Genomic DNA, 140,852 nt, shown 5'->3' with positions numbered 1-140,852 from the left:
GAAGAGTCGGAGAGGAAAAAAAAAAAAAGTCACGGTGCGGTCTCGGCGTGGTCGGAGGTGAGGAATGTGGGGGGTGCGCGGATGAGGGAAAGGGCGAGGGCAAGAGCATGACGGTGAGAAGTGAGGCGGGTCGTTTCCGCCTACGCCTCTGCCTCAGCTGCTTTTTTCGGCGAGAGAAAAAAAAATGAACGAGAGAAAAGAAGAGGAAAGAGAAAGAGTAGATTTTGGTCAGTTTGCTGAAAATTTGGACCGAACCTATAAAATCAAAAAAGACGGCCTAATTTTAAAAAGTTCAAAATTTATGAATTTCTTTTGCAAACTGGCCTTAAAAAAATTATAATTTTTGAGTAAAATGATTGTAGATCAAGCCTTCAGCGAGATGACAGATGAGATGATTTACTTTTTTTATTTAAAATTTTATTTTTATTTATTTATTTTTTTGTGTTTTTCAATTATTGAAACGAAGAATCCGGAGAGAAATAGTGGGGCCCACACTTGGTCGGTTCATGCAAATCATTTGTCTGTAGACAAAAGTGTCTACCATGTCACCTGTAGACCCGCTATTCGCAAGGCAGCAACCTGAATAGCTTTTTCTCGAATAGGTCCGGTCTATAGACCAGGTTCACGTAAACCTTTTATCCTCTTCCCATGCCTATGAAACTTGGGCCCACAATGGCCCACGTGGCACAAACGTCAAAAAGGACCAGAATAATCTTGGGACTTTTGCAAATATACCCAGAATATTCTAGAAAGTTATTGGATTTCCTTTTTCTCACAGTGAGAGTACAAATATATATATATATATATATATATATATATATAGAGAGAGTTGAGCTAGAATACTATCGGTAGTAAACGAGCAATTTTACTATCGATTTGTTTTCGATGATAGAACTTTCAAATTGACGATCGGCTCCGTTGAACATAATCTATACCACTTGAAGTGTTTAGAAATCAAATTTCAAATCTTTTCGACATCATTTGCCTAATGATCAAAGGGTTTCAAAATTTATAATTTTAATGGTCGATAAGAGGCGTTTTCTCGTTTAACGGCGTAAAGATATTCAAATCAATTAAATTTTTGTTAGAAAATTTTTTAAACTATTTAAAACAAGATCTATACTCTTGATCTTGATTACAAGACTCCTATTATCATTTTTTAAAGAGTATTCATTTTCAGCCATTCATTTTTCTGTTCACTTGATGGGTAAAAAAACAATATCGAAAGTGCGTGAAATTTAATTTCTAGGTAGTTTAAATGGTTTAGATCATATATAATGGAGCCAATTGTTAATTTGGAAGCTCTATCATCGAAAATAAATCGTTAGTAAAACGGCTCGTTTACTACCGATAGTATTTTAGCTCAACTATATATGAATTATGCTACTATACTATCAATAGTACCAAGCCATTGGTACTATTGAGATTTTGGCCGTTGGATGAAAGGATGTGCGGTTAGGATAATAGTGGTTCCTGGTTAAATTGATAGTGATCCCCTAGAGTTGAGTGGATGGTTGGTTTAATAGTATAATCTAACGGGTGTAAATGATCAAAGGGTAGATCTAATGGTAGAAAACTCAATAGTACCAAGAGCTTGGTACTATCAATAGTATAGTAGCCGGACTCTATATATATATATATATATTGAAATATTTCTAATAATATCAATTCATTAATATTATTAAATTTTCGATCTTGGATGAAGCAATTTGCGGTTAGGATGATAGTGATCCTCTAGAATTAAACGGATGATTGGTTTGAATAATATGTGATCTAATGAATTAAAAATGATCAAATCAATAATCTAACGGTTAAAAAACTTAATAGCATCAAGTGCTTAATGTTATTATAAGCACCCCAGTACAGCTTGATGCTATTAGAAGCACCCAAATAGAACTCTCTCTCTCTCTCCCTCTCTCTATCTCTCTCCATGTGGAGTTGGTTTTTGCACCCAAATAGAACTCTCTCTCTCTCTCCCTCTCTCTATCTCTCTCCATGTGGAGTTGGTTTTTGCACCCAAATAGAACTCTCTCTCTCTCTCCCTCTCTCTATCTCTCTCCATGTGGAGTTGGTTTTTGTGCTTTTAGAAGTACGATAGTCTTTATGCTATTAAATTATTTTTAATACAGGAACTTTCATATCGAGTGCCGACGTTTTAGACATGAGTATTTAAAGTATTACTAAAGAAAATTTCGTAATTTTTTAGTAATCAAAAGAGTTCAAAATCGACGGCTTAAAATTTTTTTTACAAAAATTGATGATACGATACTAAAATTTTAGATCAAAAATATTAATACTAAATTATTTTACCAAAATTTTACGTGATTTGAATATTTTTATATCTTAAACTTGCAAATAACTCATCACAACCATTAAAATTATTGATTTGAGCCTTTTTACCACTAAATAAATAATATCGAAAAATTATAAAATTTATTTTTCACCTACTTTAATATTTTAGATTAAATTTAATAGAGTCAATCGCCAACTCGAAATTCTCAGTATTGAAAATAATTTGATAGCATGAAAGCTAATTTGTTTTTAAAAACACACAAGCACTTTTATTATTGTCACATCATTGATCACAAAATTTTTTTAACATCACTTTTATATTAATAATTTATTAATATTTAACTAATTAAATTAGATTATAGAATTCGATTGTAATAACAAAAAAATATCTACATTAAAAATTATTATAATAATTGTTGAGCCAATTAGACGCGGATGAGATTTAGGTGCGAATATTTCCTTCAAAAGCATCTATTCGGTCGTGTATCGGGAGCATCGGAAAAGTGTATCGCGCCAATTAAAGGAAGTTACGGTAATCGCAAGCAGTTACATGCGGTTCCGATCGGCTAGAAGTGGTCCGGAATATGAGGAGATAGTGGCCGATCGTGTAAGAACAATAACTGACCGATGGGGCTATCTATAAATAGTGTAATAATACTCCAAAAAGGGGTCTTCGCCCCTGCACACAAAAGACCATCTTTATTTTCCTGCACCTTTCTTTCTCGCGTTTACTACTTAGAGTAGTTCCTGTAATTTAGCATCCTGGAGTCTGTCTGCCCTTTGGGCATCACTCTGTTGTAAACTAAAACCCTTTTTTCTATACTTTTTCCGTTCTCTTTCAATAGAAGGCAGTGTTCGGCTCTTCAGGCTGACCAGCTCTTGTGCTGTATTAGCCATTCGGCTTATTTCTTGGCTGAAATTCTTACTTCTCTTATTCATTCGGTTCATCCAGCCGAACCAAATTTGCTGTAGAGGTTTCGAATCCGGTTGACCCGATCCCTCGTCAGCCGAATCGCTTGACCAATCGAAGGGCGCATATTTCGAGGGTCACTATCCACAGAGTGCTCTTCGAGGAGGATTTTTGACCGGGTCAGAAATTGTAGATTTCGGTTACCAACAATAATAAATTTAAAGTTTAAGTACAAGATTATCAAACACTCCCATAGTTTGAGGACCATAAAGTGTTTTTTTCTTTTTTGCCTTTTCTTCCTCTTCTTCAGGGAATATTGAAACAAGCATCTAAATTTGGTCCCCTTCCTCCTACTCTCTCACAGCATCTCTCCACTCCAACACTCCATTAATTCACCATTTTTTTTTTTTTTAATCATTCCCAATCCCTAACCCTAATCCCCTTTTCCTCTTCTTCTTCTTCTTCCCCAAAGAGGGGCGTCAATGGATTCAAAACCCTAGCTTCCCCCATTCCGATCATCATCTTCTTCGTCGTCGTCGTCGTCGTCGTCGTCGTCCTCCCATGTCCCTGGCGCTGGGGCTGCCGCTGCTGGAGTGCGTGTACTGCCTCGCCTGCGCGCGGTGGGCGTGGAAGCGCTTCCTCCACAGCGGCTGCGACGACAGCGCGACGTGGGGCCTCGCCTCCGCCGCGGAGTTCGCCCCCGTCCCGCGCGTGTGCCGCCTCATCCTCGCCAACTACGAGGACGACCTCGCCCGCCCCCGCTTCCCCCCGCCCGGCGGCTACGGCCTCGACCCCGCCCTCGTCGTCCGCCGCCGCGACCACGCCCAGACCCGCGGCCGCGTCTCCCCCTACCTCATCTACCTCGACCACCCCCACGCCGACATCGTCCTCGCCATCCGCGGCCTCAACCTCGCCGTCGAGAGCGACTACGCCCTCCTCCTCGACAACCGCCTCGGCAAGCGCAAGCTCGACGGCGGCTACGTCCACAACGGCCTCCTCCGCGCCGCCGCCTGGGTCCTCGACGCCGAGTGCGACGTCCTCAGCGACCTCCTCCGGACCCACCCCGACTACACCCTCACCTTCGCCGGCCACTCCCTCGGCGCCGGCGTCGCCGCGCTGCTCGCCATGGTCGTCGTGCAGAACAAGGACAAGCTGGGGAACGTCGACAGGAGGCGCGTCAGGTGCTACGCCATGGCGCCCGCCAGGTGTATGTCGCTGAACCTCGCCGTTCGCTACGCCGACATTATCAACTCCGTCGTCCTCCAAGTATGACCTTTTGCATGCTTTTTATTTACCTTTTTGAACTGCAAACTAAACCAGGGTAGTGCGCGGTCATTCTCGACGCAGTTAAATATAATCTAGAGCATTCGAGAAGTTGTGGGTTGTGGGTGGTATGAAATGAACGACCTTCTAAAAATAGAAGATCGAGTAGCTCAATTCAAGATCGGAGTTATTGATCTTCATCTAGATAGTGAATAGAATTTTCTAGCAAAGTTTTAATGAATTCCGATTCTTCTATACTAGTAGCTAAACTAGGAAACGCCACGTACCGTTCGTTTAAATTGTCAATTTTGATATCTCTTGATACAAGGTATATGATATAAAAAAAATTCATGAAATTCGATTTCTAGAATGTTTAAATGCTCTAAGTTATGTTTAACGATAAAAGCCATCATTAAAAATGACTTATGAGAACGTAGACGATCATACTAATAGTAGTATAGCAGCCAGACACTTGCAAATTATATATTTGTAGGAGCAGGGTATGGGCAAAATGTAGAATGTTGGAGCTCATCGTATCCATTATTTGACCGAGCAACGAGAGAATTAACAATATGTTGTAAGAAAATCCGAATTTGAGAATTCCGTATCGAAGATGGTTTCTTTGGAACAACATTTTGATGAATATATCACGGAATTTGTCGACAAAAAATTCCAAATGTTTTATTTGCGTCTTACATGGCAAATGGAACCTAGTCATCTAGTTTTGGTATACTTCAATAAATGTTCTCCGCCGTTGTTCTTATATCAGCTACATAAATAATTACTTTCGCGCTTTTTTATGTAATAATGGAATATTTTGTTGTATGTAGTGTCGCAGTCGAGAATGTGTGTCTCTTTACTGACTTGATAAGAATGGATTTTGTTTTCTTTTTTTGACAGGATGATTTTTTGCCTCGGACAGCTACTCCTTTGGAAGATGTTTTCAAGTCAATCCTCTGGTGAAGTAGTGGCATTTCTCTATTCGTTGTTTTTGTTTTCAGTATAAGTTTTATGCAGAGTCCATTGAACACCTTAATATGATTTTTCGAACTAACTCATGTCCGACCTATTGTTGTACAAAAATGTACTCACCTAACTTGACTCAACAATTCTCTACAGTTTGCCATGCCTGCTATGTCTAAGATGCATGACAGACACATGCATACCAGAACATGTCATGTTGAGAGATCCAAGGAGGCTTTACGCACCGGGTCGGATCTATCATATCGTGGAGAGAAAACCGTTCAGGTATTGCAATTAACCGATTCAGTTGCATTGCCCTTTCGGAATTTGACCTCTTGTCCTTTCTTTGTACTCTGGTATAGCTCATGGTTTCTCGATGAATTAAGGTCTAATGATTGTTCTAACACTTTCCTAAATTGCAGTGTGTACACCCATTTATATGTCACTTACTCGTGCATTTTAATTCACATGATTGTTGTAATTCACGTCTATTATTTGGCATGAAGGAAAATGCTGTTTATTTACCATAATCTATATTTTTATTGAACAAAAATTATTCTGATTTTTGCTGAATATACGAGCCGGGAATCAGTGAATACTGCAGTGATTTGAGAGTGATTAATGATCCTTAATCTTTTTTCTCTCTTCAGTTCTCTAGAAGATGTCATTTTTTACATTACAGCAAATTATTCAAAGCTTTTCAGATATGGCTCAACATCTACATATTTGTATGTATTCCCTGCTAGAGTTAAAATTTTCGCCCGTATCTCCCAAAATAATCCATTTACATATATGCACATCAGCTCAATTATCCATGACCTGAGAATGCTTAAATGGAAGGGCATATACACAAATACTATATCATTTAAAAGCACAGCTGCAAATTGAGCACTTTAGCTGTATCTTTAAGCATTAGCTTTCGGCATATTTGATGTTAACTTCTTTTGGCACTCGCGATTTGCTACAGGTGTGGAAGATACCCCCCAGTTGTTAAAACAGCTGTGCCGGTTGACGGCAGGTTTGAGCACATTGTTCTTTCCTGCAATGCCACGACCGACCATGCCATCATCTGGATTCACAGGGAAGCCCAGAAAGCATTGGATGTAAGCATTCTTTATCTTCTTGCGGCAAAAAGTTGAATTTTATTTGCTCATTTGGTCTTAATGTTTTTATAATTTTTGCTCATTTGGCCTTAATTCCCTCCCCCCCACCCTTCAAGTTTTGTATGGTAAACTGTGACATCCCAAGGCTTGAGAATAGTCCTACATCGAGTAGTTTTAGCTAGATGTGAGGGTATATAAGCTTGAATAGGCTAGACACAATAATTGGACTATAGCAGATTGGGCTAGTGGATTGGACCAAACAAGTTTTTAGGTCTAGAGTACGTAGTTAATTGAGCCGTGGGCTAAGTGATAGGTGGCCCCCCGGGGAGCAGGTCTTGATAGTTTGGTATCCGACATCCCAAGGCTTGAGAATAGTTTCACATCGAATAGCTAATGATTAGATGTGGGGGTGTATACAGTAACTGGGCAATAACATTTTGGGCTAGTGGGTTGAGCCCAACAAGTTATTAGGTTTAGAGTAAATAGTTAATCGAGCCGCAGGCGATGGGTGACCCCCGGGAAGCAGAACTTGACACAAAGGATTCTAGGGAGTAGCAGCACTTGTACTTTTTTGTTTTTGGTTGATTCGCAACAAATTCATGCTTTGTCGAAACAAAACAAGATCTGGGAACTACAGAGCTCGCAAATAATCCACTCTTTAAGCGCATAGAATTTGAAACAATAATAATAAAAAAAGAACCAAAAAAAGGTAAACAATGCCAACACCAGTAAACTTTGCCGCAGTTAAAATTATAGAGCAAGGTAGGTAATTGGGACAAAGGGTAAAGTTCAGGGTCGAAGTTTCTCAGTATTTTCTGTATGTAGTTGATGCTAGAAAAGGAACGAATAAAAGAAGTGCCGTCGGAACAACGGATGGAGCGGGAGGAGACGCTGCAAAGGGAGCACGTCGAGGAGCACAGGGCGGCGCTACGGCGGGCCGTCTCGCTGGACGTGCCCGACGCGCGGTCCCCGTCGACGTACGGCACGTTCGACGAGAGCTCCGTCCGCGGGGACGGCGAGTCCGCTTCTCCCTGCTCGCCGCGGGAGAGCCGGCAAAGGATGACCTGGGACGAGCTGATCGATCGGGTGTTCGAGAAGGACGAGTCGGGGCAAATGGTGCTCCGGCAATCGATCCCTCCGAGGGGATCCTGATATAATAATGTAAATTACTCAGCAGGTATTATAGTTTTTTTTTTTTTTGTTTTTGGGGATCTTATTAGTAAATACCCCACATTAATATATCTTAGAAGGGGATTTATTACTAGATAGGTTTTTTTTTTTTTTTTTTTTTTTTTTCCCCTCTCTCTTCACGTTCTCTCTCTCTGTGCCCCCTCTCTCTCTTCACACCCTCTCTCTCTCTAACCCCTCTCTCTATCTCTCTCTCTCTCCCNTCCCCTCTCTCTTCACGTTCTCTCTCTCTGTGCCCCCTCTCTCTCTTCACACCCTCTCTCTCTCTAACCCCTCTCTCTATCTCTCTCTCTCTCCCCCTTTCTCTCTCTCTCTCTTCCTCTCTCTCCTACACTTTCTCTCTCTCCACACCCGCCCCTCCTCTTTTCCTCTCCACTCGATCTCTCTCTCTTCCCCACTCTCTAGATCCCCTCTCACCCCTCTCCTCGCGGTCGCGGGCGCGGGGCTTGAGCGAGGGCGGGCGCTGGCGCGAGCGGGAGCCCGAGCGAGTGAGCGCGAGCCGAGGGGCCGAGGCGCGGGCCTTGGGGGCCGGCGCGGGCACGCGGCGGGCGCGGGCGGGTGCGCGGGCCGAAGCGGAGCTAGGCGAGCCGCCGCGGACGCGGGCGCCGGTCGCGAGAGGTCGGGGCCGCGAGTAGGCGCGGGCGCTCGCGCGCAGGTTCACCCAGTGTGGGTGGTCCGGCGCGGGGCGCGGCGTGGGCGAGGGTGGGCGACGGAGCGGGCGGGCACGAGCGGAGGGGCGGCGGCGCGGGACGCGGACACCTCTCTCCCCCTTTCCCCAGCGCGAGCGGGCGGCGCGAGCGGTCGGCGGCGGGAGGCGGAGGCGCAGGCGAGCGGCAGTGGGAGGCGGAGGCGCGGGCTCCGGCGCGGGGCGCGCGAGGGTGCGACGCCGGTCGCCTATATATATATATATATATATATATATATATATATATATATATATATATATATATATATATATATATATATTATATATATATATTATACTCTTGGAGCAGCTCTCTTTGCTAGATCTTCTTTTTGGTCTCTCTCTCTTTGGTAAACAAGAGAGACGAGAGAGAGAGAGAGAGAGAGAGAGAGTGGAAACAAAGTTGAGAATGGATTGGAGGAAGGGAGAGGAGGAGAGGAGGCGGCATATGAGATTTCCACAAAGGATGCTGCAGCTCGGGCATCTCTTATCAGTTCATGCAAGAGGTCGGTGAAGCACCTCTCACTCTCATCTTTTTTCTCTTTTTTTTTTTCTTTTTTTTTTTCAAACAACAGTAACTTAAGTCTCAAACCTCCTGAGTTTTAACGCAATAATAAATGGGGTTTTTTGTTAGGAAATTAAACAAATTGGCAAAATATTTTTTTTTTGTCATTGTTTTTAGAGTTTTGATTGCGATTTCAAATTGTGCGGGTTATATACATCTCTCTCATTCTCTCTGCATTTGATGAAATATTAGCAAAAATTTTTATATATGTTAAACTGCTAATTATTATGAATGCTAATAAATACGGTAGAAACTATGAAATACTATTTATATACTTCTGTGTAGAGTTGTTTTGCTATCGAAAGCATAAGGCAGTCGGTATTTTCAACTTTTTAATTTTTGGATAAAAAATTATAAGATCAGACAATAATAGTCCCCTTTAAATTTGATTGGTCTTGAATAATAATATTTTACAAAAGTTCAAAATAAGAGCAAAATTACTATTTTTTTTTAATGTAAAATTAACCTTTTTTCTAAATTTTTTTGTTTTTTTTTGTCTCTTTTTTTAATTGTTTTCTCTTAATTAATGGAATAAAAAAACACAGGAGCGTGGGACGGCCCGCGGTGTGGCGCGGACAAGCTGGAGCGCGGGGCGCGGCGGACAATGCTCTTTTTGCTTTTTTCCCTCTCTCTGCTCGCTTCAATTTTCAAATTATTTTTTATTCCTCTCTATTTAAATAATTTGTTTTATTTTTTTTCAGCTCTTTAATTTTTTAGAATTTAAAATTTAAAATTAGATTTGAAAATTAAAAATTTAAATTTAAAATTTTAAAAATAAATGATAACAACGTAAATACAGAAATATATTAGTTTGTTCAAAATATTTTAAAAAATGCGCAAATCTTCTGCAGCGAAGCGCGGGCCTTCACTAGTGTCATTAGTTTCAGAGAACAGACGAAATGTAAAATGCATCAATTTTTTTATTTAAATTTTTACCCCTCAAACCTCTACTGCAGCAGCTTTACATTTTGTAGAGGATAAATTACACTTTTGGTCCTCAAACTATGAGGACCAAAATTTTAATTCGTTGTAATTTTTTGTTCGAACTTTTTAAATTGTCGCAATATAGTTCCACAATCTAATTTAGTTGGCTGAATACTAATGTGTAGTTAATTTGCAAGTGATGTAGTAGTGTTGTGATAGATGATGCCATAAAAAGTAAGATGTAACCTTATTTTCATGTTAGGGATTCTTTAATATATTTAGCTAAAACTTAATTCCAACTATTTATAAAGTTCGAACAAAAAAATCTAAAGAATTAAAGTTTGAGCATAGTGTAACTTAAATTTTTGTATATTAGAACAATTTTAACACCATGTTCTACCACTGCAAGACCATCTAATTTTCGTCTGATGCAGTGCATGTTTGGACTGGAACAATTTATCTGCTTGAGAAGCAGAAGTCAAACGTTTGATTCAGTGCTTTTTTATATAACTCTAACTGAGCGACGCTTCTGCAAATCAATTTTTTTTTTTTTTTAATCTCGATACATTATCGATGGTTGAATCATTGATAAGTGTTTTACATTACCATGACTGAAATAGGAAGTTAATATTGTTCGAGGGTCTGATTAGTTTGAGTAAAACTATTTTAAGAGCATTAATAACATTCGGATTAAAGTAGTTCTTCCTAAGATTCTCTATAAGCCTGCAGTCGCTTTTTTCCTAAGCTTGAATTTAACAAGCCTTATTATCTGTCTAGTAGTTTTCAAACTCTGCAGGTGCATGACATAAGAAATGCCATGTAGTGCTTTCTTTTTTTTTTTTGAGAGAGATTGGTAGCATGCTATCCGTTTCGTTTATTTTATTTAGAAATAAATTTAGCTGAAAATGTGAATCAACTAGGATTCGAACTTGAAACCTCGGGTACTGACTACCATGCCTTTTGCCACTTATAAGGATTATTTTTGGACCAACCCATCTATGAATTATGTGTATGTACAAAATTTGATTTTACCAGAAATCAAATTCATGATGAAATTTCGTCGAATGCGTGATCAAATTTCTTATAACTTTTTCTCTTCTAAGTTATCTCATTCAATTTCACTAATACACATGATAATTACTAATCCATGCCACCAGACTTACACAAATGCAGCATAAATAGCAAATAATTTCCCATTATTTCTCAATCTTTTCATTAGAATCTAAAGCATCACCCTCCGCGAACCCATCGATAGTGTAGCTAACTTTCTCAAACCTCCCTTTCTCAATATTATGCCTGAATTTCATGTAATCCTTGCAGAGAAAAGGCCGGTAAATTCTCCGTTCCTCCTCTCCGATGACTTCATCAGGTGCAAGTACTAACTTCTCATCTTCAAAGCACCAAAAAAAGGCGAAAGATAAGCAGGTGGTCGGTTTCCTTAAGACCGCCCTATGCGCGGACGATCGCATACGACCGTTGGTCCACGCCTGCATCAAATCTCCGACGTTCACGATGAGAGCCCCCTCGCTTCCCTCGATCTCCACCCAACCCCCTTCTTGAGTTCTTGCTTGAAGCCCACCAGTCTCATCTTGGTACAAAATTGTTATGCAGCTCATGTCAGTGTGCATTCCAAGCCCTTCGACACCTTCTACTCCATCGATATCATTTGGTGGTGTGTAGTGATTGATCCGAAGATATCCGTGGCACTGACCGAACTCCGATTCGTAGTATTTAGTCTCGAGGCCATCTCCTAAACACTTTAGAAGGATGTAAACTATCTTCTTGCATAGGTCCATCATCTTGCTTCCATATTCTTGAAGAACTTAATTCGCTATTCATACATGAAAAGAAGGGTTAGTTACAAACTTAGAAACATATGGAAAAAGAGTAGATGTACCATAATTCCTCGTTCGGTGTTTCAAAGAGGGCGTCACTCGAGCTCTTTGCCGACGAAAAGTAGTCAGGGCCAGAGACACGGAGGGTCTCGAAGAAAGGGGACGCTATGAAGTGTGGAGTGTAAGTGTTGACGGATGTGCGAGGGCTTGCTTTGAGTTTGGTGCCTAAAGGGAGGTTGAAGACGTCGAGAGAGATGGCACGGAGTTGCCGGTAGAGGTCAGTTGAGATGCCATGGTTGGAGATGTGGAAGTAGCCCCACTCTTTGCATGCTTTGGAGAGGGAGTTGAGGGTTGAAGGGTGGAGGGGTTGTGAGTGGTCTAGGGTGGGGAGTTTGAGAGTGTTCTTTTGAAGTTCTTGCATCTTCTCAAGGAGAGAAAGAGATAGAGATTGGTTTGATAATACACATGGTATTGCATCTACATATATATATTTGCAGAGAGATGTTATAGGTAGTAACTCTTATCGATCTCTCTTATATCTGCTGACGTGTTGGTTCACGCTGTGCAAGTCAATCTGCGGATAACACATCAGTAATGCATAAGTGCAGTGTTATAGGGTAATCGTAGCAATCCTAATATCTATTTATAACATAGAGAGAGAGAGAGAGGTTTTAAATGAATGATTCAATGGTAGAGCTTGAAATAGCTAACTTATAAGAAGTGCTTCTCATCCATATGGCTTTTAATTTAATAAATTCATGATTTAGGCATAGGGTTTCATGTGGATTCTTATGGGAGTGCTCAACTTGTCTTACTCAAGGTGTCCAAAATACATTTTTATACAAATTGTGGTGATCTTTGTTTTTAAATAAGAATACAAGTTGATTTAAATCCAAAAAATTAACATATGTTTCTTAAATTAATTCCTCATTGTCACAAAAACATCAGCTCACAACAGTCCTCTGAAAAAGTCAATTTAGTTTTTCATTTGGTTTAATTCAGAAGAACAATTACCAAAATCTGTTAAATCTTCCAGCTAGTATAACACATCGAAGTTTAACTTGAGATTAAATTAAAGCTTAAATTATATAATCGACGTTTTTTTTCTACTGCTTCTGTCGTAGTAGAAAACAAAATTTTTACGCTATACTTAGTTTTCATTATTTGGGGTGTAGATTTATTTGCTTGTTCTATCAACTTTAAATACTGAAGCAGAAGCTCTTATATTTACTGATGAATCAAAACTATAGTACTAAAAAATTCTCCATCTCTATGTACAATACATCAATCATATGTGGATTTCACATAAAATAATTAAACAAAGAAAAATTTGCTTGCGATGGTACATCATATTCAGATAGCTATTGATTTGGACCCAAAATATTAGTAAATGAGAGTCTTTTTCATCTAAAGAAAAAATAAACATGTAAAATGAATATTAAATTGAGCTTATGTTGGAGTTGGTACATGAATTTTGATACCTAACTCTTGGTGTTGATGTGTATATTTTGTTTTTTAAAAAAATGAAGAAAAAATCATGCGCTCTTTTTGAAAATCGCTGAAGTCGGCGTCGACTTATCCAACTCTGCCGAGTTCAAGCAAAAAAAAAAAAAAAAAAAAAAAAAAAAAAAAAACCTACCTTCGCCTGTTTAGAAAAGATGGACGGTCGTGATTTCTCAAAAACAGTTGGGCGATCACGAGCGCTCGCCTATAAACTCTTCTCTTTGATTGCCCCCCCAAAACCCTGTAATGTGCCGGACCTGTTAGCAACCCTCAATGGAGATGGATGGCTAACCGGGATGATGGCGTGACCAACCTGATCCCAATCGCGATCCGATGAGACCTCGGATTGAGGAGCGTGAATTGGGAGATGATGGGAATGAGAGAGACAGAGAGAGATACAGAGAGATGAGGATAGGGATTAGAAGTAGAGAAGAGAGAGGAGAATTAGGGAGCTTAGAAGCAAAGAAGGATTTAGAGAAGGATTGGGGAAGAAGATAAGCAATATTTCATTTCATCGATACCTTCCAATTACATCCTATTAGCTATATATATCCCATACAGCTTGTACTGAATTGAAATTAAACTATCCTACGAGGGCTTAACAGCAATTTGACATAAAATGGGAATTGAGGCCTGATGGGTTGAATCTGGTTGCTTGTGGGCCTCGGGTGGGCTTGTTTGGTCCGAAACTACATGATAATCGGGTAAGCGGTTCGCGGGTCCGCCTACTCCGCACTATCCACAACCGGGCGGGGCTTGGGTCCGTGTTTTACGCCCGATCCGGTAATCCGACCGCCCGCTACCCGCTATCGAGTTACCTCTTCCTCCGCTCTCGTCCCCCGCCCTCCAGATCCTGCAGAAGCCTCCGCCCATCTACCTCGATCCTCCCTCTTCTCCTTCGGAGCACCCAGGATGCCCTAGTCCTCATCGGAGTTCCACCCGAGCACCTTCCCGCCGTCCCGCTTGGCGCGCTTCCTCCTCTCCGACCGGCTGCCGCCCTTATTCTCCATCTTAACTAGTAAAACTGCTACTTTTACTACTCTCCCATACTAACTCCTATTACTACTATTTCTACCATTTATTCAGGGTTGTTACAAACCCTAAACCCTAACCCTAACCCTAACCCTAAACCTCGCCTCAACCCCGTTAATGGCGAAGCCCTCCGCCGCCGCCGCAGGAGGTGGCGGCGCCGTAACCGCCACCGCCGCCGGCGGGAACCTCGTCCTCGTCCTCGACTACGGCTCCCAGTACACCCACCTCATCACCCGCCGCATCCGCCAGCTCTCCGTCCTCTCCCTCTGCATCTCCGGCACCTCCCCCCTCTCCTCCATCTCCGACCTCCGCCCCCGCGCCGTCGTCCTCTCCGGCGGCCCCCACTCCGTCCACACCGACGCCGCCCCCTCCTTCCCCGACGGCTTCCTCCGCTACGCCGAGGAGAACGGCGTCCCCGTCCTCGGCATCTGCTACGGGATGCAGCTCCTCGTCCAGAAGCTCGGCGGCGTCGTCGCCGTCGGGGAGAAGCAGGAGTACGGGAAGATGGAGATCGCCGTCGCCGCGGATGCGGGCGGCTCGGGGCTCTACGGCCCCGATGCGGCCGGGGGGCATCAGACGGTGTGGATGAGCCACGGGGACGAGGTGGTTCGTCTCCCGGAGGGGTTCAATGTGGTCGCGAGGAGCGTCCAGGGCTCCGTCGCGGCGATCGCGGACCCTTCGAGGAAGTTCTATGGGCTTCAGTACCATCCAGAGGTAAAATGTCGATAATTGTGTTCCTTAGGGTAAATACTTGCGTTTCTTTCGATAATTATATCGATTTCTTGTAGATCTTTTATACAGTAGTAGGAAGAATCAATTTTGCCCTATTGTAATTGAAACTTAGCGAAAATAAACATGAGCGATTGTTCTTTGTCGATTTCTTGTATGAAGAGAAATAGCTTTTGGATTAAGCACTTTTTGGCTAAGTGATGTATTAATGCCTTGTTGGGTTGTTTGTTTCACTTTCACGTGTTTGTTGAATACGGGTGAATTTTCGCTTCTAGTATAGTTTGATGTAACATACTTAAATGTTCATAAATTTATGGCTTCTTATATATCTGGAGTTGAGCTAGAATACTTGTAGAAGTGTAGCACTATCCACATACTTCTAAGTTTTTTTCACTCTTGGATCTACAACAACCCATCAAGATATCTTTTTTGTTGTTTAGTTTCTCGAGTCCGACAAGATATCTCTTTTTGGTTGCTCCTTCAATGTTTCGACAGCATTTTTGTGTGTGAAATCGATATATTGTGCTACTTATCCCCAAGTGAAACTTATTGGTCTCAAAATTCTTGGTGGAAGTCGGTGATTTATGGAGAATTTCCATGGGCCAGCATTATGTTATTTTTCGGATGCCTAAGTGTGGCAATACTTTTGATGCCTCATTATGATGTTCGTTTCTTCGAATCGTTGTAGGTTACTCATTCGACACAAGGAATGGAAACACTGCAGCATTTTCTTTTTGATGTTTGTGGGGTAACTGCTGACTGGAAGATGCAAGACGTACTCGAGGAAGAGATCAGAGTCATAAATGGGATGGTAGGATCCGACGAGCATGTCATTTGTGCGTTATCTGGCGGAGTGGATTCAACTGTTGCAGCGACTCTCATTCACAAGGCAATTGGAGATAGGCTGCACTGTGTTTTTGTTGACAATGGTTTGTTAAGGTAACTCAGTTTTTACTACTTTATCGATAGAAGAGTGTTCATCACAGATTTGATCTAATAAGGTGTTTTCTGTTTCATAGGTATAAGGAGAGAGAGCGGGTGATGTCAACCTTTGAGAGAGACTTACATCTGCCCGTTACTTGTATTGATGCATCTGAGCAGTTCCTCAGTAAGCTAAAAGGTGTCAAAGACCCGGAGATGAAAAGAAAGATAATTGGTAGAGAATTCATTGCGATTTTTGATGATTTTGCTCACGAGTTAGAGCAGAAACTAGGGAAAAGACCTACATTCTTGGTTCAAGGAACTTTATATCCAGATGTGATAGAGTCGTGTCCACCCCCTGGGAGCGGGAGGACCCACTCTCACACAATCAAAAGTCATCACAATGTAGGAGGCCTTCCAAAAGATATGAAGCTGAAGCTTATCGAGCCCCTTAAACTCCTTTTTAAAGATGAGGTTTGTCCGTCTATTTCCACACAACTTTTATCATGTTTAGTCTAAAAAGTTCGCACGAGTGAACTAACATAATGTGAATTTTTTTTTCCATGTTAGCTCTTTGGAAATTCAAAAACTGCTATACTCTGTATTTTTATTTCTTTGTAAGGTACGGACACTGGGAAGCATATTAAATGTACCCGACTCATTTTTGAAGAGACATCCATTCCCTGGACCTGGCCTTGCTGTTCGTGTTTTGGGTGATGTTACGGAAGGAAATGCCCTAGAGATTCTTCGACAGGTGATATTACACATCAGAAGTACAAAGTCGTCTATTGCAGCAATTCGACGTTTAAATTTTTCAATTTGATTTCCTCAGGTGGACGAGATATTTATTCAGTCAATTAGAGATGCTGGCCTTTATGATTCAATATGGCAAGCCTTTGCTGTGTTTTTGCCGGTGCAGTCAGTTGGAGTTCAGGGCGACCAACGAACTCATTCTCATGTGGTGGTTCTTCGAGCGATTACTAGTGAGGATGGAATGACTGCCGACTGGTGAGTAATATTATAGTTCTTTTGAGAAATGTCAGTTTTCTATTCTTTGCCTTTTCTACTACATAATTGTTACCTTTAATTCATCTATTTATATGTATTTATACTTTTGATAAACGTCAAAATGGTTCCCGACGATCGCGCATAGAAAAGGAACAAGAAGATGCTTCAATAGGATCTGCATAATACTGTTCAGATAGATAAACGTAATCTAACTTTCATTGACAGTGTGAGAGATATATGCATGATAATCAATGTTGGCTCTTGCGTTGCTTTATCATTTAACGTTAGATGATGAAACAGGGTGGTAGTCGATTCAGCAGGAGCTGTTACCTAAACTACTGAAATGTTTGCGGTGATTTATCTCATCCTGATAGCATATTTCGTAGCCTTGGTAATGCGTACTACTGATGACTCGTGAAATTGCTAATTTGACCTCTGGGGTTGTTTCTTTTCTGCGATGCCTGCTAGTCCTAAGCCCACTGTTCCATATCTCCGCGCCACTTCCGAATGCTATCATCATGGTTATTTTGATCTCTCTGCGGTTGTTCACTCTTCAATTTTTTTCTAGGTATTACTTTGACCAGAAGTTCCTCGTCGACGTGGTTCGAAAGATCTGCAACAATGTGCGCGGCGTGAACCGCGTGTGCCAGGATATCACGTCGAAACCACCGGCCACCGTCGAATGGGAATGATTAGTAAGAAGAGAGAAGGAAGAAAAGCAATCTTTTTTCCTTCCAAATTATTATTTATTCCTCCTATTAAGTATGAAGCTGCTGAATATCTCTGTAAAGTAGGACAAGCTCAAAGATTCGGAATATATGCTGCATTTAAATCAAGCAATAGATGAGGAAGAAATTCTTGTAGCACATTATAGAATTATGAATGTTTATTGGTGATTCAATTTAAGATCATTGACGATCTTCACCTTCTTTTTCCATCTTATGTATTAGCTGGAAGATTAAGTTTGTTATCACATATCTTGAGATTGAAATGGAATCCTAATTTTTTGGTCTACTGTTTGGTCTGTTGGATATCAGGAACATGCTAATTGTGTACTTCAGTATGAATTTTATAGCTCATAAATTGTTGTGTTTATACTGTGGTGTTTGGATTCCGGGAAAAATCCCATAAAATGGTTTTTAGTTGGATTTTTTTTTTTCCCGTTTGATTCTCAGAAAGAAACTAATTTTTCTTAGTATTTTTTTTTTTTTCAAATTTGATGGAGAGGTCTTCTTTTTGTTTTTCAGAGTTTTTATTTAGAAAAGAAAAATTATAGAACGGATTTTTTTTAATTTTTTGCGAAATTATTTTTTCTAGAAAAAGTCTTTGGTAAATTTTCGAGAAATCAAATAGCTAGATCCTTTTGATATATTTAATGCGATTGAAATTTCATAATTTTTATTTTATTAGCTGGCTAGGTCTTGTGTGCTATTAGGAGCAGTTAAGAGGTCTCCGCTCTCTTAAGCTATTTTTTATGATGGAGTTTTCGAATTGACGATCGACTCCATTAGACTATAGTATATTTGAAGTATTTAGAAAATAAATTTTGTGATTTTTCGATATCATTTATCCAACGATCGAAAGCATTTAAAATCAACAATTTTTAATGGTGATATATACCATTTGTAAGTTTAATGGTGTAGAAGTATTTAAATCAGATGAAATTTTGATAAAAAATTCTTTATACTATTTACAACAAGATCAATATCTCTGATAAAAAATTTTAGTGCTATATCATCATTTTTTTGTGAGATTTTTATTTTCAGCCGTTGATTTTGAACCTTTTCAATTGTTGGGTAAATAATATTGAAAAACCACAATTTATTTTCTAGATATTTCAAATACGCTAGATTAAATCTAACGGTGCCGATCGTTAATTCGGAAGCTCCATCATCGAAAACAACTTAAAAGTACGGAGACCTAATAGCACACAAGACCTACTCTTACTAACTTCTTTATATACCTTAAATTTTTTTTTTTTTCTTTTAACGGTTCAGATCGTCGAATCAAATGTCTTAAAATTGACTTCGGGACGATGATTTGAGCTCATATCCTCTAAAAGATAGATGTGTAAAACAATGACCTTATTTGATCTTATTGTTGTACTATTACATTGCAATTTGTCGAAGCTTAAATTTAGAGAAAGGCAACAAGAGAATCCATCTCATTCTTCGCTTCGCGGCGAGAGACCGGGTCGAGCACCGTCGGAGCCTGCTGAGGATCCTCCAGTATTGCTTGGAGATAGCCGTCCTCGCCTTCGAAGTACGCCTTCAAGAACGCGACGGCGAGCCCCCCAGTGGTCCGCCGCATGATGTCCCTGCAATTCTTCCCGTTCTTACAAGGGCACTTTGCGATGATCTTCGGGGCATTATCATCCAACATGTCCAAATGTCCGTACTCCTTCATAACAATGTGGTAGCACGGAGGCTTACATTCGTAGTAGAACTCTTCGTGGTTGACTCCTTTTGGTGCACACGCCGGGAAGAGTATGTTCTTCTTCTCATCTCCAAGCCCCGTCCCGAGGACTAGGACCGGGATGTCGAGGTCGAAGGAGGACGGCTCGTAGGTGAGAATCTTCGGGGGGGTCTGCGACGATTTGCTTGTTCCCGCGACTGGGTCGACTCCGATTAGGGTTGAGAATTTCACTTCCAGGGGGGTCTTTGCGAGGCCGAGGGCGACGGCGAAGGCGGCGTGCCCGCCCCTGCTGTGTCCGGCTAGGGCGAGCTTTGTAAGGTCGGGCTCGACACCGCGGGGGAGCAAAGGTCGGAGCCCGTCGGGCAGCCAGTTGGCGACCGCGGCAGCGGATTCTACGTCCTCCGTCGAGTTCGCCAGAATGCAGGTGTAGAGCTGCAATGCGGTGCATCATTTGACGTACGTCAGTAAAAGTTTAAACCGTCAGAAAACAGCCGTCGAACTAGTAAGACAAATAGACGGTCAAACCTGCGGTGCGACGACAATGAACCCGTGAGACGCGACATGCTTCAGAAGCTGCGTGTAGTATCGGTTTTGAAGCAAGAAGCCGTGCAGAAAGACCGCGACCGGGTAAACACCCGCGTTGGTCGGCGAGAGGATCAAAACAGGCTTAGGAGGCAACGACGACGCCGCCTCATCGCCCTTCTCCTTCGCCGTCACGACGATCACCTCGACACTGAATTTTCCGATCTCGAACACCGAAGCCATTGCTGATCCTTCTCCCCCCCTCTCTCTCTCTCTCTCAATATCTTTCTCTCTCTAAGAAGATGATATGGTGGTGGGTTGGAATAGTAATGCAAATAATTCACATATTTATAGAGAGATGGAGAGGAAATGTGGAGCACATGCAGTAGTAATAGCACTAGTAGCAAGTTCACACTTTTCCTTGTATTGTTCAAAGTTATTTTCAATAAATAAAATAAATAAATAAAACATGAGAAATTAATAACAGAGCATGGCCGTAAATTGAACCGTTACAAACGTATTCGGAAATTAACACTTAGTTACGTGTTGGATTAGTCCCTGTGCTTTTGGATTTATTCATTCCCAAATTATTTGAACTATAATAATAATAAATATTAATTGTCAAAATTAATAAGTTATCGAATATGATTTACGTATTAATTTTAGAATAAATTTGGACTGCAAAGTTTTTGTAGGATAAATTAAATAAATCTCGATTGCGAAGTGCAGTTTAAAATTTAAGATTGAAATAAATTTGTGCCGTAGAATACAATTTAAATTTCAAAATTTCAAAATTAGAATAAATATATATGAGTAGTGGAGTTTTAGTAAATTAAATAAATTTTTTGATGCAATAAATTTACACAGTTGGATACGATTTGAAAATTTTAATTAAAATTTAAAGATAACTTAAAGTTAAAATAATACAAGTTGAAAAAATACGGATTAATTGACTAAGAAAAAGAAATGTAGGGGTTTATTTCCGAATAGCCTGTAGTTGAGGAGTTCTCCATAAAATTTTTCCATTTATAAATGTTTAATTGTGACCCCCTTAACTTTTGATTCTTTGAAAATTAAGTAATTTTAGCCAAATAAATTAATACTTTTAGCAAATTAATTGACAATTTTATCATATTTAATACTGTAAACAATCTCGTAGCAAATAAATCACATTATTAATTACTAATGTCCAATTAATCCATGAAATTTAACAAAAAATTTTGACCTGATTAATTACAAAAACTCAAATATATATATTCATTTGAGTTTTAAGAGTGTCGATCAAAAAAATTAAATGTGAGGATATATAAGTTTTCTCCTTTTGTTTTTGTTTTTGTTTTTGTTTTTGTGGACTCGTAATTTGGAACTTTTTCTTAAATTTCTTAGAAGTTTCTATTGTAACCAGCCTTTGTTGACTTTTTTCTAAGTTTTTATTTTAGCCTTTATTTTTTAAAAATGAATTTAGTGCTACCTAATTAAGCTTGTAACAACGTATTAAATCAATTCATTCTATTATGTGATGTTAATTAAGTTCATTAATAGTACAAAAAAAAAAAAGCTTGTAGAGCATGCAAATTAATTGAGGACATAAAAAAGCTAAAAAGCATATGCAACTTGTGTTAGTACCACGTTTGTTGCAAGTACTCAATAATTGAGCTTTAGATTTTGTGGACACCATTTATATGAGATAGGATCAAAATAACATTCTCAAATTTTAATGAAATTATATTCTCGTACTATTGTGCTTCTTAAGAATATTATTACTGAGAGCGACTTCGTTGAGAGACCACGCTTTACTAATTTTTAGTTGAGGTAATTTGTTGATCTCGTGACCGATCATCCCTAGAGCAAGTGGCAAAGGGCTTGTTAATTGGTATCCGAGACCCAAGTTCGAATCCTAGTTGACTCATATTTTTAGCTAAGTTTATTTCGAAATGAAATAAACGAAGCGGGTAACGTGCTATTTTCGTCCGAACCTCGACATCATATTGAACAGTAGATTTGTAAAATGTTTAGTATGGAACGTCTCGACTTTCCAGAGAGTTACCCATCCTAGTCACTCTCCAAAATGTTTAAGTTGGGTTAAGAATTTTTAGTCCTATTATATTTTATATATAGGACTATACAGGGTCTCATATTCCACATTCTCCCCCCCAAGCACTGCTGTCCTCGTTAGGCTCAACTCATAAGTAACATGCGATATGAGACTCGTCTCGCTAGTCTAAACCAACTTTACGGTTAGCTGCGCTTCACTTACAGCAATCAACAGTATGAGAGTCTCGCTCTCCCCACTGTATAATTTTGGTTCAGTCGAGACCTATCTCACACTTCCGACTGGTATTTAGCTTTGATACCAACTGTGACGCCCAGACTTCTCATGTGGTCACCCATTATTGAACTGCTCCTGTCCTAATACGTTTAATTCTCTTAATCTTTCGGGTCTAGCCACCGTCTATATTTCAGTGCAATAAGAAAAGAGGGTGATGTGCTAGATTTAAATTTTAAAATTCAAATATGGCTAAGTCAAATCTGATTCAAGTCTAGCTCAAATCTAATCTTAAGCTTGAATATAAACCCACCTCGAATTTATCTTCGTATTGGTATGAGAAAAATGTAAACCCCCATTATTATTATTATTATTTTCTTTCTCTCACATGTGAGAGAAAGGGGGCCCACATCAAAATTAAAAAGGGGAGTCATTTGAGATTCATAAATATAGCTTTTTCATATCTCATTTTCAAAAAAGATGTAGGCCCCACCATCTCTCTTTGTGAAAGAAGCGTGGGGTCCACAATTTAAAAAAATAGAAAAAAATTTAAATATCGTCTTGTGGTTTCATACTTTCTCACTTTAATACTATGCGATTTAAAGTGTATCAATTTAGTGCCATATGATTTTATTTTTATCTTTTTATTATCGATTTTACTAATTTTTTTCGTTAAATCAATGACAAAGTTAAAATTAAAGGTTACTAAAGTGAATATTCGATAAACCAAGGTGGGGTATCTGAAATTTTTTATATATAATTTATGAAATATTAACGAAAAAGCTGACGAAAAGATAAAAATAAAATCATATGACACTAACTTGATACACTTTAAACTACAGGGCACTAAAGTGAGAAAGTGCGAAACCACAGATATGATATTTGAAGTTTATCCAAAAAACATGTACTAATCCTATCATATCTCCTTACATGGGGCCCACAATCTTTATTATTATTATTATTATTATTATTATAATTATTTTAAAATAAAATAAATCCTCTCATAAATTTTCCAAAAAAAAAAAACCCCTTTCCACTCACCCACCACGTAGGATGTCAACAGGTCGGATTTGGGTCGGGTTTTTAAAAATCCGAACCCGAACCCGAAAACCAAATTAAAATTCGAATCCGGACCCGAACCCGGCGGGTTTTAAAAATCCATACCCATATCCGTACCTGACCAAAAACTCGAAACCTGAATCCGGACCCGACTTCGGCGGGTTTTAAAAATCCATACTGTTGGATGAAGATCTAAAGATAAAAAATTATTAAATATTTTATATATTATATAAATAAAGAAAAATAAATTATGCATTTATATAATTTATTCGTGTTCGGCTTCGGGTTTGGGTTCCGGTTCGGATCGGTTAAATACAAAATCCATACCCGTATCCATATTCATAAGGTTTTTATTTTCTATATCCATAACCGAATCCATAACCGTTTAACTCGGGTAATTCCATCCCGTTCGGATTCGATTTTGGATAAAATTTCGGATATTCATATCCATTGACATTCCTACCACCACGTCAAATGAAAAAAAATGTTTTAAGAGTGTCCATAAAAAAAAAAATTTAATGTGAGGGGTCTATTCGGGAATGCAACAATAATCACTTTTAAGGAATAATAAGTTTTCTCCTTTTTATTTATTTATTTATTTTTTGTGATTTTACATAAATTATAGAATATATATATATATATATATATATATATATATATATATATATAGAGAGAGAGAGAGAGAGAGAGAAGAAGAGAGAGAGAGAGAAGAATAATATGCATGCATTTTGTGGAATCGTAATTTGAAACTTTTCTTAAATTTCTTATAAGTTTCTATTGTACTAGCGTTTGTTGATTTTTCCTGAGTTTTTATTTTAGCCTTTATTTTTAAAAATAAATTTAGTGCTACCTAATTAAGCTTTTAATAAGGTATTAAATTCTATTATGTGATGTTAATAAGTTCATTAAATAAAATAAAAAAAACAAGCTTGTAATGCTAAATATAAAGTTTTTAGTATGCTAATTAATTAATTAATTAAGGACATAAAAATCCTAAAAGGATGTAACACGTGTTGTACCCAGTTGTTGCAAGTACTAAATAATTGAGCTTCAGATATTTATTAAAAGTCATATTCACGTGCAATGAACGTAAACTTATTTAAAAATATCAAATAATTTTTTTCTAAAATATATATTTATTTAAAATTATTAATGAAATTGAAATTAGAACTAACTATACTACTATTCTCCAATTAATGTTCAAATTAATTGAACTTAATTTGACAAAATTTTAATATTTTTTACACCCTCAAAAAAAAAAAAAAAAAATATATATATATATATATATATATATATTGATTTGAAAAAGATCGTAAAAATAGTAATATAATTTTAGAAGAATTTTGAATCCTATCGCTCATATTTTGAAAAATTTTTGCATGTTTTATACACTATATATACTTTATATTTGATAAACGTATATGTAAAAATAAAAAAATATCAAAAAAATATGCTAAAATACTATAAATGCACATTAAAAAAATAAAAAAATTTCAGGTGAGATCAAAATACCTCTATTATGACGAAGGTGGCGAAAGTGATAATGTGTTGGTGTTGACGATAACAATATGCTACGATATACTGGTGCTAGCGATGTGGACATATGAAAAATATTTGAGAAAAATATAGGTGAAAATAAAAAAAGATGTTACTAAAAAAATATGTCTTCAAAAAAATATATTCTGTGTGTGAATAAATATTAAGATGAGATAAAAATTGGATAGTGTAGATATTATATGCAAAGATATGTAGATATAATATGCGAGTGCATTAAGATATGTTTTATATTTGAGAAATACATAAGATATTTTGGCGGGTATTATTTTTGAATATTTTACTAAAAAAATTTAAAAATATAAAATTATATTTAATTAATAATTTAGTTTTGCTTAGGTGGGTATTAAATCTTTTTAGTAATATTTTACGTGATTGGCCCAAGTATTACGTGTGAGAAAGAAAATATTTGAAAAATACGTAAATAGGAGATAACGGATATTTTAATTTATGACGCGTTTGAAAAAACGTGTGTGAGAAACAAAATTTTTAAGGAACCGTAGATATGATATAACGGATATTTTAAGTTACGACGAAAATTACGTTTGAGAAAATGCATAGATATTTGTAAAACGCGTAGATAGGAGATAACGGATATTAGTGTTTGAGAAAACGTGTGTGAGAAACAAAATTTTTAAGGAACCCATAGATATGATATAACGGATATTTTAAGTTATGACGGAAATTACGTTTGAGAAAATGCGTAGATATTTGTAAAACGCGTAGATAGGAGATAACGGATATTGAGGGTATTTTTGTCAAGAAAAGTGACAGATACTTTAATTTTTAATCATTGGATGAGATCCAACGGTAAAAATTTAAGATCTATATTTAAGAATAAATTATTATTTGAAAAATTATTTGAAACTTGCAAATTACTGGACATAAAAATATTAGTAGAAAAGATAGAGATATTTTTGGAAAGAGAAAAAAATTTAAAACTCACGTTTTTATAAGTAGTATAGATAATTGAGCTTCAGATATTTCGTTGAGATGATCTGTTCAATCTTGTGGTTCATACGGCATCTAAATCTTAAAACTTGACATGATATATATATAACCACTTGACATGATATATCTTATTCTTTTTACATCTATTTAAATTAAATAAAATTTTTATTAGACTTTGATGAAAAGTCAATTTGTACTCTATATAAAGGGGTACCGGTTTTTGCCACTTTCTCACGTGTATTCTGGTAAAGAATTACCATCTGTTCCACAGTATATGAGAGAGTGCTTGAGACGAGAGGCGAAATCAGATTATCCGAGTTCGGTCGGTGACATTCATATTACAGCTGGACTTAGCACAACTTATAAACTGTTCATCATCTTCTCCAAATTGCGTGGTGTTCCTATTCATTTTATTGTTGCAGTGGGTACGTGATGTTGTATATATAGCTGCTTCGTTTTGTAAACTTGTGGCTCTTGCGGCACCTTGTAAACTAATTTTTGGGTTCTAATTAAGTTTTTCAATCAAACCATATTAATGGAAGAAGATGGTGAATATATAGTATCAACTTATTTTGAGAAGGATTTAATTTTAAATTTTATACAATATAATCTGGTCATGATATTGTTTTGGTTTCATTAAGGGAGGGACAAGAGTTCATGAACCTATTAAGATTGAACCCATTATTAATTTATTATATATATTGAATATTTTTTGCAAAATTAGTGCTTAGTAGCTCTCCGGTTTTAAGCACATTACGCACTTAAACTCCTTTATTCATTTGATAATTCGAAACATTGGAAGAACAAGAAAATTCCAATTGGTTTACAAAGCCAACCAAGTAATTGGACTCCTAAATACTTTTTTTTTTATAAGAAAATGAGTTATGTAAAGAAGCACCGTCAAAAGTATATATTTAATACCATAACATAATTACTAGATATTTATAAATAATGTTTATAAATAAAATACTATCCTTAACATAGGGCTTTTTTTGCATTTAGATCCCTGACAAATTTTTATTTTAAAGATAGCCCTGTTAAAATTTAATTTGCAAAAATGGCCCTGAGCCTGCCACGCAGGCGCCACGTCAGCGCCACGTGGGCAGGGCTGGGCCCGTATGTTAAGTTGAACACGGTGAACCATTCACCGTATTCAAACACGGTGAATGGTTCACCGTGTTTAGTACGTATTTTTTGTTACGTATTTTTTGTATATTGAAAAGTGGAATAAGGAGTAGGGATGTCAATAGGTATGGATATCCGAAATATTATCCGAATCCAAACCCGAATAAATTTTATATATATATATATATATATAATATTATATATAAATTTATTGGGTTTGATCGGATAATTTTCGGATATCCATACCTATTGACACCCTACTCCTTATTCCACTTTTCAATATACAAAAAATACGTAAAACAACGGTGAACCATTCACTGTGTTTAGATATAGTGAATGATTTACCGTGTTCAACTTAATACCCTGGCCCCAGCCCTGCCTCGCGTGGCGCTGACGTGGCACCTGCGTGGCAGAGACAGGGCCATTTTTGTAATTTTAATTTTGATAGGGCTATTTTTAAAATAAAAATTGCTCAGGGGGCTATTTGCAAAAAAAACCCTTAACATACATATAGAACTAGGCTAGAGTACTATCAATAGCACTAAACTATTGGTGCTATTAGTTTTTTAGCCCTTGGATTAAGAATTGCGTGGTTAGGATGATGCGGACCCCCTAGGGTTGAGTGAGTGATTGGTTGAATAGTATAATCTAACAGGTAAAAATAATCAAAGGGTTAAATCTAACGGTGAAAAACTCGATAGCACCAAATCCTTGGTGCATCTATAGTATTCCAGCCGGACTCGAGCTAAGCTAAGTTGGTATACTACCGGTAGCACGGAGGCCTCTGTACTATCAAATTATTTTCAATGATGCAGCTTCCAAATCGACGAGCGGTTCTATTAGACTTAATCTACACTATTGAAAGTAATTGGAAACTAAATTTCATAATTTTTCAGCATTATTTACCTATCAAACGAGTAATTAACAGCTGAAAATAAAAATCTCATAAAAAATGATGATAAAAGATTTGAATTTAAGGAGGTACCGATCTTACACTAAATAGTGAAAAGAATTTTCTATAAAAATTTTATCAGATTTGAATTATTTTAAACATCAAATTCACAAACGCATCACATCTACCATTAAAATTGTTAATTTTGAGACCTTTTAATCAATAGCCAAATAATATCGAAAAATTATGAAATTTAGTTTGCAAATACTTTAAATAGTGTAAATCAAGTTTAATGGAGCCGATCGTCGATTTGGAAGCCATATCATTGAAAGCAATTTGGTAGCATGGATGCCTCCGTGTTACCGATAGTATACCAGCCTAGCTCATATACATATATTAAAGATAGTATTTTATTTATAAATATTATTTATAAATATCTAGTAATTTATTTTAAAGTATTAAATATATACTATTATATCTTATATTATATACTTAATTATTGCATAATATATTTTAAATATATTTTATTTATAAACATAAATTATAATACTAATATATGTAATATGATAATAATTATATATTAATAATATATAATATATGAAATAAAAAAATATAGATAATAATTTTTTATTTATATTTTTTTTTCTTTCAATCAAACAACTGTAACGAAAATTATATTTTTTTTCCTACAAACCAAAAATTAGATGACGTAAAATTTATTTTCCTCTCGAAATTTTTTTTTTCTACTAAATTTTTTTTTCATAGTTTTACGTTAAACCAAACACACCCTAATTTGAAATTGAAATGAAAATTTCTTTTAAAATACAGAATCCATCTCATTCTTCACGGCGACGGACCGGGTCGAGCACGGCCGGCGCCAGCTGAGGATCCTCCAGTATTGCTTCGAGGTCGTCTTTCTCATCTTCGACGTAGGCCTCCAAGAACGCGACGATGAGCCCTGCGGTGCTCCGCCGCATGTCGTCCTTGCTATTCTTCCCATTCTTACAAACGTACCTTGCAATCTTTGGGGCATCGTCATCCAACATGTCCAAATGCCCGTAGTCCTTCAAAACAACATGATAGCACGGCGGCTTACATTCGTAATAGAACTCTTCGTGGTTGACTCCTTTCGGTGCACACTTGCACATCAGCATGTTCGGCTTCTCGTCTCCGAGTCCGGTCCCGAGGACTAGGACTGGGATGTCGAGGTTGAAGGAGGACGGCTCGTACGTGAGGATCTTCGGGGGCGTCTGCGACGATTTGCTCTTTCCCGCGACGGGGTCGACTCCGATTAGGGTTGAGAATTTCACTTTGAGGGGGGTTTTTGCAAGGCCGAGGGCGACGGCGAAGGCGGCATGCCCGCCCCTGCTGTGTCCGGCTAGGGTGAGCTTCGTAAGATCGTGCTCGACACCATCGGGGAGCTGAGGTTGGAGCCCGTCGGGCAGCCAGTTGGCGACGGAAACAGCGTATTCCACGTCCTCCGTCGACTGTGTGCTGATGAAGGTGTAGAGCTGCAACGAAGTTCGCATCATTTGACGAACATCAGTAAAAGTTTAAACCGTCAGAAAACGATTGTCCAACTAGTAAGAAAAATAGACGGTCAGACCTGCGGTGCGACAACAATGAAGCCGTGAGACGCGATGTGCTTCAGAATCTGCGTGTAGTATTGGTTTTGAAGCATGAAGCCGTGCAGGAAGACTGCGACCGGGTAAACACCCGCGACGGTCGGCGAGACGATCAAAACAGGCTTCGGAGGCAGAGGCGGCGACGACGCCTTGTCGCGCTTCTTCTCCGCCGGCACGCTGATCACCTGGGCACCGAACTTTCCGATCTCGAACACCGAAGCCATTGCTGATCCTTCTCTCTCTCTCTCTCTCTCTCTCTCTCTCTAAGAAGATGATATGGTGGTGGTTGGAATAGTAATGCAAATAATTCACGTATTTATAGAGGGTTGGAGAGGAAACGTGGAACACTTGTAGTATAGTAAACTTGTAGTATAGTAACGGCCCTAGTACGTACTACGTAGCAAGTTCACATTTTTACGTGTAATTAATGTGCGTATTTAGCAAGATAATATAAAATAAAATAAAGTAAATAAAATGTGGAAAATTAAGAATGGGAATGGTCGAAAATTGAACCATCATGAGCATACTAGTTAATGCACCTGCACTTCGGGGCTAATTTTTTTTCTTATAAATATAGTGTTATTGAAAATAAATTTTAGAGAGAAAGAAGTAAAAATTTATAAGTAATATTTTTTTTTTACATATATTAGAATTATGAGATCCCAAGTAGTCCTACATATAAGAACGATATAGTAGGATTAAATTCTTAATCTGACTTAAGCATTTTGGATAGTGGCAAGGTCCAAGAGGATAAGAGAGTTAAGCATATTAGAACGGAAGTAGTCTTAGGATAGGTGATCCCTGAAAAGTTGGGACGGCACAGTTGGTATCGGTGTGTGAGATGAGTCTCGACTGAGATAGGGTCGGAATGATAAGATTAGCGGCATCACAAGAATAATTTTGTAAATATAAAATTATAAAGTTTTTGCTAATAAAGAAAGAGATTGGCATATATATTTTGTAGGTAACAACCTATTCCGAGGAACAATTCCAAATAGCTTGGGGACCTGATTGGTTCCTCGAAAAATATCCTATAAAATTTATCTTAGGTTGAAAATTTTTTTTCCTTGTGTCTGGTTCGCAGAAAAAATATATTTTTTTGAAAATTATTTTTCATATTTTATAGAAAACTTTTCTTTTCATTTTCCGAAATTTTATTTTCGAAAAAAGAAAACTTTTTTTCTTACAGACGTTTTGAGGAGTAAAAAAGAAATTTTTTCTTTCTAATACATTGGTATGCATTTACTATTTAACCGTTGTCTTAATTAACCATCTTCTACTGTGATCTCTAACTCAAATTTAAATAATTATTATCGATAATAATTATATAGTTGTATTTTTTATTTTACACATATATAATATAGATATAGATATGCATTGAATATTTTTGTATATTTTTGAATTCGTATGAATCCAAAATTTAAATATATATTTTTAACTAAAAATGTCAAAATTTTAATTCACGTTTAACTCAAAATCTAAATTTTATTTTTTTCACTTTAATAAAGAAATTTTAATTATTAATTCAAATTTAATATCCAAAGTAAATTTAATTCACGAATAAAACTCAAATTTAATTTTAATTTAAAAATTTAGAAATTTACAGTATATAATTAAATTTCAACTCTAAATTTTAGGTCAATAAAATTTTAAAATAAAATAATATTAAAATTTAGATATATATTTGCAATTAAATTTAAATTTGATTATTGATTACAATCAATAAAAGTGAATATAACAATAAAATATTAATAGATAGAATGCAGATAATATATAGTTATTTATCTTTAAAAGAAAAGATATTGAATAAGAAATATTAATGTTTCGAGAAAAAATAGAAACTAAAAGTTTGTTTTGTTACGTTATTTTTTTTGCGAGAAATTTTGAAATAGGTCCGGCGACCGATAGAAATTTGAAATAGGTGCTTATATATATATATATATATATATATATATATATATAGAGAGTGAGGCTACTATGCTATCGGAAGCACGGAGCCTTCCGTGCTTCCATCTCGTTTTCGATGTTGCGATTTTCAAATCGTCAATCGGCTCCGTTAAACTTGATCTAGAGTATTTGGAGTACCTAGAAAATAAATTTTATTATTTTTCGATATCATTTGCCTAGTGATCGAAGGGACTCAAAATTAATAATTTTAATGGCCATGGTGAGCCGTTTGCAAGTTTAACGGTGTAAATATTCAAATTACGTGAAATTTTGATAGAAAATTCTTTATACTAATAAAACAAGATCAATATTTTTGATTTAAAATTTTAATGTCATATTATTACGTTTTATAAGATTTTTATTTTCAGCCGTTGATTTTGAGCCCTTCGTTCACTAGGCAAATGATATCGAAAAATCATAAAATTTATTTTCTAGTACTCCAAATACTCTAGATCAAGTTTAACGGAGCCGATCGACGATTCGAAAGTCGCAACATCGAAAACAAGGTGGAAGCACGGAAGGCTCCGGCTCGATAGCATAGTAGCCTCACTCTATATATATATATATATATATATATATATATATATATATATATATTATATATATATATATATATATTATATTACACACACACACGGCATAATTATCTCTATTTCTACCGTCATATCTTACCCGTCATATCAACCATTTCCATCCTTTTGTAAAACTATTTTATCTACACCAAAATATGATAAAAATTATTTTTTATTTACTTATTTATATTTATATTATAAACAGTTTGTAATTATTATGTTAAATTTTATGTCGTTATGAGTTACACATTTCACTTTTTTTTTTTTTTTTTTTTTTTCTCATTTCCCTCCTTTCTCATTTAACTTTCTTCGTAACATTTGCAAATTACGTAAAATTTCGAGGACAAATACGCAAATTTCCCGATCCTGAGTCGACCTTAATCCCGTCGCACAAATCGTTCGATTGAGATTTGAGGCGAAATTAGGGCTCCGATCTCGATCCTCACCCCCCCGCCCCCCCCCTTTTGAGAAGAGAGGTTATTTCCAACCCCAATCCTCGAATTTTTCTCCAATTTCTCTATAATCCTCGTTTAAAGGGCTTCGTAGGGTTTAATCCAATGATTGCATGAATTTTTTGTGCAATTTTAGGACATTTTTTTCTCATTTTCCCGTAACTTATCTTGTTCGTGGTGTTTATTATCGATCTAGGGCAAGAAACCCATGGTTTCTTTTGATTTATTGATTTGGGTTTGTTTCAAGAAGGCCAAATATGCAATCTTTTCGCATTTATCCTTTACTTTTCACGTCAATTTGTCTCGTGAATCTTAGATTTAGGAATCTGATAGATTCATGTAGTGGCGTTTTGATCCTAAATTAGCATGTTAAAGTGAGGTTCTTGAGGAGATCGGTAGTGAAAATGGTGAAAATCGCCTCTTAACTTTTGTGGGTTTTATAGTGCTCTTACTGATTTGAAATTGTTCTTTAATATAATTCGTAGTTTTTGTAATAATTAAGCAATTTTGTCTTAAAAGCCTTCTATTACGTTTGATTTAGGCACAATTGAATATGAATTCCTGCAAAAGTTTGGAAATGATGCAATTATACCTAAAAAAGTGGAATTTGTATAAAAAATTTGCAGATATATGCAATTTTTCACAGTTCGGACGGTTATGCCGAAAAATGTCCTCTTAAGATTTACAAGGGTGTAGGATTTAGGGTTTAAATATAATGACATGAGCGTTAGAATGAGTGAGAAGTTAGAGATGCGAAAGTGATGGTAAAAGTATTTTACTCCATCTTTTTTCAAGAATAGAGGGTCGATTGACGGAAAGAAATATATTTGCTCTGACATGAGGGTGTGAGAATGGGTAAAATTTTGCTTTGATTATTTAATAGATTTTTATCACTTAATTAGTTGTTGTTTCATTCACTGATGTAATCTGCAGGCTTTAACATTTTTGTGGTCTTTTTCGGGTTGGTGTTTTGATGGTTGATTTCAGTTGTAGATCTCCTACAAACTTTTGAAGAAGGACAAGTATGACGAGGCAGGAAACTTCTGTCGATCCAAGCTTGAGTGAGGAGGAAGAAGATCCATCTGAGGAAGAACTGATCGAGGAAAATAATGATGAAATTGTTTGTAATGAGGAAGCTAGTGAGGATGGAGACGCATCGGAAGAAGATGATTGGAAAGAAGAGTCTAATGAAGATGACGAACCTCATGAGGAATATGCTGATTATGAAGAGGAGTCAAATGAGAAAGATGCAGATGAGGAAATTGAGGAGGAACCTGGTGAAGAAGGGACTAAGCATCATGATGACAATTTGCCGTTGGAAGGTGCTAATTCAAGCTCGGGGAAAAAGAGAAGGTCGACTGATAAACTAGAAACATCTTCAGAAAAGCGAATGAAGCGGGACGAGGATTCAAGAAAAGAGGAGAACACAGGGAGCTCTGGTAAGAGAAAGCGACGTGGATGGGATGTAAAGGAAGGATTTGACGAAGAAACAACTAAATTTGCCAAAAAGAGGAAAAAGACGAGATGGGCCACCAATGATGCCAAATTGAAGGCTTTGGGCCCCTTAAAGTTACCCGATTTTGCAGATGATACAGTTCTTGAGAATCTTCGAGACCCAGAATTCCAAAAATTGAGTTCGGAGCTTCTCAGGATAAATCAGAAGCTAAAAGAGCGAGAGCTGGTTGATGACCGACCGGAAAATCAAAGATCTCAATCCCCACCACCTATTTACAATTGTTTGGGTATTAGGGAAAACACAAGGGAGGTTAGGCTTCGCATCAAACTTGAAGCACAAAGACAAAGTATAATTTGCGAGTTGATTAAGAAAAACCCTAGTTTCAAGCATCTTTCCTATTACGAACCTCAAAAGCTATGCAAGAAGCTGTACATACCGCATAAGAAATACCCAGGATTCAACTTTATTGGCCTTATAGTTGGTCCAGGAGGTCGAACAATACAGAGAATGGAGAGACAGACAGGAGCCAAAATTATAATCCGTGGTAAAGGTTATAATATGAGAAGAAGAGACTCAAAGAAGGGAAGCAGCGCACCATGGGAGGATGATGAAGTCTATGTGCAAATAGACGCCAATAATCAGCAGTCTCTTGATGCTGCGGTTAAGATGGTCGAAAGGCTACTGGTTCCTGTGAGAGAAGAAACGCTGAAAATTAAGTCCGCCCAACTCAGGGAACTCGCTGAATGGAATGGAACACAGAAAAAGAAAAAATCTCACAAGGTCGATAAGGTGTTCAGTGAATTGTGCGATGTTTGTGGTGATTCAAGTCATTTGACTGCCAATTGCCCTTTGACTGCGTCCACCTCGGGAACTGAAACAAGCACTGATCAAATCAACTTCCTTGGAGATTCAGGGAAAAATCCATATGAACTTGAGAATGAGATGTCCCGTGAATCATGCAATGTTTGTGGTGATCCGAGTCATTTTACTGTGAGTTGTCCATTGATCGCATCTGGCCCAGGATTTGGAATTAGATATCCAAATGGGGATGCATCCTTTCCCCCCTTTAATCGTTCGCCGCACTCTAATTCTACTTTGCCTGTGATTGATGGCCCGGAAAAAGGAACGCGTGCTTCACCTGGAAATTACAATCGCATGCCTGTTAAAGAAATTGATGAGGCCAAATTGTTCGTGGGCTACCTTCCACACTCCATGAACACCGATAAACTAATCGAACTTTTTCTACCGTTCGGTGGCATCTCCGATGCAAGAGTGATTACGGATAAAACCACTGGTTTAAGCAGAGGATTTGGGTTTGTTAAGTATGCTGATCCTATTTGTGCTGCTAAGGCTGTGGCGCGAATGAATGGCTACAGGATCGAAGGAAAGGTGCTTGCTGTTAGGATAGCGCACCTCCCCCCTACTACTGTCAAAGGCCATTTGGAATTAGGAGGACCTGCTTTGCCTGTCGCAGAAGCTGTTGTTCAGGGAAGGCCCAGTTTAGTAGATTGGCCTGGCCCTCCGGGAACCATGTTCTTTAGTTCCTTCGCTAAGACTATTCCTCTCTCTACTCCCAAAAGCCATTTGGGTCCGGGGAGACCAGGTTTTCCTGTCCCCGAAGCTGTTTCTCAGGGAAAGCCCGCTTCACTAGACTGGCCCGGTCCTCCAGGATCTATGTTACCACAACCCTTTACCCCTTTCACAGATTCTCTCGTATCTTTTAGTTCCCCAAGACAAATTCTGGTCTCGCCAACATTCGTTCCTGGTTTAATCTCATCGCAAAATGAACTCGAGCAATTTCCTGGCTATTTGAAAAGCTTTGATTCTCCTGCCCATGTTCATTACTCGTCATCTTCTGATGCTTCTTGGCAGTTCCATTCAGCTCAATCTTCTGGCTGGAACCAAAACTAATTCAATCTAACACCTCCCCCTCGATCCTTTTATGTTGAGAATTGTGGAAGAACTTGAGAATCTGATCCCAAAGACTAGGGAAAGAAAGTTGTGCCAATTAGGATGTCGAAGAAGCTGAAGTTTCTGAAGATGCTTGGTCTGTAAAGAAATTTGAGTTAAGTAAGCTTGTCGAGAACCGACTTAAAATGTGACTGATCCAAAGAGTGCTTCTGTAACCTCTGATACTTGCATTCTAGCGGCTTCCCGAGGAGAAATCCATCCCACAGTTGATAGAGAGGTATTAATCCAGATCTCATTCGTAAGGCATTAAGTAATGCCCGTTTATTGTTCATTTCTCACAATATCATATGTGCTGAATAGAGTACATTGCGGGTATGCCCAGCAATGTGTATGTAGTATCTCCTTTTGTTGAGGATATCAGTATGTTAACTGATTCCAACTTCTGAAATTCCGTAACCTCTGTGATGATTTGGCTAAGATTGCAGGAACCCCCACTAGAAGTGTGACGATTTTCACTTTGCCTCCCATGAAATTTCTACAAAATTTCATCATTTTGCCACCTCTAACAGTGTTCCTTTATAGAATATTTATGACTCTTCTTACAGGTCAAGGGAAAATTCGTTGCTTTTAAAATTTTAACGGTTTACACGTTCCTTGCATTATAGTGAAGCATATGCTGATTTCTGCTACCAAAACTTCGACGTAATGCAAGATTTAGCTATTTCTGATGAAAAGGACAGGGGATTATGGATTTTGAGGCTCTTATTGAGCTTGTCGAATGGACTAGTATCTTTGAATGGATAAACATATTTCATTCGTTGGTTTTTCGTTTACAACTTCTCTGTTAGCTCATGAAACTGGTTTGGTTTTTCCTTTTTATAAATTTGTTCTGTGTCTGCAAGTTCACTCTTGTGGCAGAATTACTGGTGTTGTGTTGATACTTGATATCTGCTGGAAATTTTGTCAGGATCTTCTTACTTTAGAGCTCTTGTTCTCTAATCTGATATGATTCTGAGCAAACATTATATATATCAGCTAATCTGATAGTGATAGTATTTTTTTTTATCATCCAAGATATTGTAGATCTCTTTCTATGGTTTTTAACCTCAATTCTGATTGATTGGAAATTTCGCATAAGAAGGAAGATGTGGGGATTTATTCCAAGAAATCCCCAACGGAAAATGTATGAATACTATTAGTAGCAAATGGGGCAGATCTGCCGACCATCTCTTTCTGAGCCCAGCAAGCTGGGTTCAGGAAAGGGCGAGGGACTCAACGCGAGTCAAAAGTTGGGGGGTAGTCCTACGTTGCTACCAATTTATTTTTGATGTTGAAGCTTCCAAATCGATGATCGGTATCGCTGAACATGATCTAGACTACTTGAAGTATCTAGACAGTAAATTTCATGTCTTTTTGATATAATTGATTTAGTGATTAAAATATTGCAAAATTTATAATATTGATGGTCGGTATGAGACATTTGTTTGTTTAATGGCGTAAAGAAATCCAAATCAACTGAATTTTAGTTAGAAAATTTTTTTAACCTGTTTAAAATATGATCTATACTCTTGATCTTGATTGTAAGAATTCTATCATTATTTTTTGAAGGATATTATTTATAGCGGTTCATTTTTGCGTCTACTTGATGCACAAGAGAATAATATCGAAAAAATATAAAATTTGATTTTTAGATATTTTTAGTGGTATAGATCATGTTTAATAGTACCTATCGTCGATGCAGAAGCTGTGTCATCGAAAACGAATTGGTAGCAACAGAATCCGTTTGCTACTTAATTGTATTCTAGCTCGATTCTCTTTCTCTGTTGCTCTATATATAGAGAGAGAGAGAGCGCTTGGCTACTATGGTTTCAAAAGTACGAAGGCTTTCGTGTTTGTAAGTTATTTTCGATGATAAAATATCTGATTTGGCGATCAGTTCTGTTAAACATGGTTTACAGTGTTGAAACTATTTAAGAATCAAATTTTATAATTTTTTAATTTTGTTTGCCTAGAGGAAAAGCAGTATAAAAATAAGCGGCTGAAAATAAAAATTTTATAAAAAATAGTGATAAATGACTTAAATTTTAAATCGGAAGTATTGATCTTGCTCTAGATGATAAGTAGAATTTTTTATAATATTTCACCTTAACTTGGATTGTTCTATATCGTGGAACTTAGAAACATGTCTTATCGGCCATTAAGGTAATTACTTTTGAGACTCATTGATCACTTGGTAAACAATATTAAAAAATTATAAAATTAGTTTCTAAAAAATTGTAATAGCGTAGATTATACTTAATAAAGCTGATCATTAAATCGAATATTTTATCATTAAAAATAATTTGTAAATACAGACGTCTTCGTACTTTCGAAAGTACAAAAAATATATTATATATATATTCGAATTATTTCAAGCCCACTGACTTGCGAACACTGACTCACGAACAGCCTGCAGGATTACCAACCCTAGGGGGTTTAATCGGTCCCTTTTATATTGTAATTGTGTGTGATGATTATATGTGTATAAATTTGTAGTCACTTTAGTATCTAATAATGGAAAGATCAAAAAAAAAAAAAAAAAAACTAGGAATATATTACATCAGTCACTTCAAGGTAGGGGTGGCAATCCAGTTCCCTGTTCAGAGCCAGTGTGTTCGGCTCGAAATGAGCTCGAGATCGGCTCGCTCGTTTAGTAAACGAGCCGAACACGAGCTGAATTTTTTAGCTATTTTAATAAACGAGCCGAACACGAGCTGAGGTCAGCTCGCTGTGTTCGGCTCGATAACAGCTCGAATACATATATTATATATTTATATAATTTTATATAATTTATATTTTTATATATAAATAAATAATTATATATAATATATATTTTTATTGTTTAAATTTTAGTAAAATAAAAATATAAATGCGAGCTTAATTATAAAAAGACCTATTTATATGTAAAGTTTTAACTATTAGATCAAAGTCTAATGAATAAGATTTTATAAATTTACTTTTTATATATATTTAATCTAATTCTTTTTAATTTATTGTTTGTTGGTCAGCTCGTGGGCCAGATTGTGTTCAGCTACGAGCTGAATTTTTCGGCTCGATACTTTAACGAGTCAGCTCGTATTCGGCTCGTTTAATAAATGAGCCGAACCGAGCCGACCCCAGCTTGCTAGTGTTCGGCTCGTTTACACCCCTACTTCAAGGTGGAATTTAAGGAGAGCATCAAACACTAGGCAGGATTAATTTCGAAATGAAGCCGAGGGTGTAATTGTTAGTTTTAATCTTTTGGAGGCAAAAATAGCAAATTTTGGCCAAGAGAACCCTCTGCATGCTGACGTGGAGCTTTGGAAATGGTAAAACGGTAAATAAATTTTTTGCTTTGGCTTTGGAGATTGTGAAATTGCACAAATAATCTTGCAAAAGTTTATATTTATTTGTGTGCACGTGGAAGTTTACTTTTTAGTACCGTATTTTGTTATGGGTATCTACATACAAATATAAATTAAAAAAAACGGAAATGAAGGAGGTGTCAATAAAAAAATATTGTGGGCCAATTGCAGAATATCATATAGTCGAGGTGTTTTAATACATTTTTACAATTTTTATTTTTGAACATTTTAAGGTCACTAAGAACGAATTTTTCAATAGTACGAGGAGCAATCTGCGAAAAATCTCCCCCTTTTTCCACTGTGAAAAAGCGAATCTTAAAACCTTTCCATATTCGAACACTCCACAACTCCGCACTCTTTTCTCTGCTCCCTCTGCCACGTCCGAGCTCGCCTCCGCCGCCGCCAGGGGCGGCGCCGCCGGAACCCTAACCCTAGCCGCCGATGACGACGACGACGGCCGCCCATTGCCCTCCCCCGGTGATGTCCTACGAGCCCCCCGAGTGGCTCCCCGATGGGTGGATCATGGAGGTCAGGAGGGGGAGGAAGAGCGGGTCCCTGTATCATGTATGGCTCCGACTGCAAAACCCTGATTTTTGGTGCGATCGATCGATTTTCGTTTGCAAAGTTGTGGAGTTTTTGATCTCGTGCTCTCATTTTTCGCCACATATGTGTCGAATTTGGGTGGTTTCTGGGTGGATCAGTAGGTTTTGCGGCCTCTCGGTTTCCTAATTAGGAAAAGTGGGAGAGAAATAGGCATGTTGATTAGGGTTTAAGCTCCGAAGTGCTTAATGAAACAGTGGAGAAGTAGGGATAGCTCCTTTTTTTTTTTCTAAATTTAGTGTTGCTATTATTATTATTATTATTATTATTATTATTATTATTTTGCAAGATCACTACTTTAGGTTGTAATGATACTAGTACTAATGGATCAAGTGTCTGAGAAGGAAATATATGAATTTTCATGAGGAGAATATTGCTCTTCCTGTATAACAAATGACTCTCTAATTATGTGGGCTTATTTGGCGCGGGTATAGTTTATGCGCAAATGTTGTTTGAGTAGAGTAACAAGTAACAACTATTTTTAATTGAAGTGCCCAATGGCTTCTTGCAGAATCTAGAAGAAGAAGCTTCAAGTTGGAGCTTCTCTTGGATCAGAAAAGCTCATTTTGGCAACTCACTCTCGCCTAATATTTATGAGTTTAGAATGTTCGGGCAATCGCTTGTTTGGTATCAAGTGATCGAGTTTGTAGGGCTATATGTTCACTTTTGACAAGCCATGTATGGGTTCCTTGAGCAAAGTTGCTAATTTTGGCGATAAATAGATAGTTTTATATTGATTTCTTTAAGCTACTTATAGTATCCAGGCATGTGTGTCATGCAACTATCACAATCATCATATGGAGTTTTTTTTTTTTTTTTTTAAACAAATCTTATGAGCTAATGGGATTTGTTCATTATTTATGCACATTTTAAATGCATCCACATCTCTATATTCATCTACAAAGTAAACCTAAAGGTAGAGTCAAGACTTTACTTCTGAGGTAAAAATGTATAGAACTTATGTGAACTTTAGACCATGTGATTCGACTACCCAGCCTTTCAAAATTTTGATATTAGTACCCAACCTTTCAATCCATTGGATTTAAGCCATTTAATGGTTCTTCCAATACAAAATTTAAGCTAACTACTTACTTTAATGAATTTATAGCTACATAAATTGCATAAAATTTATTAATTAAACACATATAGATAGACGGCGCATTCAAATTTTGAAGTTTAAGAGTTATTAATTGGCTCAAATCAAATAAATTAAAAGGTTAGATAGTAAAATCAAAACTTTTAATGATTAGGTAGACAGACCAAAATGGGTGATAGTTGAGGTAAGTTCTATACATTTTTATCTATTTCTGAAGACTACTGGTCGCACTACGGATAGTGTCAAACACATGGATTTACAGTCACTCCTTTCTTGAGAAGAACTTGAGCAAACATTAAAATGGTACCTCTCGAATAAAAGAAACGGATCGAGTACATTTCTTGCAGAAATTGCTTTTAAGCCAGTGTTTTGGCTTACATATACTTCTAAAAGAGAAGATGCGTGTGTTAGTAACAAAGTTTCCTTGTTTTCTTTTCAACCGAATAAGGGCATGAAAGTGCAACTGCAGAATCATATATTCAAGGAAAAAAATACGAGTACAACAAATAAAAATTACAACTCATTTTCAACGAACATAACCTGAAATATTGGAGACTAGGAAAGTTAAATTTAGCAACATAAACTTTTGTAGGTGCAAAATGCCTGTGTGCAACATGCAAGTCATAAGAAATTCTTACAAAGAAAAAAAAGATGGTTACCTAAACAAGTTGATAAGATTCTTGCCTTTAATTTGCATCGTTTCATATCTAGCATGGCTTTTCCTATTACACATTAATAGATTGTGAACTAACTAGTGACTCATACTCCAATGATTGTGCTTGAGATTAGCTTTACTTCTAGATGATTTTTTTTCCTACACTTGATTCTTCCTGTACTTGTTTGTTTCTTAATTGTAGAAGATTGATCTTGCGGTCGCTAACTCTTTATTCTAAATTTATTCTGCTGGACCATTCAAAAAAATCCTGGTTATGCTTGGAGCAAGAAGATAGTACTGGCTACAGTGATGCAAATTACTCAATAACAGTACTAAGGTTGTTTTCCTCTTTAAATTATGTAGTATTATACTTCTCCAATCTCTGGATCTACATTTTGTTCAAGAAATGAAGTTCTGCACCACCTTAATTTTATGGAGGTTGATCATGCTGCTTTGGAGACGAGAGCATGTCCTGAAGATGAGAAAATGCAAGTACGTTATTAATTCAAGTAAAATCTCTCTCTATTTTTTTTGTGAAACAATTCTTATAGTCTGTGCATTTAGCTTGTTGTGTCAGCTGACAATTCACTTGGATGGCTGCCTTCTGGATGGATCTTGGAAATTAGAAGTAGAGGAAGTGGTACAGAAGCAGAGGAAAGATACAAGGTAAATAGATACTTTCTAATGTAAGCTCATTTCTTTTTTGTAAACTAAACCTATTTTGCAGTTAATATAGTCCCTATTCTAACATTTCTTTGTGCAGGCATTTCACATATAATTCTATTTGCACATGTTTTCTCTTTTCCTGAAATTGGTAGCACAGTTTTTTGGATGAAGGCTTAGCTGCCGCACCACTTAGTATTACATTATAAACTTCGTATGATTGGACACTTATAGCACATAATTCTTACATAAACTTTGTTGCATTTTGCACTTGATTGAGGTTTGGAATCTCTTCCTATTTTCTTATGCCATTATCACCACTTATGGCTGTTACCTCTTCTAACTGCGGTGAAAGAGAAAGAGGATTAATCAAATTAAATACAGAGCTAATAGACAGGATGGAAATAAACATAAGAAGTGGAATCTAGGGCTTGACAATTAATAATGTTGCTTTGTAGGGACTATATGATCATCCTTCTGTCCTAAAAATGCAGCAAATTTGACTTTTGTTATGAGTGAAATATTTGCGAGAAGTAAGACTTAGTTGACTGTTGTTCAACTGATAAATAAGGAAAGTAACATTAATTTATTTGCGGGAACTTCTGATAGTTAATAATCATATATATATATTTTAGATCAATGTTGTAGTGAAACCAGGATGGACTTCAGTGGCATATAAGTGTAGTGGAAGAATAAAATTAGAACAGCTAGAAATTCATAAATCCATCTCAGCTCAATCACGAGTTATTTTCTTTTCCTGTTTTGCTTTTCATTCCTTTTGCTCCAACACTAGAATTAGTAATAAAAAGAAAAAAGGAAAAATCTCTCTTTGTTTTTTTCAAGTGATACTATCTTTAGCAGTATGAAAGATGGCTCTTTTGACAACAGCTGTCTTATTTTTTACAATCAACTACGTGAATGCTAATTTTCATGGGTACTAGATGGAGATAAACTTCCATAATTGTAACTCCAACAATTTCTCCCTCCTTTGATATATTCTCTATATAACCAATTTTGACAGTTAAAGGGTTTCCATGACTAGCGTCCGTAAAGTAAACTGGAATGAGTTTTCTTGAATCAATATATGCTTCATTAGAATGAAAGGATAGTCTGTTCTGCATGGAACAAAGTATTTACAAACTAATGGATGCTTGAATTTATTTTTGTAGTGTTACATCGATCCGGTGACCGAGTACAGATTCTTTTCCAAGGAAGATGTACTTTGCTACTTGGAGGAGGGGACGCTTCCAAATTCCATTTCTGATCTAGAAAGAAATTGCAATGCCGATGCTATTGACAATGTCCGCAGCTTTTCAGAGCCTTTTTTTTTTTTTCTTCTGTTTCAAGATACATTTGCTTATTATTTATTATTCACTTCTACTTTCTGCATGAATATGAACTTTTGGTTTATGATTTTGTTTGCCAGATCTTTGCTCAAATTGAGTATTCCCCAGAAGGATTGCCCAACGGATGGGTTAAGCTAACAAAATTCAGAAAATTCCCTTGCGAACATGGAACCAGAAAAGATCCGGTAGCATACAAATTGGATTTCTTTTCTGTTACAGAATCCCAGCTGTTGTTGCTACATGCAGAGAATATCTTAGTTGAATTATACTGGCTTAATTCAATTACGAACTTCTGATTTTGCTATTATTGTTTTAAGGTTGTGCAATGCTTGTTAATGGCATCTAAGATTAAACCCTAAATATTAACATATATTTTCCTGTTTTGGAAATGTAATGCGGCTTGTCAGCTGCCATAGTTTTGGTAATTTTGGTCTCATATTACATTTACAGTTTTTGTCTTTGGATCTATTACAGTTTTATCAAGTAGTTTTCTGTATTGGTGTTAGGCACTGCCATTTCATAGTTTATAAAGAGTTAGCTGCCAAGGGATTATGGAAATAAAGCTTTCTCCAGCCGATAGTTCTTTATCTCTAACACTTGCCTGCTTCGTAGAAGCCCTTCTATATTCTTTCAACTGGGCATATGCTTCCCAGTTGATTATAGTCTATTGCTAATGTTAGGATATCCTGTGTTCTGCCCCTTCTTCCACATATTTGTTGAATTAACATTTCCTTTGCGATATTCTATATATACTAGTAGCGACCTGTTTCGGCACATCCCCTTTCTTTAGTTGTTTCATCTTTATTTTCTGTCTATTGACTATAGTCAATATTATTCTGCAGTATTATACTGAACCAGCAAGTGGACTTGTGTTTCGAACCTTAAAGGATGTTAGTCGCTATGTTGAAACTGGAGAAATAAGCAAACATGCATTTAGACCAAGACAAAGTATCATTGAGACTTATGTTGTCGGCATGGGATCTTCTAGACGGGTACCAATCTGGTTGCTTTTCCTTCTTTTGTCTCTCATCACTGGGTCTATCTTTTTCTTTGATCCTCCTTTCGAGGATTCTTGCTATTTTTAAAGGATGTGGCTTTCTAGCTGTTAATTTATCTCATCTGTTGAAAGCTGTGCATAATAAAGGGAGAGACATTTTATGCTTGCACATAAATAGAACTCTTCGGTGGTGAAGAACGATAACATAGTTACATAGTTCGATCACGGTTACTGTTGTTTAAAATAAGCAAACCTTGCATCTAAATTAATAGAATACTGTTCTTCCTTAATGGTACAACCTAACTTGCAACAATTAACATGTCAAGGCTGTGGACAGATAGAAAGAAGCCTTTAACCGGGCATGTTTTTTGTATTTTTGTCTTCTTCAGCATGCACAACTTAGACGTGATTTTTTAAGTTTAGCGCACTATATTGTTTTCCTCACCTAATCTAATATTTCCCTAATTTGATTACCATATATAATTGTGTCTATATGCTTTGTTCGCCTTCTGTATTCTGAAATTAAATCTCCTGGATATACAAATTTTGCTATCACATGCTTCTCTCTTTTGCTTCCTTGTTGTGGACGTGACTGAAGTAATTTTTTAATCTTATCTTGTTGTGGATTGTAAGTACTTACCTAAAGTGACGTGTCCAGAAATCAAAGGTTTTATATTGTAGATCATTTGTTCATGTAAGCATATAATATTTGAATCCATAAATCCTGGAATTGGGTTGTTTCCCATTTGCTACTTTTATATGTCATTTGACTTTTTCTAAGAATATTTTCATTGAATATTGCAACTCGACGCCTGAGTTGCTGGTTGTGAAAAAATTTGAAACTTGACTAGTTAATGTAATAGATGGTGGTATTCTTTTGTGTTTATCTAGAAGATTTCCGTGGATTTTATTTAAAGATAAGCTACCAGATCAGCTTCTTAGATAAAATTTGTCTGGGTGAAGCTACGAAAAACCTTTTGAAACTGTGAAATAGAATTCCGCAACTGTTGATTGTTTGTTGTATATATGAATCTCTTAGTACTTTAGGCTGGTTCTTTGTTTGCCTATTTGAGTTGTTTTAGGTTGATTTTAGAGTATAGATATAACACTTGACATTTCTTTCATTAAGAGGAAAGTTTTGAGATTAGATTTATTTTTGTTATCTTTCAATTTAATCACATCGACCTTTAAGATGGCCTAAAACTTCATGTATGAGAAAATTTTCAACATTGGAGGGATTAACATATCAACATACTTCATTGTATGCAGCATCGAGAGATATATGCAAGACTATGACCTATTCATACTTATTTTGTTGCCCTTCACAGTTTTCCTAGAATTCCAAAACTCATGTGTCAGTTAGCGTGCAAAGAAGACTGCTTCCTCGATATCTGATTTGCTTTTGTTTGTCGTCTTTTCCAAGTAGTATGATTTAATCTCTCCTTTTCTCTTTTTTGAATTTTACTTGTTGAAAGAATGCCCCTTTGGTTATCTCATAGGTCAACATGTGCCTGTGTGCTCATCCATATGTGTTCTACTATTTGTATTAGATGAGATTTCTCTAATATAAATTCTGTTAACTATATTAAGACAATTTTATCAGACCTATAAATATGCGGCTCATTTTGATATAGCTAATACATTTGCATAAACCAGTAATTTTAAGTACATTGTAACGAGGTGCTCAAAACTACTGCTTTTATTTGGAGCTAGTTGAAGCTGTTTTCCTTTTCTTTTCTTGCTGAGCTAGTATACTTATTCGCACAATTTTTCTATGCCATGCTCATTTTCTTACCCTAACTTCTTGTTGCAACTGTTGCTTTGTTTTTTCTATAACATGAAGCATCTAAATGATTTTGGTTTTTCCACCTTCTGCCACTTCTAGTTATTACATCCCTTTAAAATTATCTATTTAGAATTTACACATGTAGCCTCTTTAAAATCTTTTTTTTTAGACATACAAACCCAAAAGTGGATTTTCATGCAAAATATCTTGATCTTAAATTGGGAACTTGTCCAGTTTATAGGGGAAATTGTTTTTCTTTAGGAAAGGCTTTCAAAGACGAGCATCTTTATAGGTGCATGGGTAAATTTGTAAGAAATTAAGTTTTTGAAGGGCATATACGAAAATTTATATTTTAATGGGCAATATTCCACCCCTCCAGTGGTATATGTGTAAACATACCTATCAGGAAATATTTTCGTTATGACATAAGTTTTGGTTCTTGGAAAATCTTGGTCATCTCCTGGTCTTGTTTCTGATTGATGTTTTTTCCATCAGTGCCGTCGTACTTCAGCCGAGAAGCCGAAGTCACCAGCCATTGATGTGAGGCAATGCCTTTTTACGGGACAGGCACCGACCTTCAACAGACAAGTGGTGATAAAGGAGGAACCCCCTGATGATTGTAAGTTCTTACACTTTTTTTACCAATGAAATTGAAAAAGTTGTTTTCCACTATAGAACTTCTGTTGCTCCTGAGGAAGTTATTCCTTTGAACAGGTTTCTTTAGAACTAAATGCACCACTTATGTCAATTATGTTACAGAAAATTTGAGGTATACCCCTTCAAGATTTTATACTAACATATATCCCCGACAACTGTGAATTTTGAACTTTCATATTTATCCGCCAAAAACTTACTTTCTTACAAATATACCCTCGTACTTCCTAAAATGCACCTAAGAAAAAAAAAAAACTTCTAATGCAAAGTCAACTTCACCCCATGAATTGGATGACTTGGAAGAAACTACACGTGCTAGGGGTTTATATCAGACTTTAGATTAGAAGAATATATGTGCAACTAGATGATTTTGCAGGGATGTATATGTAAAAGCCCCGATATATCAAGCCACCTATTGCAAATTGTTAAACCACATTGCCAAATGCGGGCTCTAAGTCGCCTGTATCTCGAGCTGGTCGAAATTTCCCTTTCGGCTGTAGAGAGTTGGCCCGACCCGTATATTGATGTTTAATTTAGCTAGAAGAAATCCAGGAGAAGGAAAAACTATTGTTGCATATAGGCATCTGACTAACTGTCTGTCAGGCTTGGGAGTCAGGTGCTCCTTGACTAGGTGCTTTATCATACCAGATACGATAAAACCACGACCTTTGAGATGCATATCAAACCTTCTGGTGTTGTCCTTGGTTGAAATGGAGTCAACCATGCTGCTACTTCTAAATTTCCTCCGCCTGTGAATTGGATTGGTCCCTTGTTTGACACGTATATATAATAAACTATATAGCGGCTGTTCAGATAGCATTGCTCATTATTGTAGTATATTGATAATAAATTCAGGTCTTAGTATTACTGCATGACATCCAATAGCTTATCTGCTTATCATTACAAAATTTTCCTGGAAGTGACTTGTCGACCAACGATCTCCTTTATTTCCAAATTTTGATTTTATTTTCGGCTCACCATGATATTTTACAGGGTATGCAAGAAATATTTGGATCCATGTTAAGCACATTTTGATTGCATCCAAACCCAAAGTGACTTCTATGCTTTTGTAAATGTGAATTTCATCTTAATGTGCAATCATCAGCTAATTTGAGCTATTTGAATTTCAGGTGAAGAAAGTACTCCTCTCCGGTTGCAATTGGATGCCAGCCTTGTAGAGAAGATAAAGAAGAAAATAAAGAAGAAAATGAAGTTGTTGGACCGCGCGAAGGATGATCCCTTAAAGATAACGAAGAAGGTGAAGAAGAAGAAGAAAAGGGCAAAAATGAACGAATCCTCACAAAACAAACCAAAAGAGCTCGGCGAATATGGATCAAAGCAAGATGAGGAAAGTCAAAAGTTAATTGAAGAATCAGCTATAATACCATTTGACCCAGTAAAGCAAAAGCAGCTTGAGCTTGAAGAAAAGCCAAAAATAAATGATGAAGGAGAAGAGGGGAATTCATCAATTCTAGATGCTGATTTTGAGGAGAAAGAGAATGTGGTGCTCTCACCGGCTGAAGAGAAACCAGCTGTGTCAGAAGATAAGAAGCCGCTTTTTTCAGGAGAGGACCAATCGGGCTCAAGTGATGGGGTTAAATCTGAAAGTTCTGATTCCATGACTCGCCGAGCATCAAAACGGCTTGCTGGGGTCGAAGCGCTCCCCGGAGATGACTCTTTGCTTGGTTACTTTTTTCACCGTGGGGCGGTAATATCGAAGAAAAGATTCAAACGAATAAAAGGGCTTTCACAGTTGGCTGAGAAGAATGGGATTCTGCAACTAGCTGTTCCGGATAAGCAGGCTGGGGCAGGAGCAGCAGGCGATGAAGCAGAAAATGCGAAAACAGCTTCTGCTACAGCTTCTGCTTCTCCAAGCCGAGAATAACCGGAGAGCAACTTATTCTCCAAGGAAGAATAACATGATCTTCAGGGAATTGGCATAATAAGGCCAAATTTCACAATTCGATTAAATTAATCCAAGGCATTGTCTCAGTAATAAAACATTGTGGGCATTAAACTAATAATTTTTAGGCACATTAAATTTATGTTGATGACTCTCAGGGAATGCTCGTGGCTTATAGATTTTAATCGCCCGCTTGTTGTGGGAGAGATTTATTCTTTCGTCTCTTTTAGTCTGTTCTCTTGATTAGTAGTCGAAAAATTGGGGGTAAGTTGTTTGTGTGAACTGCACTGCTCTTTTACGTATGTAAATGTATGTATATATACATATGTAGTTAGAAATCTCCGCCGAAGTCTTTAGTGAATTCTTGCTGTTTTTAATGGATTGATGCATTTGTGTGTTCTCAGGTGAGCTCAAATGGTCCTTTCTCATCTGGCAGATTATTGCAGTTCCATTGTGAGAAGGTGATCTGGTCTCAGTTTCCTTTATGTCAAGGATCCCAATTGCATTAATCTCATTTTTAGCATCTGAATTATTTGAATCTATTTCTGATTTTAACTCTGCAAATTGAACTTCCAATCCAACACTGAATCACATTGTCTCATTCTCATTGTGCTCTTCAATTGAGGTTATATGTTGTTGCCGAAAACTTTATGCAACTAAACAGATGATATATCAGACGGAATACGACCATAGATTCCATTGATATCTCATCACAAGAATATGTACTTGAGAACATCCATTTCCATGAGATGAGGAATACAGTGGAGGGAGCAGAGGCTACATTGAAGTAGTCTTATTATGGAAATACAACAGGAGGAGAGACTCTTCATTGCAGGAAACTTAAAAACTACTGAATACATGATAGCTGCTGCATCTCTCATCACATGCTTGGTTTCACATTGAGGCGATTCGCCACCTTCATGCCCAACGACGTATCGCACTGCACAGACAAATGCAACAATTATTGACAAACCGAAGATTCATCGGAAGAATCAAGTTGATGTGTAAGTTCTTGAATTTTGTGGTTTTCTCGACCTATTGTTGTTCAGTAAGTTTTTTCTCTTTGCTTTTTCGGTGCTTTTGTGATCAATGGCATGAATTACAGGGACTGACCTGAGAGAGGTAAGAGATCCAGATGCTGCGGAGCTCGTGGCTGACCTTGGGATGGCCCAAAGCCTCTGCCCATCGACGGACGAAGCGATCTTGCCTGCGAATACAAGTTAAGATCGACAAATCAATGATTCAGTTTAATCTTTTGTGCTCTTTTTCTCAAGTAAAGTTTAATCTTTTGCAAGTGGCTTACCTGTCGGGCGTCCACGACCGATATCGCTCTCCCGGCTGCTTGAAGTCATTTTGCTTGTGAATTGTAATCTGTAACATAGAAATTGTGAATTGTAATCTGTAACATAGAAAAAGATAGATGATTATGAGATCTCAATGTTTAAGATCATAATTTATAAGTGAAACTTCATAAGATTGTAATTATTTGGCATGTTAGTGGGATTTTATGAGCTACAAAGTAATGCAGACTCTGCATTTGCTTCTACTGAATACATGATAGTGGGATTTTATGAGGTTAGAAATGTCACTACCTTCTCGCGGCGGCCGGTGACGGGCCGGGTCGGGATCGGAAACCTCTCTGCATGTCTAAGAGGAGTTTGCCTAGAAGGGAAATAATCCACCTACATATAAAAAAACACAAAAGATTAAAAAAAAAAGAGTAAAAAAAAGAACAATTATGGATAAACCATGTTATATTAATAATAATGATAAACAATAATGGCATTTAAGTAGATGGTTTTACCTCTTCATCCCTGTGCATGAAGTTCATGAGCCCATCATAGTGATTGTTGTGCAGGGCACACTTTGGTGCATTCACTGGCAGCATCAGGTAGTTTGGGCCCAGCCTGTACCGCTGCGTGTCGGCGTACGCGAAGACCCGGCATTGCAGCATCTTGTCGTCGGAGTAGTAGATGCCCGGCACGACGAGCCCCGGCCCGAAGGCCAGCTGCTCGTTCTCGGCGAAGAAGTTGTCGATGTTGCGGTTCAGCACCAGCCGCCCCACCGGCTGCAGCGGCAGCAGGTCCTCGGGCCATGTCTTGGTGTCGTCCAGCGGGTCGAAGTCGTACTGGTCCTCGTGGTCCGGGTCCATGACCTACACCGCCCAAAAGATCGATCTGTTAGAAAAACAAACCCTGAAAGGTCGTCTTGTCGCTCATTATTGTACGAATTTTATGGTACTAACAAAAAGAAAAGATACGTTAGCTCTGATACCATGTTATCTAAAAACACTCGCAATTTCATCTGACCTGAACGTAGAGCTTCCATTCGGGGTAAATCCCTGCAGCAATAGAGTCATACAGATCCTGCGTCGCATGGCTGTGGTTCCGCCCGCAGACCACCGCCGCCTCGTCCTCCATCAGGCACTTCACACCGCACGTCGGCTTCCAATGGAACTTGACATAGTGTGCCTGTTATATATATTCATACAAGAGACTAAAAACATCATACGTACGTCCTCTGACAACAGCTTAAACTTTTAGAGTAATCGGTTGTTTTGCAGCGTGCATGCACGCACCTTCCCCGCGCGGTTGATGAAGGTGTAAGTGTTGACGCCGAACCCTTCCATGTGGCGGTAGTCGGTGGGGACGCCGACGTCGTCGAAGAGGAAGCAGAAGGTGTGGAGGCTCTCCGGGTGGTGGGAGAGGAAGTCGAACACGCGCCAGTATTCCTGGATGTGGGATTTAGGGTTTGGCTTGAATGCGTGGATCACGTCGGGGAATTTGATGCCATCGCGGATGAAGAATACTGGGAAGTTGTTGCCCAGTAAATCCCAGTTGCCCTGCGAGGGGTAGAATAGATGTAACTTCTTTTAACAGCGCAGAAGATTCTAAGTTCGATAGAGTTGACGGTTGTTTAAACCTTCTCTTCTTAGAGAGGTTCTTTTCATGTAATGTCTATTCAAAGGAGAGATAATCTGGTCAACAATTCATTGTTGCTTTGAGATTCGTACATTGCATGTAATGAAATCATTCATTATTATTTTAAAATCCGTGTATTGGATGTGATGGATGGTTGATCAAATCGTCCCTCTATAGGGGCGGAGGAGTCTCCTGCGTATATTTTCGCTCGAAAAAAATGATTGTTTGATCTATCATGTACTATTATTTTAAGATTCGTGCATTGGGCGTGATGAATGGTTAATCAAACTGTGTCTCTGTGATTTTGGTAGGAGAAGAGATTGTCTGATCAACCGTCTCTCTGTGGGGAGGATCGCCTATGTAATTTTTTCCGTAATTGGAACCTCCAGCTCATCTAACATTACCACATTACTCCAAAGATCGATCATATATACCTCGCGGGTGTAGAACTTGACGGCGAAACCACGGGGGTCGCGGATGGTCTCGGGGCTGCCGCGCTCGTGGATGACGGTGGAGAAGCGGACAATGACGGGAGTCTGGACACCGGGGGCGCGGAGGAAGTCGGCGCAGGTGAGGCCGGTGACGTCGTGCGTGCACTCGAAGAACCCCTTCGCGCTCGCCCCCCGAGCATGCACCACCCTCTCCGGTATCCGTTCCCGCGCGAAGTGTGCGATCTTCTCGATCAGATGATAATCCTCCAACAGGATCGGCCCTGACCCACCAATCATCCATCGTCAACACAAATAGAAACACCGTCGTTCATTGGCTCTCTTTTTGCTTAAGCTTATTAGCGGCAGACAAAAGTTGTTTGGTTGCACGCAGTTGTGACTGTATTGTAATCTTAATTGAATATTATAGAATCAAACATGACGTTTGATTCAGTGTATTTGAATTCAACTCCTTTAGTCGAAACTGTACGAAGGGGCTCAACTGTAGTAGTTGCAAATACACTTAAATCGACTGCAGTTTCGATCAAATCCAATTCCTAACTACACCTGTGGATATTATTTATTTTAAAACCGTTTGAATGCTAAACAAATAATGTCAAAATTTAGAAATTTGATTATCAAAACGTAAGAATTAGCACAGATCAGGCTAAAATACAAAAAAATTCTCTTGTAAATACTCATTTTTTTTATTTTTTCTATTTGGCTTTTAAAAAATTAATATTTTCTCCTCTTAAAATTTCAAAAATATTTCCAGAAGGTTATAGTGTCAATGGAAAGGACGAAATGACCAAATTACTCTTATTTTCTAATATATTTTTATTATTTTTAAGAATATTTTTAATATAGATCATAAAAATTGAACTGAATAGTGACAGAATCGTAACGGAGTTGATGCTTTATGCAACGACTTAAAATTTTAAGAAAGTAAAATATCAAAATTTAAAAGTTAGCAAAAATAAATAAAAAAAATAAAGAACGAGTATTTACACGAAAGTTTTCTGCATTTTGTCTAAAATAAAATGTGGAATTTAATTAAGCACACCTCTGGGTCCCACAGTAAGGGCTTCATTGTCATTCCACACGGGCCCACCCGCGTTGGTGGTGGTGTAGGTCGTGTCAAAAGCACTCGAGGGACGAAACTGTAAAAACAAATTTAAAAAATGGAAATTAGAAAAAGAAAAAAAAGTAAATTATAAATTAGGGTTAATTGCATGCAGGTCTCTGCAAATATAATGAATTGCAAATATATATCCCTACAAAGTTCAATTTTCACATGTTGCCTCTCCAAAAATCCTGATGTTTTCAAATATATCTCTGCCGTTAAAATCTGTTAGAAAAATTTAGTTAACTATAGATTAAATACTTAACCCTGATTAGTTAATAAAGTGAATTGACCTTTTTATCCCTCTTTAATTAAGAATTAGGAATTTTTTAAGGAACATATTTGTGATTGCAAAAAGATCATTTTATTTAAAAAATAGACAGTGTTTTAACGGTAATAAATCAATCAGAGGGACATATTTAAAAATATTAAAAGTTGAACTTTGGAGGAATATATTTATAATTCACTATATTTGCATGCAGGGACCTATATGCATTTAACCTTATAAATTAAGTTGAGATTTATTCTTTTCTATCAATAAATACTGTTATAATTGATAATTATTAGTTGAAATAATAATTTTTTTACAACAAATGAGAATCGTTGTAAATTATTTCTATAAATTTTCGTGGTGATAAATAACTAAATAATATGATTTGTGTTATCACGACGACAAAAACTATTGTAATAAAATATTTCTTTTATAATAATTTAATTTTTGACATAATTAAATTGATGTAATAGAATAAAATTATTCCTCTAAGAGGAGCATCTAATTACAATTTTTGGGAGGATTGGAAAAAAAAAAATTAACTCACAAAAATAAAATTTTTTACCAGCAAAATCTCTACTATTTTCCAAATATTAGGCTCCCACAACTAAACTTTCCCAAATAAAAAAAAAAAAAAAAAAACAACCACGAATCCATTTAATCTTTACGAATTTATCATTTATCATTGAAAACTTTATATGTTACAATAACTATGTGTTAATAATCTATTTGGAATTTAAGAAAAAAGATATATATATATATAATATATATATATATTATATATATATATATATATATATATATATATATATATAATATGCATATAGTTTTTCTAGTTAAAATTGTGTTCTCAAAACGATATATTTTTAAATTTTAGAATTATTTTAAATTAACTATTTAAAAGTAAATGTAACATGCGTTGTACATGCCCTTTAATTAATAATAGAATATGTACGAATTAATTTAAATTTATATATTTTATGTCCGTATTTAAATTCACGTAAAAAATATTTTAAAAGATACGTAACACTACTTATTATTATTATTATTATTATTATTATTATTATTATTATCTTTTGCTAGCTATGGCCTATGGGCCACCCTAACACTGTACATGCCTACTCAATTATTGCTTATTATTATATTATATTATTATATTATTATTTTTTTTGTTTTTTATTATTTATTTATTTATTTATCATGGAAAGCTACTCAAATAGTGAACAGTAAACATTAACGTATACGTCCAAAATTGTTTTTTGTACGGATTCTTGTCTCCACGTGTATACGTATTTATATATATATATATATATATATATATATATAATATATATTATAAATAGTTTAGGAAAAATTTTCGATTTTCTAATTTACATATCTTAGAAGTTTAATATTGAAAATACAGTTTTTACATTTAAATTATTTTTAGAGTTAAATATATTATAAACTATTAATAATAACTGTTATCGGTATATAAATTACTATTTTGCCTTTTAATATACCCTTTACCCATCGATCACTTTTTTTATTTGCTCCTAAGTTAGGGATACAAAAGTATTTTGACTTTTGGTCTTTTCAAATATACCCCTCTATCATATCACCAATATTTCTTATTTGTTTTTAAATTAAGGACAAAAGAGATATTTATTTTTTTAATTTTAACATATATTTAACTCACGTTTAAACTAAGTTAATTAACTGGTGGTAACTGTAGCGGTGTTAAGAATAACGAGGAATATATAGGGATATATTGAAAAGAAAAAAAAAAAGTAAGAATAAATAAGATATTTTGAAATTTTGAGGAGTACATATCAATTTTCGTATTATATATATATAGTTTAATTGAAGTGCTTAAAGAGTACGATGCTTTACGTACTTTTAAATTATTTTTAATTATGAAAATTTTGAGTTGAAGATAAGTTTCACTAGATAGGTTTAGATTATTTAAAATATTTAAAAAATAAATTTTATAGTTTTTTTTTATATTATTTAACTAATGATCGAAAAGATTCAAAAATAATAATTTTAACAGCCTATGTAAATTGATTACAAGTTTAACGATATATTAATAATATTTTGAATCCTTTTCATCATAAATAAATAATTCTAAGAAATTACATAATTTACTTTCTGAATATTCTAAACATTTTAGATCAAATCGATCAGGCAGAACATTGATTCAGAGAACTTACGTATGTGAACGCTCTAAAATAACAAAGTATTTCAATACAAAGAGATGCACATCTTAATTAAATAAATTAGTTTGTTGATCATCATTTAGCTAATTAAAAAATAAATAAATCGCGGCGGCGTGCATGTTTAATCTTCATACTATTCATTTCATTTACAAAACAGTTGCTTTGTAAAAATCAAATCTAGTTCGTTTAAAACGATAGCTACGAACACGATCGCATCGCTGCAAACTGAAAACACTGATGAACTAAATATATACTTATTTTTAGTGCCCCATAACTTCAACATTAAACTCAAGAAAGATCCTTATTAAACACACACACAACATATATATATATATATATATATATATATAATATATTTATATATATATATATAATATATATATATATATATATAATTATATATCCTATCTAAACATAAAATGAAAAAAAAAATTAAAAAAATAATAATTGGGTAAAAGGCCAAACCTTGTAAGGATCCATGCTCTAATATATGTGAAAATGAAGAACCAAAATTATATGATGATAGTTAATAAGAGTGTGACTCTCCTTTCTCAGTAACTCAAAAATATGCACTTCTCTTGTGAGTTGTGGGTGACACACTCCACCTAGCTTATCAGGTTGTTAGGTATTAAATAGTGGAAGAGCCCGAATCCGGTCACCTCCCGGTGATCGTACGCGTCGTCGTGTGTGGATATCTGAAATTTTATCTGAATACGTAACCGAACAGAGCGAATATATTTGATGCTAGGGGCGGAGCTATATGTGGGCTGAGGGGGGCCATGCCCTCCCCCACCAAGATTTTTCAAAATTTGCACTATAGTCCTTTTCATATAAAAAATTTCAAGGATTTATTTTTACTTTAATCTCTAAAGTATATTGACCGACCTATCTTTTAAAAAAGTTCTCGGCATGAACATAATACTTTCTCAACTCTAAATTTATTTTAATTTTTGTTGTTTAGTACATACTTTCATAATTTCTAATTATTTTAGATAAATTTTTATTTAATTAAAAAAATTATATTAAAGTTAATAGCTTAGTCAACTAATAATAATCAATTATCACAATTGTATTTAGTAAAAATTAAGAAATTAAATTATTAACTGAATTACTTTTAGATTTAGTAAATTTTAAAATTATTTGAGTGAAATAATATAAATAAAATAATTAAAAGTTAAGTAAGTCTAAATAAAAAAAAAGGTAATGTTTTTTTTACACTAACAATTTAGGTTATATATTTTCTCATCAAAATTTTAATTAGGTATATTTTATTTACTTGCTAAAATTTTAATTTATATGTATTTTGGCCCTCTCGTAATCAAGTCCTAACTTCGTCACTGGCTAAATAGATATAGTTTTGGATACGGGTATAAAAAAAGAAAACCCAACTGATGTTGAATTCGGATATGAATTTAGTCTGTACCCAACTTGAACCCGAACTTGACCCAAATCCTAATTATATTTGAATTTATATTTTAAAAATTTAGATTTAATATAATATGTTTTGAAATACGGTAAAAAGAAATAATTGTTTTGAGTTCGAATTTTTGGGTTCGGATTTGAATATGGATTTTAATTTAAATCTGTTGGATTTGGGTTTGGGATTCAAATTTGGTTTAGCAGGTTTGGGTTCGAGTTTTTGAAAACCCATTCTGAGTTCGACTCGTTAACATCCCTAATTCTTATGTGCATTATTGCAGGACGGTGACAATAATATCCCACCCTCTTAAATTAATATATAAATTGGGATTTTTTTATACATACTTATTAAAAATATAGGGTTAATTATATATAGGTCTCTGAAAATATAGTAAATTATAAATATATTCTTATAAAATTTAACTTTTATAAATTATTATTACAAAACTTCTAATATTTTCAGATTTATCCTTCTGATTTATTATCGTTAGAGAACCGTTAGAAAACTGTTTATATTTTCAATTTTACCACAGCAAATATGTTCCTCCAAAAATTATAACAGTATAATATAAGAGGNGATTAAGGGATGTGCGGTTAAGATGATGTGGGCCCCCTAGGGTTGAGTGGGTGGTTGGTTGAATAGTATAATCTAACGGATGAAAATGATCAAAGGCATAGATCTAACGGTAAAAAATTTACAAGCACCAAATACTTGGTACTTTTACAATCACCATAGCCGGACTCTATATATATATATATATATATATATATATATATATATATAGTTTAGGAAAAATTTTCGATTTTCTAATTTACATATCTTAGAAGTTTAATATTGAAAATACAGTTTTTACATTTAAATTTATTTTTAGAGTTAAATTATATTAATAAACTATTAATAATAACTGTTATCGGTATAAAATTACTATTTTGTCCTTTTAAATATACCCTTCTACCATCATCGACTTTTTTTATTTGCTCCTAAGTTAGGGATACAAAAAGTATTTTGACTTTTGGTCTTTTCAAATATACCCTCTATCATCACCAATATTTCTTATTTGTTTTTAAATTAAGGACAAAAGAGATATTTTATTTTTTTTAATTTTAACATATATTTAACTCACGTTTAAACTAAGTTAATTTAACTGGTGGTAACTGTAGCGGTGTTTTAGAATAACGGAGGAATATATAAGGGATATATTGAAAAGAAAAAAAAAAAGTAAGAATAAATAAGATATTTTTGAAATTTTGAGGAGTACATATGCAATTATTCGTATTTATATATATAGTTTAATTGAAGTGCTTTAAAGAGTACGATGCTTTAAGTACTTTTAAATTATTTTTAATTATGAAAATTTTGAGTTGAAGATAAGTTTCACTAGATATGGTTTAGATTATTTAAAATATTTATAAAAATAAATTTTATAGTTTTTTTTTATATTATTTAACTAATGATCGAAAAGATTCAAAAATAATAATTTTAACAGCCTATGTAATTGATTACAAGTTTAACGATATATTAATAATTAATTTTGAATCCTTTTCATCACTAAATAAATAATTCTAAGAAATTACATAATTTACTTTCTGAATATTCTAAACATTTTAGATCAAATCGATCAGAGCAGAACATTGATTCAGAGAACTTACGTAGTGTGACGCTCTAAAATAACAAAGTATTTCAAATACAAAAGAGATGCACATCTTAATTAAATAAATTAGTTTGTTGATCAATCATTTAGCTAATTAAAAAATAAATAAATCCGCGGCGCGTGCATGGTTTAATCTTCATACTATTTCATTTCATTTACAAAACAGTTGCTTTTGTAAAAATCAAATCTAGTTCGTTTAAAACGATAGCTACGAACACGATCGCATCGCTGCAAACTGAAAAACACTGATGAACTAAATATATACTTATTTTTAGTGCCCCATAACTTCAACATTAAACTCAAGAAAGATCCTTAATTAAACTACACACACACATATATATATATATATATATATATATATATATATATATATATATATATATATATATATATATATATATATATATAATATATTCTACATAAAATGAAAAAAAAAATTAAAAAATAATAATGGTAAAAGGCCAAACCTGGTAAGGATCCATGCTCTAATATATGTGAAAATGAAGAACCAAAATTATATGATGATATTAATAAGATGTGACTCTCCTTTCTCAGTAACTCAAAAATAGCACTTCTCTTGTGAGTTGTGGTGACACACTCCACCTAGCTTATCAGGTTGTTAGGTATAAATAGTGAGAAGAGCCCGAATCCGTCACCTCCCGGTGATCGTACGCGTCGTCGTGTGTGGATATCTGAAATTTTATCTGAATACGTAACCGAACAGAGCGAATATATTGATGCTAGGGGCGGAGCTATATGTGGGCTGAGGGGGCCATGCCCTCCCCCACCAAGATTTTCAAAATTTGCACATATATCCTTTTCATATAAAAAATTTCAAGGATTTATTTTACTTTAATCTCTAAAGTATATTTGACCGACCTATCTTTTAAAAAAGTTCCGGCATGAACATAATACTTTCTCAACTCTAAATTTATTTTAATTTTTGTTGTTTAGTACATACTTTCATAATTTCTAATTATTTTAGATAAATTTTTATTTAATTAAAAAAATTATATTAAAGTTAATAGCTTAGTCAACTAATAATAATCAATTATCACAATTGTATTTAGTAAAAATTAAGAAATTAAATTATTAACTGAATTACTTTTAGATTTAGTAAATTTTAAAATTATTTGAGTGAAATAATATAAATAAAATAATTAAAAGTTAAGTAAGTCTAAATAAAAAAAAAGGTAATGTTTTTTTTACACTAACAATTTAGGTTATATATTTTCTCATCAAAATTTTAATTAGGTATATTTTATTTACTTGCTAAAATTTTAATTTATATGTATTTTGGCCCTCTCGTAATCAAGTCCTAACTTCGTCACTGGCTAAATAGATATAGTTTTGGATACGGGTATAAAAAAAGAAAACCCAACTGATGTTGAATTCGGATATGAATTTAGTCTGTACCCAACTTGAACCCGAACTTGACCCAAATCCTAATTATATTTGAATTTATATTTTAAAAATTTAGATTTAATATAATATGTTTTGAAATACGGTAAAAAGAAATAATTGTTTTGAGTTCGAATTTTTGGGTTCGGATTTGAATATGGATTTTAATTTAAATCTGTTGGATTTGGGTTTGGGATTCAAATTTGGTTTAGCAGGTTTGGGTTCGAGTTTTTGAAAACCCATTCTGAGTTCGACTCGTTAACATCCCTAATTCTTATGTGCATTATTGCAGGACGGTGACAATAATATCCCACCCTCTTAAATTAATATATAAATTGGGATTTTTTTATACATACTTATTAAAAATATAGGGTTAATTATATATAGGTCTCTGAAAATATAGTAAATTATAAATATATTCTTATAAAATTTAACTTTTATAAATTATTATTACAAAACTTCTAATATTTTCAGATTTATCCTTCTGATTTATTATCGTTAGAGAACCGTTAGAAAACTGTTTATATTTTCAATTTTACCACAGCAAATATGTTCCTCCAAAAATTATAACAGTATAATATAAGAGGGATAAAAATGTCAAAAATAAACTAGAGTAAAGTATTTAACCTATGGTTAACTAAACTTTTATAACAGATTCTAACAGCAGGAACATATCTGAAAATAATAAGAGTTTTACAAAAATAATTTATAAAAATTAAACTTTACCGAAATATATATGCTATTTACTGTATTTGTGGGGACATGTATACAATTAAGCCAAAAAATATACATAAAGATAATATAAGCATCTTTAGCTGTGAAAGAAAATATATTCCTGTGTACTAAAATATAAAATAAGATATAAGTCGTACGTTCTCATGAAAACATTAAATAAAAAAAAATAAAACAAAACACATTCGATGGGACGTAATAAATTAGTTGTTTTGGCGTTACGTTGGATTGCATGTTACCTGGATAAGGATTGAAAAATAATAATAATATAATAATAATAATAATTGCATCATGGTCCTATTCTTTATCGACTTTTTCACTTTAAAAATTTTTAATATATATTATATTTTTTTTTGTTACAATCATATTTTTGAATGTATAATTTGTTTCAAATGAATCTCGCTAAATTAAACTAGAAACAAATTAATTATCACAGATATATTAAGTGGGATCACAGAATTAATTACAAAAAAATTAAAATGTTGGAAACTAAAGTGTAAAAAATAGGTAAAAATTTGAGATCAGAAAAATATTATGAACTATAATTTTATTTTACTAAAAAGTATAGAAATTATGGTTGCTGAATTTATATTGTTATTAATTAATTATTGCAGATTTATTATCTAAAATGTAATTAAAGCTATTAAATTTAACGAAATTATAGTTGCCTTTAGATTCTAATTTGTTTAACTAAAATATAGATTAAATTAAAAAAATATAAAATTTTTGAGGAATAATAACGAGAGGAAAAAGGCTAAGAAGGCTATTCCAAAATAGTTTTTGTTTTCGTACATTTTTATACTTAAAAAAAGAAAAAAAGAAAAATGAGAGACAGTTGGTGACAGCGAATTTTAGATTATTAAATAATAAAAGTACACTAAAAAAAGATAATTATTATTAAGATTTATTGTTTGAAAATATTATTGTGCTGTATTTGGATGATCGTTCAGCTGTTTCGATGACCTGTACAATACGGCGAATAAATAATTAAAAAACTAATAAAAAAGTTAATAGAAGAAGCGACGAGAAACGAAATTTAATTTGTCGATGAAAAAAGATAACAGTATAAGAAAGAAGATGAGGAACAACTACGCCTAGTACAAAGCGGTGACTCGATTCGATTCAAGACAAAAAAAAAATCCGGCTCATTTTAAGGAAAAAGAAGGAAAACTTGAGCCTGATCAGTTCGAGCCAAAAAAATAAAAAAAATAAAAAGAAAAATTCGAGTTGTTTCGAGCAAACAGAAGAAAATTTTGAGTTAGTTCGAGGCAGAGTTTACATTCAACAGTGATCAGCTCAAATAAAGAAAAACAAAAAATTAGTTGAAAGATAGAAACATGGAGAGTAGTTGGGCTGATTCGGCTCAATGCAACAGGCTGACCCGATTCGGTTGAAGTAAAGAAAGAGAGAAATCAGGTTTGGTTTAAGTAAAGAAAATAATATATATATAGAAAACTTGAATCGGTCTGGGGGAGCTCACACTAAACAATGATCGGATCGGTTCAAGAAAAAAAATCCGATTCGCTCTAAGCAAAAAAAAAAAGAAAAATATATGGAGGATTTGAGACGGTTCGACGTGGAACCCATATTCAACAATGAAGGAAACATTGCGAATGGTTAATTTAGAAAAAATTTTATATATATATATATATATATATATATATATATATATATATATATATATATATNAGTGAATTGCAAATATATCCCTACAAAGTTTAATTTTTATATGTTATTCATGCAAAAATTTAGATATTTTCAAATATGTGCCTACCGTTAGAATCCGTTAGGAATATTTAGTTAACCATAGGTTAAATATTTAACTCTAGTTAGTTAATGAGGTGAATTCACTTTTTTACCCTTATTCAATTAAAAGTTGGAATTTTTGGAGGGATATATGTAATGGCAAAAGGATTATTCCACTTATAAAATAGATGTTATTTTAACGGTAACAAACCAAAGGGATATATTTGAAAATATTAAGACTTTTATATAGACCAATAAATAAGAGGTAAATTTTGTAAGAATACACTTATAATTTACTATATTTGTAGGGACTTGTATGAAATTAATAATATTTTTTAAAATATAAGTACAAATATATTCCTCACGTTTCGAATATACAACAAAATACGAGTCAAGATGCTCAAAAATGCTTATGCGTTCTCAGCAAACTCTGAAGTAATAATAAAAGAAGGGTAAACGTTAAATACCACCAATGTGATTTTGTACTTTCTCATTTTAGTATCTTGCGGTTTAAAATGTATCAAGTTAATGTTCTCTGATTTCATTTTTATCTTTTCGTCAGCTTCTTCGTTAATATTTCGTTAAATTATATACAAAAAACTTTAGAAACCACACCTAGGTTTATCGAATATTCAATTTAGTTCCATTTAATTTTAACTTTGTCACTAATTTAACAAAAAAAATTAATAGAATCGATAAAAAAAAGATAAAAATGAAACCACAGGATACTAAATTGATATACTTTAAACTATAGGGTACTAAAAGGAGAAAGTGTGAAAGCACAGGGCTGGTATTTGAAGCTTTTCTATAAACAAAAAGACATAATTGATTCGTGCTGAAGCGACAATTTCTATTAGTAAAGATAAGAGAATTAATTGCAAAAAAGAAAAGATTAAAAATAAAAATTTTGGGACTAAAGTGTAAAAATTAGGTAAAGATGGGAGATTTACGGTGCAATTAACTCAAAAAAAAAATTATGTAAATTGTAGTTTTTACTTGACCAAAAATTTTAGAAAATCACAAGTACTCTGTGCTATTATTAGTTATTTATTGCAGCTTTATTCTCTAAAAAAGTAATTAAAGCCATTAGAGTTCTCTAGAAACCAAATTTCGTAATTTATTGATTTTATTTGCCTAATGAACGAGTAGCCTAAAAATGAAAAGTTAAAAATACGAATCTTATAAAAAATAGTGATAAAATACTCAAATTTCAAATCAGAAGTATTCATCTTGCTACTTGATGTTAAGTAGAATTTTTTTATTAAAGTTTCATATAATTTGAATTGTCCTACACCGTTGAAACTTAAGAACGTACCACCTCGATCGTTAAAATAGTCATTTTGTGATCTTTTGATTACATGGTAAATGATATCGAAATATTATGAAATTTGATTTCTAAATAGTTTCAACAGCGTAGATTATGTCTAATAGAGTCGATCGATCAAATCGAATATTCTATTATCAAATTCTATACTTTTGAAAGTATAGAAGACATACTCCGCAAACAAGATAAGATTTGTTGGGTGAAAGCATGATTGTGTATGGATGAGGTGTAATCCAAAATGGGCCCCATTGATAAGATGGGGTGGGTGCAGTGGTCCCACATATGATCTCTTCTGTCTCTTTTACATCTCAAGAAGCATTGAATTGCTAACCTGTATATATCCAAGTGGTGTGTTTGATTGAAAATTTTTAATTTTAGAAATAATAAAAGTTATGTTTTTTTATATTTGGGAACTTCAATTCTAGATCTAACTCTTATATGTGTGGTTAGAGTTGTAATAGTTGTTGGAATAGTGTGAAAAAATTATAATTCCAACTTATGAATCGCTGACGTTAACTACTGGGGTGATAACGCGTGGTTGAATTCTTGACAAAACCATATCTGCATCCATATTTTTTTGTCGGATGCGAATTCACATGCGGTTATATGTCGGATGCTAAATTCTCATTTTCATATCCGTTTAAAATGGATATGGATTCGAATATTATTCGAATAATAATATATACTAATACACGTATGCAAATATAAATTAAGATTAGCGGAAATAAAATATACAATACAATTGAAGATTCACATCCGTGTTCAAAACTTTGCATACCTATATTTTACTTAATAAAATTTAATATTTTAATAAATATAAATATAATTTTAATATGAAGTTCTTTTTTTTTTTTTTTGAAAGATAGATAGCACGCTACCCGCTTCGTTTATATCATTTAGAAATAAACTTAGCTAGAAATGTGATCAACTAGAATTCGAACTTGTGTCTCGGGTACCAACCATCAAGCTCTTTGCCACTTACTCTAGGGACGGTCGATATTCATATTAAAATAAATAAAAAATATAATATAAATCACTTTTATTCCCCTATAATATATATTATTATCATTCCTTTCATATTTTAGGAATGAAAACGGTCGAATACCGTCAGATTTTGCAAGAAACCATAATCCCAGTCATATATATTTTTTAAATTTTTTCAAATACGAATTTAGATACGAATATGTGTCGAATGCTAAATTTTGACATTCATATTCACATCCTATTGAATTCGGTATTGAATTCGATTAAAATTTATCCTAACCACTTTCACGCTTACTAACTACCATTTCAAAAGTTTTGACAATCAGAAGCCACATATCTCGATCGTAACTTGGCCCGACTAGATTGCCAGATACCACACACATACAATCATATGTATTTCTCTATGTGCACATTTTGCTTTTTAGCTATAATTAATGCATCCTCATATATTTAGATTATGTTTGCTAGATGTAGATATTGATTTTTTTTTTAATTTTTTTGAGAGATAGATAGCATGCTATCCGTTTTGTTTATTTCATTTAGAAATAAACTTAGCTAGAAATGTGAATCGATTAGAATTTGAATTTGGGACCTCGGGTATCAACCGCCGAATCCTTGGCCACTTGCTCTAGAGACAGTCGGTTAGATGCAGATATTGATGATAGGGGGCCATGCATGGTTGTAAAAAATAATCTTTTGACTATTCTTGGAGCCCCCAAGTCCATGTTGACTATTCTTGAATTACTCCAAGGATGGAGAAATTAAATTGCTAGGGTAGGGTAAAGTAATTGGAGGAGAGAATGTACATTGTAGCAATGTAGCTTTAAATTCAAATGTACATTTAAATTTTAAATTATTTAAGTTTAAAATTAAAATTTTATTTACACAACTAGTTCTTAACTTTTTCATTTTTTTTTTACATCGGTCTATGAAAAAGCCACATAGGAGCAGAGTTGGTACTGATGCTGTATTGACATAACGTATTTTGTTAATTTTAATTGTTCTTTTTATGACTGTGATCTAATTGTAATAAAATGAAGAGATTGGAGACCTGGTTGTAAAAAGAAAATAAAAAGATCAAAATAAAAGAGGATAAAAAAGTTGGGAATCAATGAAGCAATTAAGCCAATTATAAAATATATTTTTAGATGCACATGGCATCACATTTTTATGTATCATTTTCCCTCACTAAAATCCGTGCTCAAGTACAGTTGCATTAAATATCATCTTTTTAAGATGGAGTTGTATTGTTGTCATTATCATGATTACTAGCGTAGGGACCCGCGCGATGCGGCGGGTAGAAATATTTTAGTAAAAATTTATAGTCTATAGATTTAACAAACAAATAAAAACGTTAAAAAGAAACAGAAAAAATATTTAAAATATTATGAAGGGTAATAAATAATAAAAAAAAACTAAAGAGATTCAAATTCACACTTAACTAATCATATAAAGATATTTATCAATCCTATTATCTTTTCTAATTCAAATTAGATTTTTCTTAAAAATCAATTATTATTGCATTTGTTTATGGACATTCAAATTGTCATGCCATCAAAGAATTAGCACGAAATGTAAAAAAATAAAAGAAAAAATATGAAGGAATATATGATAGTCATACAAATAAATTTAAAAATAATAATAGTTAGTTTTTAACTACCGTTAAATTGTAAAAGCCCACTTTTCATATATCTATAAGCTAACAATCTATATATTATGTTAGTTTGTTGATGTAAATACTAATTTAATCAGTTTTTTTTATAATTTTACTCCATCAATTTTGTTTAACTCAAATGACTTATTCATGAACAGTAATATGCAATAAAAAAAAAAGAGAGAGAGAAATAATACATATTCATCCGACATAGAAGGAGAGGAATCTGCATTAGCAGCTTCAATTAGACAATTCGAAAGTTTTATCCGATGACTCCATTTTGCCATTCTGTATCGAAAAAATCTCCTAATATCATCTATGGTCTTCTCGAAAGAGGATAAAAGAGGGCCTTAGACCAAGAACAGTCTCTTTCCTTTTATATAAATAAATAAAATTAGGAAGAGTTCAGGAATTTTGGGATGCTATTGGCTATGATAATAATAAAAAGACTCACTTTCTAAAGCAAAACTTTCTATCCTCCTTTAGGCTATCAACGAAGCTTTAATAACCAACAGGTTTTGGCTTTTATTACATGCATACCATTATTTATTTGGAGTTTGATAACTAAGAGGTCATGGCTAGCTTTTATTACATGCATACCACTATTTTGTATTTGGGAGGTGAGAGGGGAGCAGTTTTGGGAGATGAGAAGGTAGTAGTTTTGGGGATTCATTTAGTTTTATTTCTTTTATTATGTTATATGCATGGAGTTACATGCATATATATTTATATTTCAAAACAGTTTTGGGAAATGAAGAGGTAGTAGTTTTGGGATTCATTTAGTTTTATTTTTTTTATAAAACTTTTATTATGTTATATGCATGGAGTTACATGTATGTATATATATATTTATATTTCAAACCATCATTAAAAACTTTTATTATGTTATATGCATGGAGTGACATGCATATATATATTTATATTTCAAATCATCATTAAAAAATATGAAAAATCTAAAAAAAGAAGAGCTTGCCATGTCATCATTCTTATTGGGGATTCATATAGAGTTATAGATTATTAAATCTAGGGCAAATTAGAAACTCCAAAAAAAAAAAAAAAAAAATCCACTCTAATTGCATGCCCACTAAGTTTATTATAGGTTAAAGTTAAAATTTCAAATTTCCCTAGTGCATAGTTTTAACATTATTAAATGGCTCAATAGTTAAAAAGTCTTACTATATACATCGATTAAGATTGCTACTTCTCACCGATTTAGGTTTAATTTTCTTGGCAGATTTTTTGACATATGCGCACCAGATCGATCCCCCTGGCAAGTGGCGTGATTTTATTTTGATCGTACAAATGCATGACAAAATAGGATCAGAAAATCTAGTCAGAATGACGTGGCCGTCGAAAATCACATTAAAAGAATCAAATTAAATTATATTATATGAACCAAGCTCTAACAAGTACCATGCATGTTAAAGGGCTCGAACCGACTCAAAAGCTTAAATTGGTGTTAGAAAGAAAAGAAAAATTCTTACACATTATATACAAATAAAAATTTTATGGGGCTAATATTCTTAACAACCACAATAGTACCATAACAATATTTACAAGTATAATAAGTGGTGAGGGAGTGTCCTTCTTGTCTCCTATGACAGGTAAAAGTTGCATGCCCACATAGTGCATGATCACAAGATCTAAACCCAATTTTATTATTTAACCAAAAAAAGAAAAAAGAAAAAAAAGAACTCAATTATTATGTGCAAGCACCAACTTGGTCCAAGCACATGCATTTAGCTTTTAGTGTCCTTTGCATGGTCCATTTAGAAAAGCTCCAAATAAATATGGGAACCTTGAGTGGGCAATTATTTGTCTCTTATGTGGAAAAAAAAAACTCAATTTGTCTCTAATGCTAGTGAATATCAAGATCCTTTTCTTTTAAGTAAGCCAAAAGGGATAAGCTTAAAATGTCCATTGCACTATTGGATGGATGATAATGCATTGGTGCTTAAAATTGTTTCCATGGCTATTTTATTGAAGTTAGGTTAAAAAAAGGGAAAACTTCAAAAACCCCCCCTGTGGTTTCGCAGTTTCTCACTTTGCCTCCCTGTGGTTTAAAATGTATCAAATTGCCCCCCTGTGGTTTCGTTTTTATCTTTTCAGTAGCTTGTTCGTTAATATTTCAGTATTTTATATACAAAAAACTTCAGATACCCATCTAGATTTATCAAATATTCACTTTAGTACCCTTTAATTTTAACTTTATCACTGATTTAAGAAAAAAAAATACTGAAATTGATAAGAAAAAGAGAAAAAAAAAATCACAGGGGGGCAAATTGATATATTTTAAACCACAGGGGGACAAAGTGAGAAACTACGAAGCGACAGGGGAGGTTTTTGAAGTTTTCCCTTAAAAAAAAGAAAAAAAGAAAAAAAAAAAGAGTAGAGCTATTGTATCTTGTAAATATAGACCCCTTCGTATTCATAAGTTATTTTTTATGATGGAGCTTCCGAATTGACGATCCATACCATTAAATATGATTTAGAGTATTTAAAATTTTTAAAAAATAAATTTTGTAATTTTTCAAATTAATTATATTAAAGCCCATCAAGCAGGCATAAAATGAACAGTCAAAATTAAACAACCTCCTAAAAATGAATGATCGGATTCTTCAATTTAAGATAGAAGTTATTGGTCTTTATTAGATAGTGAATATAATTTTCTATCAAAAATTCAACCAATTTCGATTCTTTTATACCATTAAATTAGCAAATATTTTATACCGGCCGTTAAAAATTATCAATTTTAAGATCTCTTGATCGTAAGGTAAATGATATCGAAAAATTATAAAATTTAATTTCTATAAGTTTAGAATGATCTAAATCAAATTTAATAGTATGGATCGTCAATTCGGAAGCTCTATTATTGAAAACGATTTATGAGTACGAAGAGGATCGTACTCATAAGAGTATAATAGCGGGACTCAAAAAACTAGTAGGATTATTCATTGCTCTAGTGGCTAGTAACAATACAATAGTCAATATAATATAAATTTGCGCTGTCTCTATCAAAAATAATAAATAAATACCCATTTCGTTCTAGAGGGTTGAAAATATAAAGATAACAAAAGCAATCAATGCTATCATGGGCCTTCCAAAAGTTGAATTATTTATTGGGAAGTGCTTATCAGCTTCAGCAAGGAGAAGTGGGAAATTCCTTGTTACACCTTGACATGCACTACCATCACATATACTATTGTGACACAAGAAGATGATGATACAACCAAAAAAATATCTTGTGTTTAGGGTTCAAAGCAAAAGGTTAAGTGTCAATCTAATCTTTTCAAAGTTACTGATCCAAATAACTGTTAGGAACTTCTAGATTTACTTGTGGTGTTGAAGGTATATATTCACTATTTTTTAATGGGGTCGTAGAAATTATTTTTTAGCTGAATCATTGCAATTTATACGATATGATATGATATAGTTTTTTCTGTTGTATTTTTTCACTGTAAGTAAAACATACTGTCTAGAATTTCCAACAAAGCCTTAGACTTTTAGAGCATGTTTGACTAGCTGTAAAAGAAATGGAAATTAAAAAGTGAGACTTTTCACATGTGCTATTTTTGAGAAAGTGGTTATTTAGAAAATGAGCAACCGTTTTTGTCGTTTGATTTTTTCTAATAAGTAGTTAATAGAATTTTGAACTTTTCTGATTTCTTATATTTGGTTGTCTACAAATTATTGAATAATAAAAATAAGATTTAGTATTCTGATAACACATATTGCTTGTATAAGATTCTTTTTGGAAAATAAACGTGTTATGTATGAATATGCGGTAAGGTTTTAGAATAGACAGAGAGAAAATCTGGATTAGATGGGAAGACAGAAGAAAGTTGATGTTGTAGGGCAGAAGAAAAAAAGTTGATGCGGGGGCAGAGGTAATAAAAATGTGACATGAGAGAGGGGGCATCAGAAAAATCACACTAGGAAGTAGGGGTGGAAACGAGCCGAGCTCGAGCGAGCTTATGTCGGCTCAAATTCGGCTTGAAATTAATTTCGAGCCTAAATCTAGGCTCAAGCTCGGCTTGAAATTAATTCGAGCCGAGCTCATAGCGGAGCTAATTTCGGTCGACTGAGCTCGAGCTCTAAACGAGCGATTGGATAAATTCTCGACATTATATAAGTCAATAGGTTTTAATTTTATAAAATCATTACCTAATTTGATGCAAATGTTAATGGTAGTTCAAAATACAATTATAATTGTAGAAATTATGAGCTAGTGGTGACTGCTGACTGGGTGAGGGTCAAGAGAGAGATGAGAGAAGATGAGAGGAGAAAAAAAATAGGAATATTTGAAAATTGAATGTTATCATATTTGTAGGGTTATATAACAAAAGTAGAAGTCTGAAAGAGATGTGTGTTAATGTAAATTTAGAGTTGGGTTCAATTGCGACGGTTGACTTGTTGATGTTTATTTATTGAGCAACATAATGGCCCCAAATATTCAAAATTTAAGCTAATATAATAATAAATTAATTATATATATCTCTTTTGATTTCTCTTAATATTCTCTGTCTCTCTTGTCCATACATCACCAGATCAAATTTTGATGGACGTATAAGAATTTACGAACACAAGGTTTTGCTGTGCTGCTACAATAGCACGAATAGCCTTACTTATATATATATTTAGTATATATATATAGTAGGGCTATTGTGCTATTAGGAGCACAAGCAGCCTTGTGCTCTTAAGTTTTAATACATAATAGCCTACTTATATGAGTAGGGTACTTTGCTATTTAGGAGCCAGCAGCCCTTGTGCTCCTAAGTTCTTAACACGCCATCAATTTGATGGGTGCCGGAGGGTGAAAGAGAGAAGAAGAAATTGAAGAGAAATTGAGTTTTCTCTTTGAATTTGTCTTAATTTCTCTTCGCTCTTTCACCTAACACCAATCAATTTGATGGACGGTTAAGAACTTACGAGCACAAGGTTTGCTGTGCTCTAATAGCACAATAGCCCTACTATATATATTATATATATATATTATATAATGATATATATATATTCGAGCTCTTCGAGTTTTCGAGCTAATATCGAACGAGCGAGTAATACTCAAGCTCGGCTTGAAATGAATTTCGAGCCTTTTATTTTGTTCAAGCTCGGTCATTTATTTCGCAGTCGAGCCTCGAGCGAGCCGAATATCGAGCGAACCACGAGTCGAACGCGAGCCGGCTCGCTCGTTTTCGCCCTAATAGGAAAGTAAATAAAATGGGGAAAGAAAATAAAAAAAAAGTTCGATTAATTCGTCACCACATTTTACGACTTTTTATCATAGCAGACGAAAATCGATTGAAGAAGATCCTATTACAAAATAAAGATCACTTTTGGGAAAAAGTAAGGTACAATCAACTTTCTTTAGCTAAAAAATCAAAATAAATTTAGTTTTTTCTAGAAGTCCAACATTTTATCCTTTATTTTTCATTCGACCAACATGTTTACGCCCACGACCGTCTCTAGAGCAAGTGGTAAAGAACTTGATCTGGTTGGTACCGAGGACCAAATTGAATCCTAGTTGGTTACATTTCCAGCTAAGTTTATTTCAAAATGAAATAACGGAAGCGGGGTAGCGTGCTACTATCTCTCTAAAAAAAAAAAAAAAAGTTTACGCCAAATTTGAGGTGCAACTACAAATTGGCTTTTTCATGAACACTTAAACGTAGGCATGTTAACTAACTATATGCGCCAATAAATCACATATATTTTCTATAATAGAACATGTGTTCTCTCATACTTATATTTATTAGATCTAAGATTAAGTCCTAGATATTATAAGCAACTATACCTTTTATTTTATGGAGATATTATTTGTGTTTTGAGAAATACTATTAGCGCGGAATATGCTAGGATGAAACTCTTCGACTACGCAGAAGATATTAAAGGATACCAACTATGTGCCGTAAGACGTAACATTTAGGGCCTGTTTGTTTTGGTGTAAGGTGGAGTGATGGAACTCAAGTTTCATCATTTCGTTATTTGTTTTGTGTAAGTGAAAATATTAATGTAACTCAAGTTACATTAGAGCTCCACTTCACCTACTCTCGACTTCGCCTTCTAAAGTTGAGAATCGATTCCATCATACGCGAACCTCCATCTAAAATATTTATTAAACAGTAAAATCTAAACTCTACGTTCCTTTGTAATGGGACTAGAATTACCTTATTTATATTAATTAGGATTACTTTTAAATAATAATACAAAAAATTAATTATATAATAGATTAAATTTTATAGTGGTAAATTACTACTATATTTAGGAGATAATGGATCCACTTACTTACATAAAACAAACAACGAAATCAAAATTAATTTTACGAGCACCAAGTTAAATCGAAATAAATAGAAAAGTAATTGAATTTACTTTCAGACTGTATGAATTACGTCAAAACAACAACAAAAAATAATCACACTTCAGGAAAACTCAAACACACTCACTTGGCTATATATTGATCTACAGATTCGTCAATCCAAACGCAGAGTGTTTACAAAAGTCTTAGTTTAGGAACTGTTTCAACTACTAACATTGCCAAAAAAATACAAATAGTATATGGTTTTTGTAAAAAAAGAAAAATTATTAGTGGTCATAGATCCATTAAGAAAATAATCTAGCCAAGTTGTGGGTCATGGACATGGAGGTCGTCACCAGAAACTACTTTAAATTGACTGCAATTGTAGGGTACATATATGGGCATATGACAACTCAATGCATCTTTATTATTGGACTTTTGGAGTATATATATACAATTTTTTCATTTATTATTGAATATAATTTGAATATAACATTATTTGCATAATCCTTTTGAATTATACTTACTTCTGTTTACTCGAAAAATTTAGCTATTTATATGTAGAAGATGATTTGATAGGTCTAAAATATGAACCTAAATTAATAAAACTAGAGTTCAGTAGGATTTAAAACGGGGGCATTCCTCTTTTGAAACAATCTATCACTTTAAAAGTTATTTTATATTGGTAAAACGTAGTGCAGAACTTATCGACTATGAATATTTGCAAATCAGCTATCTAATCTTTTAGATTTTGATTTTACGTCATTTTTCAATTTATTTATTTGAGTTAATGTTAAGGCCTCATGTGATTTAAAATTTGAACTAATTATTACTTGATGAATTTTATAGTCACAGAATTTATGAAATATACTAACTAAACATGTAAAGATAAAACAACCATATTTAAACTTTAAAAATCAAAGTGCGTTGACTGACTCAAATCAAACAAAAATAAATGTTGGATAATCGATATTAAAATGATCGATAACTCAAATAAGTTATGTGGGATTTTACCTTTTATATTCAATATTATTAGATCTTGTAAACCGTCCGACTTTCATTACAACAGAAGTATAACCAGAGAGAGCTTTTACTTGGTTCTGAGGCTCGTAAACTCATTTTACTAGTTCATGTAACAAAATTTCTATACTTCTTTTAACTAAATATCTAAATTAATTATAATTTTTTGCAATAAAAAAATGAGATATCTCCCAACATGATCGAGGATTGATTTTATAGTTGTGTTGCGCACTTTTGGGATAGACAAAGAAGTTGATACCTTACCATGAATGTGGAGAAAGGAGATCACATATCATTGTATGGAAAGGGATAGAGATATTTTTGTTGGAATGTGACATTCATAGTCCCAATCGGATAGAAATAAAATTATAATGGGATAGATAAGAGACTTATAGACTCTAATAATAATAACTGAGGTTAAGATATTGCGCTGATGATTTAAACCTCATGAGTTATTAGTGCGAGTTGGGTCGGGTCGGGTCGGGTCGTTCATTTGGTATCAGAGCCGGCTTCACCAGCTAGATAGTGTGGAGGTGGACGTCGCATCGCTTGGCTGCTCTTGGATTGTGCCGATAGTGTGAGATGGGCCACATCTCTTCGTTTTTGGATTGTGTGTGTAATTGGGTAACAAGTAGGGGGTGGAAACGAGCGAGCTCGAGCGAGCTTATATCAAATCAAATTCGGCTGAAATTAATTTCGGCTAAATCTAGGCTCAAGCTCGGCTTGAAATTAATTCGAGCCGAGCTCAAGCGAGCCTAATTTCGAGTCGAGCGAAGCTCGAGCTCTAACGAGCCGATTGAAATTCTTGACATTATATAATCAATAGTTTTAATTTTTTAGTAACATTACCTATAATTTGTGCAACATGTCTAATAGTTCAAATAACAAATAATTATAAGAAATGTTGAGCTAGGGGACTGCCTGACTGGGTTAGGATCTGAGGAGAATGAGAGAGAGAGAGGGGAAAAAAATTAGGAATTAGAATTTAATGTTATATGTTTAAGATTATGTGCAACAGTGAAGTCTGAAAGAGAGAGTGTGTTATGTACAATTAGGTTGGACTCAATGCATGATGTTACTGTACTTGTTGGTTTATTTTATGCAACAACAATAATGGCCAAATTAAATTAAAACCTATATATAATTAAAATACTATATATTATATATATATATAGTAGAGAGAGAGAGAGAGTTGGACTAGGCTACTATTAGTAGCAGAATCCATTGTTGCTATCAGTTTTTTAGCCTTTGGATCAATCTGTTCATATTTCTAACCATTGGATTAAATACTATAACCTAGTGGGACACTCAACCCTAGGGGGCACTCACTCTAACCGATAATATATCCTTGACCCTACAATTTTTCATTAAGGGTTAAAAACTTGATAGCAAAAGAGCATTTTACTATTAATAGTATTCAGCCTAAATTATATATATATATATATATATATATATATATATATATATATATATATATATTATGAGAGTCCGGCTATGGTGCTTGTAAAAAGCACAAAACATGGTGCTTTTAAGTTTTTTACATTAGATCTATCCCGGATCATTGTCAACTATTGATTATACTATTCAACCAACCACCCACTGAACCCATAGGGGGCCCACATCATCTAACCGCATTATCTCTTAATCAATGGCTAAAAATTTACAAGCACTAATACTTGGTACTTTTAAAAGCATATGAGTCATTCAATATATATTGATATATATTATACTATATATATATATATAATATATATATATATAATATTTATATAATAATATATATAGTATATGTATATATATATATATATATTCGAGCTTTTCGAGCTTTTCGAGCCTAATTCGAACGAGCCGAGTAATACTCAAGCTCGGCTTGAAATGAATTTCGAGCCTTTTATTTTGTTCAAGCTCGGCTCATTTAATTTCGAGTCGAGCTCGAGCGAGCCAAATATCGAGCCGAACACGAGTCGAACGCGAGCCGGCTCGCTCGTTTGCCAGCCCTACTAACAAGGACGTCAGAATCCAAATTGAAAAGGTCAATTAAGGCCTAGGGTTTTGCAATGGCCCACAAATGGAAGCTAAAGTGTGGGTTGTGCACCAAGCCCATTTTGGTAAAGAAAAAAGTATTAGTGGACCTAAATGTTCATCATGGACCATGAACACCGCCAATAAATGTGGTTAGAAACTCGCTTAGGTTTCGTCTGAGATTACAATGAGAAAACATTACGTACAGTGAAAAAGTATAATAATGCGTAGATTGTAGTAATTTTATTACAATGTAATTTATGCGGCTCCATCGAAACACCAAGATGCATCTCTCTATATACTTTCACCCTAACTTCTTTTAACATAATAATGAGGCTTGTTTTGTCCTACGTTGCTAGCCGCACTGTAGGGCTTTCTGGAAAAGCTCAAGTGTAGAAGCTTTCCCATCTCTAGAGATGTCAACGGGTCGGATTCGGGGCGGATTTTTAAAAATCCGAACCTGAGCCCGACCCCAAACCTGAGACCCAAATCCGAACCCGAATCCGACGGATTTTAAAAATCCATATCCAAATCTGAACCCGACCAAAAATCCGAAACCCGAACCTGAACCCAAACCTGAAAATTTGAATCCGAAACAATTATTTCTTCTTTCGATATTTCAAAACATATTATATTAAATCTAAAATTTTAAAATACAAATTCAAATATAACATTAAATTTATATATATATATATATATATATATATATATATATATAAATATAATACAAAATAAATTCGGGTTCGGGTCGGGTTCGGATTCGGATCGGGTACAATCAAAATCCATATCCGTCGGGTTTTTATTTTTTATATCCATATCCGAATCTATATTCATATCCATCGGATATATTCGTTTCATTCAGGTTCGGGTTCGGATAAAATTTTGAATATTCATACCCATTGACATCCCTACCATCTCCCCTTTTTGGGCGGTCGCGCTCAACGAAAATGTGTGCTGTGCTCTCATTATGAATCAAGTCAAAAAGGAGGAGCGTGAAATTTCTTTTCAAAAAATATTAATATTTAGAAAAAAGGGATTGAAATGTCAAATGATTTTTTCTAAATAAATTATTGTAAACTATTACTTAGGTATCTAAATTTTGATTTGTTGAAATTGAGAGAGTGGACTTTAATTTTCTATTTGAATTTGACTTAATTATATATCATTATTCGAATGAGAAAAACTAAAATAAACTTTATAGTTATTGCAATTAATTAATTAGTCCCAACTTTTATTGAAACATTTGAAATTATCAAAGTTATCTAATCATTAAAAAAAAGTGACATCAGAGTTATTGGTATTACTTGATTAAAAATTATTAAGAAAATTCAAAAAATTGCGCATAAATAGTTGATTAAAATAATTACAAACTTTGTGTGATTTGATTCTATTTTTCAAAATTTAATTTCTATGTATTTGAACAAATGTTCATATCAAAGTTAGTGCATACTAAGTTGAGTTTGGGGATAAATGTGTGGAGCCCCCTCACCTATAATTTTTTTGATATATAACTCGTTAACTTTTTAATTTTTTTTTATTCGAGTTATTCTAATTATTCGAGTTAGAAAATTTTATTAATTTTTAGTAGCGTGGTTTGCTATTAGTTAACTAATTTAATTTTATTTCCTATAAGTAATTAATATCATATTAAGTATGGTTAAATTATTAAAAAAAATCAAAAGTATAGGAGGTAATAATCAATTAAAAAAGAAAAGTTTAAGGGGACTGTTTCAGAAATCTAATAGTTGAGGGGTCTCCATACAATTTTACTTCGTAACCTAATTTTGTACTCGTGCGTTTCGCGGATGACGTGGTACACGCGGTCTACGTAGCCACCTTCGTTCTCCCGATTTTTAGGGTTCGAAAAAGGTTCGCCCATTTCCAAAGGAAACCGAGATTCGCGAGTTCAAAAATTTGATCGTGGAACAAAAATTTGATCGTGGAAGGAAATCCATCGACGACGCAACCCTGGTACTCTCGATCGAATCCCTCTTGTTCCTCCAGTAACTTCCCCAAATTTCCCGTTCCTTTCTCGTAATTTTGATGTATTGTTTGGAATTTTTGGTGGAGATTTGGATAATTATGTGAGCATTTGATCACAGCAATCGTATTGTGGAACATAAGGTCGAATTCATGAACAATTCACCGATTGGTGCTGTAGATCTAGTGAGACAGGAGAAAAAGGTGTAGATTATGCATTAAAATTGTGGTCTTTGCAACGATTTAGTGGATGTTTCTGGTTTTGTTCACTCAATTGTGCATCTTTTTTGGAGTATTGGTTCATCTATGAGCATTAACATTAAGAAAGGGAGTTGTTGCATTGTGTGGATGGATCTGGGAGGATAAATTTGTAGAAAAATTATGAGAAAAGTTAACATTTATTTGGTGAATAACTCATTGCTAATGCCTCTTCTTTTTGCATTTCAGGAACTCGTTCGTATTTTATTTGAGTCTCACTGTTCGCATTCATGTGTATCTTTCAATTAGCTCACATTTTCAATTACCTGTGAGCTACTTCTTATGCTTTTGTGCTCTCTTTTCAGAAACAACTGTGAACTTGCCTCTGAGAGAGCTGTAAATTTGAAATTTGCTGTAGGTGATTTTGGTAATTTAGTTCGAAAGAGATACCATTGTTCGTAGTTTGGCTTAGAAGGATAATCGCATTAAGTCGTCGAGGGCTTCCTCCCTTATCAGCTGGTATTAAATCTAAAGTTTTGATATTTGACACATAGCGTGGGTCATTTAACTTTGAAAAGACAGCAACAAGGTCTAAAAAAGTTATGGTTGGTCGGCCATTGTGAAGAAGGTTACTAGTTAGGCTCAATGTTGCGCTTTCTGGGGATAAGCAGAGCCGAAGCTTCAAGCTCGGGATCGACTAGTGAGATATGGCTTCTTGGAAAGTGCTACAGTGTCTCACTCGAGGAGCCATCTGGTGGTGCTGATCCAGGGAATTGCTATGCTGCATTTTTGGATGATTTCTCATCGAGAATTTGGTTTACTTACCGCAAAGGTTAGTTTAGTTGAATCAGATATTCTTCCGCTTGTTAAATAGCCAAATTAGTGCTTCTTGGGTCTTGCTGGAGCGTGTGCAATAGCTTTGTTGAGGAGAAGCTTCATTTTGGATTTGACTAAACATCTACCCTGTGTTGCATTCGTAGAAGCTTCATATAGGGGCTTCCACGTTAGTAGTTCAAAAGCTCATTTCAGCTTCCTGCTGCAGCAGAATTTCCGGAGATTTTCATTACCATGCCTGCAATAGCTGCTTTAGAATAGAGAAGTTATTCCCTAAGTTAGGCCAAAAAGGCGCTTGGTACAAACTTGTATCTTCATGGGTCTCTCTCTTTCAGAAATGTTGTAAGAAAATGGAATAAAACAACAGTAAATGTTGGATTCTTGCACAGGTTTTGAAGCCATTGGTGATTCGAAGTTGACTAGCGACGGAGGTTGGGGCTGCATGATAAGAAGCAGCCAGATGATCGTTGCCCAGGTACTTACTCTGTTTTTCTACAAATATCACTTTGGGTTGTGCTTTGAGAGAGAAACTAAATTTTTTATCTTATTATTTACAAAATTTTCAGGGATTGATTTTTCATCATTTGGGGAGATCCTGGAGAAAACCTTCACAGAAGGTTAGATTGATGATAAATATTTGTATGGTCGAGTAGGAAAAATGTGCTTTCTTTCATATATATAAGGTGATGGAACTCTTTAATTTTGCAATTGTAGGTTTGGTTGCTTATGATGGTCCCCTCTTAATATGCAGCCATATGATCGAGAATACATTGAGATTTTACATCTCTTTGGTGATTCTGAGACTTGTGCTTTCTCGATACACAATCTGATACAAGCTGGGAGGGCTTACGGCTTGTCCGCTGGGTCGTGGTTGGGTCCGTATGCTGTTTGCCGTACTTGGGAGACGCTCAATCGTTTGAACAGAGAACAGGGGAAAGAGAGCTTGCCTATGGCTTTGTATGTGGTGTCAGGGGATGAAGATGGGGAGCGAGGCGGAGCTCCGGTCGTCTGTGTAGATGTTGCTTCGCGACTGTGTTCAGATTTTAGCGAGGCGCATTCTGCCTGGGGGCCCGTTCTTTTGTTGGTTCCTCTGGTTCTTGGACTTGAAAAAATCAATCCAAGGTAAATACAAAATATATATTATTCCTCAGTCCTCGCAAATTCTTTAGGATTGCCTTGTTGAAATTGCATGGCTCATTATGCATTGCATGAGCATAGTATCTTTCTTAGATGTAGAAGCTTATGGGTTTTACGCATAATCTCTACGATAATAAGGGGTCGTTATGTAGGTTTTGATAATTCAAAGGGGAGAGGGAGCACAAATCACTATATTTTCAGATGGTCTTTTTCATCCTGACCTTTACAGTAATATTTGAATATATGAATTTGACATTTGAAGCGACTATTGCAGCCAAAAGTGGGGAGGGGGCGAGTTTGCTTGATTCTACATTGATTTTTCTATCTTTTCATGCTTCATGTAGTACTTTAGTACATCATATGTCATATGTGCTTACTATTGCTATCAAATTTAGCCATTTTTCCAAACAAAAGTAAGCAAATAGTAATACTATACACTTGCTTAATCATAACTCGAGTTCTAGAAAGTAGACTTGGACGACATGTTCTTCCTTGGGGGATCGACAAATAGCGACTTTATTTTTTATCTGATATTTTCTGGAGGATCTGTTGTCGCTTCAGTTTTCAGTACTCCACATATTGTTTGTTTGTCAGGTATATACCATTATTGAAGGAAACATTTATGTTTCCTCAAAGTCTGGGTATACTAGGTGGAAAACCCGGGGCTTCAACTTGCATTGTCGGCGTACAAGACGACAAGGCGTTCTACCTGGATCCACATGAAGTTCAACTGGTGGGCATTTAAATCTATTCAATTTTTTCAGCTTTCACTTGTCTAATCATGTATTTGACATTGTCTAGCCAAATATAGTTCAAGTAATCCATTCGTTGTTTATTAGATGAGTTGATGGAAGCAGCTGTAGCCATTTATATTCTGCAAGATTTTGGTTGTGTTGAACTGTTTGCCTTGAATTCTTACAAAAAAAAAAGAAGTAATTGCTACAACTTATGTTAACGCGGCTGCCTGAACTTTGTCCTGTTGAATAATTGCATGTGATCGTGAAGGAAGATATGCTGGTCCCTACAAGTTTGCCGAGTTCACTTGTATTAATCTCTACGAGTTGTTATCTTCTTAATTGATCATTTTATCATTTGGTTTCTGTTTTACTGTTTTGTACCATTGTGCTTGATTTCTTCTCTATTTATCCAAGACTTTCTCTTGAGCATTTCTGGCAAAAAGGTTCAGAATCCTCTGTCCTTGGTTTTTTCCCCCTCGATGGAACCGAAGACTTCGCCGAATGTAATCTTTTGGCAAATGCATTCGTTTTGTAATCTGTTCTAAGTGGACCAACCAAGACATCTTCCCGTAGTTGGTCTAATAGTAAAAATATTTTTCTAGCTGCTAATATTATATGGTAGTGTCTTATTTCCTCGTATGATATGTAAACTCTGCGTGCAACAGGCGGCAGAAATCAAGCAGGATAATCTCGAAGCTGATACTTCTTCATACCATTGCAGGTTCTTTCTGTCATTGGAAAAAAATAATTAGATTGCTCAATTACGAGTTGAATTTTTTTTTTTTTAATAAAGAAAATTAGTTCACATTTACTTATTTGTTTCCTTTTTGTACTCCAGCACTGTCCGGCATTTGCCGCTAGACCAAATAGACCCATCACTGGCCATCGGGTTCTATTGCCGTGATAAAGGTCCAAAAAATTTCTGTGTTAAATCTCATTACGGTCATCTTAAATGCCTTTCAGCCTGGATGGAATTGCTGCTCTACTATGAAAAGCAGCAGCATGGCGTTCGGCAAGCAAATAGAAAGTCTAGCACTTTTGCTATGGTAAAAATAATGGTATTTTCATCCAGAAGCTGTTATTGCTTCTTCCGCCTGCGAACAGTAATTTTGCAGAAGTTTCAGCCAATGAGAAGAAAACTTAAAAAAGTAAGACTACAGTTTCAAAAACTTGATGTTTTGTGTGGACTCGATTTCTTTATGCAGGTGATTTCGACGATTTCTGCTCTCGTGCTTCTGAGCTTGGAGAGAAGGCGAATGGAGCACCGCTCTTTACCGTCGCCCAATCCCTTCATCCTCCGAAACCAATATTCCACCATGATTCATTCGCAGATAGTTCAGTCGGCGATGGTGACGGTGGGAGAGCCGACGCCTTTACTGTGGAAAGCTCGACTGATTGCGCAGAAGCGCATACGGGCGATGACGAATGGCAAATCCTTTAAAAACAAAATATTATGCAGTCGCTTGTTGAAACCCGGTTTCCAAATAAACTCAATTCGGAGGTTTAGCTATGCTATGTTTTTTTCATCTTCTCTTGTCGCCGTTTATTCTTTGTAATCTAGCATATACATATATATATACATGTTAATCGTGTATATTAGAGAGCTTATTTACGTCTCAATCGGTATTAACGTATCGACAAGATGATGTGAGGGAGGAGAGGACCCGAAATGGTCGATGTTAAAGCTTAAAACTCGGACGTGTTGTTTGCTGTAATGGGGACTAAGTTGTATGAAATTCTCATCCTCTACCTCTTGGTAGGTTTTGTTATTTGGGTTATAATCTCACTGTGTTCTTGAAAATCTTTATTTGTTTATCATTTTAGCTTCTTTTTTTTTTTATTTACCCATGGAAGGCTCTTTATTATCCAGTGAAGTTTCTGAGGTCTCATGTTCATGTTCAAACTAGCGCGTGTTTGGCTTAGAGCTGTTTAAAGTAGCACTTTTATTAGCTTTTTTATCCATCTGTCTGAAAAATAAAAGCACTAGTTTTTTTTATAAAATATGAAAAATAAAAATAAGAAAGCGGTTTCTTTTTATAGAACTAGAGGAACGACAAACTAACAAAAAAAAATTTATAAAAAATGTTTTCTCAGAAATTTTATTTTTGAAAAAATTTCAAATACCACCTCCGTGGTTTTACACTTTCTCATTTTAGTACCCTATGGTTTAAAGTGTATCAATTTACTATCCTGCATGTGATTTTTTTGGTTAAAGCGGTGACAAAGTTAAAACTAAAGGATACTAAAGTCCATATTCGATAAGTCTAGATGGGATATATGATGAAATCACGGGACACCAACTTGATACACTTTAAACCACATAGTACTAAAATAAGAAAGTGCGAAACCACAAAGGCGGTATTTGAAGTTTATTCTTTATTTTTTATATTTTTCCGGGCAACCATACAACTTATAAGTGGTTATATAAATAAACTTCTCCATTTTCCGATGGGACTATGAAAATTATATTTTATCCCAATATGCGCAACCTCATATCACAATTCATGTAAAGAAACATAGGTATCGCACAAAATCACTCAGCTGAGCTGAAACACGAAAGCACTAACAGCCCCAGAAAAGCAGTACAAGAAGAGTAACAAAAAGCAACACAAAGCAGTTTAAAAAAAAAAAAAAAGAAAAAAGGGCAAGAGGATCAAATTGTTTTTCTACATCCATTAACTTCTATGTGATACCAAAATCCAAAAACCTGGAGAAAATAGGGTACATCAAATGATCTTAAAATCAGTTTTAATGATAAAAAAAATAATAGTAAAAAATAACAATATTCCACCCAAAATCTGGCGCGAGGAGGCCGCGGAATTTGACCAATAGCTCTCCTTTCTCCAACACAGTATTTTTTTTTTTTTTTTTTAAATAAGAGTATTTTATCTCTCAATCTGATTGAAGTATTACCCCCTAAAGCTCATCGTGTGAGTCGTCGTTGTCGTCGTCGTCGTCGTCACCGGCAGTCCCGCCGGGCGCACCGCCCGATCTCTGATAGACCGCAGAGATGATCGGATTACACACGGCCTCCACCTCCTTGAGCTTCTCCTCGTAATCTTCCTTCTCCGCATTCTGGTTGTCGTCGAGCCACTCGAGAGCTTCCTTTAAGGCCTCCTCCACCTTCTCCTTCTCTTCGCTCTCGAGCTTGTCCGCGAGCTTGTCCTTGTCGTTGACGGTGTTCTTCATGTTGTACACGTAGGTCTCCAGTTGGTTGCGGGCGTCGATCTTTTCCTTAACCTTCTTGTCCTCCTCGGCGAACTCCTCGGCCTCCCGGACCATCCGGTCGATCTCTTCTTGGCTGAGACGGCCCTTCTCGTTGGTGATGGTGATCTTCTCGGAGCGGCCCGTGCCTTTGTCTTCGGCTTTCACATTCAGAATGCCGTTAGCATCGACCTCGAAGGTAACTTCGATCTGAGGCGTGCCCCTGCTTGTTCAACAAACCGCATTTATTAGTATTCCTTTCTTTTCTTTTTTTTTCCTTTTGCTTTGTTTAAGGATTACGGACAAACCTGGGAGCAGGCGGAATGCCGGAGAGATCGAACTTGCCGAGAAGCCTACAGTCCTTTGTCATGCTTCTCTCACCCTCAAAGACCTACCAATGTTAAGTACTGTCAGTTTCGCCGGTCTTAAGAAGAGTCAATTCAATTTATGCTTGCATCCGAGATTCACTACTTGAGAAGCAGAAGCCATATATTCGGCAAAAGCGAAAATTTGCTTCGTAGCTTATGTCTGTGGAGTCGAACAGAATTAATACATGTTCTACGCGTTTTGCTGGAGATCTTGTGGTAGTGGGAAAGGCAAAAATGAGATTTTGGGCTCCAAAGTTTGAAGTTTCTGCTTCTGCTATATGAAGCAGCAACTAATTGCAGATTTTAATGAAAATGTATTCGCACAAGTTCAAACAGCACTTATGCATAATCTCCTGCTGGGTCGAAATGGACCTTGATCTTGCGCATAACTAATAAGAACAAGGGGAAATAACGTTCGCACCTGAATAGAAACGGTAGTCTGCTGGTCCTGGTAAGTGGTGAAAACTTGAGATTTCTTCGTCGGGATGACAGTGTTCCTCGGAATCAACTTTGTCATCACTCCGCCGACAGTCTCAATACCCAGAGTCAGAGGGGCGACGTCCAACAGAAGGATATCTGCAACCACAATTGACAAAAATAAATGAACAAATAAATTCAGATCAAGGGTTTTCACAAATACGCACTCCTACAAAATCATCCATTTACACATATAACTAGGTAAAAAATCTGAACATGAACCTTTTGTATATACCCCTCAAAAAAAGAGTGGCAACAACGTAGATTTAAGTGTATTTGTTATATACATGTATCATATTAAGTTTTGAAGGGTGCGTATTGAAAATAAGATAGGCGTGTAAATAAATTATTTAGGAGCATACAAGTAAATAACTCTTATCCGATGTAGCTCTCTGATCTAATTCTAATCAGCCAACTCGCTAATAAGTTCATTGAAGAGTACCTTTAGTTTCTTCACCACCCTCTCCACTCAAAATGCTTCCTTGAACAGCCGCACCATAAGCAACCGCTTCGTCAGGGTTCACTCCCTTGTTCGGCTCTTTCCCATCAAAGTAATCCTTCAGCAGTTGCTGAACCTTGGGGATTCTTGTGCTTCCACCGACGAGCACAATCTCATCGATCTGGTGCTTCTCCAACCCAGCATCCTCCATGGCCTTCTTTACGGGCCCCATAGTCTTCCTGAACAGGTCATTGTTCAACTCCTCAAACCGGGCCCTTGTAAGCGGCTCGGAGAAGTCAAGCCCTTCATACAGAGATTCGATCTCCACACGAACTTGGTGCTGGTTACTCAGAGCCCTCTTGGCACGCTCGCACTCCCTCCTCAACTTCCCAAGTGCTCGGTTGTCCTTGCTGATGTCCTTTCCGTGCTTCTTCTTGATCAGCTTGATAAAGTATTCCATGATTCTATGATCAAAGTCCTCACCTGACAAAAAAAATAAAATAAAATAAGGCGCATAATTGACAAGGTAATTCTCGAAGTTCAAAGAGTATTTCAACCATAATGGGCCAGGGCCACAGATAATTTCAACTTCAAAGATGTGACTATTTCATAATGCTCGACTAAAGAATTATATTTTAACTACAATTTGCATATTCTGAAATGCATATTTGCACAATTAGAGGTCCGCTAAAATAGGAATTGTTATTATCTTCAGCACTCTCCAAAGTTAGTCTTAGAAAAATTTAAGAACTGCTTTAAATTCTTTCAATATGTATATATAGGATCGACTGTGCTTGTGGCAATAAAATTACCTCCAAGATGAGTATCGCCGTTTGTTGCAAGGACCTCAAAAACTCCATTATCAATAGTTAAGATGCTGACATCGAAAGTCCCACCACCGAGATCAAAGACAAGGATGTTCTTCTCACCGCCCTTCTTGTCTAGACCGTAAGCAATAGCTGCAGCGGTAGGTTCGTTAATTATCCTAGCAACATTCAGGCCGGCTATGGTACCAGCATCCTTTGTTGCCTGCCTCTGAGCATCATTGAAGTATGCTGAAACATCAATGGCAAAATGAACTAAGTTAGCGTGATAATTCTCGCCATTATAAGGGAAATACGAATATTTCTATAGTTATTTTCCTACCGGGAACAGTAACAACAGCATCCTTGATTTTCTTCCCAAGAAATGCCTCGGCGGTCTCCTTCATTTTGGTTAGAATCATCGCACTAATCTCCTCGGGACTGAACACCTTAACCTCTCCATCCTTGATCTTCACTTCAATATAGGGTTTCCCATCCTTGTTAATAATCTTGTATGGCACAAGCGTCCTGTCCTTCTGCACCTCCTTGTCCGCAAACCTAAAGATAAATATATTAATACCATTTTTTTCATATAGTTAAAGAACATTAAGGAGAACTGTGTTGATTAAAAACCAAGCTTACTTTCTTCCAATAAGACGCTTGACATCAAAAACAGTCCTTTCAGCATTTACAGCTGCTTGGTTCTTTGCAGCCTCACCAATCAATCTCTCGTTATCTGTGAATGCGACCCATGATGGGGTGATACGGTTTCCTTGGTCGTTTGCTATGATCTCCACATGACCATTCTTGTAGACACCAACACACGAATAGGTGGTGCCGAGATCTATACCGATTACGGTTCCGAGCTTCGTAGCTTCTTCTTTCGCAATTGAAAATGCAAACAGAGATCCTGGAGGTGAAGTATCGAGTCAGCGCACTTCTTTCACAGCCCAATATAGCAAAGATGACATACAAAAACTTCTACGTGATTACGTCCTGCTTCCTGATATGGAACTTAGTTGTTCTGAATGCCACTATATATGATTATACGAACACAACTATATATATATTTCTATATTTTTGGATGAGAAACCTCACTTGGTAAGTTATCTGTAGCACTGAATCTGAATGCCAATTTTTTTTTTTTAGATGAAACACCCTGCTCGGTAAGTTATATATAGTAGGTAAAAATGGATATAGTAAATGTCCAATAATAATACGCCATACACCATTAGAACGTATGACTGATTAAATAAAAAAATAAATCTATCAATTGGGTAGCATCAAACCAAAGAGGACAAATTTCTATAGCTATTTCAACAATTAACTTTAGAATTACATTTTCACTTGCGTATTAACAACATATATGAACAAAAGTTTCATACTTTCACAACTAATAGTAGAAACCAAAAATTAAAGTATCTGGGAGTTTCCATAGACCTAAAAATGCATCTGAACTCTACTATCAAAATTACCTTAAAAACCGAAACTAGCATGTATCAAATCATGTAACACAACATTTTATAGCTCATCAGAAGCAATCCTACGATAAATCACCTAAAATCCAACATTGTTGTGGTCCAAATTTAAAGTTTGGCATCATAGATTCAAAAGAAGCTATTGATTCGAATGCAATCTCCACCGATTCAAAACTAAGAGGAATAAGCATCACATCTATAAATCAGTGCGGTGCCATTGCCGATCTAGGGTTCACAAATGCATCCTACAACCAGATCAGATCCAGTACAAGCGATTCAAAAAACGAAAGCGAATCATGCAGATCGATGATCGCGAGATCGACACGTTACCTGCGATCACGAGCCCTAACAAGATCACCGACCCCCGAGCTCCCATCGATCGATCCATGGCGTCGTCTCTCTCTCTCTCTCTCTCTCTCTCTCTCTCTCTCTCTCTCGCGTTTTGGGGTTTCGAATGGGGTTTATATACGTAGAGAGGGTGGGATCGGTTTCGTGCATTAGGGGAGGGGAACATGTCATGGTGACGACGTGGACCAATAGGAAACTGCGGATTTCGTGGACCGACCAATGGGAACGCGACATGTCGCTAGAGTGTCCTGAGCCGTGTGATTTTTTAATCAAGCGGTTGATAGGCCTCCACGTGCCCTTTTTTTTTTTCCTTTTCCAAATACTTTCGGGTTTTTTTTTTGGTAATTTCGCAACCGACTCCAGCTTAAAGTCTGCAGCATCCTCTTAGTCGTTGCCGACTTTCGAGCAACTCATTATAAGGAAACAGTTTCGCCACCGACTTTAGAAGATGATTAAAAAAACTAAATAAATTTTATTTTGTCTATTATCTATTATTTATATCTTTTTAATTAACTTAAATATTATTTTCTATACATTATCTATTATCTATACCTTTTTAATTAACTTAAACATTATTTTGTTTGAAAGCATTATAAATACAATTGAATATATACCAAATTTAAACTAATTAATTGCAACAAACAACATTATACAAATAGTAAATAACAAAAATCATATTAATTTAGGCAAAGAAGAAAATATATTCAAAAAAAAAAAGTATAATATATTTTTAGTTTCAATATAATCTCGAGCATCAAATTCCAATATTTTCTCTGCTTAAATATTTTAAAATTTGGTTTTGAACTATGAGAGTGGGTGTTCATTCTGAGTGGAAAATGATGTTCTATAGATTATGACCCATTTTAGATATGGGAAAATAAGTAGATTAAATAGCATGAGGTTCCAAGTAAGAGAAAAATAAAAAAAAAAAAACTTTATCGCAAAAAAATTTTCATAGCACAAAGTTACATCCAATAGGTTATCATTTGCCTAGCCAAAGTTTTTGCATCGGTGTTGTTTGAACTGAATTACTCTTTTCGTACTTTAGATAAGTTTTAACGTATCCGTTCACATGCATGGTGAATATCGAATCTGAAATATATAGAACTAGCTCTAATACTTTATTATTCAAAAGATTGATTTAGTAAAAAGTGATACAGAATTAATTTTACCGCGTTACACATCGATTTGTTCAGATTAAATTATGAATAAAAAGGAAAGCCTGCAATCTTATTACTCCTGATTCAAACTTGTACAAAACAGCCTCTACTGATCATCAGCAAATGCAATGGTGGACAAAATGAAGCCCTAATTAAAGATAACACAATGCAGGGGTTCCCTGAATCAAGATCTAAGTCAATAGCAAGGGTTGTTTCTCCCCCAGTTTTGGTCAAGCCAAACCCACCAGCTTCTCACTTAGCTCCCACACTTTCCGCGCCTTCTCGGGGTCGCTCGCTTCTTTGGAGAGTTGGTTCTCGAATGACGCCGAGTCCTTGTTCCAGCTCCAGTACACGCCCGACTTCGTCAGGCTCGGGTCGCTCACCACCTACAGTGAAAAAAAAAAAAAAAAGTCGTTCAGCTGCTAGTGGCAATAGTTGATATATATTGTGATTTATAAAGAGAAGTAGAAATAAACTTCTGATTCCTAAAAGTAGAATTTTTAATTCGAAATTTCTATTTTTGCTGAAGCAAGAAGCTGTTTGGACGATTTTGAACAATGTGTACTCGGCGAATAGAGAAGCTTAGTTAGTGCCTCTACTGCAGCGGGAATAAGAAATAAAGTAATGAGGATCGATAGCAAAAGTTTCGATTTGGTGCTTCTGCTTCTTCTGCAGAGAAGATTTGCTAAAAGAATTTTTTTATAGTACTTCTTTTAAAAGCATACTTAAGATATATAATACTTTATCTAATAGCATTTAGTATTCGTAGAATGATTATATACCTGTGCGAGCCTCTTTCCGGATTCTTCTTCGGAGACGAACCCTTTCGTGACGAACTTCTGGAACGGCGGGAACAGGAGCCGAAACAACGGGATGTGCTCACGGAAGAGCCCGGTGGTGGCAATGCAGCCGGGGTAGAGCGACGCGAAGGTGATACCGGTCTCCTCGTGGTACCGGCGGTGGAACTCCTGCATCGTCAGCATGTTGCACACCTTGCTGTCCTTATATGCCTTCGCACCGTCGAACTGGCCGCCGTCGATCATCGCGGAGCCAACGGAGGCCCCCTGGCCACTGAGCCCCGCCGCCAGGCCACGCAGGTCGCCCAGCCCTGCCTTCGGCGGCACGTTTCCGGCCAATGTGTTTGTATTTCCTACAGTAGAAGCACTAATTTGAAACTTTGTGACGAACAAGAACAATCAGAAAAAAAAAATAATTACCTGTGATTGATCCAAGAATGATGAGTCTTCTGGAGGGATAATCAGACTTGTTCAGATCCTCCAGCAGCAACCTTGCAAGCAGAAAGTGTCCCAGGTGGTTGACACCAACACTCATCTCATAGCCATCGGCGGTGAACGTCGGCTGGCGTGCAGTCGGCCGGTATATCGCGGCATTGCAGACCAACACGTCGAGCGGCATCCCCATCCGGCGGAAGCTGTCAACGAACTGGCGGATGCTGTCGAGCGACGCGAGGTCGAGGTGCACAACGGTGTAGCTCCCCCGGGCCATCCCGGCCGCCCGGGCCGCCGTCTCGGCCTTCAGAAAGTCGCGGCACGCCATCACCACGTGCCACCGCCCGGTCTCCGCCAGGGCCTTGGCTGTCGCCAGGCCCAAGCCCGAGGAGGCTCCCGTGACGATGACGACGCCCTTGCGGAGCACCTTTTTGCCCTCCGCGGCGGATTTGCTCTCCCCCGGTGCAGCGCCGGTGGTTGTAGTTGTTGTTGTCGCTGCTGTCTGAGATTTTACTGCAAATGCTGTGCTCAATTTCTGCATAGTATGCATTAGTGGAATGCATTAATAACTCAAAACATTTCATAAAAAAGAAAATCGATTATTCTCGTAACTTAAACTGTCAGAGAACGATATTTAAATATTTAAAATTACCTTTGCTTTCGCAAAATAAAATGGGGACTTATTCTGGTCCGGAATAGAAACCCCCCAGAATGCTGAGTCCTTAGCCCTTGCACTCAATTTTCCCTGCCCAAATTTTAAAAAAGTTAAATTAAATTAACTACAGCTCTAATTTACTAATTAACCCCACATTGTGTGGAATAACTATTCCACATTGTGTGGGTTCGTGAGTTTCGAGAACTCGACTTCGTCTCTTATTTCACACTGAAGTCGAAAGACCGAGATCTTCATATAATTGTAAGTGGGAGTTCGGGTGATATCGCAACTTTGGTGCCGAAACAAACGCCGACACCGACGATTCTCTCGAAATCACGAGTTCAACCTCCGAGATTCGCAAAACAAACGTGCGCGCCCTTACCTCTTTGTGTAAAGAGAGTGTTGTTGTTGGGAGAGATGATGCTTGAAGCGCCATTAATGGCTAAAAAAGTAGAGGAAATGGGAATAAGTTAAAGCTAAGGTATTATTATTGTATATAGAATACGAGATGGGAAAAGGAGAATAAGGTGGTATTTATACGGGTTCGTGAATAACTAAATGGCGTGAACGTAGGATAAGGTGACATGCATGGTGGGTCCCACGAGTTGCCACGTGGACACCGATCCACCAATACTAGCTCGAGTTTCAGATTTCTTAGTGAGGATATTTTCTTAAAAAAATATCTAATTTATTTTTGGGATAGTATTGTACTTTTTGTAAAATATATAAATATACCCTCGACTATATAGATTTTTTGAAATGGCCCTTTGGCACCCTCAACTGTATAGTATTATTTGCTCATATAATTATTGTATATAATAAATTTTTAACTTAATTAACTAAAAAAAATTAAATAAGAAACTATTGAAAGATGAATGTACTAGTAAAAATAAAGAGAAACTTCAATTAGTCCGTTGCGTATTTTTTACTTATAGTTATAAATTTTTATATTAATCCTGATATGTGAAAAAATAGTATAATATTGTACTAGCTTATAATATTTACTTAGTCATTTTATACTTCGTAAAATGTATACAGTAGGATTTTAGGATAAAACAAAGAGAAGGATAATAAGGTAGCAAAGTAATTTTTTTTTAAAATATTAGGTGTCGAGAAAATATGAGAGACTAATTAAAATACACTCAAAATAAATTATAGGAATCTTTTCCTAATTATTATGTAGTTGAGGAGTCTCTTTGCAATTGTTGATCTGTCCACTGCACTTGCCGCAGCAAAAGGATAGAGAGAGTGTGATGAAGGGAGAGGATTCCCTGTTTGGTACGTAAGAGCTTTTCGTTCTACTGTCGTACGTGGCGCATTATCATTGGACAATAGGAGTGGGTCCCATGTTATAACCGTGTTTGCTGTTCGAATGTACTGCTGATCTGGCGCTAATCATGCGGCATGGGTCGGGTGGAGGAGGGCGACGGATGATCCGCCGTTGTTGTTGTATTCGCCTCTCTTGATGCCACGTCAGCGTGATGACATGTCCACGTGAACGAACGTGGCACCACGGCTCAGGATGCTGCCACGTGTACTTTTCAGGTCATGCGAGCTATGACGTGGCATTGACCCAGATAATCCTGTTAATTAAAAATTAAGGACAATTGCTTATATATCTCCGAAAAATTTTCAATTTTCTGATTTACTCATTAATATTAAAAATATTTTTTTTACGTTCCAACTTATTTCAAATATACTCTTAAAATTAAAATCTATTAATGAACTCTATTATTTCTATAAGATTACTATTTTGCCCTTTCAAATATACCCTTTTATTATCACCGACTTTTCTTATTTACCCTTAAGTTAGGGACATAAAAGTATTTTATTTTTTAGTCTTTTCAAATATATACCCTTCTACCATCACCAATATTTTTTATTTGTTAAGAGTAAAAGTGACATTTCATTATTTTTAACTGTGGTAGATATTTAACTCACATTTAATCCAAGTTAACTTAACAGGTGGTAACTGCAGTAGTATTTTGGAATAACGGAGGAACATATGAGGAATATATTAGAAAGAAAAAAAAGTTTGGGTAAATGAAATATTTCTGAAGTTTTAAAGGATATATAGACAATTATTCCTAAAAACTAATATAAACATTTTGAATTGACTATAATATTTCAAAATTTTTAATTTTACTATCTAGATTTTTAATTTATTTAATTAGAATCAATCAATACTATTTTAATTTTAAAATTTGAATGCGTCGTTTAACTTTATAGATTTAGTTAGTATATTTTATATAATCTTTACAACTATAAATTTATTAAAGTAAAAAAAATTAACTTAAATTTTAAAGTCTAAGTACACTTAAATCACTCAATTCAAATAAATTTAAAAAATCAGATAGTAAATTTAAAGTAGCACATGGTTCGAAAAATTATACATGTTTTTACTTTTTTAGTTTTTTAATCTAATAATATATATTTTTTATTTTCCAATTTACCCATAGAAATTTTTTCAAAACTAATACAACGCGACTAAATCAATATATTATTATTTACGGAAACAAATTAATGGAAACATTAGAAGCCTAAATTAATTATGATTTTAACATGCATTTGCATGCTGTTAGCTTTTACCTACTACTAAACAAATATATGTGACATAAATTGCTTGATTTGTTTATGCTTTTCTTTAATTTATAATCAAATTATAATTAATACTAATTAATGATTTTGGATAAATTAACAAATAAGTCAATTATAGTAAGAATCATTCCAACAAAACAAAACCAAAACATAGTCTCACAATCTCAATATCCAACATTTTGCTTGTTTTAGATATATTGTCACCAAATTTAGTAACACTACAACAATGCAACAATATACATATTTTTACTTCTATTTTTTTTCTAGTAAGCTAAATAATGTAAGAGATTCAGCTAATATATTTTTAGAAGCACAAAAATCTCTATACTTTTAAGTTATTTTCGATGGTGGAACATCTGAATTGGCTATCAGCCATGTTAGACATGTACACTATGAAAAGTATTTAAAATCAAATTTTATAATTTTTCGATATTTTTTGCCAAATGAGTAAATAATCTCAAAATGTACGATTGCGAATAAAAATTTTATTAAAAAAATGAACAGTTTTAATATGATTTGGATTGTTCTACAGTGTGAGGCTTTCAAGTGTATCATATTGACCATTAAAATTTACAATTTTGAGATATTTTGATCACTACAGAAAAATTATAAAAGTTTGATCGTATCTAACTAATCTGATCCTCGATTCACATGTTCCATCATCGAAAATAACTTAAGAATACGAAATTCTACATTCTTTCAGAAGTTTTCTATCTAGACTTGTAATACAGAGAACACAGCAAACTTTGACAACATTAGTTAGGCATTTCGTCGAACACCTATGACAAGGAGGTCATTCCAATGGAAGACTCCTTTCGATGAGGCGGTGCCGCCGCCGCCGCCGCCGGCGGGAATAGGGTGGCGGCCCGGGCCTTGGCGTAGAAGGCGTAGTGGAGCTCGGCAAGGGCCGCGGTGAAGAACACGAAGGCGGCACCGGCCGCAAACACGCCCTTCCGCACCGTCTCGCACGACGGGGGGCCGTTCCCGAAGACGGTGAGGTACCGCGTGTGGTATGCGTTGCGAACCGATGCAGCGAGCAAGCACAACTCCGCTACCAGGAACGTGAACCTGAACGAGAGTAATTCAAATGCGTTTCACCGACACTCATACATATTTACGAAGGTCTTTGTATTCATAAGTTGTTTTCGATAATAAAATTTTCGAATTGACTATATATATATATATATATACCGTTCATGTGATTTCCTATTTGAAATATTATGTGGTTCCGAATTTTAATATTGTAAATTAGATTCCAAATTTAAAAAAAAAACACATTAAAAAATAACAAAATATTTTATACTTCTTTCATATTAATTTGTTGAACCAAAATAATTAGTAGTTCATATAAGTTTTGTATTTTTTTAATCTAAAAAAAAAAAGATAATTGCTTATATAATTCTGAAAAGTTTCTGATCTTTTTATTTACCCCTCTTAAAAGGTTAATATTGAAATACCTTTTTTACATTCCAACCTATTTTAAATATATTCATAGAATTAAATTCTATTAATGAACTATTAGCAACAACTGTTACCTCTATAAAATTACTATTTTACCCTTCAAATATGCTTTTCTATCATCATGGACTTTTTTTATTTGCTCTTAAGTTAGGGACACAAAAAGTATTTTGATTTTTGATTTTACTCAAATATATCATTCTACCATCACTAACATTTCTTATTTGCCCTTAAATTAAGGGCAAACGAGGTATTTTAATTTTTTTTAATTCTGGTAAATATTTAACTCACATTTAACTTAAGTTAATTTAACAGATGGTAACTGCAAAAGTATTTTGAAATAACAGAGAAACATATAAAAGGTATATTGGAAAGAAAATAAAATAGGAGTAAATGAGATATTCTCGATATTTTGAGGGGCATATAGGTAATTATCTCAAAGAAAAATGTATGTAGGATCAATTCTTCAACACCCAACCACAACCACTATTGAGGGATTCTGCGGTTGATGTGATTGGCGGCTTACTTTGCATCGCTAGCGAGAAATAACAGAATATTTCAAAATATCTAAAAACTAAAAAAGCTTAAAAAAGATTTTTATTTTTTCACGCTCTCTCTCTCTCTCTCTCTGGCCTTATTCTTCAGGAATATAAATTATCGTAAATGAAGCAAGTAGTAAACTATCTTAAGCCCGAAAAGAGGAAAAAAAACGTAACGTAACCTTAATAACAAAAAAAAAAAAAAAAAAATCTATACTTAACAAAGAGGTGTTTAGATTTTCTGGAGAGTATGAAAAACTATTTTACAAAAAAATATCCTTTTTATGAAAAATATTATTTTCACAATTTTTATTTTTAGAGAAAAAAATTTGAAAAATGAAAATAATAGTTTCTCTGAAAAAAGTATTTTTTTTCGAAAATATAACTTTTCTATAAATCAAAGGCACGGAAAATTATTTTTCTTCAGATTAGTACGAAAAACCGAAGAACCAAAGTCTCACACTAGGCCAAATTAATAACTCTTATTAAATATGAAAAGCTTATTAATTTGTAATAGTTGTTAAAAAAAAATAGTATCTTAAATAGTAAAATTCAGCATATTGGCTACGAATGAGAAAAAAAAAAAAGTACTTTGTCAAAAAAATAGATTATTTAGTACACCAAATTCAGCAAAATTATATTTGTTACATTTATTTTATAAATAATACTGTAAAAAATAAATAAGTAATTTGTTAGTGCGCGCTTCATTTAAATCAAATATATGTAGGTATATACACGCGTAAATATATCTCTAGAGGTGTGTAAGTAATTTTTAATTTACCAGCATGCAAGGAAGCAGATTCCGGCGAAGGCGCGGGCTTTGCCGGGCCGGAGCGGGCTGCCGCAGCAGAAGCACCGCGTGGCGGTCATGACGGCCGCCTGGCTCGCGGCGAGAAGCAGCAGCGCGGCGACGCCGTACGCCGTCGCGACGTCGGAGCCGTAGGCGCAGTACGTGTAGCGCCGTTTCGCGTTGGTCACCACCGTCGCGGCGCTGCGCCGGTGCTCGGCCACGATCGCGAGCACGAAAGCGATGAGGTCGAGGGCGAGGACGAGGACGGGGACGAAAACTGGCATGGTGGATGAGAGGTGCAGGAACAGAAAAGGGGGTTCTTGTTGTTGTGTAAGGTGAAAAATAAGAAAGCTAATTTGTATAAAAAAAAAAAAAAATCGGCGGTTTTATATTTTTTATAAAAAATATATTATTTTTTTAATTTGGGTGATTAAATTTATATTTTATTTTCAGCAAAAAATATTTTTATTCACTACAATAGAATTAGATTGTAGAAACTTATTTTTGGAACATTTTTATGTAAGTGTTTAATTTATACAAAAAATTTTAAAAAAAATTACGAAGCCCTAAATATAAAGCTTAATCCAATAAAAAATAAAAGGTTCGTCTATTCAACTAATCACATCCAGCCCACTTGGCTCGATTACAAATTAAAAAAAAAAAAAATCGATCACCATCTCTCCTTCTCCTCCTCTGCCGCCGCCGCCGCCAACGAAATAGAGTTCAGGCGACTAGAGTTCGATCGCGAGGATCTCGCAGGGATTGTAGAGGGCTACAATCACTACGTGTCCGTCCGCCATAGGTTGCTGGAGAAGTAGGTATTAAACATCAAAACGGTCCCATATATATCAACCTCATATATAACAATACTTTTAAAAAGTGTTGATAATTTAACCATCAGTATATTTTTTTGACCTGCACCAACATTAAAAATAACGTCACTATATTTATATACTTGTAATTTATTATATTTATAGGGATCTTTATAAAATTAACCCTTGTTTCTAATAAAAATTATGGATTAAGATCAATAGGAGATTTTTTTTTTTTTTTTTTTTTTTGGGAGTAGGTAGTTTGAAGTGGATTGATGGCCAATTGTGTGGACACGTAGATGATACGTAATAGCCAAAAAAAACCCACAAGTTAGAATCCAAATTAAAAAAAAAAAAAAAAGTTAAAGATTAGGGTCAGTGGTGCAATTATACCCCCTTTTTATTAGTGCACCGTTGGGTGCTATGAAAGTGGGGGATCACAAAAAATATAAAATAAAATAAAAAACTTATGTCTTATTTGATATACTTGTTATTTAATTTTTATACTTCTTAATTATAGATTTGATAAAATTGGATACATAGGGCTGTTTATGATCGAGAATGAAAAAATATATCGTAACTGACTCATTAAGATATATTACGTAAGAAAAAATCAATATATTTTTCTATCAATAATTCTAAATGGAGCTTTAGTGTTATGAAAATTTAGCTTAGATAGTTTTTGCAAAATAATTAAAAAAACAAAAGAAAAAAGTTACTTTTAAGTTTTTTTTTTTTTACCTGCTGAATAAAAACTTTGTATGCAATAATTTTAGGCGATTTATCGTCCACGCCTTCACTTTTTTATATGACGAAAATTCTCTTTAAATAAGAAATTATAGCATATTATTATTCCATAATTGGTAAATTATAACACCTTATTATCCAAAAGACATATCGCAAGCTACAAAATGATGAAGTAAAAGAGACGCTATATCATAAAAAAATAAGGCTAAATTATAAAAAAAATTTCTATAAATATTTATTATTTTATTTATTCTCTTTTACTTTAAAAAATCTATATTTTATTATTACAATTTAAAAATATTTTTAGAAAGTTATGGCATTGATAAAAAAAAAGAGGCAACATGACCAAAGTACTCTTATTTGTTCTAAAAAATTAATTTTTAATACATTAATGTCACATTTTAGGTTAATTTTACCGTAAACTATATTAAGAAAAATAGATGGAACAGTGACACGATTCTGATGCGGAGGATCTAAATGCAGCAAGTTGAAATTTTGAAAAAAAACGAGTATTTGCAAAGAAATTTTTTGTATTTTAGCCAAAGAATAATTAATTTCATGCAGGTCTCTGCAAACATAGTGAATTACAAATATATTCTTACAAAGTTCAACTTTTATATGTTATTTCTATAAAAATGCTAATATTTTCAAATATGTCGTTCTGATTTGTTACTGTTAAAGCACTATTTATTTTATAAGGAAAATGACTTTTTTGTCATCACAAATATATCCTCACTGTTAATTAAAAAAGAATAAAACGGTCAATTCACCTCATTAACTAACTAGGGTTAATTATTTTACCTATAGTTAACTATTTTTTTCGAACAGATTTTAACGGTAGGGATATATTTGAAAATATCAGGATTTCTATAAAAACAATATATAAAAATTAAACTTTATAGAAATATATTTATAATTTACTATGTTTACTTAAACCTATATGAAATTAACCCTATTATTTAATTAACTTTGTTGTCACAACTCTTTTTCAAACATGTCACCACTTGCAATATAAGAAAATCATTTGACAATGAAATTATTTGCCACGTTATGTATTGAACATTGCCACGCCATCAATTGACAACTTAGGATTAATATTGTACTCTTATATATGTTCCACCAACTCCAAATTTATTTATTTATAAAAAGTTTAAGTAATTATTATATTTATTTCTCAAAAGTTTTGTTACCTACTAATATAAAGAGTTGAGCCGGAATACAAATAAGTAGCAAACGGGCTCCATTACCAACTATTTATTGTCGATGATAGAGTCCCCAAATTGACGATCGACACTGTTGAATATGATCTATAGAAGTATCTGTAAATCAAATTTTAAAATTTTTCAATATCATTGACTTAATAATAAAAATAAAAATTTATAATTTTAATGGTCACGATGAAGCGCTTCTTGTTTAACGGTATAAAGATATCCAAATCAATTGAATTTTGGTTAGAAAATTTTTTAAACTATTTAAAGCGAGATCTATACTTTTGATATTGATTACAAGATTCCTATTATCACTTTTTAAAGGATATTCATTTTTAACCGTATATTTTTGTGTCCACTTGATGGACAAGAAAACAATATCGGAAAAACATAAAATTTGGTTTCTAGATACTTATAGATCGTATTTAACGCTGCCGATCGTCGATTTAGAGACTTCATTATTCAAAACAAATAGGTGACAACGGTGCCGATCGTCGATTTGGTTTCTAGATAATTGAAAATACAATAAGTATAATTACATGCGTCTTATTTAGTTGAAAATGTAGTAATAACTGCTGTAATTATAAATATTTTATTTTATTACATGTGGTTGAAAAATGCATTTATGAATTTTTATTATTTTATATATTAGGCTGGTGAAATTACCCTCTATGTAACAAGGGAAAAAAAAAAATCCCAATTGCATGCTAATTTGTTTTGATGGAGTATAACTATAAAATTTAGGAAAAACTTCAAATACCACCCTGTAGTTTCACACTTTTTCTCTTTAGTACTCTCTGACTTAAAGTGTATCACTTTCGTGCCTTATGATTTTATTTTTATTTTTTTATTATTCCTTCCGCTAATTTTTTTCGTTAAACTAATGACAAAGTTAAAACTAAAGGGTACTAAAGTTAATATTCGATAAGCTATATGTGAGGTATCTGAAATTTTTTGTATATAATTTAGCGAAAAGTTAATGAAGGGGAGAGAATAAAATTTTGTCAAATATATGATATATTGGTCTTTTTCATCCCCACGTGGCGCTCTCCAATTGAATGAGATGCATGATTTGTAGAAAAAATAATTAATATTTCAAACTGAGGCATCACTAATGGATTATTTGGTTGTACGTAGTTACAATTGTGCTGTATTTATAACTGTATGCAGATTCAAATTCGACGTTTGTTTTGATGAATTTGAATTCAACTGCTGTAGTTGCCACTGTACGAGAATGCTCAACTGCAACAGATGGAACTACGCGCAGATTGGTCGCGGTTCCAACTATATTACTTGAAAAAAGTAATTTTAAACAAAAATAAGCTTATCTCCTAATAACTTTTTAAATAGATCATTTCCAATATAGGGGATAATCTCAATCACCCCATATATAAAATGATAGAAATTTTAAATATACCTTTCAATCGCGCGCAATCAAAAAATATATATAGCCACGGTATTTTCTATTACATTCAACTAAATAAGATATATGTAATTATAATTACTGTATTTTCAACTACATACATCTTCAATTATACTGTATTTATAACTCAGCAAACCAATTAAACAGCCTTTAAAATCCTCTTTTGTATTCGTTGTATTTTTCAAAATATTTTTTTAGCAATGCCACGGATACACCCCAAAGTGGAAAGTTCGTCATACAACCTCTTCTTCCAAAGGCCATTATTTCCTACTTATTATATTAATTTTTTTTAACTCAAAAATATTTGAATTTTTGTAAATTCTAAAATGGAAAGTGCGAGCTTTACAACATTTTGTAGTAAGCTTGTGTCACTCGTCTTAACTGTCACTCATTTTAATTTGACTATCTAATTTTTATCAATTTTAATTTTACTATCTAATCATTTAATTTATTTGATTTGAGCCAGTTAATAATATTTTAATTTTAAAATTTGAATTTATCATTTATCATTATAAACTTAATTAGCGTTTATATCTTATACAATGCATGTAATGATATTTATCAAAATAAGCTATTAGCTTAAATTTTGTATCGGAAGAGCCATCAAAAAACTTAGATCAAACAAATTAAAGGATTAACTATTGAAATCAAAATTTTAAAAAGTAGGATAGTCGAATCAAAATAGTTTATAGTTTAGAAAAGTTCTGCACATTTTTTTTATTATGACAAGTGATGGCATTGGATTCACGATTAAGACAACAATCCAACGATAGCAAGTTTCAAAAATATCATCAACAAAAATAAGAAAATAAACAGAACAGTTTTAGAACTGAATACAGTTCTCTACTAACTTAAATTTTTAAACTTTATGTTTAATACTATAAAACAATCGGCGTTCTCCAAAACCTTACTTTTGTTTATATATTTCTTATTGTTATTGAAAGTTTTAAAATTTACTTTTTCAATACCCAAAATATCCTTCTAAAATTAAATTCTATTAATAAACCCTATAAAGGAAAAGAGAATGTTCAAAGAAATTTTTTAAAATCAATAAGAATATTTTGGTCATCCAGAAATAAATAAGATATATATATATATATTTAAATATTATCCATAATTTTTATGTTTAATTAATAATTCGATTCTCTAGCAGATTAAGCTTTTCGAGATAAATAATTATATTATTTTATTTGAGAACAAGCTATCCACCACTAAACCACTTCTCCCTTCTCCAACCAAGCCATGACACAATCTCATTGCATTAATTGCATCATTGTCCCCTACTTTTATTTATTTATTTTTGATACTGACCCTAATTTTTAAATCTCTATAATTTGGTTCCTAATTAGGGATGCCAAACGGGCCGGGCGGGCCGTGTTGGGCCAGAAGGCCGGGTGATGCCCGGTAAGGCCCAGTCCATTTAAGATTGGACCTTAGTATCGGGCCGGATCTTTTCTTTTTCTCTTTTTTTAATAGATATTTATATTTTCATTTATTTTTTAAAAAATTAATTTAAACTATTCAAATTTTAAGAATATTTCAAAAAGTCATTTAAAACTTATTTTAATCCAATTCGGGCCAGGCGGGGACATCTTGTAGCTCGTTTTGGCTCGAAAAATCTAGATCGTGCCAGTGCCAGTCCAGCACGGTCCATATTATACACCTCTATTCCTAATGCTCATTAGTTGTTACCAACAAATTCTTTTCATTAAATAGCTCATAAAGTTAGAAAGAAATTATTCCATGACAAGATTGATTTTATAAGGAACCAACAATTTCTTTGTATATTATATAGATTTCTGTTACAAATAATTTAATTAAAATGACTCATCATACCTACGTGACATTTGGTATTCTAAGTCTTAAGTTTGAAGCCTAGTATTTAAAAAAAAAAAAAAAAAAAATGAATGAAGCTACCTTTCCCTCTCAAATAAAACCAATTTAATTTAAAAAAAAATTAAGGACCAAAGTGAAAATTTGAGAAAAGTTTGAGGGCCACAAATATCTCATTTACACCCTTCATAATTAGCTCAACGAATGCATTACATGCATATTTCTATGTTGAGCAGCACTTTGTCACGGCCTTAGCGTTATTATTCGCAAAGCCCGTGCGGCCCGCGTTCCAGCTCGAAAATGGGCAAATCTAACTTCTTATTGCTATTCTGGATCTACATGCCCTACGACTAACTATACATAACGGAAATAAGAGAGAGAGGCAGAGATTTTCAAAAGACCTAAGTACTTCACTACGTACCTAGAAAAATAGAATTACAATACACAACTCCTCTTGTGTTTTCACCTCTCTTCCTTACTTTGGCCATAGCCATCCCCATCATTTATAGGCTCTTAGATATATTGAATCTAGCCTACACTAATTCACCACTAAAGACAAATTAAAGCACACATTAACTCATCTACTATCACAAAGTAATGAGCCCTCATAAATGTCTCATGATTGTAAGATGATCCCAAGGTTGTCCATGTCCCTTGAGTTTCCGCTAGCAGTTATGGAGGCATTAATTGCAGCAGTTACATGCCCTTTCATCTCTCATGAAAAGCTGTTCGTTTTGGTTCCCCTTTGGCTGCTCACTTAGTGAAGTTGAGCCAAGACTTGACCGCACTGAAAAGTCGCTAAGTTCCTGACAAATTGCAAGGTAAGTACCAAACATTAATACTGTTGCAACCAAACATATTATTATGACTCAGTTGAAAATAATTAATTATTCAATCTTTAATGTACCAACTTGCAATAAATGAATAATTATGGCCTACCAAATTAATGTACCAGTGTAGCTATAATTTGTATGTGTGGGTGGGATTGGTACAAATAAATGAAGCATTAACACTTTTTTTTTTTTTCTTTTTTTGCTTCTTTATAGGTTCATCCCATATGCCCACTTAGGTCATTTTAATAAATGAGTTGAAGACAAACTGGGATCGGCTTACTCGTGTTCTAGCTCATATTTGGCTCGAAATAAATGATCGCTTATTTAATAAACAGGCCAAACATGAGCCGAAATTAGCTGAATATTTATATAAAACTCATCTAAGATATTATTTATTGTGTATGAATAATATTTACCATCAAGCTTTTTGGACTTTAGTATAATTTCGAATAATTACGAAATTTATTTTCTAGATCGAAGTTTAAAATATTCTAACTGTTGGATCACCGATTTGGAAGTTTCATCATAAAAAATAATTTATAAGTACGAAAAATTTTATACTCATAAGAGTATATATAGTAACCCTACCCCCCCCCTCTCTCTCTCTCTCTCTCAATATATATATATATATATATATATATATATATATATGTATATATGTATATATATATATATAAATTAATTATATTTTCATTTTACACAAACTATGCAATTTACTACCATTGAAACCACTTATAAAACTTATTAAACTACACTCTTTTTTAGTGCATTATAATTTTGGCATAAGTACATGTTACACAAGCACAAGCTTTTTTACATAACAATCCCTCATAAAATTAAGTATTTAAATCCACTACTTCGAAAGACGTCGATGCGGGATCCGCGACAACAACTCTGAGTGAAGGAACCCTATTGACAAGCTCCGGAGAGGCTACACTGAGCTGGTTTCTGCTGATTTTCCGCTGCAGCCTCCTCTTCGCGATGTACCCTCGTACGAACGGAGTCACATCCTCGTTTATTCGTATCATGACGAAGAATAAAAGTCGGTAGGCGATGATCATGCAAAACAGAACCGAGAGGTCGATCCACTTCGACCGACCGGTGTCGATTTGGTAGAACTTTTGGAGTACGTATTCTCCGGAGATCTTCGGTTGGTCCGGGGTTTGGTTGTCGAAAATTAGTCCTTTTAAGTCATTTTGGTACTGGCCCTGTCACATAGCAGGACCGGTTACTAATTCATTTCTTATAGAGGGGCTTATTTGCAAAATCGGCCTCGATTAATTAATTAATTAATACCTCTTGGGCCCAATAGTGGAAGCTCATGTATGAAACTGGGTATCTCCAAATAGGCTTTGGAATATCATTTGGGCGCCTAAAGAAACCAGAGACCAACATGAAAATTCCCTGCTCAAATCAATTCAAATTCAAAATTAATTCAAATTGAAAAAGAGTTAATTCAATCCTGCTGAACTTGTTTTAACAATTGTTTCAGCAAATTTACTTCTGAATTTGACCAAGTGAAGAACATTATTTCACTGCTTTAATGTAATCAATCTCATGATCATATAATGTAGTGTTTGTCGAAAAACGAAAAATTGGCACATACCTGAATGCCTGCTCCAATTATGATCCCCATGAGGAAATTCGGGATTACGCTCGCGATCGCCATCATTAGGCTCTCGACAACCGTAATGCTCGAATAGAGGCACAGAACGAAGAACAAGTAATGCACGAATCCGGGGTGGAGGCGCACCATGAAGTAGCAAACCGTGCCCGACAAAACGGATATGAGGAGCAGGAACGGCATCGCGGAGAACGTGTTCCCGATGACGAACGCGAGGACTCCGTAGTGCCCGTTGAGCCGCTCTCTCTGGAAAACCTGTCAGAAATTTTTCAGCAAAAGTTTCGAGGCTGTTTTCAGAATTCGAAAGCAGTTTTTCGCAGGAGAAATGAATGAAAATGTGTGTGTGTGGGTGTGTGATTACCTTCATATCTTCTACGAATGACGGGAAGCCTCCGATCGACATGAAGGTCACGAAGCCGAGGACGAAGGAAGTGCAGGATCCTCTGGACTGAGAGAAATTTAAGTGTTTGCTGAAATCAGTAACTGAAACATGATTCTTGTAAGTGGAATGCATTGTTTGGATGCTGATACCAGAATCGCGCTGAATCCGGTCCCTACTTTGAAGTAGATGGTTCCGATACAAATCGTAACAATGATATAGATCACGAGCCTCAGCCAATAGTAACCGAAGTCCCTCGACATGTTCACGAACGAGCGGCGCGTCAGAGTGAAGGCCTGCATGCAGAAACTGGCCTGACTCCCTCCTGAATCCAATACATTTCCCTTCTGCAACAAATATCACTGCTACAGTTGAAACTCTGACGACGACGTAACTTAAAGAGCTATAATTTGTAACTAAATGTAGCAAGAACTATAATTCGTGTATTCATACGACTCTCGAGATCTCCTCGACTTTTTGGCGAGCTGTGTGGCCGTATTTAGAGCGGCTGTAATACGCGACTAGCCTTTGAATTGCTTCTGCAGATGTCATCTTTTCCAGTGGATCGTCGGCTCTTGCAAACTTTAACAGAAAAGAAAAATGCTGCTTAGTAACTATGTATTGCTATCGCCGCTTAAGATTCTGAGATTTGAGTTCAGAATTAAGTTCTTACTCTCATTTTTATTGAGCCTTTCAGAGTGCTCTTCACCTTGTCGAAATCAGTATTGACGCACTTGAGAAAATGGTCCGACGGGTTCCTCCGAGGCGGGCAGGGCAAGCCGGCTTGCGCGAAGAACTTGAAATCGACGAATTAAGAACGTTAATAGTGATCTAACTAGGTTGTTGAAATATTAGAACAAAAAAAAAATTTGAACATATTGGTTAAATTGCAGAAAACCCCCTGTCAATTTGCAATTTTCACATTGCCCCTTAAAAAGTTTTGTACTATATATATGTGTGTGATTCTCTCAAACTACTTGGTTGGTGTTCCAATAGATGAAATTATAGGGGGTTTCGAGATTTTCAACCTCTCGATCGTTTTACCTCATGTGCTTCGGATGCTTTCCCGAAATAGACAGTTTTGCCGCCCGAAAGGAGGTAAAGATAATCGAAGAGCTCGAAAACTTCACTACTCGGTTGATGAATCGACGCGATCACCGTCCGACCGTCTCGCGCCAGACTCCGCAGAGTTTGTATCACAAAGAATGCTGAAGCACTGAAAAATAATCTCCTTGATTTCATTTTGACAATTTTTGAAGCTCAAATGAAGAAGCACTAACATGAATAACCAAAAGAAAAAATTTAAGGTTAAAACTTTGTTACAAAGTGTGTAATCTTACTACCTTGATGTAAGTTTGATTCTCAAACAATTTGAGTAAGCTAAAACTCAAGATTGAAGCAAGAAAATATATCAAAGTTAAAATTTTCGTACATATCGGTAACTGAAAGGGAAAAAGTGCGAAACGCGGTATTTACAGGAGGGTTTTCGATTGTTTACCTATCGAGACCGCTTGTCGGCTCATCCAAGAAGAGCAATCTAGGCCTCATGAGGATCTCTAAAGCAATGCTAACTCTTCTCTTCTCGCCACCGCTGATGCCCCGCAGGTGCCAGTTCCCGATCACCGTATCCGCGCAGTCCTGCAGCCCCATTTCGCTGATCGTGCCTTCCACGAGCGCGCGCTTCTCCTCCCGCGCCATCTTGTCGGGCAGCCGGAGCTGCGCGGAGTACGATATCGTCTCCCTCACCGTCAGAGTCCCGATCAAGTTATCGTCTTGCGTCACGTACGCCTTTTGGCGCCAAAATTCAAACATCATAGAGTTCAAAATAGTGTAAGTAACCGACTTCACTACGAGCATGAAAAAGAAGTAGAGGAGATGCATGCGTGCATCACCGCGGTCCCGAAGGAAAGCTTGGTCCTCCTCCCGTTGATCAGGACGGTCCCCGACAAGAAGGCGTTGGTCGCGAGGCGACCGGAGAGCGCGTCGAGGAGCGTCGACTTCCCCGACCCGGACGGGCCCATGAGCGCGGTGAGAGTCCCGGGCTCGGCGTACCCGGTGAGCCCGTCGAGCACTCGCTGCGCGTCGCCGCTCCTCAGCGTGACGATCACCGTCAAGTCCTTCCATGTTAGCCTCGCGGAGACGTCGCCGTCGCCGACGAGCCCCATGCTAGACCTTTCCCTCCATAGTGTCTCACTCAATGGACTCAACCCTCCTACCACAACTCCACTCCTTGGTGCACCACCACTGCTACTACTATTACCACACTCTATCTCCTCCCCCATTACCACCTCTTTTGTTGAACCACTACTATTCATGATCTCCTCTCACTTGTATATGCACTCTTCTTTTATGTATTCTAAGTTGTTGATTTTGTGTGTTATAACATGGAAACAAAGAAGAGTTTTGGAACCATGCATGCAAAAGGAACAAAAGAAAAAAGAAGGAATAGTTAATTGGTTTCTATAAAAGAGATGTGGGGATAAAAGAGTAGGGAAACAAATTGGATTTTAATTAGTGCTAAATATGATTAAACTATGTGGATAATATCTCTAAAACCAATTAACTATTCCTTCTTTTTTCTTTTGTTCCTTTTGCCCTTTTAAATTAACTTGGATAGTTAATAAAAGGATCAAATTGGTTAGGAAATTAGATTCTACAACTCATGTCTCATTATTTCCATTATTGCAATAATTAGATCAAATGTAGATTGTTGAGTTTATGCTATGTCATTTGCTTTTATTGGTTTTGTAGGAAATGGGCATTATTCCTTTCCCTAAGAATAGAGACAAGATTTTTCATTTTGTAAGTAAAAATCCCACCATGTTTCTCTAAGAAAAGGAAAATGGGATAAATTGCACCACCATTCCCACAATTAATTGTGACAAGTGTTTTGTTTTATTTCCTATTATAATTTACTATTATAGAAAAAATAGGGGATGTTTGCTCATTTACCCCTAACTACTATTTAAAATTTTTAAATTTATCCTAAAATTACCAAAATTTCTTCCTATACTCCAATTTTCATTAGTAATTAAACTCTAGTAGGTTTGGGAACATCTTAAGGGATTTTTACTTAGAATTAGATGATTTGATCTAGGGCTAACAATCCAGCTCGCTTTTCGTGAGCCAACTCTTATTCGCCTCTAAATGAGCTTGATCTACATTTGCTAAATGAGTCGAGGACGAGCTAAATTTTTCATATTGAAATCTTAACGAGCCTAACATATTGAGCTAAAGTTTTCAGCTCGCTCGTGTTTGACTCGATATAACTCAAATATATATAAATAGGGCTGAGCTCGAATGCTTCTAGAAATATTAGCCATTTTTTGCTTCGAACTTTTTCACCTTCGAATAAATCCTCTTAATCACTACTAGCCTTTAGATCAGTACTATTATTTGAATTTTAGGCCAACACAAAATGTAAAGAGGCATATATTTTGTGAATTTTAATTATTAGATTAAGATTCTAATTTTTAATTTCCTTTCAACTTTTCACTCACTAGTAGGGCTGACGATATAACTTAAGTGTTCACGAGCCAGCTCGTGTTCAGCTCGTTAATAAACAAGCAGAACATGAGCTGAAATTTTCAGCTCGATATTTTAATGAGCTAATTCGTGTTCAGTATTTATTAAACGAACTTAACACACGTGTTGACCTCAACTCACTCATATGGCTCGTTGATCTCCCTAGTTTGGTCGAATATATGAGATTGAGTATCGATGGATTTGTGGTGCATAGATTTACGGATTGCGCTCAGTGAAAACAAATATATATCCAATATAAAAGTATGAGCACTAAAACAAAATATAAGTGAAAGTTCAGAACAATAGTTCAATTTATCCAAACAAAAAATATTGTAACCACACCAACATTAAAAAATTTGATATATATATATATATATAGCTAGGCTACTATACTATCTATAGTACCGAGCTTCGGTACTATAGTGTTGGTTTTCGATCTTAGGGCGTTCAAATCAACGATCCACACCGTTAAAACTGATCTAGGGTATTTAAAGTTTCTAGAAATAAAAATTTATATTTTTTCGACATAGTTTACTTTATGATCAAACTATTTCAAAATTGTCAATTTTCAATGGCTATTATGACGAGTTTGGAGTTTAACAGTGTAGAAGAATCTAAATTTCTTCAAATTTTGATAGAAAATACTTTAAACTATATAGATTAAGGTTAACATTCTTGATCTTGAATTTAAAAGTCCTATGCTCAAATTTTGAAGATTATTCAATCTCCACCGTCCATTTTGATATAATTTATTTACTAAGTAAACGATATCGAAAAAAACTAAAATTTTATTCCTAAGAAATTCATATACCCTAGATTATATTTAACGGTGTGGATCGTTGATTTGAATGCCCTAAGATCGAAAACAAACACTATAGTACCAAAGCTCGGTACTATAGATAGTATAGTAGCCTAATTCTATATATATATATATATATATATATATATATAAAAGTTTAAGGTTCAATTTTTTGGTAGCTCTCTACGATTCCTCAAAAAAGTATGAAAAAAAATTCATTAAAAACTCCTTTTTCAGTTTCTTACCCAGTTGGTTTGAAGAAAAGTAAGTATTTCTAAAAATCTTTTTGCCATATTTTATGATAAAATAATATTTTTATTTTCCGAATTTCTTAAGGAAAAAGAAAACGCTGGTTTTCTATAAAATATGGGAAAAAGAATTTCATAAAACCGACGAAAAAAATTGGAAAAATAACTTTTCATGGAAATATTTTTCTTGGAAACTTTTTTTTTTCACGCTTTTTGGATGAGCCAAACACCAAAGAGATGAGTACAAATAGGAAAAAATCGCACGGAGGCCCTCAAGCTATAAGTTATTGAGAAGTAGATCCCTGAAGATAAATTTTTTACAAGCTAAATTCCTAAGCCAACGTGGTGTTAAATGTGAGAAAATTCATGAAGTTTCGCGCAAATTTAAGAACATAATGTAGCAACTTTCAAATTAAACAACAAATTAATTGGGGAGTTCAAATTATTAAATTTTTTTTTTTTTAAAGGAAGAGATGTGATCCGTACAATTTATTAAAGATTCAAAATATTGTTGATCGAATTAAATTCGACCCATAACGCTATTATGACAACTTTTATTAAATAAAAAAGCAGCAGCAAGAAACCAAGAGAATCAGAAACTTTTTGCACATTACTCCACCTTTTTTCAGTAATTTACACTTCCCTTTTTGACAATTTTATTTTAACCTTCTAAGGAAAAGAAATAAAGAACACCTAAAAGTTGAAAGATCCCAATGAATATTCATCTTCACCTAAGCCATATAAAATTATCATTATTAATGAAATACTTTCGAATAATAACAAAAAATATAGCTAATGAGTCAGCAGTTTTATGTGTCAGTATTATTACAATAAAAGCGACTCAATATTGCGAGAACATGGATTCAAAAAAACACATCTAATATGCAAATATTATAGTTTCTCTCCGCCAATATCTTTAAATGAAAATTTTGCCAAATCATTTGAGTTATGTTTTAATTTGATTTAAAAATCTCAAATCGAATAATTTTTATTTTTATTACACCTTCCAGATCATGCCCTAAAATGTACTAACAATTGAGAAGAGGAAGAGTCTTTTTCCAGCAAGTAGTCCAATTTGTGCAGGTAAATAAAGTGTTAGCTCCAACCATTTTCTCACCTAAAAATTTTAAAAATTGGGACCATTTAATTTGCTCCTAAAAATACAAATGCAACCTCCTCAGCCATTTAATTATATATGTACATTTCAACAATCAAGTGCTTCAACTAGAAATCAACTTATCGGAGATCGCCGATCACACACGTAGATATATATATGTATATGCATGGCGTTTTTAATTCTCTCGTGCGCATCGTGATATTACGCATGGAAATGGATCGAGTTTAGATGAAATCGTAACACGATATGTACACAAATTTGCCTGATTTTTATTCTCCTTCTATTCTTGTTTTATTCTCTCTTTTTTTTGAATGAAATTAATGGTCCATTGTATTCTAATTTTGTGTCACTAGATGAACCACATATTGGATGTATAGCATCTTCATGAATTGCATGTGATGATGTTGATCACACACACCCAACATGAAAGAAGCCTTAAAGCTCTTACATAAATTTTCATTTAGGTTTAACTAATGAAGTACTTAATCTTTAGTAGTCGATGCATCTAGCTAGTATTTGGAAACATGCATAGACATGTTGGTAGATCTAAGTTGCTATCTAAGTAAGTCCATGGTTGTTGTTCTATCACCACTCTGCGCACTTTTAAATCGAGCAAATACGTGTCCCTTACGCAAAGATTTAAGAGCGAAGGAGAGAGAGATGTCACCTAACGAAGGACATTAAATTTGCTTGAGTTAATTCCTGAGTTGCGTGGGTTCTATAACTATATAGGAAGATCAGTTTGTGGATCTTTAATTACACTGGCTAAAATGCGGAAAAATAATTTTGAAAAATAAAATAAAATGCGGGAAACACTTCTAAATTTGATTTGTTTCATGTTGATCATTGAGAAATTAATTTTAGGACCTATATATATCTCTATTGTGTTGACTTATGAGCAAAGTAAATTATATCGATTGCTCAATGACACTTATGAATGAGTAGTCAAAGGATGATATATATATATATAGAGAGAGAGAGAGAGAGAGATGAACTGGAATGTTTCTAACAGTATTAAGGCTTTGATATTTCTAATAGGTATTAGATAAGATTTTATATTACAAATTTCTACTATTTGGATTTTAGGCCAACCCAAATGTAACGAGACCACCTATATTTTATGAATTTCAATTATTAGATTAACATTGTAATTTTCTAATTTTTCTCCACTTCTTTACCCAGTAGCAAGGCTGACAATCTAACTTGTTGTTCATGAGCTAACTCGTATTCAGCTTGTTAATAAACATACCGAGCACGAGCTGAATTTTTTTGCTCAATATTTTAATGAGCAAGCTTGCTTATTAAACAAGTCGAACACGAACTGGCCTTAGCAGCTTGCTCATGTCCGGCTGATTGACAACCCTAGTTTTGATCATATGTTTTAGTGTGAATCCTTGATTAAGATCACTAATAAGCATTAAAGACTATATGTTTCAATTAAAAGGATCACAAAAAAAAAAAGAAGAAAAATTGCTGAAACTACGATCATTTCTTACTTAGAAAACAAACCAACTTTATTTCAATCAAATCCCCCTAACAAAAGAGGAATTGTTACACACATAAACCAAGTCCGAAAGACGACAAAATGAAAGAGAAATAACTATATCAACTATCTTTATTTCCTCAGTAAATTAACTACCAAAGTTTAGAAGTAACCAAAGAAGCTAAAAACTAGCTAGTCCTAGGTTCGCAACATCTCGTAGAGATTTCGATCGACATGCATCTTAACAGTTGGGAACACACTTGGCGCACTTGACGCTGCATTTCTCATGCCCTTGCTCCGCGGAATTCATGCACTTCTTGGAGCATATCACCTTCTTCTTCAGGCACTCTTGTTTCGTAATGCAGGTCCTCTGCGTCCTGACTTGCGCATCTCTTTTGTCGCCGCCAATAGGCACCCTCGTCTCATCATCACGCACATTCTCCTTGTCTTCCATGGCCTCTTGGCTTTCGATAGTCCGTAAACCACCGCCCCTCTTGCTCAAGTCATTTAGGCCTTTCTGCGGTTTGGTGTGGATACGAACGTCGGTCTCATGCTCTAGTGAAGAAGCATTGACAAGGATCACGAACGAGAGAAGAGCCACTAAAGCGAAGCAAGCGGTTCTCATGATTGAACTATCTTTTATCGACTGCTTGTTGCTTGTTGCTTGTTGCTTCTTCTGGTGTCTCATTTGGATCGATATGTTTACGAACTATATATAGAGAGCTCTAGCTATATAAGGGTGCAACACATAGAGTAGTCGAAATGGCGTGGTGCAACAGATCGAAAAGGAAATGGAAGATGCATTTTGATTGAGCATGGAGAGTGTGAGCTTGTGAGAGGAGAACCAAATGCATGAATGAACTACATTTGCAAGTTCAATTTGAAAGAGAGGCTAGCAAATCTCTCTCTCTCTCTCTCTCTCTCTCTCTCTCTCTCTCTCTCTCTCTCCAACACACACAAAGCTCTTTGGCATGTCAATCACAAACATGAACATGTTCTCTATCGGTATCGAGCTAAAAATTTCAATCTTTCTGTTAAACTATGCAAAACGATGTACTGTTATTTTCTAAAAGCTTAAGTTGTCAGATAACGATATATAGATTAGATTTAGAGGAAAAAAAAAACACATGAGGAAATTTTGTGAAAGACCATGTATAGTATTTGGATTTCATTTTTTTCATTGGATCCCCCCAAATATGTGTTAGGATGAATTTGTACAATTAGAAACAAAAATTGAGTTGCAATTGCTCATTGTAAAGTATAAATGAAGTGATCATTAATTGATTGTGAGTAGTGACTAAAACCCAACTTGAACCCAAACCCAAACTTTTCTAACCTGATCATGGTTCGCTCGTTTTGTTCGATAATCAAATTAGTTGCATCAACTTAAGAAATGTGCCAAATATTTATACCTTGATTTGAAACTTGAAAGTGCGGGATGGAAAAAGCATTGTACAAGTAGAACTGTTTGAAAAAATACTAACAATTTTTTCAGTGTCCAATTCCTTTCAACTACAGTATGCGTGGAGCGGTAGAAGCTTCAAATCGATCCCATCCCTAAAGTTTTTTTTTTTTTTTTATTTCAATTCAAGTCATTTGAGTTTTGTTGAGTATGAAGTATCAAAACACTATGTAGTCCAAAACTTTTGAGCTAAATATTAAACAATAGTTTCAAAAGATGTTAGAGTACGAGATCCAGAGTTTGAGCCTCGTCAGCTACATTCTCTACTTAATTGAGAGAAATATCATCCGCTCGATTAATTTGCGCCTGTGTTTCAATGTTGTCTCATAGTTTATGTCTCTTGAGACATTATCTCACAGTTTAAGTTTTTGGAGATAAATATGATGGCGTTGTGTCGCAAACAAGTTAATTTATTAACTAGAACATACCAAGATGGTAGCATCGATCACATGCATGGATCGCACACGGGCCCGAATTGAGGCCTGCTTAGTTAAGCCCGATCCGGCCCAAGTTTATTGGATCTATTTTTGGCCCGAATCCGATCTAACACAATAGGACTGAACCAAATCAGGTTAAGTTGGGTCGACTCACGGAAAAAATTCTCAAGACCGGGATGACGGAGTCAAACTATTAAATGATTAGCTAGAGTCCAATCCAAATATTCTCGGACTTTTATTTTGGAGGCTCGGCTCAACCCGATAACCAAACAACCACTTTCATTAAACCCTCTACAGATATTAAGGAATAGCAATGTCAATGGGTACGGATACCCAAAATTTTATCCAAATCCGTATATATATATATATATATATATATATATAAAGAATTTGATTTTTTTATAAATATAAAAAATAAATATTTTTTTGACCATAAAATCACGTGACACAGTTTGGCTGCAAAATCAAACAAAGCTTAAGATGCTCATGCATAGTACGAAGTCGAAGACACTCCATAGTCAAATTTATCGATTGGTGTAATCTCTAAATACTAAGTAATTAATTAATAATTAGTTTTGTTTCACAAATTACAAGGAATCCTTATTAGTAATTAATTAGACCCCTGCATGAAACAGCTCAACTCTTTTGGCGTTTACGCCACGCCTGTTTCCTATGATCACCACGTGATCATCACATGCCATTAATTATCCTAATCCTAAAATTAATTGATTAAATCACATTATCACAATCACCAATTCACTCATTAATTAATTAATTAAACTCTCTCTTGCAACCTCATTAATGATATAGTTTTGTAAACCAAATTGTGTGACTAAGAACCAGCTAGCCACGTTTTCTTGCGAAGCTCTTACTCAAATTCAAATACTAACATGAAATTTAAATGCATGCTTATTGTTAAGAATTCAAATGTAAATAGTCTCACATTAAACGACTAATAAAAGAGTAGAAGATCGATATATATATACTGTGAGATAAAAGTTTTCTATCGAATGAGTTTCATCAAATATGTTACATTCTTGGGCTTATGCGTGTCTGGGCTATACCCACAACTTTCCGACAAATGGTATCAGAGTCGATTATTTAGTGATCCGCTACTAGTTTAAATGATATAGTAGGATCGAATTAGTGGCTTGGGTAGGAATTAATTATTGTGAATATGAGATATCACGAGATATCATATTCGGATTTATAAGTTTGTTTTCCTAATAAGAAAAATTATCATGTAGATAAAATATGCTATTTTACTAAATCAAAAATAGCAGAATTTTTAAAGAAGTGAAAATTCTTCTTTCTTACAATCATACTAATAATCTCTGTATGAAATAAGTAATTCATTCCGGCATTCAAACATGACCAATCATACAGAAATTGTGATAACACAATATCATAATTGGGTCCATATAAGGCATAGATCACTATAACAGAATTAGATTATAGGGACACATGTTTGGGACAACAGAATTAGATTATAAGGACACATGTTTGGGACACTTTTGTGTAAGTGTCTCATTTATGCAAAAATTTTAAAAAAATCTACTAAGGCATAAATATAAAGCCCAATCCAATAAAAAATAAAAGTTTTTTTACTCTACTCAACCCACCCCACCCTGCCCGTTCGACCTGATTACAAACAGAAAATAAAAAAAAAAAAAGAAGAAAAATCGATCACTATCTTCCCTTCTCTTCTCATTCAATCCGTTGAAATCCTAGACGAAGAACCCTTCGCTCTCCTCCTCCGCCACCGCAGCCAACAAGATAGAGTTCCGTCGGTTGCTAAATACTTAAATAAGTGTTTGTACATTAGCAGCACTTTTTTCATATTATACCAACATTTTTAAACTGTCACTATATACCTAGTGATCCCACATATAGCAACACTTTGTAAAAGTGTCGGTAATTTAGCCAGCAGCACTTTTTTTGATCTGTACCGACATTAAAAAATATCGCTATACACCGTTTTTGTTGTAGTAGATTAAACGCGATGATTAACTCGTCACATCTCAACGGTGTCATGTACAAAAGCAAAGGAAAAAACTTGTTCTTCTTTACTAGGCGCCTTCTAATTGAGACCATTATAAGTAACATATAATCTATAACTCTATATTAATCTCTAATAAATTATACACGTAACATCACCACTTTCATTCTTCGATGTGAGCTCCATAGCATCCGGTTTCTGTCCTTTCGATTGAAAAGGAGAGATCTACTGCATCTTTTCGTCGTTCCCTCTCCCTTCTCAGTTGCATCATCCATCGTTGTTTTCTCTTCCTTTCTCGTCGTTTACTCCGCTGGATTCGCGCTAATAACTTATAATATCTAGCTTAGTAACTTTGACTGTCACTACTCTCGAGAAGTGTAAAAAAAAACAAAACAAAATAAATTGATAATAGAAAAATTATTACTAATAAACTTAACATAAATCTTAAATAGTGTGCAGTAGAGAAGGTTAACATGCTATTTATTCTATTCATTTTTTAAGAAATAAATTAGGAATTAGGAGGGGTTTTATTCGTCGAAAAAGCATGAAAAAAATTTCAAAAAAAAGATTTTCATGGAAAAATCTCTGTTTCAATTTTCTGCACTCCATTTAGTTTCAAAGAAAACTAATTTTTTTGAAAATTTACAAATTAAAGTTTTCATTTTCTGGAATTTTTTGTAGGAAATAAAAAATCTTAGTTTTTCATAAAATTAGGAAGAAACTTTCCGGAAAAACTAGTTTTTTTTTTTTTAATCAACTGGATAGAAATGTGAAAAGGAAGTTTTTCATACGAAATATTTTCTCGAAAAACTTTTTTTCACGTTTTTTTTTTTTTCTGAAGAACCAAACGATTAGCTGAAAATGTGAAGTAACTAACTAGATTTGTTGATTATAATTAAATATATGGTGGTGATTAATAATTAGTATAGTGCACACATCTCATTTATAGATCATCCTCTTAATTATTATATTGCTATAAGTAGTTTGATCAAGAGAAGGCGAGTATTGGGGGTCAAAGCATATTGACCCTAATCGCAATATTAATCATTAACTATCTATAATTTTACTTTAATTTAACTGATAAAGTTATTAAGTATTAGGAAGAAACATTTCTTTTGAGCCAATTTATGATTGGAAAAAGAAAAGGTGCTAAACAAGAAGTTAAAAAAAATTAATTTAATTAACGCCTCTTGAAACTAAGGTTAATTTACTTTAAACTAGGTCAAACACCACGTTATATATTCAAAAAAATTAATTTAATTAAAAATAACTCACAAATACTCTGTTGTAAATAATGTAGGATCGAAAAACTATTAAGTGAATCCCTTCACATGCTTCATCTAAATCTCGCTCATCTCCATGTATAATAATCTGCTTCAAACTTACTCATCAATCCACACACCACCAAAACCATCTATAAATGAATATGTAGTAGTGGTGGTATTAGTACCCCCACACTGAAAAAAAAATAAAAAATAAAAAATAAAATTTCTTCTGTACATGCGCGGCGTAAGTAGTTGACCATGAGTATCATCCAAACTCCCCTTCTGCTCCTTGCTCTCCTCCTCGCGGGCATGTCCCTTGCCCGCGGCGACCTCTACGGGAACCAGTCGCCACCGCCGCCGCCGCGGGGGCCAGCTCCACCACCGCCGTTCCGGGTGAAGGGGAAGGAGTTCCCGCCGGAGACGACGGTGTGCAACGACAACTCGACGCGGTGCTTCGGAAGGACACTGACGTGCCCGGCGGAGTGCCCGCAGTTCAAGCCGGCGGACCCCACAGCCAAGGGCTGCTTCGTGGACTGCAACGACCGAAAATGCGAGGGCGGAATTTGCCGCCGTGAGTACACATATATATATATATATATATATATATATATATATATATATATATATATATATATATATATATNTATATATATATATATATATATATATAATGCACATTCAGAACATGTGTAGGACGCATATGCAAGCTATATATATACTGTGTAAAAGTCTTGATTCAAAACAGTGCGAACATTTTAGATAGACGGCTGTTTTACATTGTATCAAAATAGAGAATCTTAGTGTCTGATACTATCTTTGGTAATCTTTGTTTGCAGACCGGAAGCCGAACTGTGACGGCAACGGTGCCAGTTGCTATGACCCGCGGTTCGTTGGCGGGGACGGAGTGATGTTCTACTTCCACGGCAAGGCCGGTGGGCACTTCGCGCTCGTCTCCGACCCGAACCTCCAGATCAACGCCGGCTTCATCGGCCTCCGCCCCGCCGGCCGCCGCCGCGACTTCACCTGGATACAGTCCCTCGGGCTCCGCTTTGGCCGCCACTCCCTCACCCTCTCCGCGACCCCCGCCGCCTTTTGGGACCCCCACGCCGACCACCTCTCTCTCTCCTTCGACGGCCGCCCCGTCCCCCTCAACGTCGGCCACCTCTCCTCCTGGTCGCCGGCGCCGGCCCCCTCCCCTGGCCTCTTTGTCGAGCGGAATGGCGCCGTCAACACCGTCATCGTCACGCTGGCAGGCGTGTTCGAGATAAAGGCTTCTGTGGTGCCGGTCACGAAGGAGGACAGCGCGGTGCACCGGTACGGCGTGCCGGACAACGACTGCTTCGCGCACTTGGCTGTGCAGTTCAAGTTCTTCGGGCTATCGGAGAGCGTCGAGGGGGTGTTGGGGCAGACGTATCGGCCGGGGTTTGATAACCCCGTGAAGCGCGGGGTGCCGATGCCGGTGATGGGCGGCGAGGACCGGTACGCAACGTCGGGGCTCCTCGCCTCCGACTGCCGCAGCTGCATATTCTCCCCCGCACCTGCCGCGGCAGTCGCTGGGCTCGTCGAGGTGTCTAAGTCAGTGTTCGACTGCACCGGTAAATCCGGTGGCGGATACGCCGTGGTTTGCCGGAGGTGAGGGACTTGCATGCACGCACGTACACGTGCATGAGAATTGCATGCATGCATGGTTGATTTTGGTGAATAAGGTGGTTGGATTAAGAAGTTAATTACATATAAATATACTGATCGAGGATGATGATGATGAAGAATACAAATTATAATTTAGTAAGAGAAGAAGATCATGTAGAATTGATATGTTGTTGGGGTTTTAATATTATTCTTTTGCGTTTCGTAAGTTGTGTGTTACTTTAAAAAGCTATTTGGGAATGAATAAATTTTACTACTAAACTTTTTTAATATATCCCTATATCTACCCCTTGCATAAAAATAATTAATAAAATGTGACGAACATGTTATTACATATAGCAAAAAAAAAAAAAAAACAAAAAAAAAAATATTTTCACATTGTAATTAGGGGTAACATTAATTGAAACACAAATAGGTCCAAATCCATCTCAGTTTGATCTCCACTATTGACATCCAAAGAAAATCAAATTATTTATAAATAATAAATGACTTAAAAATATGGGAAAACTTCAAAAACACCCCCTATGGTTTCGTCGTTTCTCACTTTGCCCCCCTGTGGTTTAAAATGTATCAAATTGCACCCCTGTGGTTTCGTTTTTATCTTTTCGATAGTTTTTTTGTTAATATTTCATTAAATTATATACAAAAAACTTCAAATACCTATCTAGATTTATCAAATATACACTTTAGTACCCTTTAATTTTAATTTTATCACTGATTTAAGAAAAAAAAATAATGAAATTTGATAAGAAAAAGAGAAAAAAGAAACCACAGGGGGGCAAATTGATACATTTTAAACCACAGGGGGGCAAAGTGAAAAACTATGAAACCACAGGGGGTGTTTTTGAAGTTTTCCCTAAAAATATCTAGAATTAAGGATCCTTTTTTGTTTAACCTAATTAAAAACTAGTCTCTTGTGATCTATAAATGTTGTAATTGCTTAATTATGAGCTAATTAACTCATCAAAACCTAAATAAAAAAAGAAAAAAAGAAGCAAACAAAAAAACAACATTAAGACCCCTAAACCCCACATTTCATAACAAATAAAAATTTCCCATACCAAACCCTCTCACTATTTCAAGCAAAACCCCACTACAACCTCTCAATGCCCCAACTCCCCATCTCAACAAACTCTTACTAACCCTAATCCACCCTATAAAAATGATCCAACACCACCCCCAATTTCAAATAAAAAAATACAAAAAAAATACAAAAATAAAAAAATAATAATAATAAAAAATAAATATGGGTTCTAGCAAGTTAACTCTCTCTCTCCTCCTCTTCCTCCTCCTTGTCCTCGCGGGTTCCTGCACCGGCACTCGGTCGATGAACGTGATCGACCGGTGCTGGCGCCGGAACCCTAATTGGGCCGCAAATCGGGAACGGCTAGCCGTGTGCTCTTTGGGCTTCGCGGGCAAAATGCGAAGAAACATTGGGAAGGGGCTCACATGGTACACCGTGACCAACCCGGGCGACGACCCGGTCCGCCCACGGCCCGGCACTCTCCGGTACGGGGCCACGGTGCTCCCGGGCAAGGTGTGGATCACCTTCGCGCACGACATGCAAATCAGGCTCCAGCAACCACTCGCCGTCAAGAGTTTCACCACCATCGACGGCCGCGGCGCCAACGTCCAAATTGCCTACGGCGCCGGATTCTTACTTTATCAGGTAATGTGCATAATTCTGGTCAGCGAAACATTCATACATCCAAATAAGACCTAACTCTGCACATGTTTATATACGCACACGATTGTTGTTCTTTTGGCTCAGGTAAGCGACGTGATCATCCACGGGCTCCAATTCCACAACATCCGATCGACGGCGGGGGACGGGGACGCGATCCGGCTGGTGGGGTCTCGGCGGGTGTGGTTGGACCACAACACGCTGTACGCGTCGCAGGACGGGCTGGTCGACGTGTCGCGCGGCTCAACAGCGGTGACGGTGTCCAACAACTGGTTCCGGGACCACGACAAGGTCATGCTCCTCGGCCACGACGACGGCTACTTAGCCGACCGCCGCATGCGCGTCACCGTCGCCTTCAACCGCTTCGGGCCCAACTGCAACCAGCGCATGCCGAGGTGAATAATGATCAGATTCAATGAATTCGTATGTAATGTAACAAAATACAGTATACAGTATTAAGATTCGGAAGGAAAACTTTTTCAGGATAAGGCATGGATATGCGCACGTGGTGAATAACTTGTACGATGGGTGGGGGAGCTACGCCATTGGTGGGAGCATGGGCCCACGTGTCAAAAGCCAAGCCAATCTCTTCGTTGCATCAAACTCCAGCAACAAAAAGGTGGGAGTTTTGATCTTTGTTATTAATTTAAAAAATAACACTTTTTAATTTTTGGAGGATTTTATTATAGCTTCTTGCTACAGCAGAAACATAAATTTTAAGATAAAAATGTACATAATTTATCTAAATTATGAATCATTTTGAATTGATTATTAAATTTTATAATATTTTTAATAGAGATGTTCAGATCAGAACGACACCATACTATTTTTTGTAAAAATATTAAAAGTAACAAATAGTTTTCCACCACTGCAAAAGCTCTGAACTCCACTTCAGCCGTCAAAAGTTAGGCTAAATAAGCACTAAGTTCGTTCGTTGCTATTCGTAGGTAACATCGAGGATCGCCGGAAACGGGGAGGGGGAGTCGTGGAACTGGCGGTCGGTGAATGACGCGTTCGCGAACGGTGCCTTCTTCAGGCAGTCGGGCCACGGAAGGGTCCGTCCGGGATACAACCGACAGCAGCAGTTCCCGGTGGGGAGCGCGAGGGCGGTGCGGGCGCTGACGCGGGACGCCGGCGCCCTCTGGTGCTCGACGAGAACCAGATGCTGAATCAAACTAATCCATAGTAATTAGTGCACTATTATTAGTTACATAATAGTGGATTATATATTAATCTACAAATGTAAAACCTATGTGCATGTAGTTTCAATTACATTGAATGAATTTAGTGTAAGCTTTTAATGTTTCCAATTCCTATAGTTTTGAGATCGGGTATACATTATCAATAATCCCAAAATATAGCACATTTTAAATTAATTGTAATATCTTTCCTAGTACATAACTATGGAGAAAATATGAACAATAAAACATAAATAGAATTAAACTGACCTTCAATTTCATTGGAAAAAAAAGAGTTTCATTTCTAAACAAATTCAATTGAATTTTTTCTCGTATGAATTCCACTTAATTCTATTTAAATTTGCAACATCAAAAGCTGGGTTAACTTATTTCTAAAAGTAAATGAGGTTGTTTATTTCCACATTATTTTCGCCGAAAAGGACATCTGAATTAACAATTTGCACCCTTAAATTTGATTTAAGATTTTTTAACTTTTTAGGTTTCAAATTTTTATTTTTTTTCATATTATTTGTATAATTTTTAAATAATTTAAAATTTGATAATTTTTAATAGCTGATATAAGATAAAATTGAGACGGCTTGAGCACTAAGCAAATGATATAATAAAATTGTGAAATTTAATTTTTAAGAACTCCTAATACCAATTCATTTATCCGCCTGTAACTGCTCGACCCGGCCCGGTTCGGCCTGATCGGGAACGAACCGTGGCCTGGTCCAATTTGGCTCGGAGGCAATCCGGTCCGGTCCAAGTCGTACTTTCAAATGGGCCGCATATATCACATAACAAAAAAAAAAAAATTAATTGCATATATTTTCTGAAAATATATCGAATAACAAATATATTTCTACAAAATTTAATTTTTTATATTTATTTTTGTCAAAAAGTCTTAACGTTTTCAAATATATCGTAGCTGTTAAATACTTAACGCTAGTTAATGAATAAGATAAATTGATCTTTTTACCCCTTTTATGTTATTTGTGATCGTAGAAAGAAAAAAAAAATGGCCGTTGAAATTTTTAGTAAGATATTTTTGTATAATTCTAATAGTTGGTGTTTTTAAAGAACATATTTGTGATGATAAAAATATCATTTCACTTATTTTTTATTAAAAATTGAACAATACTTTAACCATAATAAATATGAGGGATTAATATAAATATTATTGAACTTTTAAAGGGATAAATATAAAAGGATAAAAGGATCAACTTTATAGGGATATTTTTGCTATTTAAGTTGTATGGAATTAACCCTAAATAAACCAAACCGGTTGTGAACCGTTTTCGACTACTACCCCACTCCTCTTCGTTTCCTCGTGCTCGCTCCGCCCCCTACCCCCGAGCCGAGCGGGCGATGGACGCCGCGGCGGAGCACGGCGGCGCCGACGGGGATGCGGCGGCGGCGGCGGCGACGGTGGCGGCGATGGGAGCGTACGGAGGGGCGGTGCGCGCGGCGGAGTCGGCGGCGGAGGAGATCCTCCTCCTGTGGGCGCTGCGGCAGCCCACCGCCCACCGCCACAACGCCTTCGTCCGCCACTCCGCCCAAACCCTAACCCTAGACGCCTGCGGACGCCACCTCTCCATCCTCCAATCCCCCTCCGCCATGGTTTCCTCTCTCTCTCTCTCTCTCTCTCTCTCTCTCTCTCTCTCTCTAGGAATATGAAACCCTAATTTGCAGTACGTAGACCCATGTTTTAATTTCAAGGAACGAAAACGAATTGTAGGCGCAAGTTTATAAAGACGCAAAATTTTTGCATAACCATTTTATGTTTCCATCATTTTCGAGGTAAAAACAAAAAAAAAGCTATAAAATACTTGAATTAGTTGATCAGACTTATATTGTCATAGGTTGTTCTTTTCTACTTTTTTGTGATTTTTTTTTTTTATTGTTGCAAGCATTTGTCTAAGGTTTAGGGTGAAAATTAGTAGAATTAGAACAAGTTATGTGATGAGGATGCTGATTTGTTATTATGAAGAGTGCGCCGGGCGTGACCGGGGCGGTGATGTGGGATAGCGGAGTCGTCCTCGGCAAGTTCCTGGAGCACGCCGTCGATTCGGGGAGGCTCCTCCTTCGAGGCCGGCGGGCGGTGGAGCTCGGCGCGGGGTGCGGTCTTGTTGGGTATGTGTTCTTGCGCACAAGGTGTTTGATCGAGGCTCGGCATATCGGAAAATAAGAAGTTCTTAATTTGCACAGATTATGCATCACCATCATGAGATGAAAAAGTTAAAATTTACTAGTGAAATAATCCATTCGTTTCAATCAATGGTCGCAATTGAATTTTCTATCGATATCATGTGAAGGGCAAATTCATTTTTTGAAGGGTGAAATGGGGTGAAGTAGTTGATTAACACAAATTGATTGTTTGTGATGTAAACTTCAACTTTTAATACGTTAGGTTTCGATATCAATCAGATCAAAGATTGAGCAGGTATGGCCTTTTTGGTTTTCTCTAATTTTATTTGTAATTTATGATCCATGGGCACTTTTTACCTGTATTAGACGAGTAATTTGCATGCTAAATTATGAACTATCTGCTTCCTCTATTAGTTAACATATAATAGGCACTTATTTTCTGGTCGATCTGCAGCAGCTTCTTTACTCAAGAAGCAACAAAGCAGACAAATGACTTGGAATTTTTTAACTAGGACGGGAATTAGAAATGAGTTTCTGCTGTCAAAAGCAGGTCTAATTTGAAAGAGAATCTGGCAGGATATACTGAACAGAAGCCATCGCTTTCTTCAGACAGCTCTACTCGAACTGTTTTCTGCAGAAGCTTCTTATAGGACAAAGAGGCGAGCTGTGAACTCTCAGTCAGGATTAGTTCTAACTATTAACAATTTTAGCCGATATTATTGTTATGGCTGTGGCTGTTGAGTCTTTTGATATGGTCATATCTATCAATCTATGGTAGTTTTGAGTGCCTTTTCTTTTCCTCTTAAGATGTATTGCAGCTCTTCTGGGTGCAGATGTTGTGCTTACTGACCTCCCCGACCGGCTGAAGCTCTTAAAGAAGAATGTGGAACTCAATGTGGAAGGGCATTCCCGTGGATCCGCAACAGTAAGCGAGCTCACATGGGGCGATGATCCCGATCCAGAATTGATGGAACCCCCACCTGAATTTGGTAATTTTCTGGTTTTTTACCTTCTTCTTATTACTCCCGAGTCCTAACTCCTAAATGAACTGTTTGACCTGGTTGGAGCTTCTGTAAGTTTTTTGTTTGAATAAAATTGTTTAAAGAAGCACTAGTAGCTAATTTGTTGCAGCAAAAAGAAAAGCCACGAACAACGGCTTCTGCTCTCAAGAAAGCTGTTAAAAATGTTGGGAATTGAGAAGTTTTTCCAAAAATCAGGCCAAACAGGAACCAAGTTTGCTCCCCCGAAGAATTTTAATACGGTTCAATACTTTTTGTATGTAAGATGAATGACCCACGTGTTATTAAAAAACAATTGGAACCTTCGGAATATCATAGATAGAGTTTGTTTCTGTAATTTTCTTTCCATGAACAAGAATTCTATGGCATCAACTTAATATACAGTTATGTCTCCAATTACAGTAGACACAGTATCTAGGGATACTCATTAGCTTCTAATAATTTAATTTAATATCTTGGATATTTAACTCAAAAGTTATTCTCATCTTCATTACGAAAAAATAAAGCTTTGCAGCATTCTTCCTCTCATATTAAACTAGCGATTTTTTTCGAACATTTATGTGTATGTATCATTGGACTAACCAACTACCGTCCGGGTGCTTGTGAACATTTTCGCATTCTAGTACTTGGGTCAGACGTAATTTACAGCGAAGAAGCAGTCGAGGATCTACTGACTACCCTAAAACAGCTTTCTGGGACCCACACAACGATCTTCCTGGCTGGAGAGCTCCGTAATGGTAAAGTCTCTAAACCTTTACTGAAAATTCAACTCTGCCGTAGTTGAGCTTTCGATCAAACCCACTTTTTAAAAAAGAAAAAAAAATTCATTTGATAGATGTTGTGCTCGAGTGCTTCTTGGATGCTGCGATGGAGGACTTCCTAGTTGGCTGCATCGATCAAACGGAGTGGCATCCTGATTACCGCAGCAACCGAGTTGCGTTGTTTGTTTTAGTCTTAAAAAACCGGGAAAAACAGATTGAACTTCCGTTCGGTGGATCTGCGCAGAAGCGAACTTCGGTGCAGGTTTCGTGATTACAATCATATTGTATATTTAAGCCCAGCATTGTAGCTTAGTTTGCAAAAGCTTATCCAAAATTTTGGTAAATTTTCGTCTTGCGAGGAGAAGCTTTTTCATGGCAGATGCTAGTGTAAGAATATGCTAATTTATCTCTCATGTAACAACATTTTGTGAAAAATGTGATGATTTATCGTAACGACTCGACCTGCTAGCAATAATAACTCGTTGGGTCAAGACCATTACTAAAGTGGAGCATTTTCATGATATCACTGACTCCCCCCGTTTAGGCCTTAGCGTTCTGTCAGCTCTAAACACACACACACAGCCTAACATCACCAGGTGATGTGAGATTTGTCTCGCTAGACTTGTCAGTCCAACCCTTACTTAACATGTTAGTCACCAACTTGGGCTTAGTCTATCATTCCAATTCTGGCTCAATCAAGACTCATCTCACACTTTCAGCTGGTGAATAGTTCTGATATCTAATGCAACGATTTGACCCGCTTGCAATAATAACTCATTGGGCCAAGACCACCAGCCCAAAATGCTTAAGTCCAGTTATTATTATTAGGGTGGAGTCCTCTTATATACCTAATGACAATTTTATATCCATCCAATGTGGGACTATTGAGGTATTACATTTATGTTACAAGAAATGTGAAATTTTCTATGCCACTGTGTTCCTGATGGTTGTAAGATTATTTATAGTGATGCATTCGATGAACTTTCAGGCTATTCTCAATCCTGAAGCTCCTTTGCAATGATGCATGGTAGTAACATAATTTCGAGATTATTTCTCTGTTCAATGTATCAGCAAATTAGATAGATGTTGAGATGTGGAACAATGTGATATTCCAAATCACAAATTAGATCAATATTGAGATGGGGAATAATGTGATATATCAAATTATTTTAGTAAAGGTTTATAGCATAATTTCCTGATTAACTCAAATTTATAAATCCATTTGAATCAAAGGCAAAGTGTAGAGAGCTAATCGATACGTTTTATAATGTAGCGTGCGAGGCAGAATTTTATAATTAAACCTAGGCTGAATTACAAAATGTTTTCCTATCAAAATTCGATTTTTCATTTTTCTCTCTTGTCTTTTAAAAATCTACACATTGCCTCCTTATAAAATAAAAAATATTCACTTCATCTCCTACCGTTAGTAATCTGTTGGGGTTTCGTTTAAAGTATTTTTTTATGTCAAAAATACACTCCATCCTCTCTATTGTTACTTCGCCTTCCCCCGCCGCGCCCTCCTCTACTGCCTCGCCCTTGCCCACATCTCCGTCCGCGCTCACAAATACCCCCTCGCCCTCCTCCGCCACCTCACCTTCGCCCTCGTTACCCTTACCCACCTCTCCATTCATGCCCATCTCGATTTCCTCCTTACTATCGTTGAAATGGAGGGGCGACGAGAGTGCAGGAGGAGAAAGGGAGCAGGTGGAGAAGAAAATTGAGAGGAACCACGGCCGATCGAGGCGCGGAGGCGCGAACCGCGGTCGATCGAGGCCGCGGATGAGTAAAATAAGGGAGGAGACAAAAATGATGAGAGGCAAAATGATCATTTTGTCATCACAGTTCACATTGTATCCCCCTGTGAACATTTTTCATTTTATAATGGAACAAAGTGTAGGTTTTTAAATTATAAGGGGAGAAAGTGAAAAATCGGATTTTGACAGAGACATTTTATGTAATTTATTCTTAAACCCAATTTAAATGGTCGATATATATATATATATATATATATATATATATATATATNTATATATATATATATATATATATATATGAGCAGGGCTGCTGTGCTCTCAGGAGCACGGAGGCCTCAGTGCTCCTGAGCCGTTTTCGATGATAGAATTTCCGAATCGACGATCGGCTCCGCTAGACTTGATCTAGCGTATTTGAAGTTTCTAGAAAATAATTTTTGTGATTTTTCGATATCATTTAACTAACAATCGAAAGGTTTCAAAATTAATAATTTTTAACGGCTGAAAATAAAAATCCTATAAAAAGTAGTGATATAGCACTAAAATTTTCGATCAGAAATATTGATCTTGTTGTAGATAGTATAAAGAATTTTGTATCAAAATTTTATCTGATTTGAATACTTCTACACCGTTAAACTTGAAAACGACAGATATCAACCATTAAAAATTATTGATTTTGAATCCTTTCGATCACTAGGTAAATGATATCAAAAAGCAGCAAAAATTATTTTCTAGAAACTTCAAATATCCTAGATCAAGTCTAACGGAGCCGATCGTCGATTCGAAAATTCCATCATCGAAAATGGCTCAGGAGCACGGAGGCCTCCTTGCTCTTGAGAGCACAGCAACCCTGCTATAAATATATAAAAGATATAATTTCAAAAGCTCCAAACAATTTCTTTTCAGGGGGTGTTTCTTATTTTGCAGAAAAAGTATTTTTCACCTGTTTAGCTTTTAGAAAACATAGTTTTTTTGAATAAATGTTTTTTCATATTTTATGATAAAATAGTGTAACAGTTTTTCAAATTTTCTATTCGTGAAAAAGTTTAGTTTTCACGATTTTTTTTTCTACCAAATAATAATTTTTAATCACCCCCTGAAATAACTAATTATGCGCATGTCGTTGACTTTCTTAAATTTTTTTTAAAAAAAAACTTCCTATATCGNTTCTGAAGCAGTAATCAATTTGGTATAGTAATAAGATAAAAAGAGAGAGGAAAAAAAAAAAATCAAAAGAACAGTGCGTTCAGAAGCAAATATAAATTTGCACTCCAGGAACACTTTTCACCCATGTCCGGGTAACAATCAACTTATTACATTCCTTCAGGGGGGTTTCTAATTTTTTTTTTTTTTTTTTGAGAGAAAGGTAGCACGCTACCCGCTTCATTCATTAGACAGATGAACTAGGCTACAAGAGTGGGGCAACTCGGACCCCTGAAAAAAAAAAAAAAAAAAAAAAAAAAAAAAAACGCACACACACGCACACACACACACACCCATTACAGATAGAGGTTACGTGATGAGAGCTGAGAGCAGTGAGTCCCACTCCTTCACCAGCAGATTGAAGTCACGGATCGCCGTTCCCGGATTCGGCTGGGTTTTCCTAAAGATGAAGTCGTTTCTGGCTTTCCACGCGATCCACCAGCAGCTAACTAATTCAGTAAGACTGTTTCTCTTCTTATGGGGACTCTTCCTGAGTGACCATCTGTCCCAAACTAGGTTCACCTCGTCCCCTAGGTCTTGCGTTAGCACGCCATCTACCCCCATTATTAGAATGTACTTGGTAAAAATGCACTGGGAGAACAAGTGGTCCACAGTTTCATCATCCGACCCACAAAGAACGCAGGTTGCGTCTTGAGTCCACCCTCTCTTGAAGAGCTTATCCCTCGTAGGAGTTCTCTTCTTGAGGACCAGCCAACAGAACACTTTTACCTTTAATGGAATTTTGAGTCTCCAAATACGAGAGGCTTGAACGTCCCTCGTGCCCCCATCCGTCAGCGCCAAATAGGTTGATTTTACCGAGAATAGTTCATCCTCACTCCATCGCCAAAGTATCTTGTCCGGTATGGGCTGAACCACAAGCTGAGAGATCCGTACCTCTAGCTCCACGAAACTAGCTCTCGTCCCTCGGCTCTGACTGGTAGCGTCACCCTCAATCTTAGACCACTTCCAATTTCCCCTCGTGAAACATTCGCTGACTTTCAAATTTTTCCCCCCAGACAAGAGGTAAGCCGTCGGGAACAAAAGAAACAACCAATTATCCCCACACCACCGATCGTGCCAAAAATCGATAGCCCGCCCGTCGCCTAGGCTGTAGGCCATGCCCCAGGAAAAAATATAGTTGAGGCTCAGCACCCCGGACCACCAGCTAGAGTAGGGTCTGAAAGATTTGCCTTCCCTCAACGGAATACGACGGCGATAGTACAGGTCTCGAATTAATTTATTCCATTGTAGCTGGGGAGCTGTATGGAATTTCCACCACCATTTAACCAGAAGGGCTTGATTCATGCTCGCAACTTCCAAAATACCTAGTCCTCCTTCCTTCTTACTCTTGCAGACATTATGCCAAGCCATCAGACAGCCCTTGCCTACGGAGTTACGCCCTCCATTCCAGAAAAAGTCTCTTCTAAGCGCTTCAATCCGCTTAATCGCCCATTTAGGTGCCTTGAATACCGAAAGGAAGTACAACGGTAGGTTAGTTAGGACCGCATTAACCAAGATAAGTCTGCCCCCCCTAGAGAGTAGTTTGGCGTGCCAACCCTCAATTTTGCAGTGTAACTTTTGGATAATCCCCCTCCAGTCCTCCTTAGAAGGTGGCTTGGGAGACAGGGGCAGACCCAAGTACTTGGTCGGAAAGACTCCCACTCTACAATTCAAAATGCTCGCTAAACATGCAGCTCTGCCATCTTCTTGTCCCAGGTAGAACAATTCCGATTTCTCTCTATTCACTTTCAACCCTGAGGCCCATTCGAAGAGCCCCCATACAAATTTGAGGTTACGCATATACCTTTTCCTTGCCTCACAGAAGAAGAAAGTGTCATCCGCGAATTGAATCAAGGAACTCCTGCTTGTCTCCGAGGGTCCCAAGCCTTTGAGCAGCGTGTTAGAGACCGCAACGTTGGTCATACGGGCTAGGCACTCTGCTACCAACAAGAATAGGAAAGGCGACAACGGATCCCCCTGCCTAATACCTCTCTTCGTCTTGATCCAGTTTGTCGGCTCACCGTTGACTAGAATAGCTACTTTCGCATAGCTAACACATAGCTCTACCCAACCGCACCACTTTTCATCGAATCCCCACCATCGTAGTGTACGAAATAGGAAAGGCCAAGAAATCCTGTCATACGCTTTCTCAAAGTCTACCTTGACCCCCACTCCCTCGACCGCCTTTTTGGCCCCCCAAGCAACAAGTTCTGCAACCGTCGCGAAAGCATCTGTGATGTTCCTTCCTTTGAGGAAGGCAGACTGCGAAGGAGATATTAGGTCCCCCATGACCTGTTCAAGGCGATTGGCCAGAACCTTAGATAGGATCTTCTGGATCCCGTTGAGCAGGCTTATTGGGCGAAAGTCGCTTGCCTGCACTGCCCCCTCCTTTTTGGGGACAAGGCAAATAAAAGCGTAGTCTATGGGGCCAGTGGCTAGGTTCCCCTCGTACATTTCTTGGAATATGTTTACGATATCCTCCTTAACAGTGTCCCAGAAGGTCTGATAGAAGCTAAGCGGGAAGCCATCCGGGCCTGGCGCCTTATCCCTCCCCAGTTGGAACACCGCCTGCTTTATTTCTTCGATGCTAAACGGAGCAGTCAGCCTCGTTAGATCGGAGGCCGCCACCCTACTAGACTGGAATAAATTGCTCCAATCCCCGAACATAGTTGGGGCTGACTCGTCCGGTGAGAATAGGGCTTTGTAATACTGGTAGAAGTAGCACTTTTTCCCCTCTTCTGAGTGATATCTGACCCCGTTCTCTCCCGCGTTAACAATCCAGTTAGCTCTCCGTCTACCGTTAGCTATAGAATGAAAAAATTTAGTGCTGCTGTCACCCTCCCGTAGCCAGTGTTGTTTGGCCCTGGTTTTCCAAACAGAGGCTTCGTCCAGTAGCACCCCTCGTAGTCTTGTCTTTAACTCCTCTCTCTTAGACACAGAATCCTGCACAAGAGGGCCGAGCTCTTCCTCTTTATCGATTCGCTGAATTTCATCCGTAAGGTGTTTCTTGAGACCTCTAATACTGTAGAACTCGTTGGCACACCACTCCTTGATCCTGATGCGGCAGTGTCTCAGTTTGGCCGTGAAAGTTAACACTGCCGACTTCCCTTGCGATCCCCGGGCACCTTCCTGCCACCAACTCGGAAGTTTCGATAAGAAATCCTCGTGATTCAGCCAAGCATCCTCAAAGCGGAAGATCTTGTTTCTCAGCTTGGAACCACCCTCTATCGATAAGAGGATGGGATAGTGGTCTGAGGTAATGCGCGGTAGTGCTTCCACTCTAGTAAGGGAGAAGGTCAGGTCCCATTCCGTTGAAACCAGGAAGCGGTCAAGCCTAGCGCACGTGGGATTCGTTTGCATATTGGACCACGTGAAGGATTGATTAGCCATTGGCGGGTCAATCAAAGCAAGCTCTTTGATCAAGTCGTTAAACAACCTTGTGGCTTTGGTACTCCAGAGTTTACCCCTACGTTCACTCTGTCCCCTCGTGCAGTTGAAATCGCCGCAAATGATCCACTTGCCAGTGCAATCCGTCTTAAGATTAGCCAGCTCTGCAAAGAATTCCTCCTTACCATCCCAGGAAGCAGGGCCATACACATTTGTAACGAAGAAATTGCATCCGCCCGTGACAAAGGAAAGGTGGGTGGTGATGGAAAATTTTCGAACGAGCACGTTTAGGCAAGAAAAGAAGCGTGAGCTCCACCCCGTAATAACTCCCCCAGAGGCCCCATTGGCCGCAAGATACACACATTTGTTCAGAGAGGGGCCACCAAAACTACTTAAAAAGGACCCTGATACATGGTCTACTTTCGACTCTTGGATACAGACCACCGTATTACGCAATTTAGAAATGACATCCCTAACAGTACTACGTTTAGAGGGGCCGTTAAGCCCTCTAACGTTCCAACTAGCGACTCGAAACATAACTAAACAAAAGGCACCCACCACCCGAAACCCAAAACAGTGATTGCCGTCATAACAACAACCCAGCCTACACGCTTCCCTTTAGGAACGCCGAGAAGTGATCCGCCTCACAGTCGGCCAAGTCCACCCCACAGAGACGACTCTTGGCGATAGTCTTCGAGACCGCTGAGGAACGCCCTTTAGAAATCTCACCTTCACGCATACTAATCTTCCGTAGCATCGCCTTGGCCAAAATGGAGTTCTTATCGGACCCGGCGAGTCGGATGCTGGCCCTAGTCTTCATAGTGTGCGTTGCGGTAATCCTGATGTCCGCAGCCCACGATCGGCGTGCCGGATAGTGCCTGCTTTCACTTCCTCCGTCGTCGCTACACACCAAGTCCGGCAAGCGGGGGGCAAGAACTTGGCTTCCAGAAAAAAGGACCAGAGGGGCCTCGCTGAGCACTGGAAGCGAGATCTCCACAGGCGGCGAGGCATCCAAGGGGGGGAGCTCGAGAGGCAAGAGTGGGCAGTCGTGGCCCAAGTCCGGTACCATGAAGTGTCGGTTGACACTCCCTCCGTCGCCGAAGTCCACCGAGTCAGGCGAGTGGGGGGCGAAAACCTGGTATTCGGCGAAATCGGCCAGAGGGGCGTGGCCCTTGCCCCCCACCGCAAGACACCAAGTAGTCAGATCCCCCCCTCCGGAAGCTAGGAGAAGCTGGCTCGCCACCGAACATGGATGGAAGAAGGTCGGCCCATTAAACGTCCCTTCCCACGAGATCCACCTAAGTAGCTGATGGGGAGAACATAAGAAAATCTCGGCTCGGAAGAGCGAAGTGGACCCGGACGTTAGGCCCACAGCAAGTCTACTCTGGAAAAAGGTCCACCTTAGTTGGGCCTTGGAGGGGACAAGTGGGGGCCTAGCAGACGTGGGCCCTTGCAAAGTGGAGGAAAGCAAGGGTTGACTCTGGATCATAAGCTCCTCGGGTATCCCAACTTCACAATTAAAGCTGCACCCCAATCGAAACGTCTTTCCTGCCTGGGAGGCATTCGAGACCACATCGGAAGAAGAAACAGGCGAGGCAAGGATCGAAACCTTTTTCTGACCAGAAACCCTCCTGAAGCAAATCGTGGGGGAAGAGCCATGCTCATCCTTCCTCGAAACCAGTGCCTCCCTGGCTTCGAGCCTCGTGCCACGGTGAGCCGTTGGGGCCCCGCGACTGCGCTCGGCCGCCGCGCGGAACCGCAACCGCCCCGCCGGGGGAGCGCGTCGCTCAGCCTTCCTCGGCGCCAGAGCCTTCCTGTCGTCGGGTCCGTCACCACGTCGACCCATCGGGGCCCCGCGACTGCGCGCAGCCTCAGCTCGGAGTCTCCCTGTGGACCGTAGTACCTGGGTGGCCCCAAAAGCAGATTGCGGCCTCGAACCCCCTGGCTGCCGGTGGTTCAGCAGTGCCGCCTTGTCACGCTCCTGAGCCCCCGACGGCCTGGGTTCTTGTGGAGCTGGCTCAGCTTGCTCTAGTTCCCCAGGCGCATCTCCCATCTCCTCGTCCATCCCGGCGTCGTCTCCATCGGCTTGCCGGGCTGGATTCCGATCTTCCGCCGGCCCCCCGGCCTCGTCATGATCAAGGCGCGGCGGCCCGGGGGGGGCGTTGTCTCCTCCTTGTTCGAACCTCTCCCACATCTCAAGATGGACCATAACAGGGAAGCGTTCTTCACCGACGATAACCGAAAGATTTTGTGGGATGCTGAAAATAGAGTCAAGCGCGATTTGGCATCTAAAGGCTCGAAGGTCTATCAACGCCTTTGTCGGTCCGTCCGCCTTGATGAAGCGCCCAAACCCACTCACCAACGCAGCTACTCGTGGCACCGTCCAGATCTCGAATGGTAGGTTGATAAGCCTGATCCACGCCTTATATTGGACGGGGTGGGGACGAGCATCACGATATTGGCCCCAAGGGTAGCAGCGGAGCCAAAATCCATCAAGGGTAAGAATCTCCCTTCTCGTCAGAATCCCTACCGGGACCCATTCCGATAGGAATACGGCAAAATCCCTCTCTCTACAGCGAGCAACAGAAAAATCGTCGTTGTACCCCCCGAAACGACGGGCGAGAGCACTTTTGATGGTGTTGATAGGGTCCGGCCCAAGGTTGGCCGGAGGGATCACGTCAGCGAGAAGAGCGTTGCGCCGCAACTCCACCCTGCGCAGGTATTCCTCAGTGAAAGGTACGTACACCTTCGCCTGAGGGGCCCGCCTCTGGTGGTGCAGTGCTCTGTTCATGATAACCGCAGACCTGGCCAACTTAGTGTTGCAGAACTTTGCTCGGTGCCCCGTATGCCAACACCTAAGGCACCTAACAGGATCCCGGCAAGCCGCGACAACGTGGTCCCTGGCAAGGCACCGGAAGCACCTCTTCTCTACCCGAGCAGAGTGAGATACCCGAGGGTTAGACCGAGTTTTGGAGGGGGGAAGACGAGAGCTAAGAGGCTGGTGATGGGTTAAGTGAGAATGCTCCCCCCATAGTAACACCTCCTTATAAGATCTATAGTCAATTAATGGGCAGTTAATGCCACCACCATCCTTCCTGCATCCCCCTGTACACAAAGGCCCTTCAGGAGCTAGCCGAGGTGGTCTCTTTTGCTGATAACCATTAAGTGGGAGCTTTTGGTCTCGATGGACGCCCTTGCTTGAAGCAGCTGTTGTCGCCTCAGCTTCATCATGATCTACTGGGGCGACCTGAGTTGCTCTCCTTTGCTGATAGCCATTAAGAGGGTTCTTATGCTCTCGAAGATCGCCCTTGCTAGAAGCAGCTAAAGACTCCTCAGCTTCATCACGACCCCTGAAGACCTGGAGTAACTCCCTACCTACCTCGTCCGCCCACGCCACCCTCTTCTGCGGCTCCTTTCTCTTCCCTGATTTGTCCAACAGTGCGGTGGGGAGAAGGTTGCGCCCCTCGACTCTCCTCCCTTGGATAACTTCTCCTCTTCCTCTCATGGCTTCCCTGACTCTATCGTTGACTTTTTTTGCCGACACAAAAGAGAAAAAGACATAATAGGGCTGTTTCCTTGTTGACTTTTGGAGGTTACATAATTAAATAAGATCATGTGGGTTTATATTGCGCTTACTTTTTTTTTTCTTTTTTGTGCAATAGTAGTTTTTTCGTTTTAGATTTTTCTTTTTCTTGAGATTTTTCTTTTTTGTTTTTTGCTATTTTTTACATGGAACTGAAAAAAAAATGTAGGAAAAGTTCAATGTATCTTCTACTAAAATCAACTCCCATTTTTTTAATTTTTTCTTTAATTGGATTTTAAATTATTTTGTTATACTCCGTTTAGATAGAGAGGAAAAGAGAAACTCAAAATGACAATGGAATAGAATATCTTTTATAATTTGGATTGAATATTGAGAAGAAAAAAATAATAGTAAAGAAACTTAATAAAAAAAATAAAAGAAAATAAGTATTTTCTTTTCTTTTCACTTCTCTCCATTTTTTTTTCCCATTTGTTTTCATTTTCTTTCCATCTAAACAAAGTATTGAATTACCAATATTTATAAAGCAAATTTCATAATTGATAAAATACAAAAGGTTAAAATAGTTGGAAAAGTAAACCTCAATGTATCTTGTACATGTCATACAAATACAGTACTCATTCATTTATATATTCTTATGGTAATTGTGGATCATAAGTACTAACCAATTATTTCAAAAATACGTACAGATAGAAAGAGCGCACTCATCACACTTAAGGATTCAATCATAACACTCGCAGATTTCAACGTAACTCAATCTATCTGGACGTTAGGCCTATTGCTGGACCACTTGTCATTAGGTCTCTTGCGGACCGCAACCCCACTTAACTTATTAGGCCCACCCAACTCAACTTGTTAGTCTTCTGAGTCTATTATTACGGGACAGAAAGTCGGATCTATATTATCACAATATCTATTTTTTTATTTAATTATCACAATATCTAATGGTATAGCTTGATAAGAATAAGCCTAACCCTTTATTCTGAAAAATTATTGCCTACACTCCGTGGTTCCGCGTTATCATTAATTTAAATAAATTTAAAAATATGACGTCCACCATCTAAATAATTTACATGAAGTGAGATATTTAATAGCCTCAGTAATCAATAGGAGGAGGAGACAAAAGTGTTTGATTTGTGCGGAACTGACATTTCAAATTTATAATTTTTTAGATATATATATATATATATATACTTTTTGAATATTATAGAACATATCTAATAAATTAATTTTAATTTTGCGGTCTCTTTCGTTCCTTTCAAATTCGTTTCTATTGGCGTGGCGAATGAAATACACAAGCAATAACTTGTGGACCATTTCTCAAAAAATAAAATTAAATTAAATTCTTTAAATTCTAAAAATAATTAAAAAGAAAAAGAAAAAGACAACAACATGCAGAGAACCCCCACCATTCACCAGGTGCAAATGAAAATAGCAGTCCTCTCTTAGCTTCTTAAAGAGAGGGCCGGAAAAGTGTCTCCGGCGATGGCGGACCGCCTCCGAATTCATCCGGCGGCGAGTCCGCCTCCCGAGGAGGCCTCGGTGTCCTCCAAGACCCGGCCGACCAATCACGAACCGCCACACACCGTCCCCACAACCAACGAACCGCCACACACCGTCCCCACAACCAATGAGAGGTCTCTGCCGAACCGTCGCTGCCGCTACTGCAGCCGTCTTACATGCATGTTATGGACGATCCTCACGGCAGTCGCTTTTACGCTTCTTGCCGGTGCTGCCGCGGGGATTATGTACCTCGTTTTCCGCTTCAAGATCCCGACGTACTCGATCAACCGCCTCGCGCTCTCGGCATTCAAGGTCGACGGTAACCTCACCGTCCGGGCCAGCTTCGTCGTGACGATCACCGCAGATAACCCGAATGCGAAGATGGGGATCTACTACCTCGACGGCGGCCGATTGAGCGTGTTGTACGGTGACAATTTGCTCGGCTCCGGAAGTTTTCCAGTATTCTACCAGGTAGTTAAATTAAAAACTCAGTATCTTTTGCTCTGATGTGATACAACATATAACAAACTAACTTTTGGTAAAAGTTTACCGATGTCCAGAATAGTGTTTTAATATTGTATATTCGATATCAGGGTCACCGGAACACGACGGTGATCAACGTGATCGTGAGCGGGGAGGCGCCGCTTGCTGGGCCGCTGGTGACGGCGCTGCGGCGGCAGCAGCGGGAGACGGGGACGGTGCCGCTCGCCGTGCACGGTGATGTGCCGGTGCGGGCGAAGGTCGGAAAATTGAAGCTGTGGAGGGCGACGGCGCAGGCGCGGTGCAATCTGCTGGTGGGCGCCGTAAATCCGGAGGCTCGTATTGGCATTTTGTCGAACACTTGCAGTTTCAAGTTTAAACTCTCAAGTTAAATTTTGATTTAAAATTTTGAAATAGGTATAGTTTTTTTTTATTATTATTATTTTTTCACATGTATTGGGAATAAGAGATATTGATCAAACCCCACTAAATGGAAATTGTAAAATGAAAAATAATATACAGTAAGTTTCTAAGTGGAATTAGTTTCATATTCCATGTGTTTCTTAAAATAGTTGTTACACAACTATATCTGAGTATTGACCACCATTTTGTGTGGAAGAATCTAAACAATTTGCTTTTTTTTCTTTTAAACTTCAGACCATAGTGTTTGTTGCTTCCAATTCAAAATGACGAAAATGCCCCTCGTTGGACAGCTGGGTAAATAGGCATAAGCCGCAACAGTTTTCAACGTAAGACTGTTCTACCTATTTTGTACTATTTGATCAACACTAATTTAAAGCTGCCCAGATAATTTAGCGGCGACAGTTTTCAACTTAAGACCGTTCTATCTATTCTATACTATTTGATCGACACTAATTTAAAACTGCACAGACAACAGATAAAACAGTCTTATGTTGAAAACTATCACAAATTTCAACAGAATAAATACGCGGGATGTACTTTTAGGTGACATTAAAGAATCAAAATGGTACTCAAAATCTCCTAACTCAATAAGCTTAGCTTTACAACATAACATTTTCATCTTCATCAAGCAAAAACACACCATCATCATTCTTCAATTGCTTGGCCATACATTCCAACACAAAATACACTTCTCTTCGACGGCAATGCGCCGCATCGTCTGCCAAAAATTCGTGAACTAATCCGTCTACTTCGATCCAACTACACCCGGGCTTCTTAAAAACCTTTCTATTCCGCATCTCCTTCCTCAATTCTAGTGCTTCGCCCCATCGACACGACGAAGCATACATGTTCCACAAAAGCGCATAAACCCCGTCATCCCCCGGCTCGCGCTTTATAATCTCCTTTCCCGCGATCTCGGCCAACTTATCGTTTCCGTGAGCTAGGCATGCACTCAGTAGTGATCTCCATATAACTGTATCAGGCTCAATTCCCATAGTTTTTATCAAATTTTCGGCTTCGGTTAAGAGCCCCGCTCGCCCTAGTAGATCGACCATACAACCGAAATGCTCGATTCGGGGCTTTATGTTATATTCTCGGCACATTACATCAAACCATTCTCTACCTTCTTGGATTAATCCTCCGTGGCTACAAGCAGTAAGGAGAGAAAGAAAAGTCACCGCATTTGGTCGAACACCGGAGCGATGCATATCGAAGGACAGCTCTGTAGCCCGATTTCCGTCGCCGTGAACTGCGAATCCGGAGATCATTGTAGTGTACGTAAACACGTCCTTAAATGGGCTCTCTTTGAAGATGGCGAACGCAGCATCGAGACTCCCACTCTTAGAGTACATATCAATCAGAGCGTTATAAACGGTAAGATCGGAGCCAATGTTCGCTTTGCTTACATAGCCGTGGATTGCGCGGCCGAGGTCTAGAGCACCGATATCGGCACAAGCGGAGATAACCCCGACAAGCGTGATTTGCGTAGGACGGCAACCGTCCGATTTCATCATCCTAAAAAGTTCCAGCGCTTGCATGGGCATCTTCCCCTGTACGTGGCCCGTGATCATCACCGTCCACGAAACCACGTCTGTCTCCGGCATTTCATCGAACAACCTCAACGCGGAATCCAACCCTACGCACTTGACACACCCGTGAAGCAAACTACTCCAAGTGACCGAATCTCTCACACGCATTCCATCAAACACTCGTCGCGCAATCTCAAATTTCCCAATTTTACAGTACATATCGATCAACGCGTTGCCGACAACCGTCTCCGAACCCAATTCGCGCCGGCAAACGAACCCATGGACCGATTTGCCGAGCCCCGCGTGGCCGATCCGGGCCAAGGCGGCGAGGGCGCCGACGACGGCGAACCCATCGGGGGCTCGGAGCTGCGAGAACAAGGATAGGGCTCGGCGGGGTTGGTTGGAACGGAGGTGGAGGGAGATGAGGCTGGTGACGGAGACGAGATCGGGGGCGGGGACTTCGGCGAAGAGCTTGCGGGCGGCGGCGGGGGCGCCGAGGGCGGCGTAGGCGTTGAGGATGCGGCAGGAGAGGGGTTGGTGGTGGGGGTGGAGGCCGCGGACGAGGGCTTGGGCGTGGAGGCGTTGGAGCGATTCTAGGGTTTTGCAGAGGTGGAGGAGAGAGTGGTAGTTGCTTCGGTTCATAGGGGATTGGCGGGAAAACGGGAAGGGCGGGAGAATTTATATTTATACGCCCCCTTCTTCTTTTTTTTTTTTCTTTTTTTCCAGAAAAAACTTCAAATACTCCCTCGTGGTTTCACTTTTTCGCACTTAGTACCCCATGATTTAAAGCGTATCAAGTTAGAATCATGTGATTTTGCACTTTTTCACTTTAGTACCCTGTGGTTTAAAGTGTATCAAGTTAGTACCATGTGGTTTCGCACTTTCTCACTTTAGTACCCTATAGTTTAAAAACCAAAGGATGCTAACTTGATACAAAAATAAAACCATAAGATACTAACTTGATACACTTTAAACCACATGATACTAAAGTGAGAAAGTGCAAAACCACAGGGTACTAACTTGATACACTT

The 140,852-nt window shown here is 36.4% G+C and overlaps 18 protein-coding genes across 32 annotated transcripts; 9 read left to right on the top strand and 9 right to left on the bottom strand.

Moving 5' to 3' along the window:
* Positions 3,460 to 10,849, top strand: LOC109712346. Of its 2 annotated transcripts, none has more exons than XM_020235866.1 (5): positions 3,460 to 4,468; positions 5,366 to 5,424; positions 5,585 to 5,713; positions 6,396 to 6,531; positions 9,515 to 10,849. In XM_020235866.1, the coding sequence occupies exons 1-5, from the start codon at positions 3,764 to 3,766 to the stop codon at positions 9,644 to 9,646; spliced, it is 1,161 nt and encodes a 386-aa protein (XP_020091455.1). In that variant the 5' UTR covers positions 3,460 to 3,763; the 3' UTR covers positions 9,647 to 10,849. The 2 variants fall into 2 exon arrangements, with proteins under 2 accessions (XP_020091455.1, XP_020091454.1); XM_020235865.1 differs by lacking the exon at positions 9,515 to 10,849 and adding an exon at positions 7,357 to 7,708.
* LOC109713268 (gibberellin 20-oxidase-like protein) lies at positions 11,053 to 14,241 on the bottom strand. Its single transcript, XM_020237269.1, has 2 exons — positions 14,179 to 14,241; positions 11,053 to 11,716 (listed from the first exon to the last, which is right to left on the bottom strand). Exons 1-2 carry the CDS (start codon positions 14,239 to 14,241, stop codon positions 11,090 to 11,092), a joined length of 690 nt encoding a protein of 229 aa, XP_020092858.1. The 3' UTR covers positions 11,053 to 11,089.
* LOC109712345 (GMP synthase [glutamine-hydrolyzing]) lies at positions 13,973 to 17,935 on the top strand. Its single transcript, XM_020235864.1, has 6 exons — positions 13,973 to 14,977; positions 15,681 to 15,931; positions 16,012 to 16,387; positions 16,536 to 16,667; positions 16,746 to 16,921; positions 17,490 to 17,935. Exons 1-6 carry the CDS (start codon positions 14,381 to 14,383, stop codon positions 17,611 to 17,613), a joined length of 1,656 nt encoding a protein of 551 aa, XP_020091453.1. The 5' UTR covers positions 13,973 to 14,380; the 3' UTR covers positions 17,614 to 17,935.
* On the bottom strand, positions 18,859 to 20,164 carry LOC109713147 (chlorophyllase-2, chloroplastic-like). Its single transcript, XM_020237122.1, has 2 exons — positions 19,862 to 20,164; positions 18,859 to 19,768 (listed from the first exon to the last, which is right to left on the bottom strand). Exons 1-2 carry the CDS (start codon positions 20,099 to 20,101, stop codon positions 19,058 to 19,060), a joined length of 951 nt encoding a protein of 316 aa, XP_020092711.1. The 5' UTR covers positions 20,102 to 20,164; the 3' UTR covers positions 18,859 to 19,057.
* Positions 28,542 to 29,554, bottom strand: LOC109713267 (chlorophyllase-1-like). The gene is made up of 2 exons (XM_020237268.1): positions 29,312 to 29,554; positions 28,542 to 29,216 (listed from the first exon to the last, which is right to left on the bottom strand). The coding sequence occupies exons 1-2, from the start codon at positions 29,552 to 29,554 to the stop codon at positions 28,542 to 28,544; spliced, it is 918 nt and encodes a 305-aa protein (XP_020092857.1).
* On the top strand, positions 32,276 to 36,504 carry LOC109712858. 2 transcript variants are annotated; one of them, XM_020236643.1, is made up of 2 exons: positions 32,276 to 32,325; positions 33,289 to 36,504. In XM_020236643.1, the coding sequence occupies exon 2, from the start codon at positions 33,326 to 33,328 to the stop codon at positions 35,666 to 35,668; it is 2,343 nt and encodes a 780-aa protein (XP_020092232.1). In that variant the 5' UTR covers positions 32,276 to 32,325; positions 33,289 to 33,325; the 3' UTR covers positions 35,669 to 36,504. The 2 variants fall into 2 exon arrangements, with proteins under 2 accessions (XP_020092232.1, XP_020092233.1); XM_020236644.1 differs by lacking the exon at positions 32,276 to 32,325 and adding an exon at positions 32,355 to 33,156.
* On the top strand, positions 39,371 to 49,112 carry LOC109713337. Its single transcript, XM_020237363.1, has 8 exons — positions 39,371 to 39,615; positions 41,766 to 41,894; positions 41,967 to 42,068; positions 43,235 to 43,366; positions 43,492 to 43,596; positions 44,254 to 44,403; positions 46,690 to 46,813; positions 47,979 to 49,112. Exons 1-8 carry the CDS (start codon positions 39,493 to 39,495, stop codon positions 48,731 to 48,733), a joined length of 1,620 nt encoding a protein of 539 aa, XP_020092952.1. The 5' UTR covers positions 39,371 to 39,492; the 3' UTR covers positions 48,734 to 49,112.
* LOC109713338 (catalase isozyme 2) lies at positions 49,350 to 56,318 on the bottom strand. 2 transcript variants are annotated; one of them, XM_020237364.1, is made up of 10 exons: positions 56,158 to 56,318; positions 53,164 to 53,260; positions 52,107 to 52,384; positions 51,330 to 51,593; positions 51,061 to 51,222; positions 50,556 to 50,906; positions 50,344 to 50,433; positions 50,055 to 50,122; positions 49,865 to 49,958; positions 49,350 to 49,691 (listed from the first exon to the last, which is right to left on the bottom strand). In XM_020237364.1, exons 1-10 carry the CDS (start codon positions 56,170 to 56,172, stop codon positions 49,632 to 49,634), a joined length of 1,479 nt encoding a protein of 492 aa, XP_020092953.1. In that variant the 5' UTR covers positions 56,173 to 56,318; the 3' UTR covers positions 49,350 to 49,631. The 2 variants fall into 2 exon arrangements, with proteins under 2 accessions (XP_020092953.1, XP_020092955.1); XM_020237366.1 differs by lacking the exon at positions 49,350 to 49,691 and having other exon boundaries at positions 50,055 to 50,150.
* LOC109713042 (cysteine protease ATG4B-like) lies at positions 77,761 to 82,605 on the top strand. Of its 11 annotated transcripts, none has more exons than XM_020236973.1 (11): positions 77,761 to 77,909; positions 78,366 to 78,444; positions 78,535 to 78,635; positions 78,745 to 78,948; positions 79,340 to 79,425; positions 79,517 to 79,567; positions 79,702 to 80,072; positions 80,682 to 80,820; positions 81,490 to 81,545; positions 81,663 to 81,733; positions 82,030 to 82,605. In XM_020236973.1, exons 4-11 carry the CDS (start codon positions 78,762 to 78,764, stop codon positions 82,263 to 82,265), a joined length of 1,197 nt encoding a protein of 398 aa, XP_020092562.1. In that variant the 5' UTR covers positions 77,761 to 77,909; positions 78,366 to 78,444; positions 78,535 to 78,635; positions 78,745 to 78,761; the 3' UTR covers positions 82,266 to 82,605. The 11 variants fall into 11 exon arrangements, with proteins under 11 accessions (XP_020092562.1, XP_020092561.1, XP_020092564.1 ...); XM_020236972.1 differs by having other exon boundaries at positions 78,742 to 78,948; XM_020236975.1 differs by lacking the exon at positions 78,366 to 78,444.
* On the bottom strand, positions 83,445 to 88,049 carry LOC109712595 (luminal-binding protein 2-like). The gene is made up of 8 exons (XM_020236232.1): positions 87,924 to 88,049; positions 86,758 to 87,025; positions 86,459 to 86,673; positions 86,125 to 86,367; positions 85,316 to 85,795; positions 84,818 to 84,972; positions 84,337 to 84,419; positions 83,445 to 84,251 (listed from the first exon to the last, which is right to left on the bottom strand). Exons 1-8 carry the CDS (start codon positions 87,979 to 87,981, stop codon positions 83,741 to 83,743), a joined length of 2,013 nt encoding a protein of 670 aa, XP_020091821.1. The 5' UTR covers positions 87,982 to 88,049; the 3' UTR covers positions 83,445 to 83,740.
* Positions 89,144 to 91,523, bottom strand: LOC109712596 (protochlorophyllide reductase). Its single transcript, XM_020236233.1, has 5 exons — positions 91,368 to 91,523; positions 90,983 to 91,075; positions 90,319 to 90,865; positions 89,884 to 90,251; positions 89,144 to 89,487 (listed from the first exon to the last, which is right to left on the bottom strand). Exons 1-5 carry the CDS (start codon positions 91,419 to 91,421, stop codon positions 89,332 to 89,334), a joined length of 1,218 nt encoding a protein of 405 aa, XP_020091822.1. The 5' UTR covers positions 91,422 to 91,523; the 3' UTR covers positions 89,144 to 89,331.
* Positions 93,752 to 96,734, bottom strand: LOC109712298. Its single transcript, XM_020235789.1, has 2 exons — positions 96,362 to 96,734; positions 93,752 to 94,651 (listed from the first exon to the last, which is right to left on the bottom strand). Exons 1-2 carry the CDS (start codon positions 96,652 to 96,654, stop codon positions 94,363 to 94,365), a joined length of 582 nt encoding a protein of 193 aa, XP_020091378.1. The 5' UTR covers positions 96,655 to 96,734; the 3' UTR covers positions 93,752 to 94,362.
* On the bottom strand, positions 103,962 to 107,756 carry LOC109712478 (ABC transporter G family member 11-like). Its single transcript, XM_020236059.1, has 10 exons — positions 107,122 to 107,756; positions 106,728 to 107,017; positions 106,274 to 106,445; positions 105,903 to 106,025; positions 105,683 to 105,811; positions 105,382 to 105,576; positions 105,212 to 105,298; positions 104,833 to 105,105; positions 104,523 to 104,630; positions 103,962 to 104,434 (listed from the first exon to the last, which is right to left on the bottom strand). The coding sequence occupies exons 1-10, from the start codon at positions 107,542 to 107,544 to the stop codon at positions 104,063 to 104,065; spliced, it is 2,172 nt and encodes a 723-aa protein (XP_020091648.1). The 5' UTR covers positions 107,545 to 107,756; the 3' UTR covers positions 103,962 to 104,062.
* On the top strand, positions 117,783 to 119,443 carry LOC109713381. Its single transcript, XM_020237439.1, has 2 exons — positions 117,783 to 118,135; positions 118,401 to 119,443. Exons 1-2 carry the CDS (start codon positions 117,823 to 117,825, stop codon positions 119,198 to 119,200), a joined length of 1,113 nt encoding a protein of 370 aa, XP_020093028.1. The 5' UTR covers positions 117,783 to 117,822; the 3' UTR covers positions 119,201 to 119,443.
* LOC109713266 (putative pectate lyase 2) lies at positions 120,499 to 122,064 on the top strand. Its single transcript, XM_020237267.1, has 4 exons — positions 120,499 to 120,880; positions 120,983 to 121,290; positions 121,379 to 121,514; positions 121,843 to 122,064. Exons 1-4 carry the CDS (start codon positions 120,539 to 120,541, stop codon positions 122,062 to 122,064), a joined length of 1,008 nt encoding a protein of 335 aa, XP_020092856.1. The 5' UTR covers positions 120,499 to 120,538.
* LOC109713382 (protein-lysine methyltransferase METTL21D) lies at positions 123,349 to 126,508 on the top strand. Of its 2 annotated transcripts, none has more exons than XM_020237440.1 (5): positions 123,349 to 123,696; positions 124,067 to 124,209; positions 125,032 to 125,213; positions 125,867 to 125,980; positions 126,058 to 126,508. In XM_020237440.1, exons 1-5 carry the CDS (start codon positions 123,445 to 123,447, stop codon positions 126,273 to 126,275), a joined length of 909 nt encoding a protein of 302 aa, XP_020093029.1. In that variant the 5' UTR covers positions 123,349 to 123,444; the 3' UTR covers positions 126,276 to 126,508. The 2 variants fall into 2 exon arrangements, with proteins under 2 accessions (XP_020093029.1, XP_020093030.1); XM_020237441.1 differs by having other exon boundaries at positions 123,350 to 123,696; positions 126,079 to 126,508.
* LOC109713264 (NDR1/HIN1-like protein 13) lies at positions 137,372 to 138,261 on the top strand. Its single transcript, XM_020237266.1, has 2 exons — positions 137,372 to 137,860; positions 137,983 to 138,261. The coding sequence occupies exons 1-2, from the start codon at positions 137,372 to 137,374 to the stop codon at positions 138,259 to 138,261; spliced, it is 768 nt and encodes a 255-aa protein (XP_020092855.1).
* LOC109713263 (pentatricopeptide repeat-containing protein At2g22410, mitochondrial-like) lies at positions 138,892 to 140,463 on the bottom strand. Its single transcript, XM_020237265.1, has one exon. It carries the CDS (start codon positions 140,461 to 140,463, stop codon positions 138,892 to 138,894), a length of 1,572 nt encoding a protein of 523 aa, XP_020092854.1.

The sequence above is a fragment of the Ananas comosus genome, linkage group 7, assembly GCF_001540865.1.
Source record: "Ananas comosus cultivar F153 linkage group 7, ASM154086v1, whole genome shotgun sequence".
Classification (NCBI taxonomy): Eukaryota; Viridiplantae; Streptophyta; class Magnoliopsida; order Poales; family Bromeliaceae; genus Ananas; species Ananas comosus.
Note: the sequence above shows the minus strand (reverse complement) of the source record. Positions and strands in the feature narration are given on the sequence as shown.

Coding starts and splice junctions, on each gene's coding strand:
- LOC109712346 (XM_020235865.1), top strand. CDS start 3,764: ATGTCCCTGGCGCTGGGGCTGCCGCTGCTGGAGTGCGTGTACTGCCTC. Junction 5,425..5,584: donor GTTTTCAAGTCAATCCTCTG/GTGAAGTAGTGG, acceptor AATTCTCTACAG/TTTGCCATGCCTGCTATGTC. Junction 5,714..6,395: donor GTGGAGAGAAAACCGTTCAG/GTATTGCAATTA, acceptor GATTTGCTACAG/GTGTGGAAGATACCCCCCAG.
- LOC109713268 (XM_020237269.1), bottom strand. CDS start 14,241: ATGGAGAATAAGGGCGGCAGCCGGTCGGAGAGGAGGAAGCGCGCCAAG. Junction 11,717..14,178: donor CCAAGCGGGACGGCGGGAAG/GTGCTCGGGTGG, acceptor ATAGCGAATTAA/GTTCTTCAAGAATATGGAAG.
- LOC109712345 (XM_020235864.1), top strand. CDS start 14,381: ATGGCGAAGCCCTCCGCCGCCGCCGCAGGAGGTGGCGGCGCCGTAACC. Junction 14,978..15,680: donor GGCTTCAGTACCATCCAGAG/GTAAAATGTCGA, acceptor GAATCGTTGTAG/GTTACTCATTCGACACAAGG. Junction 15,932..16,011: donor GTTGACAATGGTTTGTTAAG/GTAACTCAGTTT, acceptor TCTGTTTCATAG/GTATAAGGAGAGAGAGCGGG.
- LOC109713147 (XM_020237122.1), bottom strand. CDS start 20,101: ATGGCTTCGGTGTTCGAGATCGGAAAATTCAGTGTCGAGGTGATCGTC. Junction 19,769..19,861: donor TCATTGTCGTCGCACCGCAG/GTTTGACCGTCT, acceptor ACCGCATTGCAG/CTCTACACCTGCATTCTGGC.
- LOC109713267 (XM_020237268.1), bottom strand. CDS start 29,554: ATGGCTTCGGTGTTCGAGATCGGAAAGTTCGGTGCCCAGGTGATCAGC. Junction 29,217..29,311: donor TCATTGTTGTCGCACCGCAG/GTCTGACCGTCT, acceptor ACTTCGTTGCAG/CTCTACACCTTCATCAGCAC.
- LOC109712858 (XM_020236643.1), top strand. CDS start 33,326: ATGACGAGGCAGGAAACTTCTGTCGATCCAAGCTTGAGTGAGGAGGAA.
- LOC109713337 (XM_020237363.1), top strand. CDS start 39,493: ATGACGACGACGACGGCCGCCCATTGCCCTCCCCCGGTGATGTCCTAC. Junction 42,069..43,234: donor AAGCAGAGGAAAGATACAAG/GTAAATAGATAC, acceptor TTATTTTTGTAG/TGTTACATCGATCCGGTGAC. Junction 46,814..47,978: donor GGAGGAACCCCCTGATGATT/GTAAGTTCTTAC, acceptor TTTGAATTTCAG/GTGAAGAAAGTACTCCTCTC.
- LOC109713338 (XM_020237364.1), bottom strand. Junction 50,434..50,555: donor TCATGCACAGGGATGAAGAG/GTAAAACCATCT, acceptor TTTTATATGTAG/GTGGATTATTTCCCTTCTAG. Junction 49,692..49,864: donor GGATCTCTTACCTCTCTCAG/GTCAGTCCCTGT, acceptor TTGTCTGTGCAG/TGCGATACGTCGTTGGGCAT.
- LOC109713042 (XM_020236975.1), top strand. CDS start 78,762: ATGTTGCGCTTTCTGGGGATAAGCAGAGCCGAAGCTTCAAGCTCGGGA. Junction 79,568..79,701: donor GGAGAAAACCTTCACAGAAG/GTTAGATTGATG, acceptor CTTAATATGCAG/CCATATGATCGAGAATACAT. Junction 80,073..80,681: donor CTTGAAAAAATCAATCCAAG/GTAAATACAAAA, acceptor TTTGTTTGTCAG/GTATATACCATTATTGAAGG.
- LOC109712595 (XM_020236232.1), bottom strand. CDS start 87,981: ATGGATCGATCGATGGGAGCTCGGGGGTCGGTGATCTTGTTAGGGCTC. Junction 85,796..86,124: donor CGGCGATACTCATCTTGGAG/GTAATTTTATTG, acceptor TTTTTTTGTCAG/GTGAGGACTTTGATCATAGA. Junction 84,420..84,817: donor AGACTACCGTTTCTATTCAG/GTGCGAACGTTA, acceptor TAACATTGGTAG/GTCTTTGAGGGTGAGAGAAG.
- LOC109712596 (XM_020236233.1), bottom strand. CDS start 91,421: ATGGCGCTTCAAGCATCATCTCTCCCAACAACAACACTCTCTTTACAC. Junction 90,866..90,982: donor TTTATTTTGCGAAAGCAAAG/GTAATTTTAAAT, acceptor CATACTATGCAG/AAATTGAGCACAGCATTTGC. Junction 89,488..89,883: donor CCGGAAAGAGGCTCGCACAG/GTATATAATCAT, acceptor TTTTCACTGTAG/GTGGTGAGCGACCCGAGCCT.
- LOC109712298 (XM_020235789.1), bottom strand. CDS start 96,654: ATGCCAGTTTTCGTCCCCGTCCTCGTCCTCGCCCTCGACCTCATCGCT. Junction 94,652..96,361: donor ATCTGCTTCCTTGCATGCTG/GTAAATTAAAAA, acceptor ACTCTCGTTCAG/GTTCACGTTCCTGGTAGCGG.
- LOC109712478 (XM_020236059.1), bottom strand. CDS start 107,544: ATGAATAGTAGTGGTTCAACAAAAGAGGTGGTAATGGGGGAGGAGATA. Junction 106,446..106,727: donor CCGACAAGCGGTCTCGATAG/GTAAACAATCGA, acceptor ATTATTTTTCAG/TGCTTCAGCATTCTTTGTGA. Junction 104,435..104,522: donor TCCACTATTGGGCCCAAGAG/GTATTAATTAAT, acceptor GCTATGTGACAG/GGCCAGTACCAAAATGACTT.
- LOC109713381 (XM_020237439.1), top strand. CDS start 117,823: ATGAGTATCATCCAAACTCCCCTTCTGCTCCTTGCTCTCCTCCTCGCG. Junction 118,136..118,400: donor CGAGGGCGGAATTTGCCGCC/GTGAGTACACAT, acceptor CTTTGTTTGCAG/ACCGGAAGCCGAACTGTGAC.
- LOC109713266 (XM_020237267.1), top strand. CDS start 120,539: ATGAACGTGATCGACCGGTGCTGGCGCCGGAACCCTAATTGGGCCGCA. Junction 120,881..120,982: donor CCGGATTCTTACTTTATCAG/GTAATGTGCATA, acceptor CTTTTGGCTCAG/GTAAGCGACGTGATCATCCA. Junction 121,515..121,842: donor CAAACTCCAGCAACAAAAAG/GTGGGAGTTTTG, acceptor TGCTATTCGTAG/GTAACATCGAGGATCGCCGG.
- LOC109713382 (XM_020237440.1), top strand. CDS start 123,445: ATGGACGCCGCGGCGGAGCACGGCGGCGCCGACGGGGATGCGGCGGCG. Junction 125,214..125,866: donor GGAACCCCCACCTGAATTTG/GTAATTTTCTGG, acceptor TTCGCATTCTAG/TACTTGGGTCAGACGTAATT. Junction 125,981..126,057: donor GGCTGGAGAGCTCCGTAATG/GTAAAGTCTCTA, acceptor TTTTTAAAAAAG/AAAAAAAAATTCATTTGATA.
- LOC109713264 (XM_020237266.1), top strand. CDS start 137,372: ATGGCGGACCGCCTCCGAATTCATCCGGCGGCGAGTCCGCCTCCCGAG. Junction 137,861..137,982: donor GTTTTCCAGTATTCTACCAG/GTAGTTAAATTA, acceptor ATTCGATATCAG/GGTCACCGGAACACGACGGT.
- LOC109713263 (XM_020237265.1), bottom strand. CDS start 140,463: ATGAACCGAAGCAACTACCACTCTCTCCTCCACCTCTGCAAAACCCTA.